This window comes from Parambassis ranga, chromosome 10, assembly GCF_900634625.1.
Source record: "Parambassis ranga chromosome 10, fParRan2.1, whole genome shotgun sequence".
Taxonomy (NCBI): domain Eukaryota; kingdom Metazoa; phylum Chordata; class Actinopteri; family Ambassidae; genus Parambassis; species Parambassis ranga.
Genome location: NC_041031.1, coordinates 13,029,977 through 13,156,775, shown reverse-complemented (window position 1 = coordinate 13,156,775; position 126,799 = coordinate 13,029,977). Strand labels below are relative to the sequence as shown.

The 126,799-nt window shown below is 40.0% G+C and overlaps 2 protein-coding genes across 3 annotated transcripts; both read right to left on the bottom strand.

The window, feature by feature from the left end:
- Nucleotides 1-69,266: 69,266 nt before the first annotated feature.
- klhl4 (kelch-like family member 4) lies at nucleotides 69,267-91,538 on the bottom strand. 2 transcript variants are annotated; one of them, XM_028416770.1, is made up of 12 exons: nucleotides 91,402-91,530; nucleotides 87,410-87,874; nucleotides 80,212-80,379; nucleotides 79,037-79,173; nucleotides 78,383-78,579; nucleotides 76,179-76,391; nucleotides 74,966-75,152; nucleotides 74,670-74,894; nucleotides 72,659-72,821; nucleotides 71,677-71,889; nucleotides 70,818-70,989; nucleotides 69,267-70,478 (listed from the first exon to the last, which is right to left on the bottom strand). In XM_028416770.1, exons 2-12 carry the CDS (start codon nucleotides 87,868-87,870, stop codon nucleotides 70,419-70,421), a joined length of 2,196 nt encoding a protein of 731 aa, XP_028272571.1. In that variant the 5' UTR covers nucleotides 87,871-87,874; nucleotides 91,402-91,530; the 3' UTR covers nucleotides 69,267-70,418. The 2 variants fall into 2 exon arrangements, with proteins under 2 accessions (XP_028272571.1, XP_028272572.1); XM_028416771.1 differs by lacking the exon at nucleotides 87,410-87,874 and having other exon boundaries at nucleotides 91,402-91,538.
- Nucleotides 91,539-93,851: 2,313 nt separating this feature from the next.
- ahnak (AHNAK nucleoprotein) lies at nucleotides 93,852-126,289 on the bottom strand. The gene is made up of 6 exons (XM_028415620.1): nucleotides 126,035-126,289; nucleotides 119,313-119,372; nucleotides 115,680-115,740; nucleotides 115,416-115,572; nucleotides 115,080-115,306; nucleotides 93,852-114,984 (listed from the first exon to the last, which is right to left on the bottom strand). Exons 4-6 carry the CDS (start codon nucleotides 115,570-115,572, stop codon nucleotides 94,756-94,758), a joined length of 20,613 nt encoding a protein of 6,870 aa, XP_028271421.1. The 5' UTR covers nucleotides 115,680-115,740; nucleotides 119,313-119,372; nucleotides 126,035-126,289; the 3' UTR covers nucleotides 93,852-94,755.
- Between the last annotated feature and the right edge of the window lie 510 nt (nucleotides 126,290-126,799).

Genomic DNA, 126,799 nt, shown 5'->3' with positions numbered 1-126,799 from the left:
TAAATCCCAAACAGATAACTTCAAGAAAACCTCCCACAAACAACTGTCCTGTAATCTAATTTCAACTCATTTACTGAAGTTTTTTTTTCTCTATCACTTTTCATCTCATTTCATTGTTTAAGGACAGACATGCATCACTGAATTGTGTAAACAATACATATTTAATCAAAAGGAGCACATATCAAAGGGAGCATACATCATCCTGTCTCTAAAAATGAGTAGATCTCTAAAGCAAAAAGTTACCTCAAAACTCCTCAAAAGTCTTTTTCAGTATGTCTATGTGCTAAATATGCTAAATAAATTCCTGGTTTTTACATTAATTTATGAATTACAATAAGTACAGACATTTTATGCTGGTGATGTGTTTATAAAAATATCACACAGGTAACTCTGACCGTTCTTATATCACAAGGGAAGAGTGGAATCTGTGGAATATGTATGGGTCAATTTACAGTCACAGAAATATAAAACTCTTCACTCAATCACATGTGTACAGTAAGCACAATATCTGTAACCCTCACTGTGTTTTAACTTAACTCTGTCTACATCACTCATATGTACCGCTACAGCTACTCATTGAAAGACCACTTCTAGAAGGTATAGTGTAATATCTGCATGAATGTACACCAGTAGGACGTTGCTTTTGATACCGATATGAGGTTTTTGTATACTTGGCCTCGTTTTGTTTGACCATAAAAGATGAAAGTGTAACTGTTTTCTTTAAAAAAAACATATCATTTGAATGTTCTTTTTTTCCACCTTTGTCAAAAATTAACATACTTTGAAAAAGACAAACACTTTGCATGATTCAACTCATGTTTCTTTGACTCCTTCTGCCCTAATGATAGAAAAAGAGACGATATTATACATACAACTTGACATTTCCTTTTTTGTTTTGTTTTGTGTGTCATATGTTTGTGTGTCATAATTACCACGTCGACCTGCGTCCTATAATTTGCATGAACTGTTTGGACCTCCATGAGGCGTTTTGACACATCGCTCATGCATCTGTCATTAGAAATCCTTGTCAGTGTTGATGTTAACTGCTCTACCTGTTTGTCTGTCTTATGGAACAAAACAAATGTTATACATTCAAACAACTATCAAATATCTATAATGTCAGGTAAACTGGACTTTAAAACTGTACATAGCAGTACCCCAAGAACTAGTAATAATGGATACAAACTGGAAACACTAAAGGCTACAGACTAAATATTGGAATTCACCATGTTCATAACTAAGAGAATAGGGAAAACATAAGAAGTGATGAGATGACAATCTCTGCTGTAATGTAAATGGATACATATGCATAATATTGCTGAGAGTCGGTTTGAATGTGTTTATAGGTGATGTTGTGTGAGTGGGAGTGTCTCCTTGCATGTATGCGCGTGTGTGTGAGAGTGTTTGCGTGTGTATACTGGCATGCACCTTGCCAGGGTATTTTATGTACACAAATGTATCTTGTACAAAACAACTATATCAAAACAGGATATAAGACTTAAGTATATGCTTGTAAATTAGTCATCAGTCAGGTCAAGTTTGCTTTGAGAGAAGGCTTCAGTGCTTGCCAGCAAATCTGTATTGGTCAGTTAAAGCTATACAGTCTGTGTTGTCATGCCTTTGTAAGATATCCCACTTAAATCTATGAAAAAAATGACCTTCCATATTGTGAAATGATTTTTCTTGTCATTGAATTTTACTTGAGCCATTAAATATTGAGTCCTCAAAGAATCCATGGATCCCGTGTGTCCTTCACTGTATAGTACTATTTGACAGCATTGTTATATCAATGATAGATGTGATGTGAGAGCAAACTGTCACCGTGTTCCAATTATGACAATTACAAGCTAATGATATAAGACCCATCAGATGGAATGTGGCGTTTCACCTTCATCATTTCTGGGAATTAACTCTGCTGAGGTAACAGTTTGACCTATGACACATATGTAAGAGTTATGGGAGGAGAAAAAATAATAATAATCTGATTTAGTAACAGAGAACACAGAGTAAAATAAATTATAATAACAGCATTTAGGAAGTTATCACCACTGGTTCATCCAGTCCAACACGAGCATAAAAAGCATCTAAGCATCATCCACCATGTCAATTTAACAGTAAAAAAGTCTTCTACATTGACCGAGTGCCATTTTTTAAGCAAAAAAAGGTTAAAAGGTCATCAAGGTCAGGCTACTAAAAAATCTGATTTTAAATGACACCTTGACTGTTTTTCAGACCACTGGCAATGATGCAACCATCGAGTCCTGATCCAAATCAATACACCGTGTTACACTGCAGCCACTCTTCTCATTGGTACTAGCCTTTACATGTCAGAAGGAAAATCAGCAGAACACTGTATAAGTTTAATATTTCCTTATATAGCGTCAAAAACAAATTTAAGCCAGGAGAAGAAAAAAGCATTGATGCTGTGGCTGTTGAGAATGACAACTTTGATTTAGTCTGACCTCAGAGTGCATCATCATCTCTCAGCAGCTTCACTGACACCCGGAGGCTGTCTGCTCTACCTGTGGCTATTTGGCCTCATAAACAGTCCATGTACAAAACAAAGTAAATGTACATGGCATTTTTCCCCCTCTCTTTTTTTTTTTTTTTGGTTGTTGCTTATGATACACCTATAGCCTCTGTCTCTTTATCCATCCATCCATCCATCCATCATGCCTCAAAGGCAAACTCTGCCAAAACCTCAACAATCCCCCTGGGCCATGTATCTTACCAGAGGCCCTGTTGGCTTAATGCTTTATCCAGTGTTCTTTTATGAATACATACAACCCCTCAGAGAGCAAAACTCAGGCATACAGTATAGTGCAAGGGTTGATGTTCACAACAACAAGACATGACAGGATCTCTCTGCACTGACTCCTAACTTGTGTGACACAAAGAGCCATGTCATGTAGCCCATAACACTCCCAAACCCTTGCTGGACTGTGTCATCTCCCTGCATCGTCAGCATATGTTCAGTCCCCAGTCTCCTCAAGAGAGCCGGCTGTGACCTGGCCCATTAGTTTTCCGTGGTAATTGGCTAATAATGAGACAGTGACAGTCCAGAGGACGTCCGCACTGTCAAAACACATACCCAACTACACCCATCTGCATTTCGAGTAATTACTGCATATTTGAACAGAAAGAACTTTGTGATGATAACAGCATGCTCAGTGCTGGCCACACACACACATATACGCACCCACCTCCATCCCCATCTGCTAACAAGCCCAACTTATTGTAAGCCTACTTAGTTCTCAAGGTGTCATCTGTTGAAGTGCCAGGAGAACATATAGAGATTGTCAAACAGTACACTCATTTCAAATTGTAATTAAACTGGCCATCAGGTACCTAGAGGCTGTTTAGTCAACAGCAGGATACTAATTACTATAAGATGACCTTTGGAATAATATCTGGTGAATTATTCATAGTTGAGAAAATTGCTTCGGAGACATGCCAACGACATCCAAGGGACGGCCGGGTGTACACACGCTCAAAGATTTCAGCCCGGCCATGAAAATGAGATCAGCAGATAGATGAAACTGTAGCTTTTGGTACCAGAAAATGAGATGATGGTCGTGATAAGCCCGGAAAGACAAAATGAAACTTTTTCATACACAAAGAGAAGAATGTTAGAGACCAGAAACTAGGCTGAGAATACAGCCTGTCTCGGGGTGGCTTAACAAGCAATATAACTTTGCTGTGCACATTGATTTATAGTAGACTCCTACTCACTGTATATACTCATAGTTTTATTTCACCTGCTGTGAAATAAAACCTTGTAACCGATGGTTCTACTATCATGATTAAACAAGACACAACCTAGAACCTAATTTAAATGATACTGCAAAACTCTAAAGAAAACTTCCTGGGGAAACATATTGCATATTATTTTCTATTTAACCTTATCATCATTTGATCATTATTTGATTCATCAAAAAAAAGGAAAAAGAAAGAAAAGAAATGCAGCAGAAAATAGAGGAGCTAATTTTAATGGAAGAAATTTGTGACAGATAAAAGAGAGGAAATCAAATTAAAGACAACAGGAAATAGAGAAAGAGCCAAAATGAGACATAATAATAACAAAATGTTTCAACAGATTCATCTGCCTGGCAGAGACAGCATCCACTCCCTCATGCTTTAAACATCTCTGTGGTATATTCTGCAGAGGGGGCAGAGGTCCTGAACAGTTTTTTTTTCCCCCTCATCTCTGTTCAACCTTTAGGGACACTTTGCAGAAATTACTCCTGGGACCTTGCACAAAAGTCTTCTCTGTATTTCTGTGTAACATATATACATAAACCGCATGGTGTTCATAGCAACCAACACTCAGTGAGAAAAGGTGAAGAGCTAAATCAATGCTGCTTCAATATTTAAAGGACAACTTTGAGTTTTCTTAACCCAAGTTGTATTTCCTTGCATTTAAAATAGATTCTGATATAAAAGGATTCATATTCAGACTGCTGTTGGCTGATTTCTGCTCAATAAGAGCTAACAGGTAGTCTTCTGGTTCATCTATTCACTTCATTAATCAGGGTCAACGTGGAGATGGAATCTAATGGCAAATGACACTGTTGAGAACAGCAGCGTTATCGAGAGCAAATAAAATAAAATAAAATCTGTCTTCCAGGTATTCACTGTCTGTGTCATCAAGTCCCCCAAAGCACTGAGCAGCACAGCCCTGACTCTGTGACCAGACCCTCCTAATAACCATATTGAGATGGACCTCAGTTGAACATTTGTGGGATGTTTTGAAAAAGGGGTCACACACAGGGCTCTTCAGTGCTATCATAAAGGGCCCCAATGATTAGTCAAAATTTGGTGTAATTGACAGTAATTAACAATGACCTTGTTCTCTTGGACATCTGCAGCCATGCCAACCCCCCTCCAACCTAGCTGCCATTAGAGAGCAATTACCGATAGGAGGATCAGAGACAGTAGGTCACGCAACAAGATAAAACACATCCAACTGCCCGTGTCTTTATTTCACAAAGCTTGTTGGTCACATCTGAAAATCATATGTAAGGAGACGCACAGCTAGTCTCAGTCAGTCAAAACAGGCAGAAAACAAGTACTTCGATCATCTTTGGTCTTTTGTGCCTCATTTTGGCCCTCTGATTACTTTACACAACACATTTTGCCAGTCAGATTGAGTTTAGGAAAAATTCAGATCAACATAATAAATTAAAAAAATAATGATTAAATATTTGTATATGAAAAGTCCAGTAGTAGGTTTCATCGAAAATGTCTTTTTGTGTGTGAAAAAAAGAAATGGCATCATGCAGCCACCGAGAAAAAACATCTCTTTAAATGAAGACACTGCTGCCTAAGTAGAAAAAAGAAAACAGGTGTGGTGTCAGCTTGCTTGATAGGTAACAAAAAGAAACTTAAGTTCGTATCATGCCCCTTTCGCAGTAAGGAAGTACATGAGTGAAACTGCTTTTACTGCGAGTTCTTTGTGCAAATCTAAAGACGGTATCACAGGGCGGCCACCGTGCCTGACAAGCCAGTTCATGTTCGGCACACACGCAGCTTTTCTACAGCAAGTCCCTGAAGCTCTTCCTCCATGGAGTTTATTGTCAGAGTCTATCCGATGGTGGGATGCCTCTCCCTCCTCTTTGAAATCCGGAAGATCAAACAAAACAACACTGTTGACGCAGGCTGTGCTGTGTTTGTGGTTTGAATATATAATCAATTTCCATGGTTAGAGGTTTTATTTGTTGTTGTATTGTTGCTAGATTACTAAATTGATAATGAATGTGTTAATATAGCCTTCTACAACGTATGTTTACTTTGCTTATCTTTCTATCTATCAATAGGTTCTATATTTATTCATTCAAATGAAATCAATGGTTAATGGCACATAATAAAACACCACAATGTGCTATAAAAAATTATGACAATGGATGACATATGAGAAATGAAGTAATTAGGCCAAAATATGCAATAGGTACTGATATGGTTAATCCTTTCAAAGGAGTATTATTCTAGGCAATCAACCTTTACTTTCAAGAACATCTTTTGCACAATGGCAAGTGAAAGCATGGTGGGATGAAAAGAAAGAAGCCACAAGGAAAATCAATATAGCAATTATGTGTGCAGATAATGGACATCAAGGTGTTATTTGGAGTAACCGAAAAGAAGAGGTGACATAAAGCCGATTCAAATAGTGCAAACATTTCATTGTCTCAAATCTGGCGCTCCTGGCATAGATTTAGTGTCACCAGGCTCCATAAAAACCTGCACTGCTTTTTTGTTGTTGCTGTTGTTGTTTTCCAGCTTCACCGCAGCTGAATTAGCAATGTTTAGCACAATCTAATCATTAGAATGTTCTTGTCACCAGCCTCCGTTAAATCTCAGTGTGCTATTATGTATTTATCAGCCACAAAAAAAGGCTGAATACACAAGGAACAAATGCAGGGATTAGCTAATTGAGATTTTAGAGAACAAAATGCACACACATGCTTCCAGCTGCACACAGATTGATGAGGGGGAAGAGGAGGAGGAAGAACAGGGTGTTAGATAAACACACACACACATGGACACACACACACACACCTCATGCTTTTACCTGCACAAAAGAGGTCACCTCCAGCTCTGTCAAGCTTTGCAGATGGGTCAGAGATCTGGATTTGATAACTGGAGGGAGTTTGGAGAGCAGACATTTGACAAGCCTGACAATGCTCTGACAGCCCTCATTGCACCATGATTAATGACTGACATCCCTGTCGCCTGTCTCATACAGAATGCAAATGCAGCACTGTGAGAAAATTACCCTAATATGGGCTCATAATTGGATGCAGGAAGTATCACGTAAAGCAAGAATAGGACGGGGCTTTCTGCTCCTGAAACAAGGCTTTATTACAGAGAACACTACAGAGATGATGAGAGAGATGCTGCAGCGTGATTGAAAATGACCGCCAGCAAATCCTTCTCATTTGTAGCAACACATTGACATTTAGCAGTTAGCCCAGGGATGAGCCGAGGCAATGTTATGCATCTTGAGTTGAAAAGTCACTCCTGATCAGACTCCCTCACTTCATACAATGATCAAATTCAGTCGGCTGTTAGGGCAGATTTCCAGTTACAGATCAGCAGCTGGTTTACTACCAAATATTGGGTCAGTCACTTTCCTGGTAGGAACTGTGAACAGGGTGGCCCACAGTTAAAATTAATGTTTGCAATGCTGTTTTTGAATTTTAGAGTGTAAAGATTTTACAAAAGATTATATTTGCAGACTGTTCATACACCACACACTGCTGCATAAGCTCTGACTTTAATTAAAGAAATGTGATCTGATTAACTGCTCAATGTCTTCCTATAAAAGCATATTTTTGGTCATATAGCTGAAACCATCGACAAGCCCAAGTTTCTACTGTCAACGTGCAGGTTGACTGGCATCATCTTTATTTTAGGTGACTTTCCTCGTCTGTCTTGACATGACTTTGCCTCGTCCTGCTTTCGTGACTCTCTCAGGATCTACTCTGATGAATTGCCTTAAAAAAAGCTCTCTGTGTCAAGAGTTCGTGTGCGAAAAAAGTTTACTTACTGTAAATAAAATTAGCAAAGTCACTGGGAGATATGTACTTGTCAGAGGTTAAAGTAAAGTCAAACTCCCCCTATAATGGAAGTAACATTGACTTCTTACTTAAACAATGTTAGAAAACCTGTGGAAGAATGTTCAAGGTATGTGTGTGCAGTTTCGAATTCTGTATCCTTAACATGAAAACACACATCATACACACACAGACCTATAAGAATATCACCAGTAAAGTAGTTTTGCTTGATGTTGAGATGTGTTGGCACCAAATCAATATCACTGCACACCATGAGTTGATTAAAAATGTGATGTACTTTGCTTATGCGAACAAACAGAGCTATAAACTAACCTTGATATGGGAACAAATAGAAGTGTAATGACTTATTTGTGTTCACAAAATACAATGCAAAAAATACTCTGTAGTGCTGTTTTATCCTCCCAAGCGATCAATACTACAAAAAAAAACAATTAGGTTTGATCACAGTCACTTCTCTAAGAAAAGTTTTCAGTCATTTAGTGCATTTAAAATGTTTTAGCGTGATTTTCTTTTTTTTTTATCATTAAAAGCAATTTGTAAGTGGATGTCGATATATTTTGAGCATGAACTCAACTTGGTCACCAGAGGTATTAGCATTTTTGTCAAGGCTTGACATTGTGTAGGTGTTCTTGGTGCTCCTTTTCAACAGCTGGCATCAGACTTTAATGAATATGCATAACGGTTATCATGACATTTGTCATTGAATGTTTTGACAGGAAGCCCAAGTTCACTTAAGCTTCTCAGGGGCAGCCAGGAGAGCCGTGATACAATGGCTAAAGTAAATACAGTCTGTCTGTATGACAAAAAAATAATATTTGGTTACTATGGAAATGCCTGATATATTTTCAGCATCCTCCAATCCCCTTTCACTGTGTCAGTTGTGTTGATACTGTGTTAAGCTATTTAGTAATCAAGTACACTGAACAAATGCTTTAATGAGATTGAATCAAAACTATGCTTTAGATTCAGCAGATTGGTTTAAGTGCATAATGTGATAAATACATGTACATTTTGACACATGTCAATGTAATTTATGTAATTTATGTTTGGGGAAATTAAAGCTAGCTATTATAATTTGCTGGCATCCCTTTTGTTTTCATTGTGCAGCCTCTACATTCTCAGGAGGTTATTGTAATCATTGAAAACAAACAACATCATAAAGGCTGCAAAGACGGAGCAACATCACGGCGACCTTCGATCACAATATCTTTTTTGATTGCCTCATTTGTAATTACATACGGAACTGTAAACTATGAACGTCACTAGTAGGAGGAGGAGAAGGAGGAGGAGGAGGAGGAGGGAATAACTACCACACAGCAACCTACTGGTGCCAGTGGTTTAGTGTTGGGGGGTGGGGGTTGCGGGAGCGCCGTGACACCCTGTTTCTGGTGGGAATTCATCTCAAAAATACTGAACTGCTTTTGAAGGCAATTATGAAAAATCCCTATGAAGAAAAGAAATGTGCAGTAATGAGCAAACTTGATGTTCTTACCAAAATCAAGTAAAGCTGAATGTCTTCTGTGAAGCTCCTCATTATCTTGATTGTATAATATATATAATCAAGTAACAATGTCCAATTAGGAGTCCATAGGAATGCCTGTATCTAAAAAAATGAAAGGGATGAATGAACAATTGACACTTGAAAAGTGTTTGTATGAAACAACTGGGGTTGCTCCCTAATCAGAGAGTTATTGATAAATCCAAGGGCTTTAAAAAAAAAAAAAAAAAAAAATCGGGGGGGTTTTGACGTATATCTGCGATATGATGGAGGCTGTGGGATGTGAACAAACAGTCCTTTCCAGGTAGTTTGAGTGATTGCCTAATCCCCTGTAGCTAGATGATTGCAGAGCAAGGTCAGTTTGAAGGCTCAGACTGATTGAGTGCTGTCTGTGGTCGGGGGCTTGCTCCAGTCTCTGATGCCATTAGATGGACAGCGGCTTAAGATTCACTCTGGAGTTTTTCAACACTTGAACCGAAACTGTCCAAACTGAATGACAGTGGAGTGCCAGTAATCATCAGGGCACAGTGACGGCAACAAAATAAACAACAATCATTGCCAGGGTTGTGTTATCATTAATAATCAGAAGGAAAAAAAGGGAGTCACAGTATCCTACATCTTCTTTTTCTTTTCAAATCACTGTCCTGCTTCTTTTTATAAGTATCAAAAAAACATGGCATCCACCCTGTCAACTCCAACTGCCTTCTCCTACCTCCTCTGCCTGATTTTTATTTGCATCGCACCCGATATCAGTGATTTTTTGATAACTGAATCCTGTTGTCAGGCTGCATGTTGCCTCTCATCGAAGCATATTTATTTCTCAAGCTGTCATTGTGTTACTAAACTGGGCCCGTGGTATAAAACTCAACGGTTCCTAGGGGCTGCGACTGGATCACCCCCTACTGTTGTGTACATTTAAAATACCGAGAGTTCTGTGTATCAAACTCCGCTAGTCTGCAGCAGAAATCCTTTGTGCGGACATCTCTGTGACAGCTCCTTGGCAACTTCTGCGCCCGTGTGCCACAAGCTCCCTAAGCTGACTGTTTGGATCAAGTGGGAAGAGGCAGCAATCCCAAAGAGAACAAAATAGCAGATCCCAGCAGCTTTCACAGCCGATGCTATGAGATTTACTCAACCAGAGAGGAGGGCGTGGAAGTATGTTTGTGCAGGAGAAAGAGAGGGAAAAAAAGGGGGAGGGAAAAAGATGTCCTTTTAAATAATTTCAAATGTCAGACAAATAAGATTCACAAGAGGCATTATGTTTTCTAATGATGTTGTGGGGAAGCTGAGGTAAGACAATGAAGCGGTTTCTTTTTAAAGGCTTAGGAAATAGATAAAAGACTTTGCCCTCTTTAACATAAGCACTGCGAAATGTCAAGCTTATAAGTTGCAGCAATTTACATTTTTTGATCTGATTTTTAAGAATAAATGTTCAAACAGTACAAGACTTTGTAAATATTCCAGATTTTCTGCTGATGTCTACAGTTCTATTCTGTACAATAAATGCATGTACGACTAATCTGTGTATATTTTTTTTCTTGTTACCAATAAATAATTGAAATCTGAGATGAGTTTTTTTACTTTCCACTTTTTTAAGCATTTCATTTTCTTCTCATAATCCCATAAACCACATGCCAAGTGTGCTCTCTCTGTCGCTGAGTCTTGGGCAACTGAGCTTTCAAGAATCAGGCAGAATTGGTTCCAGTTGGGTGGATGCTCCACATCATTTAATGTATTCCAGTCTATTACCACTTTTGTTCTGACACCTCATTCTTTTCCACCAATATACGAGGGGGTCATTCAATAACTGACACCTCTCTTCCATACTGTGGTCACATCTCTGTTGCTGTTTGAGCATGTGTCACAGCTGAGAGGCCTGAAATTCAAGAGATAGATTTGCTGACAGAGACATCCCATCACTCCTTGCGTTGAGGCTAGCACAGGAAATGCTTCACTGTAAAGGTGCAGTAGCCTTGTCACTTTTATCTGAGGTAATTGATCACAGCAGACAACAGCTGATGTGTGCAAGTCAATTGTAGAGGGCAAAAGGATGCTGCTTATTCAGATAAAAGATCTCTAGCATTTCAGCAGTTACTTTCATTGATGGGGTGGCATCACGATTGACAGGAAATCAACTTGACAGGAAGCTTCCTCTCGGAAATTAACTCATGCCTAAATTCAGGTCAAGCGTACATATGGCACAGGTGGATGGATACCTTATTTCGGTTAACACCTCCCAATTACGGCTAAAAATCCCTAACCAGACACTAGACAGGCATTGGAGAGGCATTTAGCTGTCATAGTGCAGGTGCACTGGGAAAACCATTCTGAGGGAGGAAAAAAAAAACAAGTGTACCCTGGGATTTCTCAAATGCCACTTAGCATTCAAGGACTTTGTGATTCATTAGCAGACCAGCAGACTGGTTGGAAGGAAGCATCTGTTATCTGGTTCTGGTCCTTATGCCATCAATGTCACAAATAATATCATACAACAGGTGGTTTACAGCTACAGGTAACATCCAGCCTGATCAACTAAACCTTCTGCTATCCCACCTTATATGTGCCTGGATGTCGTTTTTGTGATTATTTTTGAATAAACATGTTCTGTTTGCATTATACTGTTATAGTGTTTACCCCCAAAGCATTAGCTTACAATAAGAACGGTCACATTATATACATATAACTGACTCATGGTGACAGGCTCATGCTAGTTTCTGCATGACTAAAAGTAAATACTGATTGCTTTCTGCTGGTTTATCTGTCATGTGTGGATGTACATTTCATTCTACGAGTGATACAGATAGAAGTGTTGTAGTTCCAACATCAGTTTGCACACAACGCCATCTGTGGGTTTTTTTTAATAATCTGGTCATGACTTCCACAAAGAAACATTACTGAAATGTTCCTTGTTTGATACTTTAAAAAAAAAAATATTGGAATGATGACATAAATCTCAAAAGCCAACATCTGACAATGTCTGCTACCTCCATCAAAACAATCTAGATGGATAAATATAGCACTGCAGGCTACAGGGAAAGTATGAATATTTGATTTGGGGATAAAATCTCACCTCAAACATAGATCATATTTTGAGGCCAGGCGAAGGCTGTTGGTGAGAGCTTAACACAATAAATGTTTGATGTTTGGCAGCATTATCGAGGTTTGAGCATAAGTAAAGCAAACTTTGTTGACTTGTTTCAAATTTAATCAAAAGTGTATTTTTTTGTGTTTACACGGACAGGATTTGCTGATCATACCTCTCTAAGCATGGTGTTCAGTCTGCAACTACGCTGAAACTGTTCATGTAGTTCATACGTTTTTGACAGCAGCTGTTACAACTCTACATTGAATGTTTGTTGGTTCCTGTGTCACCCTGTGAGTGTTAGGCCTGAACGGGCTGAGGTGGAGGTGTCTGACCCATTTCAACATGTCTGTCCAGCTGAGCAGAGACATCATAATCACCAGAGGCTGTGAACTTGACACTTGTCCCCTTTTGAATTGGGGAAATGATGGAAGCGAGGATGGATGTGGAAGTCTCCTGTGGACATAATCACACCATCCTCACAGCCTACGAATTATTATGAGAACACACAACAGGGAACATCATGGTGAAGAATAGACGGCTCCACTGAAATGGGAAGAAGGAATCTATTTTGACTATAGCTGGATGATTATTTTTGACCAATTTTCTCGGTTGAATGAGAGGCAAAGACTCCTCTGGGTCTGTCTAATTTAAAAACGTATATAATATTCCCTTTTGGCTTTTATTCTGCTAACAAAATGTAAATGATAATGATGGTATCAGTTCTTTCTAACTCTGAATAGGTGTGTTCTTGTCGTGATTACAGGGCAAATTTCTATGTGTTTATGCTTGTGAGAGGCAAATTGTTCCACTTAAGTCCATAGCCGTGCTTCACGGACATCCCCTCATCAGTCATAATTCATGATATCAGAATTAAACATCTGGTGCTCCGCCCATCCAAGCTGTTGTCTGTGTTTTTTGATGTTCCGCTTCAAGTATCTTAAATCATGTGTACAGACACACCTCAACAGCTGATGCCTTTTCTTGGAAACCATAAACATTTTGCAGTACGTGTAAATGTGGCTAGATCATTTTAATTATCTAACAATTACTGTTACAATGTTTACTGTGATTTTTCATCATTTCTCATCATTTTTTGACTGACTTGGAAAATTAGTGTTCTTCATGAGAAAAATAACATTTATATGTTATTACTGCGGGGGGGGGGGGGGGGGGGGGGGGGGGGCTCAAGTCAGAAGAATTAAGAAAATACTTATTTCCATAAGGCACATTAAAATCTATAGGGCAAAATCTGATTTCTCACTTTTAAATTGCTGTGGACACAATAGCAATTTCATGGTTGTTCAAGTTGAGACGGTGCAAGAGATCTCTCAGGCTTGTCGACCTTTATCTCAGCAAACATCAGAATCCCTATACAAAAAAGCAGAAAATGAGCTATTGATTTTCCTTTTTTCTTTTTCCCCTCTCACTTTCTTATCCCCCTCCGGAATTGTCATTCTATTGTCTAAATGAAGGTCAGCATTGGTTTCCTTGTCACTGCCACAGAGATGCACTAGAAATATAGCAATCTGTGTTTTTGACGGAAAAAGGTCTTGCAAGATGGGAAGAGGTTGTTTTTTGTCTTTAGAGATTAATTGGTTCAATACAACTTTTCCCTTTTTTTCCAGAATCAGCTGTCACTATCATACAAGATGTATGAAAAAGTGGACACATATACTAAACAAAGAATATAAAAGCCAGTTAGATAACACAATGTTTCAACATGGGTGAGGCTTAATAAACTTAAAAAAAATTACTTATTACTTAATGGCTATTACGTAACAATATTATATATATTTGTCACCACTTTTATAACTCAATGCCGGACGTAAGATTTAGCACAAGATGAAGGAAGAGGGTGACAGTTTATGCCCTGCCAGACAGGGAGAGGAGAAGAGTAGTGCAGAGATATCTGAGACAGCTGGTGAGGTTTCACCATGTTAAAGAAAGCTTTGGGTCATATATGGACGGGGGAATACTGGATAGAAAAGTCATGATCTAAAAAAACAACCAAAACAATAAAAAATAAATCAATCAATCCAAGCCAAAGGGGCAAAACGAACTTAGCATAGAGCCAAAGAGAGCAAAACCTGCTGTGTGAAAATGTTCAATAAACATTTATTATGTGCCAGTTGACAATACCCACTGGTAGTATTGGTATCATAATCTCACTTAATGCCTCTTATTGGCTGCTTTCTCCGGTCCCATAGCACCGATTTCTTTATTTTATTTTTTTCTTATTTGTACTCTATAGAGACTCAGGATTTATGACAACTTCACCTTTAATGTGCAGGCGTCCTTAGCGGATGTGTGAAAATGACAAATAACATTTTAAATTATCATCTAATCACATTATGCACTGTAACATCACACCCTGGAAAGAAACTTCTGTCCTCTCTCTGAGGAAACTGGATGTACTTTAATGTATGCTGTGCTGCTTCAGTAAATAAGAATAATGATAAAGAGCTGAAACTCTATGTCTTTGCCTCAGGAGCATCCTCTTTCTTTATAAGCCTCCATATCTATCTGGATTTACTCTCCAATAGATGCTCTGTAAAATCAGATATTTGTTGCCTGTCAGAATCTTTTGTCCTTTTGTGCCTGTAATCATCTAAGCCTTTTTGTTATCTAAATTGAAAAAAAAAACAGAATTTGATGTTTTTCTTTTTACTCGTTTGTACCTGCAGCGCAGCCCAATCAACAACATCGTGTTTCATTTGACCCAAGATTGTTTTCTTGTCATCTGATAGGTGGTGGCAAAGTCTCCTGTGATGATGTTAGGTACATCAGCGGGATCAAACACTTCTTTAAATCTGCAGTGACATCAGTGAGTTTGACTTGGCACGCCTCATCTCAATTCATCACCTCCCCAAGGTGAGCAACTCTATCTCGCCAAATCCAAGTCAGTGTACAGTGCAGAAGCCTTTTTTGCATATTCTTCACACTTGTTTATGGTTTATTGAGCAGGTCACTTCCCCTGCTTGCTTGAACAGCTGCTTCAGCTCTGACCCCCCCTCATTCTAACAGGGGTCTGAAGACTACTCGTGTGCTGCTCCCTGTCAAGTCCTTCTATGCTTGTGAGGCCTGCTGGTGACCTCATGCACAGCATTTACTGGGGCCATATGAATAATTTATCCTTTGAATTTAGCCCAACCCTGACATTTCGATGTTTGATGCCCACAGGCTTTGGCTTTAACAATATAGATAGTGCTCCTTTCCTCTGTGCACCATCAGATAAAGTCTGAAAGCACAGCTAGTGCACTCGATATGAAAACCATGGATATCAGGGATGCTGTATGTTCCACACTCGGGATTCCTCTATTCTATTACCTCTTACTGCAGTATGCTATACACTTGAATTCTATATAGGCTGCAGATATTTGAGGTGAAAATATTGTGCTTTGTCAATAAGAAGTTAAGATAAGATGGAAATTCACCTCAAATCTACTTTACAGAGGAAAGTAGCTACACAATACATCAAAACAGAATATTGTTAATAAAAAAAGAAATAGGGCACAAATGTGTATCAAACTATGCCTGACCCAGTATGAAATATAATATGTCTAAATGCAGCAATAGCAGTAAAATAGTGACAGCAGTTAGAGGAAAAATAAGTGATGGGAGGAGGTACCGACTAAAGGTGAAAAGTTAGCTGTGGCTCAGGTGGTGGAGCGGGTTCCACTAATCACTGGGATGTCTCATCTTGATCCACATGCCCAAGTGTTCTCAGGGAACACACAAGTAGCCCTCAATGGCATGAATGATAAGCAACTATTTTTTTTTCTATATTAATACAGTCTGTATTTAATCCTCTGAGCCTGACTCCTAAATGTATAGACACAAACCACAGGGCTCTGGGCTCAGCTGCTGGATTAAACGTGAAGAGTAATCTGCTGCATTTTCAGAATCACTCCTTCTTTTGGACTGAAGTGGTCTGTGGTGCCCTCTTAAAAGCAGAGTTTATTTTTTCTGACCTGCCTGGTTGGTTGATGTACATGTGCAGGTACTTGTACTGTAGGTCTGCACCATCTCCACCTCTTCACCCTGAATGATGACATGTGTCAGTAGCTTCTCGGTCTGTCAGAAATCCTCTACCGGCCCCTTGATCTTACTGACATTTAGCTGCAGATGGTTCTCCTTACTTCACCAGACACCCACTATAACAAAATCATCAAAGACCTGCTGGAGGGTGTGTGATCCTGAACTGAACCTCAAGTCAAAAGTGCAACAAGTGAATCATGAAGGAAAGGGACGCCTGCGTGTGTTATGTGAGCAGTATTTGTTTCTTTGATGGTCCAAACAGCCAATTAAACAGTAAGAAAAATACTCAGCATGCTGCAGGGCATTAAATTGCATATATCTGAACATAATGTATCAAGCATAACCTCACTATTTAAAAAAAAAACATTATTATAATTTATAGTTTCACATTGTAGTCTTCTTTAATCTCCAAAGATAGCATCAGTGAGGAAATAATGGAAAATGTCATTTGATCATTGCTAATTGGGACCGCAGAAAGCTTTATGTTAGTTCATACTTTATATTTTAAATTGTGTATGCACAAAAAGTAGAAATAAACATGTTGTTTGTCTAAATTGAGACAAATATCCACCTGATTTTAGCTTTATAAATACTTTATTATCATTTGCCCTCCCACTGTTATTCATAGCTTAAAGAAAACCAGCTAGAATTGGTTTGCGATCAACATATGTGCCTCTCAGTGTGAAGACTAGTAAAGAACAATTTTATCTGGGTCACATCAAAGAGTTTCCATGTCCAAAAACAACACACGTTTTAGTCACTTCTTCATCTTTTCAGCTTGTGAACACATTAGGTTGAAAGAGGCCAACCCTTACATCAGTCCTTAGTTCTTTCAACTCTCTTGCTGATTATAAACCTTTTTCATTTTATATTTGTCTGACCTTTCCTCTGTTTCTCTGTCATTTCTCATTGGAGTTCAGCACATAGATTTACCATCCCTGCATTGTGTTTCTTTTTCAATACATTTCTCACTCCTTTTGGATTACAATGGATTTCTTTCTCCTCCTACATACTTACGCTTTTTTCACCCAACATACAGCTTTTGAATTAACTTTGAAATGCACTGAATAGTTAATAAAACTGAATATACTGAATACCACAGTAAAAAAAAGAGAAAAGTCTCCATTTTCATCACAGTCCATTCTTTTACATACACTGTTCACCTTGCTAAATCCTTGGATAAGTTTTATCAATCAGCAAGCCACATTACCTACCCAGCTATTCAGTCTCTTATATAATACCACTCAATTGATTGAATGCCATCTTTGCAGGCACTTGGCTGATACAATGGAGAAGTTCTATTTGCGCACAATATTTTAACTTGCATTGAAACAGGTAGCTCATGACAGACTCACATGGATTCTTTTCTTTGCTGTTCTTTATCTTATAAAACTCCCACTTAGTTTACTTTCTGAAAAGACTTTGAGGGACATTTTCTAAAATGTTGTACTCTGGCATTTTCTTAGATCTGCCTCTTTTTTTTTCTCCCCCCAAGGACGTCCCCTCCTGCTGCCAGGACCTGTCAGGCAGGAACATCTCAAAGTAAAGGGGTGAGAGGACACCAATTAGAAAGCCAGCCTCGGCCAAAAGAGCCAGTGGCACAGCTTGCCACAGGAAGTGGGATGTCTGACTTCCTGCATGGGGTCACAGCTGTTTGCGGTGAGGTTACCGCTACAAGCCAATACGCGATACAGTTTAGCGTCTGATGAGGCAGGCCTCATTTGAATAGCAAAGAACCATCTCAATGTCACCAATAAATTTACATGATTTCTCTCCTGCTACAGCTGGGATCAGAGTGGGGACTTTGCTGGAATTAGGAGAGCATGACAATGTCAAAAGAGCAGGACCAGCTCTTTTCAAGTTGGCTAGTTTTGAGGTAAAGATTATTGCTTCATTTATATGTGGATAACTGTAACAGTTACACACTGAAAAACCTTAAAAACCTGCATGTATTCATAAAACCTTACTTACTTTTCTCTAAATCTGTTTTTGGGGCATTATGCATTTTAGAGTTTGAGAATATTTAGCATAAAGAGTTTTCACACTAAAGACAATAAATCACAGAAAGACCAATTACAGCAAACTAGGACCAAAAGTTAGATACACACAGAGTTCTGTAAACAGATAGAAACTTGAAATAATCCGCAGATTTAGCAAATCACAGAGTTAAATCTGGAAAGTTGAAACTAGGGATGTCCCGATCAGGTTTTTTTGCCCTCGAGTCCGAGTCCGAGTCATTTGATTTTGAGTATCTGCCGATACCGAGTCGCGATCCGATACTTTCAGCAAAACGTGTGTGTGTGTGTGTGTGTCCAGAGCGCCACGCTAGGAGGTCTCGAACCAGGACCTCTTGCACCAAAAGCAACTGTCATACCCCTACACTACAGGACACAGAGCCACCCTGAGAGCCCTAATAAAGTGGAGGGCCAGCCTGGCAGCTGCATTCTGAACACTCTGTAATACAGATTTAGATGAGATGAGTTGTATAGAACAGAGCAGTAATCCAAAAAATGAAAGGATAAATTAATTGAGGTTCCTTTGCAGAGCTGACATATTTCTTATATAAACAGGACTGGATAAGTTGACTTGATGGTCAAAAGTCAACAAATGTTGCTGCTGAAAGATCTGTGTTGCTGTATTCATTGTTTTTATTATACATTTTAAAAGTAGGCAATGACTCTTCCAAATAATTTTCTTTAAAAAACTTACAAAGGCTATTCTCTGAAATGTGTTTTTTTTCTGAAGTGGTCCTTCAGAGGGATAATAATCCCATCAGTGATTATATTTTTCAAAGTAATCTCTGAAACAATGGATGTTTGATTTTGGAAAGACGCTCTCCAAACATAAGATGAGTAATGAAGATTACAGTCTCAAAGCAGCGTCGTATCACATAAGAGATTCAAGTGTCTTTACCTGTGGTGGTGAACAACTGGAACCGTGGCAGGGGGCGTGTGATTGGCTCATGCTACGAGCAGCTGTCTTCAATGCCCATATTTGGGCTCAACCCAATTACATCCTCTGATCCCCAGTCACTGGGCTGATGCAGTCAGAACCATTAATCTCCCCTGGCTGAGTACTACGCCACATATTCTCAGCCAAGAACCACCCATCCCCCCCCCCCACTTCACCACTGAGCTGCACCACCCAGTTTGAAAGTCACGCCAATCATACTGACTTGTTTGACTCGGATGTTCTCTTGGGTTTGTCGAGATTATAAAGACACCTCTGAAAACTGAAAAAAATATATTATATATAACATTCAGGAAACATTTCATTCAACACTGTCAACCTGATATTACTGGCTCAAACGGGAGTTACAGTATGTGTTTTCAGAGTGCTGCAGGTGTGCTGTGAGGATGAGGTAAAAAAAAAAAGATAGAAAGAAAGGTTTCTGGATCTTGGATGTTAACGACAAAATATCCTGGAGCTGTGTCAGGAACCAATTCCAACAAATCATTCTCAAAAGGGACAGTAGTAAACAGTAGAAATAATTTTTTTTCAGCTGCCTATTTCAGAAAAACGGAAAGGCACCTTCAGCTCATGTCTGCAAATGGCTTTCTGGACAAAGAGAATAAAAAAGAACAAAAGAAACCATTTTCCTCCTAACTGTGGCTTCTCAAAATTTTAAAAGAAGAAGAAGAAAGCCTTTGATTTAAGCCTTTGGGTTTCTACAACAACCCTAAAAAAAGCAACATATCTGATTGTTTTGACCCTTGATCCACTTGTGTGACTGCGATTAATGCTTATAACTGGCTGGGATAGAGAACAAGTGTAATGTAAAATTAAGAGAAGTGGTTTAATCAGGGTCTGAATTACATGGACCTCGAGTTCCAGTTTGGTGAGTCCTTTTTGTTCACAAAGATAAAGGGAGGAGTCAGGCAGTCCCCCATTGTTCCTCTGAGAAAAGAAACTCATTTGCTTTGAACGATAAATGTCTTTCGAGCATAAATCATGTCCCCTAATCCCTTTACCAGTGGCCTGTAATGCAAACTGTCTCATTTACAGATGAGACAAAAGAGACAATGAGGGAAGTTTGCACACAGTTTGTAGCATTATCCTTTCAGCTTACCAGTTCACCTAATATTATAATACTACAATTCATATGCACATGATGCATCTCCCTTTCTACTGAATAAACACAATGCTTAATCTTCATAATGTACAAAAAATAGTTACACCAAATGCTTTTAATAGGCCAGTTATCACTGTAACTTTTATCTTTGGTCCAACTTGGGTCTATTACACACCTTTCTACTCCAGTCTTCAAACACCATATGAATCATTTTACCCAAGGGAGGCCGGTTGACATTTAGTTCTCTGTGTGAATGTTCTCCATTTCTATTCCCATGACGATGGAGACTTTAGAAAACATGCAAGCATCTGAATTTCTAAAGCAGAATCGCTATCAAAAAGGAATAATAATAAAAAAAACGGTCCCCTGTGTGCTCCGACTTTATTAGGAAGTATCCTATATTTGCCAGGTTTGTAGAGCATTCATCACTGCTAATTCTCAGTTTTATTCAGTGATGTTTGTAAAAAACAACACCAACAAAACAAATAAGTGGGAATCTAGCTAAATTAGTGAATATTACTGTTATGAAATAGCTGCTTGGTTTATTGTTTCTACTCCACGCACTCTCTCCTTTCAACTACGCCACAGGATAACTTCAGATTTCCCCAGCAGACACCTGACCGTCTACAACCACCTGGCCTTTGTCATACCTTAATCATACCATCAGTGCTTAATATATAATCTGACACCCAACATGGAAGCCAAGCTGCAACCTCTGCAGGTGAAACACAAAGCTTCATTCATTCATTTTTTTCCACTGAGGAACAGCTTGAAGTTGGCTTCAAACGTGTGTCAATCTCCATGAAACCCCCATGCCCAGTTTTCAGAAACAAACATGATTCCACCTATCTCTTGTACCTGTTTAAGGGCACGATCACTTTCAAAGATTAGGAGGCTATTTTCACAAGCTGCCTGCTCTTTCACCCAGTTTTAGTTAGGTGAAGTCATTCACTGCCAACATGCTCACATTAACCAGCTTAACCACCAATAAACAGTTAAAAAACACAGTTAACATTTTCTTAGTAGTGATAAACTACAACTGTTCCCCACAGAATGATGTACACTAAATATATTCTAAAATAAAGCCAAGTGTTACATGGTAGTGATAAGAAAAGCTTGTAGATAAAATTCTAACCTTGAAGGGAGTGGTGTGCTATAAAGTATACTCCTAAATATTATATGTAGATGAATCAAAGTTTACTGCCAAATTCAACACACATGGGTGATATGAGGCAGTCGCACAAAAAACTGTTTAATGTCATAAATAAAAATAAAGTGCACAAACTGTGTGCTTCAGAGTTAAGCAAGCTGTTTCAATGTGATTCCTGCCAAACTTTCATTGTTGTGGACTTGTGACTTTGTCATCACGCCTGTTTCCTATACATGTATACCTGTGTATGTTTTTGGATTTTATGCTCCATGCATACCTACATACATACATACATGAGGGCAGAGTTTGCTCTTTAGGATCTTGCTGCCAATAATCTGAGGTGACCTTACCTCCTATACTAAAATAAACACTAAAGGACACAGTGATTTTATTGACAGCTCTTGGCAGTGTGACGTCCTCTCTGTTATGGCGGCTCTGAGAATAAAACGCAAACAAGTAAAGCTGCCAGCAAAATCCCATTGAGTATCTGTACCTACATTTGTGTGTCTGTGTACTAAAAAAGTACATAAAAGGACAATGTGTGTGCGTGTGTGTTTGTCTCTCTCGCATGTGTGTGTGCATAGCCACCAACCAAGAGGCAGGTCTATGCAATATATTAAGATCAGCGTGTGTTAGTCTGACTTTTATTTGTGTCTGCCTCTGCGTGCGCTTTAGTTAGTCCTGGAGGATCACATTGTTTTCAGAGGGACCTGTGTGTGGCGACAACATCTGCTTTGAGCGGGTGATCCATCTCTGCTTAGCTGCCATATAACAAGTCATGAGGGATTTTATTCAGTGAATGCCCAACACGGAGGGCTCCATCATAAAATTTATTGTCTCACAAGGGCATTGCAGAGGTTGTGCTTTTTATTTCAAACAGCTGAGTGTTAATTCAACTTTTTTCCCCCAGTAATTACAATAAATAACAAAGATATTTTCTGACTTGAGAAGGAGGCAAGTTTTCGTTTTTGATTACGTATTTCATGCAGTAAAAGCTGCATTTTTTGTTGTTGTTGTTGCTAATAAGAGAGTCTCAGCACCTTTTGCTACTAACAAAATCTCCCCTGCTGTTTATTATCATTAGTGTCATCTACAGTTGGTTACATTTCAACATGTTTGCACAGAACACAGTAACAGTGTCAGTGGTGCACTTTTAACACTGGTAGCATAGCAGGAGTTAAAAGTAAGCTTTCATCCCTTCTTTAGATAGAAGACTGTTTTTAAATGCCCCTGGCTTTCTTCCAAGCTTCGAGCCTCAAGCCCATGGGTCTAACAAGCATGATGCTTTGAGGATTGACTTGTGATTCAACCTAAATTTACAAGCTGATTACTATGCAGACACTGAGTCAAGACGAGTACAAAAATGTGCTCCTTATTTTTTTACCCAATCTTTTTGGATGTCCAGAGAATGAATTGGTGTGGATGTGCATTTGTATGACTATGTGTCTGTGCGAGCATGTATTTAATGGGCACCAGCTGAAACTTTGATGTAATTGATAAAAGAAGCTGTTCCCCTAATCCTAATGGCACAATTCCTTATGATCCTTTATGCACAGACTAGCAGAGGATCAAAGAAACTGAGTTTTGCCCTCGGCAATAAAAGATGTATTAAAAATGTGTTTGAAGGATATATTAACAGGATATAAATCATGCAATTTATTCAATTGATAAGTTTGGCATTGCCTGTAGTCGAGAAACTGTTTCCATCGTTCGCATATATAATCCTTGGCTACTGTTCTTTGCCCTGGCTATAGAAACATGCACTTCTCTTTGTCTCCAATGAGAAAGTTTCTGTGGACTCATATCATCATTGTCATAATGGGGTACACTTCAGAAGATGGTGGACAAAGACAAAGCTCTGTGGAACTGATAAACTCTGATGGCTGACCAACCGAACCTAGTAATGGTGAACAAAAAGCAGGACATAGTGAAAGATGTAGCAATCCCCACAACATCAGGAAGAGGAAACAACTTGAGAAATACCAGCAGTAGAGTAGAGTAAATACCAACGAAGAGCTATAATGTTGAGAGGGGTTGAGGTACCTGTGGTAAGTGGAGCACTAGTGACATCTCTGATCTATATCCAGAAGAGTGCAGTCTGAGGAATAGCTACATGCTTTTCTGCAGTACAGATGCTTGAAGGAAAAACTCTGCCCACAGAGGAAAGAGGGGAATTAAATATACTGTGCATTTGCGTAATTTAGATGCTTGTTGTTTGTTTTGTTTTGTTTTATTTCTAATCTGTGGACTCTTGTTACCCATGGAGACAAATGGTCATGTCACACATAAACTAGCTGCAATCTGTGAAGAAGTTCTCTAATTAGGACCAACTCAGATGCATCAACACAAAAACAATCCAAATGCAAATACAGGTCAGCAACAAAGTGCATGTTGGGAAGCTATAGCACTACATTTATTGATGTGTTTCTCATATATTTTCAACTACTGTGTTTAAAGGATGGAATATTTTTCACTCACTTAAAAAGAGTGATAGATTGGATAGATGATGGACCTAATACAGCCATGCCTATTTCAATAAGAGAGACAGACACACCAGATCAGAGCCTCTTGTCCCTCTTTACACCCTGTCTTCATATTGCCTCTCCATGTCAGCCAAAAGCTTGTGCAGGTCCTCGGAAATCTGCAGATAATTTCTTGGTTGTTTCTTGCTTGTAATTGTGTGAATGCCTAGTGGGCTTGCTTGCTGTCCAGACTTGTGAACGTCTGTATAAAATGTAAAACAGTTTGCGAACAGAGGTGAAGAGGTCAACTCCAGGCTTTCATCCAGGAGATAAGAGTTCGTATTAGACTAAGTAGTGGAGGAGCTCTGTATTTCATTCAGTCAGTGTTTCATTCTGACAGTTCTGTTTAAATCTCATTGATTACTATGCAAGTATTATAGATTTAGATTCAGAAAATGCTGCAAGTGATGAGTAGTAAAAGATTTTGGGCTTTGCTGACAACATTTAAGGTTTAAGCCCTGTAAGCCTGACCCTGGCACTGCCAATGCTGTATCCACAAAAAAAAAAAAAAAAAAAGGTGTCTTTTATTAGAACTACACTGGCTGCGGCGGTGAAAATCACAAAGTCACACAAAAGGCACAGAGTTGCCGTTTTGTCTTGGGCAGAGTGATTCCTGTGGCTGAGGAATAGAGAGAGACAACTCCTGGTGAAATAGGGTGCCGCTCCCTCACAGGTGATCTATAGTTTGTCAGCACCAATCAGCCTGGAATGGGAGAACAGTCCATTCATCTGCTCATGGCTTATTGAAGAGGGTGGGCTGCTTTTGAATGCCTCAAGCTCACAGCTCCTTCCAAAGGCATTATTGGATTGAGCCTATTTATCTTCCTCTTTATCAGTTGAGAATGCACTTTTTGATTTATACGTCCATATGATTCTTTTCACTGTGAAGAATTCCCCTATACGCAGCACTGGGGCTGGGGCTACTGAGCATGGGAAATAGTTGCAATGAATATGTCTTAATATCAACAGGAGGTCTCTGCAAAACAGATGTAAATAGTATCACCTCAGTAGCACTTCCAGACTTTACAAGTGATTAATTTTTTTTGCTGTGGAAAAATATGGTGCATCAGATGCTCTGAAACAGAAACATATGTATATTACTTAGATTTGCATTTAGACAGGGTATTTCAAGGTCAACAGAGATTCCAGTATGGCCCATACTGGTTCACCATGGTTTTACTCATGGTGATCTGGTGAATATTTCACCTGAATAAACCAAAGCATCTTTATTCATCTGACTGCACATGCAGTGAAATAAAGTCACACACAAAATAAAAGAGATATTAATCCATACCAAATTCTGCTGACTCACTATTCATGGTTAATGATGCTGTTAAATAATGTGTCATTTCAGCCAAGCAATTTGGTCAAGGATCCGCTGCAGCTGAGCTTTTAATTCCCATAAAGCACAACTAGCCATGCTTTATTGGTTTCCATGCCAATTCTTATGGAAACAAGAGAGCTTGTTATATGTGGAACAAGCACACGCGCACACGCGCACACACACATATATATATATATATATATATATATATATATATATATATATATATATATATATATATATATATATATATATATATATATATATATATATATATATATATATATATATATAGTGTATAGTCTCATATAAGTCACATTATATTTACTGTGCTAAATTTTCAGCCACATTTGTCAGTTCTATGTTTTTGCGCTGACAGTTAATACATTCAGATGTGACGCAGACTGCTGTAAAGTGTAGGTGGATGTAGGTGAAAGTCTTTTGGTTTTGATCTTGTTGAAACTTTTCTGTCAGTTGTCTCAGTTAAGAGTCTGATGTTCTGCATAAAACTCATAATTACAGGTGCTTTAATAATGCTATAGACACAAGGTGCTGCCAACACAAAACCCATCGTTGTTAAAAATGCCCTCTCACATATTAACTGCTGTCGTTTATAAAACCATCACCGTCAGAATTTGAAATGTGCTCCTGTAGGTAAAATGTCACCAGCCCAACACCAGTCATTTATATATATATATATGCTGATATATGCTGTAGGATGTTTCAAGTCAGTAAAATGCAAAACATGTCTAACTTTGGTCAGTGTCAAAAGGAAAAGGCAAGGTTGAAAACACTTGGATCCTATTGTGAAGCTCAACTGATTAAACAAATTGCACTCTGCCGTAGTTGATTATCGCGCTGTGAAGTCTGTCATTAAAGCTCACCTCATCACGTCATATGGTCTGAATTCACCCTGCGCCCTTTGTGCAGTTCATCTTTAAAAGTTTTAAAAATAAGGATTTCTACCTAAAAGAGTAGAATTTACTGCACTGTCATAAAAGAAAGCACTACCAGAGAAGCACAATGCATGTTCAATAAAACAAGATGAGATCATAAAGGATGAGCAATAATGCATCTCGGAGGCAGATTAAATGAAAATCAGGGAACCAATAAGGCTTGTAATAATGTACTTTGACAGGCTGACTTCAAAATGTGGCTGACACTCTGAGCATAACATACTATATGTGTGTGCGTGTTTTAAAGAAAGCAGTCTTTAATGCGACTTCAGATAAAATAAGTGAGAGAAGGCATAACTAGAACAAACAGAAGACTACAGAACAAAAGTTATTGTTCCTTACTGAGGAGACATATCAGTTAATGTGTGGCCTAAAGTTTAGAAAGAAATGTTCAAGAAATGTTACCACTAATGAATTTCATCACAGATATAGCCAGCAGTGAAGGCCTCTGCAGGACATTGTGTTTGCAATGCTTACACAACTTCTTGTAAAAAAAAATGATTAGACCTACATGTCACTCCATTGTTCAGTACAAATGAACACAAGAAAAAAAAGGTTTAAGTAGATTCGATAGGTTTGAAGGTTTCATCATAGATGACAAGAATTATAATGGCCGACCTATTCTCAAGGTGCAGGACTGAGATGTAAATTCACACAGTCTTTCTCTATCTTCATCATTCAATGCCAAGCAGTGTCAAAGCCTTTCTCTGTAGTCATGGAAACCTTTTACCCTTTACCTTGCCAGCATTGTCACTTGTGTTTTTTGCACTTGTCCATCTCTATGAGGGAGATTTCTGATGGTACTCACCATGAGACACTCACAATATGGTTGCTAGAGCCAATGAAGTTACAGGCATAAAAGTTAGCCAATGTGAGACCTTGGCTTTTAAAGTTCTATTTAAACTAGATTGAAAAAGAAAATCTATCTTCGGCCCTATTCTGTTACAATTTTAAAGGTTCTGGGCATCATGTGGAGATGTTAAAAAAACAATAGTACCTCATCTGAGCACAAATAAGATCAGGACAATTATTTTCAGTTCCTAATCTAACAAAAGTTTCAGCTTCAGATAATGACAAAAAAAATTAAAGAAAAACGTTTGGTTTTGAATAAAAAGGGGCTTCTAACAGATGAGTGTGTGCTTTGGCCTTTTTCATCCAAGATTTTATTTCTGAATGGCAAAAGTGTTTTTTTTCCCCCAAAAAGTGGCAAATCAAAATCACTTGATATTTGTACCTGTATAAGTGTTCAGTCTTACCAAGATAAAGAATAAAAGAAAGAATAAATAAGATAAAGAAAATCAGATTAATAATAAAAACTACTCCACGAGATCATCCATTGACTTTCTGAAGAGCTGTAATACAGCTCAGTTTTTGGCAGTGCCAGCAATGGGCATAGAGGTAAAACAAAAGTAAAGCTGAGCAAGCCACAATAACAACACAAAACATTAACAAAGACACAAAAACAGCATCTTTCAGAATAATAAAAGTGTTTTATAGCCTTAAAGAATATGGTCTTACAGGCAAAATAACATCATGTACGTGGTTGTCAGTCTTACACTGACTTTTGGTCAGTACAGCTTTGACTAATTATCCTCACAGACTGTTTTCCAGGCTCATCATCTCTTCATCGACTTGAGCGGGGATTTCAGGGTTCTGTTATGAATGAGGATATCGAATGAATTTGCTGAAATATATTCATTGGAATTTTATTTTACAATCACTGCTCTCCCAATTAGAGTGTCTGGATTTAGGTGTTAGAAAGAAAAGGAAAAAATGCTTTAATGAAGGTACACTATGGCAAAAAAGGAATTTGGCTGAAGTTATAAGGCCAAGAATTAAATAATAAAGGGCGTTTGAGGATAAAAAGACCAACTTCATTACTGAAAACATTGACTCTTGGTCATCCACCATATCATGTCAAAATCACTCCACAATTACTTGGACAAGATGCTCTCCCCTGAAATCTTAAAAAATTATTTGCTGAACAATTTAGTAGTTTTTAGTTCAGGCTGAAAATGTCCTGGAACAATCAAATTAATTAATCTGGACTAATGTGAACTTTTGTAGAAAGGTCTTTATAACACATAGCCTGTGATAGCCATGTGCTGCCTCCAGAGACAACAGTTTGCTGTTCTTTCTCTTCCTGTGTGTTGTCAAAGTTGTTCCGTAATCATTTTAGTATTTAAAGTGTAATTCCACCTCCACTCTGAGCCCACTAAAGTAAGGAACTTCTGTCGGAAGCTGTGTCTGTTTTTCCCGTTTCTCATGGCATTACAGTGTAAAGCAATCAACTGCTGTCGGTCCTTCATAGCTGTTTGCTTCTCTGCTTCCCTCTGTGCTCATATATGCTGTTTTAATACAGCTGGATTCTCAGTAAGGCATTCTCATTTGCACATTGTTCTGTTTTTGTGGGTTAAGATTGAAACACAGCCCGTTAAGACTATATGCCAACCAACTGTCACTTTCAAGCCAATACAAGCCGCTGCTCTGCTTTGCTCTTTTAAAATCCTGATTTTATAACCACTACACTGTCAGACAAAATCCATATACACAAAACTTAGACAGCAGCTGTGTTGTGATTTATATTTACATGTAAAATAAACTCAGAAGAAAAGTTAGCAGAACGTCTCTCACACTGCACACAGCTGCTATACAGCTATACATATAGAATGAAATGTCTGTGAACAGGATGCCATCCATCCATCCATCATCTGAACCAGCTTTGTCCTGCAGTGCAGGGTCACGGGCAGCTGGAGCCCATCCCAGCTATTTATGGGTGAGTGGTGGGGTACACCCTGGACAGGTCACCAGTCCATCACAGGGCAACATCCACAGACAAATAACCATTCAAACTCACACCTACAGGCAATTTGGAGTCACCAGTTGACCCAACAAGCACGTCTTTAGTGGGAGGAAGGCGGAGCACCTGGAGAAAACCCACGCAGACACAGAGAGAACATGCAAACTCCACACAGTAAGGGCCCAGTTCATCAAATGGCCTCGAGGAGATTTTCACAAACCTGCATGTTAAAACGTTCAACTTTAAACCAGAACAATGTAAAGAAATTACATCCTGTTTAAAGTCTGTGGATAATTTTTACATAACTGACCTATTTCACATTTTATATTTTATAGTTTATGTACAGTATAATTAAGGGCAAAACCACTTTGATTTGTCTGTTTACAGAGCCATCTGCCCACCTCAACTCTATTCACACTCCACCACTGTGCTTTGAAAATAACTAGGACTCTATATCAGCATTATTGCTGCAGCAAAGACATAATGCTCCCTGATGTACTCCGCTTTATACATTAATGATAGAAAATCTTCTGGACATATTTAGCCTGCACAAGCCTTAATGTATGTGTATTAACAGCTTATACCAGCATAACAAAAAGTTTAAGGGAGCCCACAGAGTCCAGGACCACATTTCTGACACTGCCGCTGGAAAAGAAGCAGCACTATGGCAACTTCCACACAACGACACAGCAAGACAAAAAGCACACAAGGGAATCTTTGGTCTCAACCATGCTGATTTATATGTGGCATCTGCAAAAGAGACACATGCTGTTAACAGGTGGATACTTTGCACTGGTGACCTAGTTTCACAGCAGATAAAAACACAAACATCAAAACAGTCCATAGTTAAAGGACACAATTCTTGGCTCTTCATCTCAAAGCTCACAAGCTCCACTTTGTAGCCCCCTTCTTCCCTCCCCCCATGCAGTGTTTTGTATTTTCCTACAGAAAAAAATTCAAGCAGCAAAAAAACAAAAACAGATTCTTGTCATGTTTTAATAAATAAGCCTGCGTGGTCAGAAGTAACCTGATGACAAATACAATTAGTATGTCTTTTACTAGGATTCTGACACAATACAAGTATATTGCCTGTCATTGTTTTTGCATGAATGGCAGAGGAAAATATGTTTACACCCTAACAAAGATGAGATACAACAGGAGATGTATATTTTAGGTGATATAAAACTCATAACAGGAAGGCTGAAATACTTTTTGTGAATGCTTTGTGTGCAGGCTGGCATTTTAATCCATTGTCTGAATGGAAGACTACTGCTAAAGATTAAAAAAAAAAAACAATATAAAGAAGCATTAACAAAAGGTTAACACAATTATTGAATACTGCTGGAAAAAAAAAATCACTGCCACAAACCAAAAACAATGTTTGATTTGATATATTTATAAGGATTATAAATGATTCTGGTTCATCTTATATATTAACCATACCACATAAAACATTTTAATGAAAAACCTACCCAAAGTTTGCTGAATATAGAGGAATAAACTTTTAGAAAGAAGTCTGACCTTGCTAAATTATGTTTTTCATGAAAGTGTTAACAGCCTTAGTTAACAGCCATTTCTTCATCTGTGAGTTAGAGACCAAGCTGTATAAAGAAACTGGGTTCTACAGCTGGAGCGCTTTGGAGAACATAGCTCAAGGGTAGATGCAGACCTGGAGATAGTTGCAGGCAGGGGGTCTATTAACACTTAGGGGAGCCGGGCCTGACAGCTCCTTACTCATCTGGGCCCCACAGGGAAGCTTGTTCTCGCCCCGGTGCTGTTGTGATGGTCAATACCAGTGCTTCCAGGGACACCTGGATATGGGCTGGGATGTTCGGTCACTGTAACAATACTACTCCACGTGGGATTTGATTTCATATAATACTGGAGCAAGACATTATTTTTTTCTGGCTTTGTTTGTTTATTTCATTTTATTTTAGTTTTTTTGCTGAGCTCAGACAAAGAAAGCAAAAAGCCTTTTGCTGTTATCACATATAAACCTACACGTAAGGCTTATGTAAGTATAAGGACCTACACATGCAAAGCATTATGCAGTACTCATTAGCCATCAAGCAGTTTGTTCTCGTTATAAAGTCACTGCTCTGGGCTGTGGCCCTATCAAGGCATTAATGTCAGCGCATGCTAACTTAATTTGTTCTGTATGTTACAGACGTGAATCAAATGAGGTGAGTTCATGTTGACTGGAAACGGCATTGCTTTGAGCTTGAAATGAAATTGCACGAGTGGGTTTTGCTATTTTTTTTTACATGTCTCAAACGCAAAGCTGTGTTTTATTTTATTTACATTTTGATATGTCATTGATTAGGTCAGCTCCCCACAAACCAAATTTGGCTAGGAGATTTTATAACAAAAACAGTGATGGTAGACTCTGAAGACATAACTAATTGCAGGTGAGTTATCAGATCCGATATTCAGAATTGATCTAATAATGGGAAATGATATATCGATTGTGAATTATATTTAAATGTATCATGAGTATATAACCAATCAACACCATGTAGTGTATGGACAAGATCCTGCCATGGTTACAATTGTTAATGAAGTGGATTTATTCACCCGTGAGCTGCTTTTTTTTTTAATCTAATGGTGATAATAATGATGTTGTTAGGAGGAAACATTAAACCTTTTGCGTCATTGCTGGAGCGGATGTATCTGGTGACTGTTGCCATGGGATAATATAGCTTTAGCTGTTGCTGTCATTAGCCACTGCTGTCCTTTCTTTGTTAAGATTATGGCTGTGACAAACATGCAGGGAATGTGTGCAGTAAATGGGCATTGTTCACACTGGCTGTGAGTTGTACCTATTAAAGCTGTGTACAGCTGAACACCCTATGGTGAATTGGTAACACATCTGTCATAATATATTAGTAAGCTCTGCGGCTTAAATCCCACGTGATTTAACAATGCAGCCTTAGCTAATTTTAATAGCAGCAGTAAAGAGTAGTCACAGTAGAGCTACATTCACACCTTCAAACCTACAGCCACCACACAGGCTGAGCAGCTATAGCTGCGCTAACAGCCAGGCAGAGCTCAACTGTTTGAATGAAGGAAAGAAAAATTGTCACATTGTTTATGCTTTCGGTGCTATCTGCAGAGCGATGCATTATAATTGGACTAAACCACAGCACTCACTTTCCTTAAGCGGTTACAGGGAAAGCAAATATAGGGAAAGGAATACAAAGGAAAAGGAAAGAATTGCTTCACTGGGAATTGAGGGAGTGAGTTATAAATCTGCTGCATTGCAACGTAGCATTTTTTAAATATCAGTGCAGAGGATATCAGGGACCAGTTTTTTTTTTATTGGATTAATTGGATAATCAACCATGTTTTACAGCTAAAGAAATCCATATAATAGAGACGTTAGCGCTGCATTGGTTTGCAAGAGGAAAAGGCAAACAGAGACCATCCAAGGACTGAGCTGCTGGGGAAAAGCAGAAATTACGTTTTCGGAATCATTCTGTTGCCATGAATTTCAGTGTGGGCTGTTACTTGAGGTGACTGTATGGTCCTTACAAAGCAAAGTTTTTTTTCCTTTTGAAAGGTTCCTAATGATGACTTAGGAAAGACAACACCTACAGGGAAAATGGGGAAAGATGACAATTATGTGCTGTTTTTGTCACATAGCGCTACATTGGGTTGAGCTAACTGAGCTCATGATGAGCCAAGCCTGATCCGAGAGAGAAACCATACGTGCGAAACAATACAAAATAATATTAATCTTTTAATATGTCCACAGCCAGTGAATTAAAAACAATTCAACAATCAGTGAAGCATGTGTTCTTCATGATGGCATCCTGTGTGTGTGTGTGTGTGTGTGTGGCCTGTGCGTATGTAGATGCTGTTCAATAAGTGTGTGTACATGTATAGTTGATATTTTACCTTGAGCCAATCTGGCAGTTCGCTTCTCACAATAGATTCAAAAGGAAGTTCGTCTTTGTGTCATTCCAATCCATCTCACAGAGCGGTTCCCAGAAAACTGATATGCCTATGAATATTTGCTCCCATCCTTATGTAGATGTGTCTTAATGGACTCTGACAGCTGTGTGGCTATTACTGATGTCTCTGTGAAGCATAATGAAAGTGAAATCACTCCTCAACAATAGGTGGCAGCTAAATGGTGAAAATATTCACCCACTCTGACAGGTTAACATGTATCAAAAAATTACCCCACCATACCGCGACTGGAGTCATTAGAGAACGAGAAACATCACACTCATTTTATCCAAGGCGTCTTGTGGAGACATCAGTCTTGTACATGTAATGAGTTACTGCAGTATAATCCCTGGTTGATGTTGCCCATGCAGGAGGATCTTTAATGGGACCTTCCTGGACAGACATTTGAAAATTAACTTTGCACTGAACAAAACAATGGTGGTGATTTTACAAGAGAAGTTGGCCAATTTGTAAATTTTCTCCATATTTCACTGGAATGCAGGTGGCATGCATTGTAATTCTGGGCACCTTCCAGCTATGGTCATTGTTAATTAAGGCGGCTGTGTTCTGACTTATTGACCCCCTGTAGCTCAGGGGATTTTGATGGGTTATGGAAGAGCTCATGGAATCTGGCCCGTGGCCCAAGTTCTTTCCGTTTTGGTCATCCGCAGTGTTTGATGCATGGCAATTTAAATCCTCTCGTCTAATTAAATGTGATCTGCACTTCTGCTAAATGACTTTTTTTCTGCTCGCTGAGAGATATCAGCTGCCTCTCACACAAGGTGACATTCCACTTTTCCATTATGCAGGATTATAACAGGTAGGTAGGACTTGGAGGACATATTGTATGTATAAGGCCGCTACCACACTGGAACTCCCCCCCTTTTTTTTTTTTTTTTTATTTCTAGTGAATAAGTAATGGTGATGAGCCAACTGCCAGGCAGGGGGAATCGAAGGGATTTGTGGCTTAATTCACAGCTTAGCTACCCCATCTCTGGTGTCAGCACAATGCAAAGTTCAGTGCTAAATCATTAATAAAATAATGCCATCAGTCAGTCAACAGTCAACTTAAAAACATTGAATTCTAATTCCTTTTGTAGTCAATACTTGAACTCTGGAACACAACACAGAGAGAGAGAGAGAGCACAAGAAAGAAAAGTCAGAGAGAAGTGACTTCAGCTGAGTCATATCTGTAAATGCTTATCTGTTGTGTAAAATCCCAAATACACCTTCCAGGTTTGTTGTAATATTCACGCGTAGTATCCAACAGGAAGAAACCAAAATGGCTTTTGATCCAATTCAGTAGATACACAACTAATCAGAGCAACAGAAAAGTGTGATGCAGCTGTCTTTGTTATTTAGCACTGTTCCCTTAATGGCTCCCCTCTCTATAGTCATTGTGTCTAACCCACCACATATTGGATAAATGGTTCTATTTGCTCAACACAGGCAAATGTGATTGAAAGTGATGGCCAGATGTATGCTGCTTAAGCAAACACAGTGAACACTCTGATTCAGATTCCTACTCAACTGTGAGAATCTCAAAAAAAACTCCCAAGCTTCAGTGAAGTATATACACTGCATAAACGATGCAGACATAACCGATGCTATGAAAATCATTTTTAACGGTATAGTTTGATGCTTTGATGCTTTCATGGCTGCAGTGGAACAGTGTAGGCTACAAAGCATATCTCCCTACATTTGCTTATGCCAGACAACAGCAGGGTTAACTAGAACAACCTTCTGAGCTCTTTCCTTTTTGACCTACGGTGCAGTGACCTTTCACAGTGAACACATTCTTGTTGGCTGGAGGAAATAACAGGTTCCTGGGTTCAGCTCAGGCAGCAGGACATCTTCTTAAAATTCACACCCAGGTGTAATGTATGGTGTATTTTTGCACCCTGAAGTTGTGAGAGGCTCTTCCTCACTTGGTATTAAATAAGGACATTTGCTACTTTGTAATGCGGGGGGGGGGGTTATGTTAAACATCCAGTGTATCACATACAAAATAATGATATTTCATTACATCTGGCCTAAGCTAACAGGCTGGATCAACAGCATAAGGACACAGGAGACCATTTGCTTTGATGTTGTGACTGAATTACAATTCTTATTGTACAGTAAATTTCTAATATCAAACGTCTATCCAGTGCATTGCCCACTAGCTGCTGGTAAACGAATACCTTTCACAGTGTAAATATTTGTGTCTGTTGTGGAATAAGACATTACAGTTCTATGCACATGTGCCTGCAGTCACAGCATGGCATTATGCAGTGAGGCTATAGAAAAAAGAACACTTTACACAGCAACAATAATGTCAACTATTTCGATTTTTAATCCTGGACATCATAACCTAAACTACAGTTTTATTTCACAGTATTGTTCCACAACAAGAGTTAGAAAAGTTTTTGTGTGTTTTGTGAAATAGCATTATGCATCTGAAAAAGCAACACTGATTGTGAATCAATTTCAGCTGCTGTTGTGCAAATGGTGCAGACAACAGGTGGAAACGAGAGGTAATTATCAAGACAGCCCCTATAAAGGAGAGGTTCTGCAGGTGCTGACCACAGACCATTTCTCTCCTCTCATCCTTTCTGCCTGATGTTTTGGTCAATTTTGCATTTTGTTAGTGCTCTCACCCCTAGAGGTAGCAGGAGGCGGTGTCTACAACCTACACAAGTTGCTCAGGTAGTGCAGCTCACCCAGGATGGCACATCAATGTGAGCTGTGGCAAGAAGGTTTGCTGTGTCTGTCAGCACAGTGTCCAGAGAATGGAGGCGATACCAGGAGACAGGCCAGTACACCAGGAGACACGGAGGAGGGGGGTGTAGGAGTGGAGTTCTCATTAAAACCAAGTAAAAGACCAAGTAAAAAAAGATACTAATTCTGACACCTTTCTAGACTTCCTAGAATGCCCAGTTCACATCCCACTGCAAACTCTAACCCCTCTGTTTACAGTTTACATTATTTAATACCTACAGATTCAACAGAAACTGACACCAACTTTTAATCTTTCTGTGAACTCCAGTCCTTAACATACCAACGAGCGAAGCAGAGGCAAACTCACATCAACATGGAGCACATGGCCTTGACCTGCTGCTGTGTTGCTGCATCTGAAATGGAGCACAGAAAATACTACAGTACATGTATTTAGTCATTGTAGTGCAAGGCCAACGCATATAAACAACAGCATAGATCAACTTCAAATATCCTAAACAAGATAAATGGTTGTGTGGCTTTTTCTGAATTACTTGGTAAATGGAGTCATGCAGGAGGCTGGGTTTTGTGCCCTACCATTACATTTTTACGTTTCATTCTAATTTGGGTTTAAAAATATCTTTAAAACCACAGCTAGTGTTAAAACGCACATGAATCCCTGGCAAACATCTCCCATACACAAATAAGCTTCTCCACCATTTTTATAGACTACCATAGCTAAAAGATTCGTATATGCGCCTGTTCACACAACCTCAGTCACATAAGCACTGGTCTCCTTGAAACTTCACTTAGTTTCCAAGTGAGGGTGAACTGCTTTAGGGAGACTCTGTACTGCATGTATAATGTTTGGCAACCATGACAACGACATCACTTCATCTCCTGCATATCACCTGTAATATTATTATACTGGTTCAGTAAATAAAACTAAATTAGAAAGTGAAATCGTGATTTTCCTTTTTTTTTTCCTTTAGGATTATATTTCACTTCGATCATGACTATTTCTACAGAGATTCTCACATTTGACACTCATTAATAAAAATTGTAAATGGTGTAACTACTTACTTCGTCCTCCACAAAGGGTGGTTTTGTGTATCCTCGGTAAACCTGGGTTGCATATTTAAAAGAGCGGCTCTAAATCGCACCCCAAACGGAATCCATCCCTCTTGCCTAAGAATATTTACAGTGGCTGTTACACATCAGCACAATGCAATCAATCCTCCTACCGTGAGGTTGACAGGGACAGTGACAGAGCGGGTGCACAGTTTGTCCTGGGAAAAATGGCATATCAAAATGGTATCGTCCTGCAGTGGTATGTGCGCATTCCTCAAGAGGTTCAGATATCAAGCCTTGTTCAGTGCAGCTAATATGGAGGAGATTTGTGGTTGATTCTGCTGTCCATTTATCAGCTTTTTACCTGCTGGATGTATCAGGGCTTCTTCAGGAAGAAGCATTAAAGGATGTGAGTGAGAAACTTGTGTAAGGGTCAAGCAGTACTAGAGAAAAGTTGAAAAATATTGACCAGTCTAGTGAGACTTGTCTGTACAGTGTAAGGGCCACCTTGTTCTTAGCCAGTTTCAGCAAAGGATAGGTTTCCTAAATCATCACTGGCTGACCTGTTGCACTGTGTCAATCGGGATTTTAGATTTGATGCAGGACGTGGAGTTGAGAAGCCCTCATAGCAGTAGTAGGCTGGAGGGATTAGAGCACTTGTACAGAATCAGTGCAGCAGGGTATGTAGCCAATAGCCTCAACCCCTTAGAAAAATATGGCCCCATTAGATGCTGATGGCTGCAGTTCTAAGTGGTGTCTTCAGAGTGCAATTTGTTAAAGCCACAAGTGAACACAAACTGATACTTGTTCTGGGTGAACTGGGGTGAAGACATATCCATGTAAGCTGACAATGTTTCAACTTGAGTGAGAAACTCGTGTTTATACCAAGGTTTTATGACTCTAATTCACAAATGCATGGGAATAGGAAGATAAGGAAAGTTGTTGGGATGAAAATAACAGCCAGTTTCTGGTAAAGTCTGATATCAGTCTGAGGCTGAGCTGTCACAAAAACACACACAGACACAGACACACACACACACACACAGGGAGACTGTGTACGCACACAGCCACATTTGTAGTGTAGGTTAGTAGCTAGTTACAGCTAATGTCCTTACAATTAAGTCTGTCAAACCGTAGTATACAGGCAAAAGGCTAGTTCTGGAGAGTATGAATAGAGCTGAGGTAGTTGCTTTTCATGGAGAGAGAACCCTGATCTGCAAATGTGTTGTGCTCAATACAGTAAAAGTGGGAAAGCTGTGGCAGCCCAGTCTCATGAAAAAATGTAATATTGAGGCTACATTGGTCCATGATGCCAAATGTTACAGTTGATACTCTTCTTTAGACAAAGAAACAAAAATGTCTTTGTACAGCAAAACAGACACAAGACTTCATAAAATGTTCTTGTTATTTTTGTCCATGCCAATCAAACTGCCACATGTCTAGAGAATGTCAAATGTGTCACCATAAAACGAGTAGGTAAAAATCAACAAACTGTGTTACAGTCATCTCAAAATTATTGTGCCTGGACGAACCAAAAGGCACTTTATGAAAGTCACTCCTCAGCACCACACACTGCTGAGCTCTATTACTTCTGAGCAACACATTCCAACACAAGTATATCAAAGCCAGCTGGGACGTCAGAAAGAGTCGCCTTTGCCTTAAACCACGTCAGTTGCCTTTAATCCATTTGAAGGAATAGTACTGCACAAGACAGCGTTTTCAGTAAAACCATATAAAAGATTACAATACAAAGTTGTTTTTTATGATAATGAGGGTTTGTACTGTGTGATGAGGCACTTTCCCACTTTGTTTTTTTCAGTCACTGTCCAACAAATTCAAGATATCTTGATCATTCTTTTTTTCAAACTTTCCAGGGATGAATAAGGTCTTTATTCTATTAAGAGGACTGAGCTGTGCTGTCAGACACTGTGATGCTATATAAAATCGTTACCTGATGCACAAGCTCTCTGTTGTTATAAAATCCTTTTACATGGAAATGATACTGACTAAATGGAATGGCAATGTACGACTAACTCAAAGCAGACACATCAATTGAGACTGAACGTGTTACTTTTTAGCAGCTGTACATCCGAGCAAAAGCACTCATAGCTTGAAGTGTGCTTAGTGTCACTGCCAATTTTGAAATGAATACCCTCTCTGAGCGTCCGATACCAACATTAGCAGGCAATCGGCTAGAGTAAATGGAAGAGTGGATAAACATTATCTATCACTTTGTACAAACATAAACAGTCTGTTCACATTACTGCTATTTAACAAGATTACAACTCATCTTATAGTATATACCTTTGAATATTCAAAAGAGGAAAAGCAACATTTAATAACTGAAATATATGCTTTAATTTTAGTGCTCTCCATGACTTTGAGTGGCGCTCATATAGTGGTCAATGTCAGGTAAACAAAAGGAGAAATTCATGTAATGAATGGTCAGGCTAATTTTTAGTAGCACACGGTTTCCTCCGAAAACACAGCCATTGGTTGCTCTCCAGGGTTTGATTAAACTTGGCTGTCCTGTATGCATACTAATGTGATGAAGTGCCCCAAAGTGCCCATGCCTGAGTGTGATATGTATTTTGTTTGCCATTACTTTCAATAGATGGTCCTTTACAATTGAAGGGTGAAGCTACATTTGACACATATTTATGTGGTTGTTGTTGTTGCACTTAAAATGGTCCTGAGACCTTTTTTGGAAACAAAGGATTTGAATCAGCACTGAGAGCCTAGGGAAACAAAACAAATGATCCTAATTCTAACAAACTGCTGTAATGCCAGTGGGCTTCTTCCCAGTGGTTCCTTTATAAATTGGGACATAATGCGGCAGTAAGTCAAAGCATCCCTCATTTTTTATGGGACAAACTCGATGATCTGTGTGCCGGGTGTGGGCTAGAAGACACACACAAGTACACTCAGACTCTCGCAGGCACACGCAGACACTGCACCTGCAGTATTGTGGGCCTAGCTAACCGGCGATTGTAGGAGGGGATACAAATGGCCCATAGCGGAACCATTCCCAGCGGGCACATAGTGATAGTCAAGCAAGTTCAAGGTATAATCTCTGTTGGCCCATGAGAGGGACTAATGAGTGACTGGAAGAAGGGGGAGGAAGATGATTATACTTTACATACTAACCTTGGCAACTGGGCCTGTCCTTTAATGACGGCATAATTCAGCGTTCACCTTGGGAGAGTGCCACGGGTTTTGGTTTATGAGGTCACACAGGTAACCTCAATCATTCAAGTGCATGCTCTGTCTTTGCTTCAGTGACTTCCCTCAACACACACATATATACACACAGGCACCGGCAGGTAGACGCACTACCCCTGTGTTAGAGATAGGCTGCCTGCCACCACCACAAGCAGCAGCAGCAGAACAGGTTAGATCACAATCTTGCTTTATCCCTCACTGTCTGAGACCCCAGTGCTGGCCTGACTTGTGGTTACGGGCGGATTGATAGATGTGCATATAACTCAGGATTAATCTCTCAGTTTAAGTAAAAAGACAGCCTTGACTTAAGGACTGTGTATGTGTATGCTACAATAACACCAATTCTCGGTGACTAGTTCATCACCTCGTCATGACATGGTGTCATAGTCATCATGTAATTACTTCTTTTTTATTTAAAGATTAGTAGATGTAGTGTTAAATGAGCCAATTATTAAATAGTGGTTGTGAATTCTTATTTACCGTTTTTAATTACTGGATGGCAAATCACAGGACATTGTGTGTTACCTCTTCAGTAGCTATCTGCTTACATATAGGAAAGTTTCCATGCTGCGTAGATGTGAACAGAAAACCTGGAAGATATAATTCCTTTGATCAATAGTGTGGTTATAGCTGAGCTAAAGCATAATGACGCAGTAAATCTAAAGACTTCAATATTCTACTTTCTAAATGGTACTTTTAAATCTTTATTGCGTGATTTGTTTATTCTTGGTGCTGCAGTGATTTTACTGCAATTTTACTTACCTTTACAGTTGCCATTTTTCTGCGGCTAAATCTCTACCCCCTTCCAGTACTAATTGATACTAGATCTTATTACATATTGATCAAAAACAGGCTGCGCCACGTCCGAGAACATCGTCTAATTAGATGATGTATATTTCATATGGCTCTTTTGCAATACAATACAACACGCTGATATATTAGAATATCCATTATTCATACAGAACGCCAATACGTTTGACATATTTATTTTTCAGTCTGCTTTGGCAGCCAACCTATTTCTGAAGATGCATGCATTTGACACTAATTTTTGGATGCATTGTGCGGGTGGGGCAAAGTGGCTCTCTTGTCTACATTATTAAAGGCCTCAGATGTGTTTTTCTTGTTTTCAGCTGATGGAAATATATTACCATGAAGCTGTGGAGAGCCAGAGAAGCACAGAAATATATTAACAGCTCCTGACTTGCTCTGGTGCAAAGTACAGGATGAGTATGCTTGACTCTACAAATATTGCCTGTGCTCCCATTGTATACCAGAGAAGAGGCAAAGCTCTGTGTCTGTGTGGTGATCGGAGCGGAGTTTATATTTCAAGTGTGTGAATTCATCATTCGCACTTGTTATGTTAACTCTGTTAACAGCCTCACATGACCAAAAGGTTGTAATTTAAAGGGAAAAAATGAGGTAAAAAGTATTCAACGAATGGCAGATAGCAAAAGAGGATTCAATTAATTGTAGATGAAGAGCTAAATGCCTCTAAAATATTCAGGAAAAGACAGTGCCATTCTCACATATTGATAAGCGTTAATTTGGCTGATAAATTTGGGCAGTGAATATTTCTTAGCTACCAGCAGAGAAGCAGCTGGTGGCTTTCTGTGACTTCTGTGGTTTTGTAGCTTAAGCAATAACTTCAGCCTAGCTACAATTACAGATTCACTCCATGTTTGTAGGCATCTAACTCCTAAATCAAGAGCAGCGGGATGCATCCTGGCAATCCATAAAAATACACCGACAGTATGTTGTGACAATGAACATACTGTACAATGACAGTGAATTTAGGAAGAAATTATAGCCATTCTATCACTCAATCTCCTGCCATCTCAATTACACTTAGTACTTAGTCTTGTCAGATTTAGCCATGCAGAGTCTCTTTAATGACAACTCTCAGTTCCTCTTCAGAATTTACTGAGAGCTTTCATGTGAGTTGCCAACCCAGATTGCATTCGAGCACCTGTCACTATTCCACATTCGAAAGAGAGGAGATGGGGAGACGTGCAGACAGGGAGAGAGACCAGCAGGTGTGTGCTAAGCCTAGCAGTGTAGACAATATACTGTAGCCAGAAAACAGATACAGGCAGCCTTCAACAACAGAGATGTTGCAATCATTACTGGCAAGTGCTACTTCTCAACCAGAAGTCCCACTTTTTTATTTGGCCAAGATTTGGTCAAAACACTGGAATTGATCTGGAATTGATCAAAATGCCTGTACGGTTCTCTCATCTAAAGGGGATTTCATTGATCTGCCAAAGTCCTTCTCTATAATTGCTTCAGTGAAGTGTAGGAACAGCAGTTTCAGGTGGGTAGGTATCAGAGGAAAGAACACAGCTTGGACAATTTACAGATCCTTAAAAAAAAAAAAAAAAAAAAAAAAAAAACTTAGAAGACAGACGCTTTAGCACCCTCCACCCACTGCAGCCCAGACTCCATCCATTCAAACTGCATCGGCAAACACATTGATCCACAAAAAGGGGAAAAAAGTGATTACCATAGTCAGAAGCATCCGGTGTCAAATGTAGATTTTTTTTTTTTTAACATTAAATTATTCATTCTGACACAGCTGTAAAACAGCCAAATCTGTTTAATCCATATTATCGGCTCATCTCTCTTATCTTGATATATGCATGTTGGCCTATGTCAGCCAAAAGGTTTTATGTTACTAGACTGCCACCTAGTGAAGACTGCTAAAAGGCCCCTGTGGTTGTGTGACTGATGAGATCCAGCTGCTTTAAGCAAGGTGTCTAAGCAAGGCCATCTTTTAGAGACCCTTTGATGGTTGCGCCTTTAGGGTCTTACCACTCGTAACACATAGAAATCTTTTGAGGAATCCAAATATTTGACTGTTTTGCGACACATTCCTGGTTTTACAGAACAAAGGTACTTTAGGGGTGATTTTAAAAGCATAAAATGGAAGAAAGTCTGCGGCTGAAACTAATCATAGCAGGTAGAGATGAAAAGATGGATGCCATATGCAGCTTGGGTATCTATAATCATCAACAGTTGAACCTGTCTTTTTCATTTAATTCAATCTTTCTGCCTCCACCCATCCTTTCAAACAGAAAGCAAATGTACCATGTGTTGCTACTCTTCCATCAAATGGAAGAGTAAAATGCAGAGGCAGAGAATGTTTTTAAGCCTTCAGAGAAATTGAAATTACTAGTATGACTTTTCTTAGGTACATAAACCTCACTGAGTTGGTTTCCTGGTGGGTCTGACAGACTCAATTGTCAAAACACACAAAAAAGAACAAAAGTGTTAGGTGTATAAAAAGGGAAATGTACAGGAGTGCTGCAGAGTAGTAATATCAGAAAGGTCAAAGAGCCTTTATCTACCAGTAAAACACTGCTACCCCTCTCCTGAAGGACAGCATTTTAATCTTACAGAGCATAGAATATATATACAGTTTGTTTGTGATAGAATTCACAGCTCTTTCAGCTTTTAGTACCAGGGAAAGTCAAAACCACAGAAGAAAAACAAAGTGAGAGGTGCAAGGATTGTTGTTTCCAGAATGTCTCTGCTGCTTGGCAGCCAAAACTAAGACTTAGGGTTCTATGGCCAGCATTTAACTTGACAAAGATCTGAAAGAAGGAGATAATATGTAGGTGGCTTTAACTAGACATGGAACCATCCTCAGTTCTCAAATCTCTTATTCTCCATCAGATTTGGATCATTTTCATCAGGCTGCACATTACGTATGTCTCCCAAATATGCAGATAGCAGTCCCTATCTTTTGGAACTGAGTAATGACTAGGCTGGGTAAGTATTGTTAAGGGACTGTTACAGCAAACCCAATCAATTGCACAGTGGGGGCTAATTGAGAGAGAGAGACTGGGGCATGATTGCTGCATTCTCTAGAGATGGTTTTGTCTGAGGCCAGGCGAAGGAGAATGTCGCCTTGTCTCTGCTGTGATTACCATGCATCAAAAGCAGATTACGCTCTTAAGTATTACTAGGTTAGAGATATTATTTATTGAAAAGCAACATCGCCTGGCAACTGGATTATTCTCTTAAGATTAATCAGACTTCTTATTCATTTGCGATTCATTTTGGATTCTAAAATGGATCTTAATAATGGATGAGCTATAGAACAACAAAAAGAAAGGGAGAAAATAACAGTTAACTGTCACACAGCCTCTGGTTTTTAATGCTGTGCTGCAGTGATGGGTTATTTGTGCAGGCGATGGGTTATTTTTGCAGGCTTAAATCAATTAAAGCGCTTTATGGGATGAATTACCCAGCATTTTACTGTAAGCATATATTCTGGCAATCTATTGAACAATGGCATTTGTATAGACATAATTTAATGAACATCTGGTTTTCAGAGGATGCCTAATGATTTCACATTCATCTTCCTCTAAATGGCTAAAGTGTACGCAATTACGTTTTTAATTAGCTGTGAATATGTTTCTGTCAATTGGAGTGATTCATCTTTCAAATATGAAATGTATCACGTGATTTCAAAAAGGCTGCACTGGGTCTGATTTTAGTGTCAGTGCATGTCTCCTAGGTTAAGTTTTTCATATTGCTTTGTTCCCCCCTTCTCTACAGATTCACAACATAAAACAAAATTATGATAAGAACACAGATTTATTCTTCATTATGATGCTTCCCATCCCTGCCATTAAAAAACCCTGCCTTCTGCTGCTCAAGAAAATCTCCATGTCCCTAATGAATACTGTTTGGCACTCAGTCTCCGAGACCTTTTGGACTCCTCAACACGGTGCTGACAGTCATTTCTTCCGGCCCGATCACTAATTCCTCATTAGAAATGATGAGCTTCTTCATCACCTCTCTTTGCAAAAGGTTAGGCCTGGGCCCAGAGGAGAGGTGGGGAGTCCTTCACTCCGGACCTGACGGAAAGCTTCACAGGGCTGCAGCTATTGATTGGGGGCTTCAGGTTGCCTCTCCACCAATGTAGGGGTCTGCACTGCAGCATACTAAGCTGATGTGTAATCAATGACTCATACCGCAGCCGGCCTTCTGTGCACACACCCGTCAAATTATACAGTAGCCATCCAATATCTAACATAGTGTGTTTTTAAAACTGCCTTCCGGAAGAATGACACACACACACACACACAGGTAAATAAATACACACAAGTTCAGCCCAACGTGCATACATGTGCAAAATCTTGCACGCACACACTCACAAACAGACTCTCAGACACAAACAACCAGTGAGTCCAGCAGGGCTACTTTGATTTTTCTCCCTCTGTCCAGATGAAATGTTTATCGTCTCAAACGCTCTGCAAAAAAAAAATAAAAAATATATACAAGTTCTAAAACCCAATCCTTCTTAGAAACAGTCGCATTTGGAATCTAACCACCAGCTGTGAGACGTGGCCTATCCGTGCACTTGGCCAGGCAGCGGCTCCGACGTGCCCTCCTCCTCCTCTTCATGGGGCTTAATGATATGCACAAGCACACTCCAGGGCCAGCTTCCCAGAGCATTTAATCCACAGAGATATGATACTACTATGCTGGATGTTGTGTCATCCATCACAATCTCTCCTCTCTTTCCTTTTTCTTATTCTCACAAGCCGCCTTCACCACATTCAAAACAAAAGCTTAGATGCACATTACCTATTTACATGTCTTAACTATCCATCTATGTGCTTTTAATTGATCCCACAGCTTTGAAAATTTAAATTAAAACTGTGTTTTTGTTGTTTTACTTTGTCTTTGGTGTTTAATGCTCATGGCAAAGGTGTTGCTGAGCTAAGCTCCTTGAAGATATAGTCTAAATCAAACAGGGGCTATACCTCTGCAACATCCTTTCACTTTGATTTCCCATTTATTTAGGTTTGAGTGTCTGTATGTTTTCTTTGTATGTGCTGGCTTATAGTGTGTTATTGGTCCATTTCTTTTTTTTTAAGAAAGTGTTGATGCTGCTGATAGAAACACAAAACCTGACCTTCCGTGCATTCACCCTTTATCTTTGTTAAGGGAATAAAAGCTCTCACTTTATATGTTACACAAAGGAGTTAAAACATTGCTTTCTATGAAAATGTCTTAGTTACTCTAACTTTGAGCTGTTCATTATAAAGATCACAAAAGCTCCATTAGCTTTTCACTGAAAAATGTTTTTGCATTTATCAATATAAAAAAACTCCAGATCAATATTGTTAAGTCAACACATGCCCATCAATACCATCCTTTATCCATTACATGGTCCATTACATTGTCCCCATGGCTTTCCAAAAAGCCATTAGGTAACTGAATCTCACCAAGGAAACTCAATCTTTCACATCACAGGGAGGTTAGTTTGGAGCTTTCGTCAGAATATGTTGCCCTACTTTCCTCTGGGTTTTACTGAGCAGCACAGAAGACAAATGGACAGCCATTAGTAGTGTATTAATTACATGTAAGGAATTACTTTGTTAATCAATCACACAATTTTTCCCCTCGCTTGTCACGTCTCTTGGTGACACAGCGAATAAAACCTGGAAGGCCTGTTATATTCTGATCTCGACTGTTAACAGCCTGTGTGGTGTTAACAGGCTGAAACATTGAACGCATCTGTCTCTTGTTTCTTCTGGCGACACACACACTGCCGTGCCACCCTGCTGAGCAAAGGTTCACAAAAACACCTCAAATAGAACAGACACAAATTATCATGTCAAGTTGGATTAATTGCAAAGATCACTGAAAGACTAATGATTACCACTGTCAGAATGCATAGATGTGCAGACACAGCGGCATAATTGCTTTTTAGTGGGTATCATATACAATTATCTGTTCTTCTTTGCAAGAATGAATATCAAAGTAGCAACGCATCTAAATCCAAATAACACAAATGATTAGGATGTGTAGAGTCGTCATCACAGAATAATGGGACACTGGTGGCAGAGCGTTTCTAAGCTCTTTGTGTTCAGTTCAGCTACTCATAACATGGCTTTTTTTCAGCATACAGTCTGAGTGTAGTGGCAGATCTAGTTAATCATCAAGTGTGATGTAAGAAGGTAAAAACTATTGCATGTTTAATTCACCATATTCAAGAGTTTCAGTCACATGATAACATGAACATATTGTAATGTAACTTCCCCAGTGGTCTTCTTTGCTTATAGACAGTGATACCAGTTTTTGGTACTTTTACTAAAACTAGCAACATCAATAACTTATTAAACTACCTTATGCCTCACTTTAAGTTTTATCATCACTTCACTTGGCTGCAGGCTGCAGCTGCACAGTGATCACTCGTCTTTGCTTTGACCGTGTGAGACTAATGGCTAATTTCACACAAACAGGAATGGGCTGAAGAAACACGACCTGCTACCCATTACTGTTTATTGCGCTCACAGGTACTGAGATCTGCACCCAACACTTAGCACCACCTGCTAACTACTCACCAACTAATCTTTAGTGAATAAAGGAAACCCATTTGTCAAAGTTAAACATGTTTGCCAAGTTTAGCTTACTAGTACTTAATAGTGGGCTAGCTTCAACAAGAAACTCATGATTCATGATATACAATGTGATTAATAGTATAAAATGAGCAAATGTGCAACAACTAATAACTGCTTTCTAATAGCCAAGAGTTATGTAAAACAGGGGTGTTTAGCCAGCTAGCTGTAATTTAGCATTGCAGCATACATCTGGCATCGGTCAAATTGTATTGTTCAATTCAACTTTACTTCCACTATATTCAGGTAAAAGTGGTTTCATTGCACCATACAGCACAATAGTGAGGGGCAACATAAACAACAGTACAACCTTTAAATGATGACCATTGCATTGTGAGCATGCGTACAAGGACGTTGCAATTTACACGATGGTCACACATGTCTTCTTACATTTAGAGCCTTTACATTGCACAGAAGTTGAAGCACAGCATCTGGACTTGTAGAGTCCTTGTTTAAACCTTCGGAATGAAAATGACCTGAGACTCTTCATCAACATATTGCACAGAATCACATTTTTCCAGCCTCGATTATAAATGACTGTATTTATGTCACATTTTGTTATATTGGAGCATTAATAACTGCACTGCGACATCAGAATGTTATCATTTCTATAAATACACTTGCATTTACATTGCTTATATGAACAGCCTTGCAAAATAGTAAGCAAAATATTGGATTGTCTCTGCTGGGGTATGAGTAAGTGTGGTGTAGGCCCCGAGGCGTGGATATGACAACAGAGGCAAGAACAAACATTTTTACCTCCTCTGAGCCTCTGCACTGCATCCTTGGCCAGTTTAGTGCATGCGGGCCCCCCTGCGAATACACCGTGTGATACCATTGACACAGGTTATGGATTTTACCTGCTTAAAAATATGCTATGTGGGAGCGTGGAAATGTCAGGGAAGGTACCCAGGCTCTGAGATTTACTGTGAATTTATAGATCACCTCAACTGCTACTCTCTGAGGAAAGAGTGAAAGTCCATGCAGAAGGCTCGTCAGAATGCAACCACTGTTTCCCATTTCACCCTGAGCAAGAACTGATATCTGGTAAATTTGCATATACATGTATTTGCACAGATCCAATCAAACGTCAAGGTGCCGACACAATTCTAGGATTCAAAGCAGAATACCAACCAGTGTTTCAGCTGTAACTAATACCCTCAGCCCAAGGAAGTGGAAGGGAGGGTGCATTATCTTTGGAACAGATAACATTTAAACCACCGAGGAGGTTTAAGCGGATGGCGTACAGTAGCACGGGTCAGGTCACTTGTTCTTGTTACTGCTAGAGTGTGTCAAGCAAGTAGAATGGATTAAGGGTGGACAAGCTATGCTGTCATGTACCATTCAGTTCAATAGGGCATCTGTTTGTCAGTGATGAATAATTAATTATTTCTAGAAAGCTCCACATGCCGCAGACAGAGTACAGTATGCCTGATGAACAGAATCTTAACAAATTTTCATCGGGGCTACCTGCTATGGCCTTATTGAAATAAGAGGTTATTTTTAAATCTATCTGTGAATCAGTGCATCAGAAGCTTCAATCCCTGCATTGCTCCCTTTGTGTTCCTGTGCCGATATACTGATGTACTTTATGAGCAGCTTGTGAACACATACTGTAAAACCAAAATGCATCGCTTGTTAAAATCATATAAAATCAAAATGTAATGATTGTTCGAAAAAAAATTTCCCCCCTCTACAAATACAGTTAATGAATGTGCAGAAACACAGTGGAGGAAAGGAAATGGAACAGAGGTGAGTGAGAGAATATATTAAACCCTGAATGGAGAGATAGAGGAAAAATATTCCTCATTCGCAGCCTTCAGAATGTGTTATTAGGGAATGATTTCAACAGGCTCTTAGTAGCTCTCATTAGATGGTGTATCAAACCAGAACAAAACTCACTTCTCCTAACTATGTGGAGGAAGTGGATTGGAAAATTAAATGGGGAGAGGAGACTGAGGGAGCAGTCTCTGCCACGCTCTTGTCACCGTGCCCCTGCTCCCACTAACAAGTCCGCTCAGTCGACTCGCGCTGAAAGTCATTCACATGGTCTTTAATTTCACTTCATTGATTGGAATTTAAAGCCCCAGAATATAGCAAGGGAGACATTAAGATTATCTATCCCCTAAACCGTGCACTGAACATTTGTTTTTAAATTGCGGTACAGTATGGGTGGATCCTTGTCTTTTTTTTTTTCTTTTTTTTTTGAGTTCCTAGCCCTAAAAACTTCTGAAACTTTAAAAACTAAGCCTGCAGTCACTGCCGGGTACTATATGAGAGCCTGCAGTTTCTAAAGAAGTATATATTTATATACTCCATGCTGTAGATCAATAAAAGTAACATTTCATTAATCCTGACATGCTGTTTCTGCTTGATGCCAGATGCTGGGGACACAAGCTGTCGAAACAATAGACATGCTCTTCAGTGCTTCCCTGTTTTTCTTTGTTTGCACCTCCAAAGACAGCATTACATCTGTCAGCAAGATATGATTTACATAAACATCAAAATACTCTACTGAGTATCTGTCAGGGAAAGTCTTGAGACTTGCAAAATATTAGCATTTCAAGGTTGCATTTACACCATGTTCTTATCTATTTTGCATATACTATTTTTGTGTGTTCTTAATTTACACGTATAAGGATGGCTTCTATCTCTGACCAAAGCTAGAGCGTTGAGATTTTTAGACACGGAATGACTTGATCGTTAAACAGCAGTAACATCAGTTTTGACTGTAAAATGAGCGCTGCCTTAAACGCTACATAAAGGACGTCCATACCGGCCCTCTTTTGTGTGTGTGTCAAACCAAGCAGTATTAAGCTGGTGATGAGAAAATCAATGGAGAAGTGAAATATAAACAGTATTTCAATTCACTGAGCAACCACATGTAATCACATCTTAAAATGGAAATTACACCTTAGACAAGCGCATGGCCATTTTATGGATCATTTTTACCGCTTATTGCATATGTATCATGTCCGACAGGTTCTGCATAATGGAAGTTAATGTGTATCTGCAGTATATATGTTTGAGCGTACATTTTGTGTGTTGTGCAGCCACACAGTCACTTGCACAAGAGACAAAAGTGGCTCATACAATTTGCACGATAACTTGTTATTGCTCAACAAGGCAAAGCGCTGGCTGGGAATTATGGTACATGTGTGCAGATTGAAAGAAAATGACTAGCTTGATGGATTGCTATGTAGCAAAAAAAAAAAACATTGAGAAATCTATTGAGAAAAGCTTAACTAGTTTTGTTGCTATCTTAATCACACGTCAATTCTGTTGTGCAAACCAAAAACACTCAATATAAATACAAACAATCACAAACATATAAATATGCACACACACACCTCAAATTACACACGACTCTGGCTTAGCAGACCAACATTTGTTAAATTCAAGACCAAACACCTCCACCTAGTAACTGCGATGTTCTAATGACTGCCTCAAAAACACAGAAAGGGTTTAATATGCGACAAATCAAGAGACTGCTGCCTTTCTCCTATGACTACCTATGGTTTTTAGAGCTTGACCGACTATCACCCGATATGAGCTATTTGCCAATCATTATCGGCCATGTTACCTTCGCTAAATATAAAGTTTAAAAAAGCAAATTGACAGAGAAAAACATTATTTAACCATTTTGTGGGTGTTGAAGTTTTGTAGTTTATCCAACAGAGGGCCATCTACAACTACCTCAACAACAACAGGTACTGAACTCCACATGACACTGCACCCTCAATGCTGGCTGTGGTTTGCCTCTGTCATGTGACGAACTTTGCTTTAATAACAGTAGGAACAATCATTCCCAAAAAGACATTTCATTTTACATTATTACTTTAATAGCTCTCCTTTAGCACAAGCAATCCAAAGGCAGGTTGCTGGAGAGGTTAACACACGACGCACAAATGCAGCCTAGCCCTGAACTAGCAGACGCTAACCAAAGTAACCAAGGTGTTTTGCTCTTCAGCTCTATTTAGCCTATGCTAAGTCCCGATGGTGTTCAAGCCGCTTGGTTTCAAATTGCCTAACCAAGCCAACGGCAAGCTGCAGAGAGCAAAACGCCACCATGGCCTAGCCGAGAGCTGGCACAGGTTAAGTGCAGCTGAGCCGAGGCTAAGTGGCAGACCTGCAGCTTATTGAAGGGCCGTGGTGAGAGCTATATAGATATATAGATTTTTACATCCCTAGTATTGTATTGGTCTCAAACTTCCTGTATAGGTTGAGCTCTAATGGTGTTTAAACCATTTCTAAAACTCATGCTATCCAAAATTGTAGATGTTGTTGATGCATCCACTAGAACAGGACACTGTACAGCTTGCAGCAGGTTTCAGTAAAGCAGTAGCTTTACAGTTTTCCAGCAGAGATGAGTGTGAGCAGGTGTGCTTGAGCTGCAGGCAGAGGGGTGGGTGGAGACAGAAGCTGTGTCTCATTTGGTTATTCATAAATCTGTGCATACTAAATGAGGTGCAGTGTAGAGGGATTATTTTAAAAGAAAAAATCTCAAATATGGTATTTTGATAAATGGAGCTCAGTTTTTAGGAATATAATCGATGTCAGGACAGACATTTTTACAGGCTTAGCAACGTGAACTGAGTTAACCTCCTCACAGACCTACAAAATCGTGTCTTTTGAACTTGTCGTCCACATTGTACTTCAGAAGCTCTATACATCAATATTGCCTTCATATGTGATATTTTATTTTGCTCAAGTGAAGCGATCAATACTCTATGAATTTTTAAGCTCATCTTCGCTTCAGGGATGGCCTGTGACCTGTGGCACTGACAATCTCATTTGTGCCTTCAGTCTTCTCTGAACTGAAGTTTGAACTGCTAAACTTATCTTGACACAACACAGGAAAGGTAATCCTTGGCGTGGCGAGAAGTACCAGCATTATAATGTCAAAGACAACTGGAGTGTGAGAGGGAGGGAGAGAGAGAGTGTGTGTGTGTGTTTTAAATAGACCACCTTTCTCCTGGCTTCATTGTTGGTTTAAAAGACACAATAGACAACATTTATATTCTTAAAATTGCTCCGTGCTACGCAGGGTGCAGACTATTAAGCATGAAGTGCTAGAGATGGATCTGTAAAAAAAGGTCCTTCACTTCTGTCAGTAATTGAAAAATGGCAGAACAGATTTGATTTGATTTTACATTGTTCCATTGTAGTTAAATGATAAGTGAACAGCGAACAGTAATAAAGTGCAGGATTAAAGCTTTGCAGAGAGCCACAACAAGATAGGATTTCAATACCGGAGTTGAGGTTAACCCTTCTGCTCACATCCTTCTGAATGCTGACCACTGCACATGAGCCTTAAAATAAAGTTTGGGCGGTGCAACAGTTCACAGACAGCAACTGGCACGCCACTGATGTATTTCCGATGAACACCGACTTACACAGACTACATAATTGGCTGTTTTGCATTTTCTGGATGTGTTTTGACTTTTTTCTATTTCAAGCTGACATCCTCAGCTGACTTTTTTTGAGGTTTTTCATAATGCTGAGCATGTGCAGGGTTCTCTCTGAACATTGCATTAACTGCAGTGGAAGTAAACAAAAGTGAAGCAGTATGACCTTTGATAACTAGATCTTACTCCTCTGAACTAACAAACTCTGCTCTACTCATACCAAAAAACGAGGCAAAAAAAGAAATCTTACATTACTTAAATCCTATTTCCTTTCATTGTTTGTATGCAACAGTTTCTAAGATACTGAATATGCATTAATTTCTACTGTTCAAATAACAAGACATTAAACGTGGAGTCTAGGTATGACCTCATATCAAGGAAGTTTTATGTAAATTCCTACTAAGACATGGCTAACTTAATTAGTTCATTTAAAAAGTAAATTCTGTTTTTTTTGCCATTTTAATGGAAAAGCCCTCAAGGTGTCTTCAGGCACTGTCAAGGAAACCTGTCCATTTTCTTGGAATTAAGGCCAAGAGCTTTTGCCCCTGCTTCTAAAAGTCACACAGCAGGAGCTGGAGATGGGAGAATTAAATATTACTAATGTTTTAATGCTGTGCCCAACTGGAGAGTCGAGCTTCAGCACAGAAAGTTCTGAATAAAAATAACCCAGGGTTAAAATAAAATTACAAAAAAAAACACTCAAGTAGACTTCATTTTAAGGGTACTGTTTCCTGCATGAACATGTACAGCATGTAGACTACAATGAAATTGTGATGACAACAAGTAAAGTACACCAGAGGTGACACAACAATGTAAAAATTTGTTGAGCAGTGTAGCAAATGTTAGGCATATATTAATTTTTACGGTCAGATAAGCTTAAATAGTGATGTCAGTGTGACTCCTGTACAATACTCCTGTACTCATAGAAAGATGTTTAGACTATTTGTGCTGTTAATGTAGTTTATATTGTTAGGTTGTATATTTATCAGAAACATGTTTCTTTATGACCATTACAAATATTTCAATGTGACAATATACGTATACCAGAGGCCACTAACAGGTGGACCGTGGTCCCGACCCAGAACCATCCCATACAGACCCGAAGTTACAGTCAAAACAGCAGGTTAATCTTTAAAACCTGAATTTTAGGTGGCACTGCTGTAGCAGTGGAAATGTAGCAAAGTATTGTTCAAGTTCAGTAAATTAAAGAAGAAAAAAAAAATTGTCTGAAACCATGGGACAGTATTAAAGCTGTGGAGTAGTATCCAGTATTACAATGAACATACATGAATGTAAATATAGCATATTACGGTAAACAAGTATTATAAGTACCATACATCCCTACTTTATTTTGAAATGCAGCCATACATTTATGTAATTAATGAAAGGACATTCTTCAGTTCTATATTATGTAAAAAAATTCTCAAAAATTAGATTTTCATTTAAACACCCCTGATATAGACCATTTGAGATTTGAAATAAATTTGCAAAAAAAAAAATGCAGACAATAATTTTTATGTTTAAATCCATCGCATGCTCTAATCAACAACCATCTAAATTCTATAATCCATATAGAGATATTTCACTCTTGAGTCCAACATCAGTTGTTCAGTCAGTGTGTGTCTGAGCCTGTTTTTGCTTGTTTTGTGTAAAAGTATTTTCAAAAGTGCTTTTCAAAAGTAAGGTGTTGAGGCTTTTGTGCAAATTCAATCTTACAGCTCCTCTGAAAGTTGTCCTGTACCACACACAGGCTCATCAGCACAAAACAAACTTACCGTGTTAATGTTTTCTTATAAGCCAACAAAATCAATAGCGAGGCAAAAAAATCTTTCTTACTCAGAACCATGCTGTGCTGCAACTCAAGCTGGGCACAACAACAGCAAATTTATGTGTTAGGGGAGAAGTGCAGCTGCCCTGCTACTAGTGAGTGACAAGGTTTTTGCAGGACGTGGCTAACAACAACAAATAGACAGCTTTTTAGTTGACATAATGGTCAAACTGAAGCACAAAAACATTTTTGTTTAATGAACAACAGTAACCTCATTCGGCCCTCTCATTAAAAATTGACTAATATTACACAAAAATCCATTCGGGCGATCGCTGTGTTTAAAACCAGTCTACAGACATCCTAATCAAAGAGTCCTGTCTGCTATCTGATTTTCAGCGCTTTAATGTGGGGACACTGGACTGCGTTGGTGTAGTCCAAAAAAAAAATAGAGAGCGAGAGAAGGAAAAACAGATCCACCACTCAGACTTTGATGCAGTCAGAATTTCCTCTGACACATGATTTCTAGTCCTTATCATCAGCTCAACCTTCCTAAAGTTTCCTTGGCAGAGGGAGGTAATACAAGTTGGAATGTGCTGGACTATAATCCCTGCGGATACAGTGAATCTACATTGGCAATGGGACAATAGTAATGATATTCACCTAATCTCCGTTGACAGATTCAGGACATGCTTTTCATTAACACAAAAGTGGATAAGAGAGCAATAAGCACTGTTTCAGAGTTTACCTAAATCCTTTAAAGCTAACTGAGATTCACATTCTGGTGTCACCTGTCTCTGTCTGCTTGGGTTTAAGCCAATGCAGGTACCATATTTACAGAGCTCTTTGACATACTTTTTTTGGACTGTATTTTTCAAAGTGTGTGACTACAATAGCAGGCGCAGAGTTAATTTTACAGTCAGATCATGTAAACTTCAACCACACACACGGAGCTCTTAAAATAAGGCAGATGCTTGTGTGAAGATGAGGTGCCTCTGTTTGGCATTTAATGAGTGCTTTTGACATTTGAAGAAAACGACGAAGAAACTCTTCACGGTAAAGAGGTTGTAGGAAGCTGACATTATCAAAAGAATGTCCTGTGTGTGTGCTGAACGTCCCGATAAATGAGTGTAATCTAATAGTTCATGAAGCTGAAAACAATAATGAGCCGATGATCTTATATTAGGATCTTATTCAGTTGAATTAAAATAAAATATTGACAGTGCTGTCAATCATTCTGAGAATGGGTGTTTGTCAAATCTTTGCTCTCTCATGTTTTCAGAAAACTTTTTATTTTCTTCACGTTTAGAGGAAAGAAAATTGAGGCAATCCCCAGCAAACGCCCATTTCTTTCTATTTTCCATGAGGTAAAAGGCTGTCAGCAGAGTTTCAGATTGCAAAGGAGGTAAGAAGAGGGAGGATTTCACTTATTTTTCTTTTTAATTAGCTTCATCTGAGGAATTATCCAGCACTAATATAATGGCTCGATTCATCTCCCACACCATCTGGTGTGAGAGTGGTGTACCTCTGGAGCTGATTGCTTTCCCCTGGTGCTATGTCGGGGTAATAGGCTGTTCAAAGGCTGCTCTGGACTCAGACAGCTGAGCAGAGGTGGAGCAGGAGCAGCTGGCCTTGGCGCCATCACCTGCTGCCTGTCAGAAGGCTTTCGAGTACGGTCCATCCATGCCCTAAGTGTATGTACGCCTCTGTGCGTCTGTGGTGCTTGTCTACAAGTGCAACATACCTGAAAGTCAACTTCAGTTGCTGCGTATGAATTCTATCCTCTTCCTGAAGAAGCAGTGAAAGTGCACATCATTAGCACTCTGGTGAACATCTGGGACAGGTGAGACAGGTGACGAAGAGGCACTGGTGTCTGGAGATGATACCAGCACTTGAGTTAGTTTGAACTTATACACCTCGTGTCCAATAACACAGCCAGGAAGACACATAATTTGTTGTATATAAATTGCTTTTTTGGTCAACTGGTTTGAAGCCTACCTCCCTGTGGTATTTGAAGCTTTTCAGCTATACTGTATGCATGCATTACACCAATCCATTGTCACTCAAACACTATATTTGTCGCAGTGATGGGGGTTCATGTGACAGGTTGACAACATCTGGCTTGCCCTGAGTCCTTCAAGCCCATCCCACAGTGCAGAGCACCCACGCCATCTCTGCATCGCTGACACCTGTTGACTGCTGACCTACTTTTGGGCAACACATTTTTGGTTTGAGGATGATGCTTCTCTAGTTTACTGAATAAAAGCCAATTATGATGCTGCTGCAAAAATGGAATTTATCAACATGTTCATATTAATGAAGGAAAGAGTTTGCCTGGACCACTGCGTAGAGCATAACTGTTGGACTTTGCAGTGTGAGCTCAACATCCCAAGCAGACAATAGTGTCTCAGTAAACACATATCTGAAGATGAACATACAGAAACTATAGACAGGATATGGAAAATGTATGCTTTCTGTTTTCCATTTTGATGCAGTTGGAGAGCAAGATATCATGTTGCATTGTCAAAAAAGTACCTTTAACACAGCCACTTAAATGTGCAGCCACTGCTATGATAAACATACATGATTTAGCATCTAAAGTTGCAGCAAGACGGTAAACAAATAGCCTGGCCAAGTGCACACCTTCACTCCAAAACTCCTCTCTGGAATCAGTCCCCTTCATTTCCACTTAGAAACCCTGTCGCACCAATCAGAACTGTTTATCTAAAATCTTTCAGGTTTGTTATAGCAAAACAGTAATTAACCAGCTTACCTACTCCACTGCATGCCATGACTGGTTGTCGCTCCTGTCACCTGGTATGTTTCTCTGATTGTATCTCTATCCAAATGCATCCAGGAGTGTATTCTGCGTCCATTGGTGCTGTCCAGTGCTGGAAATCCAACTCGAATCTACAAATAGAAAAAGAATTAGGATGGATGGTCAGGCTAGTAAACAATGATCTCAGCATGGACCATGTACCCAAATGATGACTGCCTGACACAATAGGACATTTAGTTATTTCCCTTGGAGGCCAAACTGAGCTAAAATGCTTTTTATGTTGTGTCACTTCTGCAGCAGCCTTCTCTGCTTAACCAGTGAACAATATTCAGTCAAGCTAGAGTTTGAAGAGAATAAAGTCCAAGTATTCACCATAAGACATTCTTACTGGCCTTCATGCTGTTCACTAACCTAGTTGTGAAGCTGAGCATAAAAAATAGCAACAGTCAGTGGGAAATTAATCAACAATTGATTAAGTGGGGGGTTGGAAAATATATGCTAATTTTAGTGCAAAACGGGTATTAGATGTACCACACAAGGCAACAACAACTGCAAAATATTTTTACTGCTTGTTCCACTGGCCCCAAGTGATTCAAAAAAAGGAAAAAACATATTTTAACATGCCATTAATTGGGCCTGTTAGGGGATGTCTTTGAATAAAATACCTGCTGTCAAGTCTGTTTTGTGGCTCAAAAGCATTCTCTTACAGAGTATTTTATCACAATATAATTTAAAACCTCTAAATCAAACTCATCAAGAGCTGCAAACAAGGAGTGGATTGTTCTCTCTGGAGCCTGGACAGACTGAGCTGAGATTTTGGACAACTACTTTGGGCACAAATTAATGTTTCTGGGCAACACATTTGGACGAGTCAAGCCTCTTGTCCTTCTTTCCAAAACAGTCTGTTGTATAAAGGCAGCTCTGCTTTAAATGAAAAACTGGACAGTTAAGTATAAGCACAGCTTTGAGCTGGTCTAAATAAAGTATAAGAAATACTTGGATTTGACAGCTTGGAAAAACCTGCAATATGAATGAGGACACTCTTGGGCTGAATAACACTTAGTGCAGGAACTGAGCGTGTGTGTTTGTGTGTATCTGCATAAAGGGGGCAAGGAGGGGGTTATTGAGGGTATCTTATCTAACAGTTGAGCAGCTTTATAGCTTCTAATAGGCACCCTGTCGGATTGAATTGTAAATATGGAGCACCATTGTGCATTCAGAGGTGTGTACATTCTCTGCTTCATTTACCAGATGCTAAGTCCTGACCAGCCCGTTTATTACACCATGCATTTCACAATTAAAATGAAGAGCGGCTCACAAGGAAAAAAAGCCATTTACCTTTGCCCACGCTGCACTTACACACCACACACAAATTTCACCGTTACTTGAAAACTTCCCATGCATAGAGCACATTATCATTTGATTTCCATCCAGAGTTCTCAATTAAAATTATACAGAGGTTGCATTTCATTACCTGAGCTTGGGGCAATTTGCAGGCCATTAAGCTTCTACCTGTATCAGTGGAGATGTTTTTGAGGTGAACATCTGGGGTTGAGGAGGCAGAGCATGAAATGAAATGCCCCTGGCTCTCTACTCTGCCTTTTGTCCAAAAAGGGCCAAGGGTATTAAGAACACCATGCATAGTAAAGAGCGTGTTTCTACGGACTGCAACAAATTGGTCTGGGATCTGAATAGAAATAGAAAATCAACCTTGAATGTTGGATACAAACTTGGCCATATACAGCTTCAAAAGGCAGCACAGAAAACTATGGAAAGATTGATAAATTAAACTGTTGCATTATTTATTATTAGTAATAGAACTATCCATATTATTTTCATTTTCCTAGCATGAAAACCTTGTTTGAGTGAACTTTTAAAAAATGTTTTTGGCTATGTAAACATGGAGAGCTGTGAAACTGCAGAGCACTCCTTCCTGAATTCCTCATATGGGATCAGGTTTCTCTATAAAACTGTAATTGATTTCTGCGCCATGAAATAATAAAGACTTACCATGAAGAAAACTTCTCTTATGAGACCTTTTAACAGCCAGACCTCATTACACCTCAGCTCTCATGTTTTTATTTCCCCTAAATCATGGTTTAAAAATACAAACTGCAATTATGTTGCCTAATGTAATTTGGCTAAAAGAGAAAGTGGCTAAACACAATTAAATTCTCTGGAATTCTCTGATTGAAATCTGATATGTATTTCTTGTGTGTATTTTGCTCAGTGTGAAATATGCTGGCAGACTGCTGCAGTAGATAAAAGTGATAACATCAGATTTACATTTGAAGTGACTTAAATGGCACGCTGATGTGGGTTGCATGAACTTTTAGAAGCTAATTGTTGTTCTTGTCATATCACACCAATGTTTATACAAATTAACCTAAACCTGACTCCACTTTGTTTCAAATGTGAGCAACCTGTCATTTTTTAAGCTAACTTTATGTTAAATTTGTTCAGTGTTGCCTGTATAACAATATAGCTTTTTGCTGAGCAGTTGCAGTCCAATCTGGAAGAGATGGCACAAACAGATTAGCACAATAAGCTAGTCTGCATCTCACCGAGTCTGAGTTAGCATTTTTCTTTAAGTTTGACAGCATGCTGTCACACGTAAAAAACTGCTTTGACTGTTTTTCTTTATGTAACAAGCAATATCTATGCAAAGAGCTGTTTTATCAAGTGTTACTGCGCTTGCTATAGAGCACCACCCTTTAATCTTCTGTAGTTGAAAGAAATGAAAAGAATAAAAAGCCAGTCTAATATCTTTCATGAAAAAAAAATGAGGAAAAAAAAAATGATCAAAACCCGTAGCAAAATCCACACTTAATGCAGGGCAGCTTTGGTGTGTCTCTTTTCACACTGTTGTGAATAATAACATTTCTTTGTTGGGGATTATAGGTCCTTGCTACAGGGTATTCCAAATAATTTTGCTTGTGACAGACTGGAATGGCTTTCAGTTTGTCAAATAACTGCAGAGTTGCTGTCTAAGTCATGCAGCGAACATCACTTTCCTTAAAACTGTGAGGCGGCTGCGTTAAGAGAGCCCCAACACAAACTGGCTTTTCATTTCTGTTATCATACTCCAACAGTATGGGAATCTCACTGGAGATTTGTGTGGTACAAGTTGTATTCTAGATGATATGCAATAATCAGGCCCTTTGAGTCTTCTTCTGTCTCTCTCTCTTTCTTTCTCTAGTCTGTCTCCCCCCTCTTTCCCCCTGCCCTCACTAAAGCTGGTGAGCACTCAAGTTTTGCAGTGTTTTAGCATTACATCATTCCACATGGCACACTACTAAGCTTTTGGAAGCTGGGAAGACAGCCCGGGCCCTCAGATTTGTCATAGCATTGAGCTCCATTGTTGCACCGAACAGATGAATCGCATGCTGACCAAACCAGGCACTAAGCTGGAGGAAATAATTAATGCACAGTCCTCTTTGTTTTCCTCAAATACAGCACATGGACAAGCGCTGACATTGTGAGGAGTAGTCAGATTTCCCCTTTGTGTCAACATCGGGGACACATATTTATTCTGCAAAAAGGGGCACGGCCTCCTTCCATCTATCTCTCCATCTGCCCATATGATATTCCATGCAGGTACGATGTCATGGCGACACTTAGTTATGCAGTGGAATTTATTGTCTGCACTGCGGCAGATTACCATTGCTTAACATGCCACACAGGAGACTTAAAGAGGCAGCACCTTTTGCAGTGTTGCATCCTGCTGGCAACTATGCTGGAATGCCTGAAGGCATGCTGGGCTGCCTGGTTCCCTATGCTGTAAAGGACACAGTGCAAGAGAGTGTGGACATTTTAAATTAGTGGCTTTCACTACTTCCTCTGGCACTATTTTTATTTGTGTTGTTTTGGGGGGCGCCACATTGCACTGACATATTATCCTGGCCCTACTTTGCCAGTTTGGTGTAAATCTGGCATATGCTTTGACTGCTGAGATTATACTCATTAAAAGCCTGCTCACATCCGCTAGTCTCTAGAGAAATTTCTATTTTCACACTTTCTCTCGCTAAAATATGATGGGCTCAGGGGTAGTCTGGGGAAATATTAAGTTATGCAATGATCAGGTGCATAAACTCACTATTTACAAGGTCAACATCTTGCATGTAATTCACCCGGAAAAAAAAGCAGGCTGTACTAAATGTACAGTTTTTTAATATTCCTTCCAACTCATAACGAAATACAGATTCCACCTAAATAATTGAAGACCTCTGCATGTCAAACAGGGGTATCAGGAATGAGCCTCGGGATGAATTTAAAGGAAAAGTTTCTTACCAAGCTAAAGGCTATGTAACGAAAGACTTAGGCTACTTTGAATACAAGAGATTTTTCCTGTAAAAAAAAAAAAATCTCTGGTAAGATGAGAATTAATCTTTTGAAGTCGTTATCTGCATACGTTCAGACAGCAGGCTATAGGAGGATAAGAAAGGTTCAGCTTTTGTCCACCCTGGGCAATCCTCCTGGCAATATGGCTGCTGTGTGGGTTTTGCCGGTGTGATGCTGATCACCCGGGGTTAAGCAAGAAACAAAATGTTCGAGAAATTGATTAAATGAACCCTGGTATGTCTCTGTTCAGAGCCCATCTGTAGCCAGTTATGGACTATCGCCTACAGCTGGAATGCTGTAGCAGAGGTATTCAGTTTGCCAATATTGCTTCAACGTACATTGCTATTACTGTAGATCTTTAATTTCTAGATTTACGCACATGAGTCTTTTCTCTGTTTATACGCTTTATAGTTCAATATCGAACATCTAAAGTAAGTCTGACCTCTCCTTCTCTATTGGATTTTGAATTAAGGATACTCTAGATACAAACTGTATAAAGTGTTTAAAGTGACTCAAAGATTATAGTAATGCATTATTTTTTAATGTATAAATTAATTTCCTTTTGTTCCTCTAATCGTTCTTGTCTGCCAGAATTTCAAGGGGGAAAAAATGCTGCACAAACGAAATAATATAGTTTCCCATTTATGGATTTTTTTTAGTGTAAACAGGGGAAGAAGAGGATAGGGTAACACAAATGCAGCTGTGGGCGCTATCGTGACAAGAAAAGAAAACAACACCAGCTTTTACTGCTATTCCTTACACTGCTGAAAAAGCACAAGAGACAACACAAAGAGACAACACAAAGAAAGCGGTGGAAGAAGAAAACACAGCTGACCTGTGTAAACGTAACTCAAGCACAGTTTCTGTAAGTTCTACTTCCATTCCTCAGAGTAGCCCTTCTACCTACCCCTTCTTGTGTTAAACTTTAAAAGTGCTTCTGTGGTGTTTGTTGTGTGGCCCACAGTGCATGGCAATTCAATGAATGTTTTTTAACCTTACTAGATCACCATGGTAACTGTAAACTTAATCTTAAGCAAGGTCTCTGAATCAAAACTGCTCCATCAATGAAAATGTCATCACCAAAATGTGACCCAAACTGTGCCAGATCGTGGTCTCCAGGTTCTGTTATTGTGATGGGGGCAAAACAAGGGAGCCCTCCTGCGGCCATGTGATGAACTACATGTGGTACACTTGAAGAAATAGAGGGTGTGCACATACGTCACATTCCTAGCGGGCCGCCTTACTGGGACTGAGTGGCAAAATTATCTCCTTAAATAAAAGGCAGCTGGACTGGACAGCAACCATCTAAACTAACCAGAGAACCAGTGGTCCATAGACATGGACATGTGGTCAGTAATAAAAACATCATCATTACTATGAACATAAGTCTGAATTATTAGCGCCTATATGCGGTTGTCTATACAACGCTGAATAAGGTTTTTGCCACTCAGCGCACTGACTTCCGCATCTCATGACGTCACGTGTACACCGCTATACTCAAAGTGTGTCTTATAATTCCTAACTGCATAACTGCAAACATTGTACAGCACGTTGTTTGTAACGTTATGTGGTAAGAATAGACTCTCTCACACACACACACATTAGCTACTAGGTTAACGTGGCTAACATCAAAAACAATGACGCCAAAACATGCTGAGTGTTAAAATAAACGTCACGCTATTTTCACACTGTCCTTGTCTCCATGTCCGTCTACTTGCAGGTGTTATTTATATTATAATGATGACAGTTTACCTGCAAACAGTGCATCAACAGGACAGCACGACAAGCTTCCCTCCGGCCCACGTCACAGCCGTGCGCCGATCAATGCCGTCGTAAAAGCCCTGTCGGATCGCTCGCTGAGCAGCGCTCTCCCTCTTGTGGTGAATGTTAGTAATGACACTTTGTCTGCTTTCAGAAAGCTGGAGCGCTGTAAATAATGAAAAACAATATAATCAGAAATCACATCACTGGAAATTAAAAAACGATTCAATCATATATATATTTGGTAAAATTTTAAGGATACTATAAGTTAACATTTTTACCATTTTTTACATAAATCTGTTAAATTTGTTTTTATCTAAGAATACTTATTCAACTTTGAGTAACATGATAGGTTTGATTACCAACTTACTATACAATTCTTTGCTTGTGTAACTTGCCTCTGAAGGCTTCACACCTACACAATTTGATTAATGTGTAATCAGCATGTGCAGAAACACAACGTGACTCACTGTGGTATTGCATGTACTCTGCATGCAGCTAAGCAGTATTTACTGCCCATTAACAGGTAGCTTAACAGTGCTCTAAAAACCCATCCTCACTGTAAAGCTGCAGGGTTCAACACTTTTTCACTATGAACAAAACCCAGGTGACTTATAAATGTAGGCTCATTATTTGCATAGGTTACAAAGGCAGCTAAGTAGATACAACATGTAGTGTTAATTAACACACATTGGGTTACAGTTGTGGGAGTTACATTATCCTCTGCAGGTATACTCCCACAGACAAAAAAACACCTAAAATCCCAGTATTATGTATTATACAAACACAGTTATTATCTGCACTTAATGTATGAGGTGATGCTGACAAATCTGCATGGTGTTGTGACATTTTATTGTAATGATTGTAATGTTATAGTAGACTACAATTTAAAAAGGAAGCAAAACAGCTACAACTCATCAAGAGGCTTATAATTAATATGTGGCTAATAATGTTAGAATCTGTTTTGACTGCAGATGACAAGCTTGTCCTGGAAATATTATTGCATCATATTGAACAGGCAGTATTTCTGTGCTGGTGTGTTTGTTAAACTTTAGTTTCCATACAAAATATTCCTCCAACATCCTTCGCCTCCGACACAGCTGCATAAACTTGACCTGGAGTATGTGGGGCGGGTGGACATTTGTGGGCTCTTCATCCATTCCAAGGCCCCTCCATTATGGCTCCGGATGACAGATGGAGATACGCTGGTGTTCTCCCTCTGGCTGTAAAGCACGAGGTCTAACCTTCCTTACAGCAGAAGTAATGGTCCACACCTTTAATTGTCGTGGGCTGTTCATCTTCACTAACAATAGCAGTAAGCAATGGGAGTCTGGGAAAGAAAGGCAGTCGTGTCTGACAAAAGGAAGTGATTTAGTTCTGGAGGGAATGCGTGAGCGCTCGTTGTACAGGCAGCAGTAATGTGTCGACAGAAAGATCATATAGGGTAAGAGGCGTAGCAAACACAATACTGGTACACAAGCAATGCTAGATGTGTTTTTTTCTCCCATTGAAAGGATTTATAGGTAAAAAAAAAAGAAGCAGTAAAAATGTATATTGTGTGTGTCCTTCAAAGAGCTGCAGCTTGTGTTATTGAAGTGGACATGATGTTCTCTGAATTATGGATGCTGCAGCGACTTAGAAAGCAAGTTGGACAGAGCAACTTTATCGTCACGTCTGCGTCTGTCAGAAAACAGAAACAGGACGTTTCATTTAAAGAATTGGGCTGCTTGTGTGTGTGTGTGTGTGTGTGTGTGATCTTTTTTCAGGTCTGATGTTTCCTCATTATTCCATTTGATGTCAAAACATCATTTGATGCTCAACTTTCAAAAGTCTGCTTTTAGTTTTGTGCTTCTTCTTTTTTTTTTTCCACGCAGCCTTCCGAAGAGGCAAAATAAAAAGTGCCATTGATGGGTCACTAGTTTACTGTCTGAATTAGACACATAAAATAAGGAGGAGACAAGTGTAGTTACCAAATTAAGCGTGTTCCCTGGGAAAGTTGAGGCCCATTAAAATGATAGATTGCGTGGTGTATGCAAAGGGATGCTTTACACCCACAAAACAGTCTAATTGCATGCATTCCTGTGAGAAGTCCGCAAATGTTGAATCTAGATTCTCGGGCGTATTGGCAGCAAGCTGCTAGACAGCAGATGACTAGCTTCAAACGAGTAGCGAGGGGGAGGGATGTGAAATCTTGACAAACAGTGAGAGCCGGCGTCCACATCATCTCCAGGCCCTGACAGGCTTCCCCATGCATGAATTCAAAGCTGGTAAAACCATGGCTGGATTCATTTTGATCTGACATCCATCATGTAGATCAGTGTTGTGGTTTCACTGTACTGTGTCCACGATAAGATGTTTTGGCAATTGGCCCATGACATCTGTTAGAGCCAGTCAAGAGAATCTGGGACCAATTTGCCATTTGTGTGCCAACTTATTGTGAGAGTGCTATTTATTCATTATATTAGTACCACAAATAAACCACACACAGACATGTTTTATGGATTTTTAGTTCATACTGTCTTCAGTTATATATATATATGTATGTATACATATATTTCTTAAAGCCAGGAAATTGGGTAGAACTGCAGATTTTGTTCTTATTGCAGTGATAGAAGCCTCAGAGTCGATTGCCTCAGGGTGAATGTGTTTTGTGTACTAGTTGAAAACCATTAAGAAATAAACTACATGAAGTTGTGCAATATTAATGAAGATATGAGCTACAAGACTAGAGAGCAAAAAGAGTCAAGCGTCAAGGCCTCTTTGAAGGTTAGCACCGTGATAACCAGCCATGCTTGTGCTCATCCAGTCAGAAGTGTTCTCTTAATCCTGATGGAAATATTTAACCATGCAGTGATTTGGTTTAATATCCAAGGCTTGCTCGCTCACAACTGAGAAATAGAACTACAGCTGAACGCCACCAGCTTGTATGGCTGAAGCATGGCAGCATGTGTGTGTGTGTGTGTGTGTGTGTGTGGAAGGCGTTGGGCAGATGGGATGTGTCTGATATCTCTCACTCAACATAATGAGACGAGAATGCGCTTCGCCAGTCTTAGGGCCCGACTGATGGCAAGAGACACAGTGCCCACTCATACGGGAGGGATCTTTCCCCTCTTCAAAGATAATGAGATGACAATGTATTCAACTATCATTAGACAGAGACAGGGTTTGTGGTGGTGGTGGGGGTGGGGTGGGGGTATTGTACAGCACTTGTCTGATCCCTTTGATCAGATAAGAAAAGCAACTGTCATTCTTTGTATCAGAGCTGGACTCATGAAAGCCGGGCTAACTACTCTATCACTGTCAGTGTCACTTAAAGGCTGTAGTTTGTAGTTTGTTGTTGTTGAGCAGGTGATTTTTTTTGCAGAGCTCACCTGTATTGTTAGCAGAACACATCATCTTCCTGGTTAGATGGTGTCCCGCTGCCAGTGTGATATGTTAAATATATTGTCCCTCAGTCACTCAACAAAAAAATGGCGGCGGTGTAAAAATCCATTTGCCATCACCTGGGAAGAGAAGACACAGCATTTTGCCTCCACTGCAGCATGTCAAAAGTGCCATGTTAACAGGCTTATTTAAGCAGGCTTGACGAGACAATCTTATTCTAAGTTGACAGTTTGTTGTGGCACTTGTAGGGGGATCCATCTTGTCTTTGGTCCCTGTGGTGAAGATCTCTCACATGTTTTTTTTACTCTTTCTCAGAACACTGTGTTTTGACATATAAACCATCCAAATCCTTTTTTTTTTTTTTTACCCCCTAAGACATTCTTCACTGAGCATTAGGCCCGGTGAAGCTCTGACACTGTGTTTTGACAGCAAACAATTATACAGCGTTATCATTTATCTGGCACCGGATCAGCGTCTATGTCTGCACGTCTGTAACGCAATAATCTGAAAACTTTAATGCCTCCTGGATTATAAATAAATAAATAAATACAATTATATATAAGAGAGCTGTCTTCACAACCAGCGATCAGAGTTGTACAATGTTTGCAACTCATGCTGTGTTGTTGCATCTTTCTCCCATCACTTCCCATCTCTGTTCACTGCCACAAAAAGAATAAAATACGAGGGAAAGCTGATTCTTTACTTCTAAAAAATACAGCCCCCTTTCCAAAAAAAACATGGCCGGGAGCAGAGCTAAAAAAAAAAAATGGAACAATCTGTCAAGCTTTGTCATACAATTACGAGACATTGTTCAAACTTTTGTGCTGCCAAAATCCCTTTAAAAGCTTGACAAATCATCTCTCATGTCAGGACTCAAGCTCCCCCTTAAAACTCAGCAAGATGCTCATTTGAAAGTAAGGAAAAGAGAAGCCTTAACATCCAATTTCTCAACGTTTCATCATCACGTCTCAATAATTATGCAGGGTTATTAGCTCAAGTATTTGTCCTTGGCATTCTTAATGCAGGCTGACATTTATTATGAACAGTAATGTATTGGAGATTTTTGACTTGCAGTCTGAGGCCACCAGCGCCTCCTCTGCAGTGCAACAGCACCCTCTCTTGATAATCTGTGATACGATTACATCACCAGTGCACGGTGCAGCATGTGTGTGGAGTGCTGGCGCAAAGGGAGGCGGCATGTTTGTTTTGCTTTCTTTTCCTTTTTAAACAAAGGATTTGATTGTATTTTTATTATCATAGCACGGAAGCATAAGGGTTTCTGCTCCTCATTCATCATTCAGTTACTTTTGGGTGGAGGTCTGATTCAAGGTGTGATCACATACGGTTATCTCAGTGCTACATTTTTGATGATTCACATAGAGAAGCATTAAATAATTTAGTAAGTGAGGATCCTCTTCAAAGTAGGATGTTTTATTTAAAGAAATATGGTTCATATTAAATACTCCAAGGGGTTAAGTAACAGGATTTTTTAAAGGTAATCATAATAGGATTTCTGTTACTCAGCCAAAGCAGCTTTGAGTTAACTTTTTTTTTGTTACTTCCAGGAATCAGAGGAGGACATTGTGAACTCTATCCACTGCCATCTCAGTCTGTATTTATGTTAACATCTGTGTAAAACATACTCTTCTTAGGCCCCTGACATGTTTTGATTTGCATCCTATCACACAGCGCTGTGACTTTTTCAGTGCAGTGTCTCTGTGTGTTGCTAACTTATGACTAAACCAACTTGGCAGAGCAGTTCAGCGTAACAGATGTGGAAATATTGAGCAGTACTGAGCAGAAAAGGAGAATCTTGCATGTTTTTTTGTGGCTGCTCTCATTTTTAAGGCCTCATAGTTCTACAGACTTCTCAAATTAACTGTGCAGAGATACACTGGGATAAATTCTACATGTTGGGGCTTTCAGTAATATGATCCTGTGAAGAGGTGAGCTTAGGTGAAAGCCATTATCTTTTTATTGATTTCCCTTATGAGATCTGACAGGAGGAGATGCAGATAAACAGAAATAGAAAATTGTAGAAGGAGATTAATCTTTACATCAGCAGAGATGTGGACAGTAAGTAGTGTGTTTTCTCTCTCTCTCTCTCTCTCTCTTTCTTTGCTCTGATGCGTGCCTGATACCTTAAAGACATCCACAGGTTTCTGAATGAAGGCCCCGCACATGTGGAGCCACTCACCCAACACGTCAGAGGACGGTGCAGGAACGAAAAAACAAAGGCAAACACATGCAGTTGTTCCTCAGTCTGTTGATGGGAGAGTGAAATAAACACCAAACAACAAAGTGAACTGAAATGACAAAACAAAAAAAATGAAGATTAATGCTGACATCAAAGCACCTTCCAAGACTGTTTAGTCAAAGAATCAGTTTTGTTTACTTAAAGCAAGAACAACAAGAGGAATCCAAACGTGGCCTGTGCAGGGCCACGGCTCTGAACATGGATTTGAACATGCAAAGGAAGACTGAAGTCCCTTTTTTATTATTATAGGCTTGCATGCTGTAGAAAATTATGATTAAAAACATTAAAAGTAACATTTGGCCTCAGGATTACAGTTACAAATTGTTAGTGGTGATCATGAGCAGAAGAAACAACTCCAAATGTAAAAATTCAGGGTTCCCAGTGCTGCACATACAAATGTAAAATATGCATGTAACTGGTTACATTAGGCTTGTTATTTCTAAAGAATTTATCCATGAGGTGAAGAGGCATTGTAGAAATCAAACAAAATATTCTGTCTGCCAGCCTGCGTGGAAAAAAGAAAGACAAATAATAAATGAAAGTTCACAAAAATGTCAGTACAGCAGTGTGAAATATCAATATGATATATTCTTTGTAATTCACAAAGTTGTAAACCTTTATATAACGTGTAACAAGACGTCTAAGACGAGCAAATGACTTTGGTGTTCTGTAGCTACGGGCTCAAACAAAAAAATCCAAATATATTATTTAGCAAATAGCTTATTTGAAATGCTTCACCCTCAGTGTTCACAGTGGTCTTCACTGGTCGGACCACCCATTAAAGAAAGACACTGATACATAAGTTACATCTGTTTATTATAGCAACTCTTTTTCTTTTTTATTCTTTTTTAGTATAGTGGCTATAAAGAGACATATGAACCCAAAAATATATACTGTATGAGATGGCACTGTTTAAAAATGTTTGTGTATAAATGTAAACTAGCCTGGCTTATTTACTCAAAATGCAAACTTTTAATCTTTGCAGACATTCACAGAACTTTTCATAAAACTACAGTAGTATAAACAAACCAGAACAACAAAGGCTTGGCACTGATTTGCTCCAGCTTAGCCAAGTCTATGAAAATTCTTGATCGGTTGAGAATGCAGAGAATGTGCAGCGCCGTCCAGTCCTTCCCAGTGGGCAGACATTAGTCCACTAATGACAGAAACAATGGTTTATGGGCAAGGCTCTCCCTCTGAAAAATCTGGAAAGCTGAGTTAAAGTAAAAACAAAAAGAAAAAACCGTGACTCTCTGTTGGTGTGTCCTTGATCTGTTGTTTTGTTTGTCCGCTCTTTCTTGCTGTTCCCCTCATTTGTTTCCCATGCTGTCATCGTGAGACAAAATGCTCAAGGCAATTTCACCACCACCACGCAGGCGCCTGCCCTGCCAATGTTGAGAGGGACCTCCTGCAGGAAGACAGAGGGGTTAACATGCAGCCTTCTCATCTCAGCCTGTCTTCAAACAATCCCATTTTATTTCTTGTAGATAAGAAGGTTACAGAGACACGACTAAGAAAAAACATATACAACACTAGTGCAGAAAGAAAAGCCATAAAATATTGATGGACTTCAGTGACTTGGTCAGATTTATGCTCATGAAGGGTGTTATAACATGAGCCCTGAGGTTATATGCAATGACTGCTGGCAAAAACAAGCTACAATGCTATTAAAATTTTAATCATGTTAAATGTCGAAAGTTCAATAAAACAACTGTTTTTTGTTGTTGTTTTGTGAGTTAATGATTACCTCAGTCCACTCATTGTTCTGTGCATCATAGGACTCCACGGTGTTCAGATACGACTGCCCGTCATATCCACCCACCGCGTAAAGCCGGTCACCAAGCAGGCAAACGCCCACTGCGTCCCGAGGAACGCTGAGGGAGGACACAGTGGTCCACGTGTCTGTCTTTGGGTCATACCTGTAATTAAAGTATGTGGTCAAAAAACTGTTTTCATCACAGGGAAACAAGATTTTCTATACAAGTCAGTCAAAAATCATAATTATGTAACCCTCATTAATAAATAAACTGATTAAACAAAAGGTCCATTTGTCTTTGTCCATTTGTCTTTGTGAAACAGTAGCTGGATGCATTGAGACATGGACTAGTGGTGAATGCAAACACTGCAAAGACTTCATGGCACAGAATGTGAAAGTATGTAAACAATACATGATTGAAATTAATAAATACTGTATAATATTAGATATATGGATAAAAGAAACATCTCAATGTTCAATTAAAGTAATAGGCTGTAACTTTGAATGTGAAAATGTGCACATGTTTGAGTGAAGAAACATGGCTGTACATAAATCCTCCAACACCTCACCTCAGGTTCAGAGTCAGGTGGGTACTGTCACCACCAGATGGTGCCAGATACTAAAAATAAATCCATGTGAGGAGCCTGTTTCTCTTCATTCTGAGTATCATGCAGTATCATGTCAGACATGTCTCAAAATGCAGGAACAGGGTGGGGATCAAGAAGAGCTTCACTCCCTTTTGTTCTTATGAGAAAGTCAACAAGCTCGTCCCCACCCATTACTGTGTTCTATCAACAGCCACGCAGACAAGTCATTGTGTAATTTCTCCAGAGGAACAGCTTTTACTGACCTCTCAACACAATCGGAGAGTCTAGAACAGTGGTTGGAAGCGGGAGCATCGTGTCCGCCTACAGCGTACAGGAAATTGTTGTATGTTGCTACGCCCACTCCCCCTCGCCTCTTGGCCATGGGCGCGCACATGCTCCACTTGTTGGTGTGGGGATCGAAGCACTCCATCGACCTCAGACACGAGCTGCCATCTCGACCACCGACTGCAAACAACCTGAGCGATTCAACAACATGGTTCAGAACAGAGAAACTATGGCTATTCCTATAGAAGTAAAGTAAACCATCTTCAGAGCTCCTTTTCCCTCTCCACAAATGTGATTTCAGCGCTTGCAGCTTGCAGACCCTACATGTAGAAAGTGGAGGCTCTCCTTGTTGTCTATTTTTGACCCAGCTGCAAAAATAACTCCATGTTAACACTGAACACTGGATGTAGCCAGGCAGCAGCAGCCTCTTTTCTCCTTCAGCACACAAACATATTCAAATTAGTCTGAGGGCTGGCCTGTGCTTTGCTTAATTTACTTTTAATCAGGCATTTAATACATACAAAAACATAAAGTGTTGCTTTTATAGAGTCTAGATTATGCTGTATAAATTACCACACTAATCAGCCTTTGCTCTGAGGTGCTGACTGTTGTACCGCCACACTGTCTCAAAAGGACCACAGGGGCATACAAGAAGCATAATGTTGTCAAACTAATAGTGCACTAATACCGCACTTTACTTCTCCTTAATCCAAACACTGTGAGCTGCACAACGCACCGGTGTTATTGCCAAATTATACTGACAAGGCCAAAGATATGAGGAGGTTAATAATAAACTACATTTTTAAAATAATAAACCAAGCAAAGCTTTGCCGTGCATGCTAAGTGACTCCTCACTGTGTGTATGTGTGCTGGGCTAAGAGCTAAAAGACATGTCAAAGAAAAAGACACATTTCTACATCACCATATGTTGAAAGTTTTGCTGGAATGCTTCTAACTTACTTTCCATTGAGTGCTGTGACTCCCATGGTGCTCCGTGGTGTCGACATGCTGGCCACGTAGTTCCACTGTCTGGCCTGTGGGTCCCAGCGTTCCACTGTGTTGAGATAGCTCCAGCCATCGTGGCCTCCCACAGCATACATGGGGCCCTCAAGCACAGCAATGCCTACACAAATTGAAACAACTGTGAGTACAGAGGCTGCCAGTGTGACGGACTGACAAAGCAGAGTGGATTGTGGTTCATTGTCAGGCAGATCAATGCAGAAGACTGATACAAAACATGGCGTCTAACCTGGCTCAAGATGATCACTTTATGTGAAGATAACTAAGTGTTGTAGCAAGCGAAACCTGTTAAGACTCTGAATGGTCACATAAATAAAGGAGCAGAGACCATTACACCACTGATAACTTGATCCTAACATGCACATTAGGTCATTTAGTTTTAAACAAGAAAGCCAAAGTGCAGTGTACTTGTAATATTTTACCACTTTAACTACTTAATTAATGAAAAAGGGGAGGGACATCTTACATATGTATAAGAACAGTGATGTGCAACATGTAGTGCAACCACAGGGGGTGATTGATAAGTTTATGGCCTCAGTCAAAAACCACTTTTTACACGAACATATACAACATCACAGTCAAAATGGCGTCGATGGAGTTGATTCTTCCTGACAAACAAAGTCTGAAGGGGATTTTCTATGTTAGACCAACAAATCATCTGGCTTATATGTTCACTTAAATCTTATAGTATTCTTATAATCCCATTACTGTATCATTTAGCTCATAAGGGATAAATAAAACTACTTTTTTTAAAGGGGTGTGTAATGATTTCCTAATCTTCTTGCAACAGTTCTTGGAGAGAGCTGAGGCTGAGGTACATTTCTCATTTTAGAACCAAGCAGTGAGTCATCCAGCGGAGCAAACTTATTCAGAAAAAACAGGAAGACTATAAAACTGCATTGTTATTCCTCACTCCCAAGTCACGGAGGAAAGCGGTTTTCAACAATGCAGAGGATGTTTTAACACAATGGATTTTTATATTACAGCTCTTATTTCCTTTGGCGAAAGTTCAATTATTTCGAGGGAAAGCGGGGGCAAGACTGCATTCAGAGAACCTCGAATGACACAACCACTGCTAGACACAAAGTTAAAACTAATCCCCGTTTTAACCCTGATGGTGTTTTGGAACAAAAAAAAATGACTTTCCTTGTCTTTACTCATAATGCACGCAGCAGGAAATAGCCATGCAGGGATGGAGTTCAAACTTAAAGTATGCACATGATAAGCAAAGCAGCAAGCTATATTTGCTTCAGGAACGATCAAAGGCGACACAGGTAATCTGTACAGTGTGATCTCCCGTGCTCACTGATACCTCTGACCACACTATGTGAGCGAGCTGAACGCTTTGACAAGATCTCACTGTTCAGCCACACAGACAACTGTGAATCAAAACGCTTCTGATATGAGATTTATTGGGCAGGGAGGGTAAGGAAGAGCACAGCAAGCACAGCTTGGCAAGCTTTGATACAGGAATGAAAAAATATCAAAGGTCCATGTCAAAGAAACGTGTGTGTGTGTGCGTATGTGTGTGTGTTTTTTTTCTTTCAGTTGTGACTCTTCAGAGCATGTATCCTGGTTGCCTGACTGAGCTTAAACCTCAAACCTTAAAGAGAACAGTGTTTAATTTCTAAACATTCTAATCAAATTGTTTTTAGATCTTTATTCAGGAAAAATAGCAAATATTCTTTATATCCAGTCAAATATTGTGTTTAGTATATTCATATAATGTGAAAATGTCCATGATATTCTAAAAATATTAGCATATTTCTGACATTATTAGGCCAATCACAAATTACTTATTCAAGAAAATAGCAAATAAAGTCAGCAAAATTTAGAATAATCATTAGTTGAGGGCATATCTGATGCTAAATTGTCCAAAATTAATATTTGCAATGGCAGCACAAACCATAGTTCTGTAAATAAAGTAGCATGTCTAAGTTTATATTCTTACCAAGTCCATGTCTGTGTGTTGACATCGGCGGCATTGTGGACCAGACTTTGCTGATGGGATTGTAGCACTCCACCATATTGGACGTCTTGAGTCCATCTCTCCCTCCGACCACATACAGCTTATTGTCGATCACTGCCACGCCAAACTGCAGCCGGCGTCCGTTCATGACTCCAACCTGGACCCAGGTGTTCGTCCGCAGGTCATACTTCTCTATGGTGGTGGAGCCTAAAACACACACAGATTACGTGTTACATCTCTCTCTCTTTTCTAGCTATTAGCTGCTTTTTGAGCTCTACCTTTAGTAGCATCCATTCCTCCTACAGCATAGAGTGCACCCACTGTGGACTTCCTAGGTTTTGTTCTTGGACTCTGAAACATGGGACGTCGTTCGGGCAGAAGATGGTACTTCATGGCCTCCATCAGCAGTTTTTGGCACTCCAGATCATCAGAGAACATCTTATTGTTTTCCAGATCTGCAAGCAGCTGCATTACAAAAAAATGACACGAATAAGCTTCATCATAACAGAGAATCCATTACCAACACACAGAGCTGTATGAGCAATCAAGACATTCAAGTAAACCAACATGTTATACTTTTTAAGGCAATACATATATAATACTACTATCTCAAAGTTCTCCTGTAATTTTGAAACCACACTGCAACGATGGAAGAAGATCCTTCTTTCCAAGGTTGGTGTGTTTTTTATGGATGTTATACCCCAAACATTGATTTTTCATGATTTTAAATTTTGCATTTATTTATTTATTGATATTGTCAGCAAGTACTGTTAGCAGCAGTGCTCTGTTTGCCTTGAAAAACTAGTTTCGACAGAAGTGGTGATTCACTCCTATTGTTTATTTGCCTCACAGCAAACAGCTTCTCCCAAGCCAATGGATGAAATAACTTGTGTATTAGTTCATATTTTCCACATGTTTTTCATTTGTAAATAGTTTCACATTTTTTGATGTTGCCATCTGGATTAGAACGACATTTTGATTTAATAACAGACTGTCCAAAATGTTTATTTTATTATTTGTGTGCAGATGTTTGCAGAACAATCGTCTAAAGCAGCGATAGATAGATAGATAGATAGATAGATAGATAGATAGATAGATAGATAGATAGATAGATAGATAGATAGATAGATAGATAGATAGATAGATAGATAGATAGATAGATAGATAGATAGATAGATAGATAGATAGATAGATAGATAGATAGATAGATAGATAGATAGATAGAGTCTTTGGTCATGCCCATGGGAACATCTGGATAGTAAGCCTAAGTATAGCTGTCTAAGTCTCAGTGTGGTTAGCCATTGTGAAGGAAGAATATTTTTGGCTACTTGCATGAATTGATCTTTGACAATTTTGTGGTTTGTGGCCTTTCAGTGGTCAACTGGAAGAGACGCGGACTGCTGGACAGTTTTCAGCCGGTCATACACTGTGTCATGATGTTGTTAAACTGAATTAAACATCATTTTGTAGAAAAGAGGAGAAAGAATTCACCTGCGGAGGAAGAAGAGGCAGGCGGATGTATGCGAGGAGCACCCCGAGGTCCTGCTGTCGATGCTGGACATCATATCTCACCCACATCATCAAAGCCTGGAAGATTGTTTCTTCATCAGGAACATTGATGTCATCACTGGAGAGCAGCTTAACAATCTCTGCCGTGGGGAGCAGGAGGAACTCCTGGTTCTGAATGACCTCCAGGAAGTGTTCCTGGAACGCAGAGGAGACACGGAGGAGACAGATAATCATCAGTTATTAGCTGAGGTTGGTGCAGCATTGTGTGTGTGTGTGTGCGTGAGTGTGTGTGTGCGGGTTTCTATCCCTATGGGGACAAAGTGGCACAAGGACAGAGAGGTGAAGAAAAAAACGAAAGGGAGGAGATAGAGGCTGCCAATTTAAGGGTCTCATCTACGATAACTGATAACCACAGTGACATAAACTCTATTCCACATCAATTCTGGATGAACAGATGAAGCTGTCATCTGTTTCACTTAGCTCATTAAATAAAATGATCCACACAACAACGCGCTACAAATCACTCTGGCATAAAACATTCCCAAAAAGCCTCCTCTGCTGATCATACATGATACCATTAAGCCTTTAGAAGCCATTGTAATGAGAAACAGCAAGGCTCTGCAGACTGCCATTACAATCTCACCAATGCAGTGTCCAGCCCTAAGTTTTCTGGAAGCTGTTTTCTATGGCCTTCCTAAAGATTAATCTTTCATTTATTGGCCAGAAGCCCAAGCAATAATACAGCACTGCATGGCTACATCTTCAAGGTCTTTGTCTCTGGGCAGTTCCATTAGAGATGATATATAAAACACTCTCCCTCCTCTGTGCATCTATGGCATTACAACACATGGAAAACACACACACATACGCAGCAATCTTTGACTGTAATCCTGCCATGTTTACTCTTTGAATAAGCCAGCTGAGCATTCATTATTGCTGCTGCCACGGTAACGTCACCAAATCAAATACTCACTGTAGAGTGGATGCTCAACAACTGCAAAGCACGCTATAGATCATCAACTTGCAACCAATTACAGGGGTCCTGGTCTGATTCATTATGGGAGCAGGTTTTAAGAGCTTAACACGTGAGCCTTAATGACATGAGCCACATCTATTGATCTCTGCTGGAAAAGCTGAAGGAGAAATCCCTTCCAAGTCTTTGACATTGCTTCAGACCGATTATTTACAATTAGCAGCCTCAGACAGCTGACAACAACATTCAAAGCTAAGTTTGTTTCATAACTATTTAAAGGGATTTTTGGGATTTGCTTTTAAAAAGTCTCTGGTGAGTAAAGATAAGATCAGTGGGAAAGGGTGCTAATTGATTTAGTAATTGTTGGAGTATTTGTTATCACTTGTGTTTTTGAGGAGGAGGGGATGTAATGCTTAATTGTGGTAAAGCTGACAGAATTATCATCTAAGAACAGTTTAAAACTCTAAATTACAGAGGCTGTGTTTGTCAAAACTTGGATTTGCATTTTATAATACTTAGTGTTTAATATAGAGTGTTTTATTTCCAAAAGGAAACACTGTCAGCTTCAACACTACGTTTGTGTGCACTGCAACATTAAAAGGGCAACTCTTTCCTAAAGGAAATGGGTGTCAGAAGCGGATCTTGGCTGCCTCGCTCAAATAGGAAAACCAAGCTTATCAAAACATGACTCGGTCCACTCAGAAAGCAGAGGACAGTCTTCCAGGAAGCCCACATCTCTCCCTGCTCATTACTCTAGTGATTGAACAGGAAGTTGGCCCTCTTGTGCAGCTTGATGATTAGATTAACCTCCTGGTCTTGGATGGGGACTGTGTAAACAGGGTGAGCAGATGTCCTTTAGGAGATAACGCCTGCCTCACACTGTCACTTCTGCATGACCGGCGAGAAATTATCTGACAAACATGTGGATGAATCTTAATCTACTGCAAATATTACCTGCAGGAATATATAGAAATGTATTTCTATATGTGTCAATCAACGTGGTATCTCTTACCGATGGGAACAAAATTACCTGACGTCAAGGTCTGAAACGATTCAATTTCTATTCAAATGTGCACTGAATTCTCAAAAACAAGGCTGTAGGTGATTAAAATGTAGATTATGTGGAAAAGCATTTTACATACTACGGTCGGGGGGGCCTGCCTTTGGTGTGAATCTTATGAAACCTGTGGTCTGACTCGTTTCACGGTCTCACCATGGTGTAGTTATGAGCCACATTGAGCAGGTCCACACAGCCCTGGGCATCTGCAAAGGAACGTATTCCCAGACAATTGGAGGGATGAAGCTGTTTCATCAGGAAGTTACAGCAAACCTGGATGACTTGTGAGAGCTGGAGGAGGCAGGCGGCCGCCAATAAACTCTCAATGGTCTCCTCCTTCAGCTCAAGGACACCTGCAATGTCAGGACAAGGAGAATACACTTTAATGTTGTGCCTTACTGCCTTACTACAGTAAAATATGTTTAATGTTTATACTGTTAGAGGTATATTTTTAGCATGCAGAGTGCCTTTATATTGCTGCTGCAAGAGCGAAATTGCCCAGCTTGGGATGAATAAAGTACTTCTAATCTGTTATATTATATAGCAGAAAATAAATACAAAGATAAATACATTAACCTGAAGCTGTTTTTTTATGTACTTTGCACATTCAACAAACTCAGCAACCACCAGAATTCTCTAATTGATGGAGGCTTACCTTTGCCTGGCAACATAATGCAATTTAATGTTGAAGTGCTGCCAGGTCAGTCAGCCCAGTGATGAAATGTCTTATTGATCCATTTTAATCACACTGGATTTCAGAACTCCCATAACTACTTACAAGAGCCAGTGAATGTCTTTACGAGCACTCACCAGTGTAGGCGAAATGAACCAAGGATCGGAGGGCCTCCGGGTCCACTCCCTCCATCTTGATCTCCTCTTGCTTTGCCTCTCTCACATCGCTGGTGAACATAGCAGCAAAGTAGTCGGACACAGCGCTCAGGACCAGTCTGCCATGAAAGGAGGAACCATTTAATAAAAGCTGTTTACGTTTCTGTGTCTGAGGAATAGCTATATAGATGATTTAATGTTTCACTTCCTCACATGTGTCATGATCATACAGTGTATTTATCACACTGCAGTGTCAGTGCAATAATTCCATTCAGTACCAATTGTGATTTATACTTGTGCTTTTACACCATGCTAGGTCACTCTGAGAATTGTAGCCTCCCCGATATGTGTATGATTCCACTTCAGTCCGTGTATGATGAATGATTCTATCCCATATACTTCATGCTGCTAATAGCTACAAAGGCCAGATTTCTAATTATGTAAACTCATTTATCTGGCTCATATAACAAAGTGAACTCATGAAGGAAAGGAGAGATCATATGTCAGAGCAAGCAAATCCAACACACCCAATATTTCCACAGTCTTGTGGTTTGTTATGTTTATATTCATATTTGTGCCATTTATTATGTTTCATACGGTTGTTTCCAAGGAGATTATAAATATAAATATAAAGCCAGACTGAAGAAAAGGCAGTGCTGCTGCTCACCCAACTAGGTTACTAGGATACTTATTTTCTGTCTTGGTGGAGCACTCTGGTTTGTGTTTCAAGGGTCTGTCTCAGAATGTGCACTCAGTGAACACAACAGCCTCTTTGCATTCAGAGGCTGTCATGTGATCCGCTCTGTTAGAACGAGGGCTGGCTGCCCAAATATTGACACCTCTACGCTTGGTTGTGTATCAAAGGTAATGCAGGGATGAGGTGCAATTAGATCACAGAAGCATGGATATTTAGATGCAAACCAGTGAACACAGGGTTTGCATAGCTTTCCTGTCAACATGGTCACCTAAATATCAGAAGAAACTTGATTGGTATTTCAGAAAGCAACTCAGTTATTTCCCCAGACTGTTAGAATGTCTGCAGACCAAAGCGTGCATCACCTACCGAATGGAATGTCGACAGATTGAGCTTCTTTAACTCTTCAGCAGATGCAGATCTAATTAATGTAATCAAAGCAAACAGAAGCACAAACACCAACCTGTGAGCTGGTATTTTGTGATCCCCTGCTATCAGCAGGACATCACACAGCTGCTTGTGCTGGAGGTATGTCTCCATTTTACGGAACGTCTGTTCCGCATGGTTTGTGGCCTGGAAAAACTCATCGGAAGAGTTGGTGTTCATTCTGGAGAAGGTGCTCAGAACCAACCTGTGAGAAACAAGCAAACGAGGGAGTGAGTCAGACATGTGGTGTGATTAAATAAAATGGATGCAAGCAATTAACCCTGACTGCACTACTGCAGCATCTTTACCTTCTGTGCTTATACATTATTAAAGAAGACTTTGGCAGTGCATCAGAACCCATGTGCTGCTGCTAGAACGTCTCTTTTATTTATTTTTCTTTAACTTAATGGTTGTTGTATTGGGATTGACCCTTAGTATTAATTTTGTAAGAAATTTTTGTAAGAAAGAACAAAAACAAACAGAATAAAATAAAACAAACATAATAAAAAATTAAATTGAACTCAATAAGGCATATACACACGGAACATGAGGCGCAAGTGGTGAAATTAATGAGGAATTTTTAATTAAGTACAATGGATTCATTAAACAAATTCATTATCATCACTCACTGTTTACTCTTCCTGTCCCAGTTTGAAGTAAAAAAGGAAATTAAATAGCTGTACACAGTAAGATAAGCGCCAAATTAGTGAAGACACAAAAGAGCTTATTTGGACACATGGCACTCCTGAATCCTCTTTTCCCTACAGTGCATCTGTGTCTTTCTTGCCACTCTAAGCTGAAATTAAAACTGTTATGGACTAAACTCCGTACATAAGTGGATAACTAAGAGCCACAGTCCAATGGGACAAGCTAGCACCACAATCTATATGCAACAGCTTTACAGACAGACAGTGCACAGTGCCTCTTTTTTGTGTCTGCTCTGTGTGCATCTGCATAGCTGAGTGGGCATGTGTGTATTCCAACAAAAACAAGGACTTAACAAGTGAACCGGTCTGTTTCTCGCAGCATTGTGCTGTGGCATAGTCCCCATAGGCTGCTAGATTACATGCAGTCTCACAGACATCTGAGTAATCCCTCACACTCGTGGCAAATAAATACTTCGGGTGTCCTTCATAGAGAAAGTCCACTCTTTGACATTTAGGGTTGTTTGTTATGCTACATAAACACCCAAGCCGCCTCTCTCTAAAGGGAATTTACTGTCATCTCATGGTCCCTCTGCTGTGCAGAGACTGATAATAATGAATAAATGTTGCTGCTATTTAAAGCGACACTTTACTTTCCACACTCATTACTGCTCATACGCTGATATAAACTGGTAAAGTTACAGATTTGTCGATACAAATGAACTGAAAACGCTGTAACGCTTGGCAGCACAAAGTATTGGCACATACTGAGATTGATATTGCAGGAAAGGATGGAGGGGCAGCGGCTTTTATTGATGTCCCGATTAACGCACTGTTATAAAGTTCTTTAGCCTAGCGTCTAACTTTTTCCTTCTTGATTACCAAAAGCAACAACAATTTCCCCATCGGGAATGTTTATATTGCACTCTGGATGCAGCAGTAACCTATAGTCTAATCTTTATTGAGAGAATTTATGCTAAATGCAAGAGTAATTTATTGCCTTGTCATGATATTCCCTACTGACTCCGTAGTCTCGGAGAGGAACACCAAACAAGACTGAATAAGCAACTGGGCCATAAAACCGAGATGCATTGCCTTTGTATTGGCTCCAAGGCATGCTGTAAGGATTTTTTTTCCTGCCTACCAATCTTTCCGACATTAATTGCTTTGGTATCACATTCTAGGGAGCAGTAAATTTGCTCTGAGGTGTATATTTTCGCTACCAGTAGTGGGTCGCAGCATCAAAGGTATAGCCCAATTTTATTTGAGGCACTAAAACCTCAGAACACCTTGCTTCAGAGAAGCCGATGCAGAGACAATGCTGCACACAGAACACATTTACAGACAAAGTCCAATAGACCACAGACATGTATTTTATGGAGAACCACTACATTTCAGTCTTCTCACAGCCATGAGAGTGTTAGTCTACCAAATATATAAGAAAAACTGCTTCATTTCTGATCACACCTCCTTTTACAGCAGCTTTTCTCATCACCTGAAGTCTTGTCATTTGCTCTTCACACCTTCTCACAGCTATCACACCACAATTTGATTAATTGCATCTGAGACACTGCATATTCAACAAATTTCGAAGCAGAGGATGTGCAGTATTTTTCTGTTTTGCCAAGAATACCGGCTGTTTTGTGTAAATTTGTGTCCATAAGCAATTTTTTTTTACAAACAAATCCAGCTTGAATACATATAAAACAGCAACTTAGAATATTAATGAACATTAGACACCTCAAGAGGGTTATGTCAGCCCACATTAGCCCCTGGCTGCAAAGGTTATGTATCAGATGTGTTGCTGAATATCTCAGTCTTATTCCAACTAGTGTCAACTTCATCCCTCTACAAGAGTGAGAGTCGTGCCTGCCCGGGCCAAATGGGAAATGTATCTTTCAAAATGGATTGTAACACATAATATAAGCCATTTTCCCCCTAGAAGGCTGCTGAGCAGCTTGGGTCGGGTTGAGAATCCAACATCTCGCACAAAGCCCTGTGCAGCATGTGCCAGCTCTATATATTCCATGAGATCTTTACGCCTCTGTACTTTTGACAGTCACTATACTGCTGTTAAGCTTTGTGTTGAGAGAAGTATATTCACTGCCTGTAATAACTTGATCCACGCAGGGAGACTGAGATGATAAGTCTGCTCTGAAATAGATTTTCCTCCCTGCACTTTTCCTACCTCACCAAGCCTCACCAACAGACGGTTTCCTCCTGATGCTGTTGTTATACCGGACAAACATGCTTAATATTGATAATGACTGAGGACCTCTGCCTTCAAAATCGGCTATGCACCAAGAGTACAAAGGAAGACATGGCCCTCCTTTAACTTCTGTAGCCCTGACTGTCAGCACACTGTAACCTGTGAAAATACTGAAATGTGCTGCAAAATACACAGTGTGGTTAAGGTTAGGGCAAAAAGGGTAGAGGATGCATTACATATATACGAGCGTCCTCACAAAGACAGAAAGACACACTTGTGTGCTGGGGGTTGGGGGCGTCCTCTAAGTGAAAAATGTGCAGATCTTAGCAGAAAGCATCTTGCTGCTTTGCTGATGGCAGGGTAAGTTGCAAAGTGTGTGAGACTGTCATCACTGTAAGACTGTCTATAATATATTTACATTTAATGTATGTGGATAAAACAAATTAGTCTGCAGCACTACAGCAGTGGATCCTGGAGCTGCACATACTGTATCACATTTACATATTATTTGTCAGTGTGGGTTGGTGGGAGAAGACATGTGACTGACTTCATTATGTTTTAAGGAACAATTGATGATAATTTAGGAACCAAAAACAACAGATTACATAATGAGATTTGTTTTATTCTGTGTTGTCCTCTACTAACAATTGGACAGTTTCTGGTAGCACTGCTTTAGCAAGACACCTTTTTAGCTGCGTACAGATCACCCTGTTAACATCTGGACACTCACTGCAGCAAAGCTTTTGCCACTGTAAAGTTAAATGTCCAAATTTTAGCTTTAAGCTAATGTATTTCAGTAGTAGCAGTAGCATTGTTTCTAAACAAACATCAATGAGCTCAGATGTTATATTCTTGCGGCTGCTGCTGTAACATATACAATAACAATAACAATTTCCCCCTGTGGGATCAATAAAGTACATCAATCGAATCTACCTCTCTATGGGTATGCAGAAATAATTAAAAGTACTTAAACCACTATACTTAGGACTTGAAGTTGTCTGTATTATTGTGGATATTTTGTAATTCCTGTTGCTAGTAATGATTTATTTACATTTGTTCTAGACTTTCATATTTTTTGGTTATTTATATTTTCTGATGTTGTTGGTGCTGGTGCATACAAGAACACAGCTGAACTCAGACGTGGACCTGACTAATAATACTTATTGATATTCATAAGAAATGGTGCCTGAGACTATTAGAAAATAAAAAAATGATGTAATGATTTAATGATAAATGATGAATCGTGTGCAGCCTAAAGCATGAAGATGTTCTGTTCTGATATCATCTTAAGTTTCCATCTGCACACATAATGCTGATTTCCTTAAGAGCAGCATTCACAGCTTATTATATGCAATCATAAAATCCCTTAACCCCTTGGGGTATTGTTTTGAGATTACAGCATATATACTGTGTTTTGTAATTTACAGCATCTTGAGGATACATCCACTGGATGTGTCACACATAGGCCCTATAAGCCCTGTGGTGTTATGAGGCATTCGACAAATATCTGAATTACTGCTGTTGACAAGGGGGGGAGAGAGGTGGTGCTATTTCTTTTCCAAGGCGGTAGAGAGGGAATTGATATATCATTCAAACTAAGAGGCTGCTGACTCAAGTCTCTGTTAGTGTTTATGTGGGAGAGGTCAGGGTTTCCATTCCATTCAGGTTAACTTCTCTCATATATTCTCAGTCAACGATAGGCACAGGTTATTAGGATGAGAGTCATGAGGCCTGTATATGGATACGTATGTACGGGCTGCAAACAACAAGGTGTCATCATACCCTGCTTACTTTATTACGTTGGATTTAACAACTCTGCGGATACTGTATGTGGCGTTCACTTGACTGAGAAAGGTTAACTAAATACAGGAGACAGCTAATGGAATAATTACAGCAGCACGGCATAAATGAGTCACTGACTTCATCTGGTTTTGTCGGTGCGGATTATTCCTAGCACAAAACTCAAATAAGGCAGAGATGAATTTGTTTAATAATCGCCCTGTTGCTCCGATGCAGGTTAACTTATGTGGACCTAATACACATGTATGAAATATGACATCCTCAACTCAAGCAGAATCCTTTACGTGAAGCTGCTGTTTATGCTGTATTCACCCCTGCAAAGGTACAACCACGAGAGCTGAGCTGTTTTCATTGGAGATAATTCCATTTGACAACAATCTGAAATATTAATAACAGCAATAAGATTCCAAAGCAATGAAAATTTGGGAAAAACTGATGGGCTAAAACTGTGTGAATGAAGCAAATCACTGTACAGCCCAGGAAAATTGACTGACACATATTTTCCCAACTACAGAGGGACAGCTAAAACTTTATTTTTTGTATTTTATTACAGCCAGCAGAACTCATTTCTCATTTCTCAGCCTGAGGGATTGTGACAAATTATGTGTCAAGGATTTATGATATGAGACGTAATAGGGCCACCCAGCTGGTGAAGTAAATGAATGTGCATATCTCAGTGACATCCACACATCTGCTTAGCTGCAGATGAACATGCGAGCCGCGATGTGTCACACAGTCTCTGGTCTGATTCACCATGATATATGCTGCATCCACACCATGCACCATGTAGCATGGTGTAGTTATTCCCAGCAACAACTCCTTCACACTTAATGATGTGTGTATTCCAATCAAGCATAGCACTAAAAAAGAAGAATTATGTATTATAAAGCTATGCATTTCCCCCATAACTGCTCATACTAATTATTTCTGCTGTTTTTCCAATTAATAATAAGTTATGGATTATATATATATATTAAAAAAAGAGTAGTGATGTAAGTGCCTGTCGTTAATCATGGCTGTTTAAATGGACAATTTAATTTCTGTGTGTCTTCTGTGTGTAGGCGGGCAAAAGATATATATGATAAAATGCACTGTTTTGATCATCTTTGCTTATTAAATCTATAAATTAATATAAAGTCAGCTGAAGCAGAGATAGATCTTATGATCCAGATCCAGAGCTGAACCATTTCAATATTTCAGTATCATTGTCAAAAAATATGATGGCTGTGCTATATTTTTACATGGCCCGGCGTGAACTCACAGTCCCTCAGAGCTAGAGAGTTACACATTTTCACTCTGAGGCACATCTTTTATGCATGCACTTTTCACACACAGGGGCTCGAAAACATGAACATCTGCCGATTATGCCAACGCGAAGAGCAGAACGTCGAGCTGATTCAAAAACTCTATCTTAACTCAGAATAATTCATGTTCTGTTCAGGGAACCATGCCATCCAATGCTCGCGGTATTAATTTAATCTATATTGACATATTTTTGGCACTACATAGAATAACCACTGTGAGCTCTATATAAAAAACAAAGGGACAGATTTACTTTCATTGTTTGTTCCATCACCAGGTGAACAGAACAAAAGCACAGCAAAGCTTAAGGACCAATCACCTTAGAATGTCACACAGACAAGATAAAAGCAGACTTGGTCTTTTCATCCTCGAAGTGAGGCGCTTTTAGTGTTCTGCCAGACAGCACACACACACACGCATCAACACACACATTTCTAGCCTGTTTACTTCCTTGAAGCAGGTGTAGGGGCACAGGGAGGAAAAAAACACAACAGAGGGTGGAATCTATAGCTGGGAAAGTCATTTGTAAATTATTTTATAAAAAGATTTACCCAGAGAATAAATGCGATATCTTGTGCCAGCCGCTAGCTACGTTAGCTTTTAGCTCATGAAGTGGATGTAGTTGCTGGCAGTCTAGATAATTCATGTGATTGCTCTGCATCCTCTTTTTATAGGTCCTGTATGTGTTATGTGATGTAATACCTTTTTCCCGCTACACTTACTTCTAACTCTATGGGAGAATGCATTAGTCCGCCACGTAAAAAATAAATACTCTAAGGAATCAGTCAAAGCATGTAATCTGGACTCCATCCTAGCTTTCAGTTCACTGAATAATTAAAAGGATGTTTTATTGGTTTATCTTGCCTAACATGCTGTGGACAATAAGAAATAGCTGTCCCCAGGTGAGCTATGGTGGCAGCTCACTAGCTAAACTGGAAAGATGATGGCTGTGCAGATCTCATTTAATCTCATCTAAATTAAAGCATAAGCAGCAGATATAATCTGCATGCACATTTAGTGTCAGGGAGGATTTTATGCATGCATATCAGATGGTAAATGTTTATTGTTTAAAGCAGGGCTGGAAAAAACATTTTCATCATTGGGTTCTGCTTCCGGCATCAGTCTTCTCCATTAGAAGCTACTTTCACTTTTAAACCCATTCCCAAAAGGGAAACACATAATTGGTGTCTGTAATTCAGCATGTGATAAAAAATGATTAAGGGGGCACAAAGGGCCCCTGAGTCCTATGTTTCTGACAGCCACAGTATTAACAGTGGTACCTCTCTCTGGCCTCCACCTCTGCAGGTTCCTCTGTGCTGCTCTTCACATCTTCTTGGCCCGTGTTTGTGTCTTCTTTCCTTGTAGTGCTGGGAGAGGAAGTGCTCTTTGAAGACTCCTCATTGACCTGGAGACCTTGGATGGAGTTCTGCTGATGATGCCATGATTGATGACCTGCTCTTACATAGACAGGTATGGGCCCTGGAGTTGGTGCCAGGATGCTGTGGACCGGGCTGTTGGTCTTCCGTAGTCCTCCAACACCTCTTTCCCTTGAGTGGCTCTTCAGTCGCCCCTGGACAGGCGTTCCTCTGTGGTCCAGGCCATCCTGCTGGATGTAGCCTCCCACACCGCCAACGCTACCGCCTCCACCACCAGCTGAACCTTGGGATGAATGGCTGAACCAACGCCAGCGGAGCCTGAGGATCTGTTTCACGTCAAATTCCTTCTTCCCCGACAAAGACATCCTCCTCTTGGTTTGGAGACGAAGGCAAAGGTACGTTGAGTCCCCAAAAACATGGAGAGCAGAGAAGAGAAGAGCCTGGGTTTCAGTCCTCACTGACTACAATCTGCCTCTTCTCTTCCGTTATTGTCTCACTACTATCATGACCACCCCCTCCTCCTTCTAATACTCCTCCGTTGTTCTTTTAGTGGAGATGGAAAGCAGTTCTCTGCAGCTTTTGTTCCTGTGCCTGAGACTACTACCCTCCCTCCAACTCTCCCTCTCTGTCTCTCTTTCTCTCTCTCTTTCCCTCCTGTGCTGCTGCTGTTTCTGTTTGCTGCTGCTGCTGCTGCTGTGCCGCTGGAGCTGAGTTAATGCACATGCATGATCCACACTCCCCTCCCCTTCGCCTCCTCTGTTTCGCTTTCTCTCCCTCTCTTCCTCTCTCTCTCTCTCTCCCTCTCTCTCTCTCTCTCTGTCTCTTCTTGTCTCTTCTGTACACACATACACACACACTCCAGGAGACAGACACATACACTCTGGGACTAAAATGAGAAAATCTTCCAAGCCTTGCCTAGACCCCTCTGCTGCTGTTTTGTGTGTATATTTCTGTGTGTGTGTGTGTGTGTGAGAGAGAGAGAGAGAGATAACAGTGCTGCCTGCTCTTTTGCTGCTAGGGGGAGGTGGGGTATCATGGAGCCAGGATGATGAGGTCACACCTTAACAAAGTAAATCACTGCTTGCTGAAGGAGGGACAGAGGAAGACTACAAGTAACTACTCTCTACTATAAGGACTATTTGTAGGTGCATTAATACATAATGTATAGGGATGCGCATGAAAAAACAGAAAAGCTGGGGTATATTAATATCTCTCTCATAAATAAGACACTCACCCTGTTAAAGATGGGAGAAATTAATTTCATACCAACACATTTGTGCAGTCTGCTATTCTCACATCAAACAGAATCCCAGGGGTGGAGGGGGGAGGTGGTGGTGGTGGTGGTGGTGGGGGGGGGGGTTGTAGGTAGCCATGCAGAAAAAATATTCTCCTGTCTTGAAAGCCCTCTACAAGTGCAAAACTACATAGTGATGAACCTTCAAGGTCAGTAAGGTGTACACAGCCTAGACATCAGGAAACGAAAGTTATTTAACAATAGATCCATCACTAGAACACTGTCAGAAAGTGAGGGTGACAGCAGAACTGTCATTTCATCTATTGATATATGACAACATGGTGGACAGCTGTGGTGCAGGGTACTCTGCAGTACATTGCTATTGGACCAGTGGATCTTGATGTTTTAAGTACTTTGTTATGATCCTGTTGTCAAAGGAATTCCTCTGGGGCATGTGGTAATTGGATTTTGAATTGAATTGTGAACCAGAAAGAGACTGTGAAACACAACAACCCTTATCCTACCTGCTTGATACTGCAAAAGCGTCTGGTCAGGATTTATGGATTTCTAAGAGGGAATGACTCCATCAGTGTAAATGCTTGTCACCTTAGCTCCATATACCAACACTGGCTTTACTATGGCTTCTATCAATGCAAAACACATTTACAGCAAGCTTAACTTCATATCCCTGTGAAACAAGTGAAAATGAAAATGCAGCACAATCCTTTGTTCCTAATTCCCACTTCTATGACAGAGGTGAAAGGAGAACTTAGCACTCAAACTGCTTTCATCCGCCTCCACCTCCTCCCACGGCCGGTTCGAACTCAATGAGATCTACCTAAATCATAACTGTACATGTTATTTGCTGGGCTAGAAACAAAGGCATTACACTGAATTGTCATCTAGGATATGTTTAAATAACTTCCATGGACAGCATAAACTAATTAAAAGATTAATTTAGGAGCTATTTATGAGTAGTATAGAGACAATTACTTTCTGTAAGTACTCTAAAAGCAGGAAATGAGCTTTAAAACATGCTCCGTTCAAAGCATCACACTGTAGGTCTGAATGAAGTGTGTGGATCATCCTTTGCTTACACAAGTGTTTATGTTAATAATAACAACGGATGAGTTTCAAACACTAAGAGGCAAAAATCACTGAATTATTAATGAGACATTTTCTCTGCATATAAAATATTTCTCATTACATTTCACTGTGTGAAACCCAAAAGGATCAGTGTACGTCTCCCACCTGTGGGACTACTGAGTTCCATAAAGGAAGCCATCTTGGTTTTACTGCAGCTTAGACCTTCACCCCTTTGACACAATAGATATCAAAGTCATGTCTAACCAAATGAGTTCCTGTCATTAAATAAAACAAGATCTTTAAGTATGTTGATCATGATCTTTTTTTATGTGGGGGTACAAATATGATGTCATAACCGCTCTAATGAAGCGCTATAATGCATAATGTTTAAATACACATAAAAATGGCAAGTTGAAAGCGAACACTGCTAACTACAGACATAAAGATCAAATATTTTTGTTCATATTATTGTATACTGAGGGATTAATTATTCATCACTTAAAGATCATAAGCATGTATAAACACAGATACAGAAACAATGATTTTGTATATGTGCTGTATTGTAGTCAGAGGAGAGTAATTTTCATTAATTTCCCCCATGTTTAAGCCCACACACTCACACTGAAATTGCAGTTTCATCAGAAATGCAGACACAATCTCCGTCTCTAGAATATCTTTAGGTGTACAAGGTTGATGTGCACCATGATAATAAAAGTCCATTAGAGTGAGATATGATCTAATGTATAGTAACAAGCCATCACACTGGGTAACCTCTTTTATTCCTACAGAAGTCAAGGACACCATCTGGCTACACGCCGCATGACACATGAGATGTCAGATGTCAGACTGGCGTGGTAAACCACATTATCATCCAACATCTGCCTCCCCACTGAACGTACCTACGTGCCTCACAAGAAATCCTTTGAGTATGCAAGGCAGGTAGATGAGCATTGCTTGCATTAGCAATCGAGGTGAATGCCTTTAACTGTAGCTACATAAATCATCTGTATTACTAAAATGGGTCAAACCAATAAAAAGCCACACAAACAGGGATGAATAATCACAAAAACCCTGCCTTGCTATAGAAAGTCAGTAATGATCTAACAGTCAAGACATTGTGCATGTTCATTGGATTTTTCTGAATAAGCATGGAATACATGAACATGAATGGGATCCCCCTCCACCCACAGCTACAACCACATGAATATCAACTACATATTGCAAAGATGAAAGAAACATCTCCTGTGTCAAATTCTATGCTTTGTTAGGCAGAGACTAACAGGAGGCTGTAGCCCAGCAACTAGGCTGTATGAGAACAAACACACACAGACATGTACATCTTTTTCTCACTTCCTTATTCTGCTGTATGTTAAAATTAGATGCAGCCATGCACTCACCACACAAGTCTGGGGGAACAAGATGAAAATTCATGATTCACAGACCTTAGGCTGAACTATAGCAGACAAGGCTACTGTAGCTTATAAATCCAAAGCATGTTCAGGTTTAGATACATTTGATCACAATCAAGGACCTACTATAGAAAAATCACTACTTAATTTGTGAAGTTTCCTCTTACCTGAGAAACTGCTGCTAAGTGCTTCTTATCCGCATTCGAGCAGCAGAGTTATCATGTAAAAGGAATAGCAGAGACGATCTGCATGACAGTTCCAACTCTTTCTCTTTCCCCGTGTTCCTTTTTTCACTACAGAAATGTTTGCTTCTCCACTAAGGAAAGGGGCACTTTCCTCTTTTAAAGGAAACTCCCGATAATTTCCTTCCTCTCAACTGCAAAAACAATTGCATTCAAGCAACCAGGAACTCTGGGACCACATCCTGCATTTGTGGCAAAAATGCTGCTTTCACAAAAATGTTACTCAGGATGACAGGGTTACTTTTTAAAATGTATTTTTGAATAGATTACACAATATATGCCACTAATGTAGTTTATTCTATGGAATTATTAAATATAATATGTTTTTAAATACTCTGGATTTCTTCAGCATTGGGCTATATTCCATAAAACACTGTCAATGGAGCTGATAGACTAGAAAACCACAGCAAATACAGTGTTAGTCCTTATGATGTCAACAAATAAAAATAAATTATTAACATTATTTGTAATTATTTGTTTGTTTGTAATTTGTAATTGTTTGCATGATATACAGACATGCACAAATGTGTGTCTGCTAATTAATTCAACCACTGGGTGGCGTACTTATATTTATCATAAAGCTTGACAAGCACAGGTGAAGCTCTGACGGTCAGATGATTCAGGATGTTTTATTTTGCAGCCATCCTTCTTTGGATCTGCTGATATTGTATGTTGTAGATGATGTGAGTAGGACTGCAGTATTTTGTGACAATAAAGACCTGAGATTGAATCTACTTTGAACGATGTTAGTGTGAGCTTTAATATGCATTACAAAACAAAAGCACGGTAAATACTTGCTGTCTAAGTCACGTCACATTATTTCTTTTTTTCTTGACAAGCCTCCTGCGGTTGGATGAGTAATGACTGAGCTCTCTAAGCCGGGAAGGTGGAAGTGATATGTTGCTGTTAAACCTGACTGTAAAACCTGTTAGGGTGGGTGTCATAGAGCACGATGTGATTTAAAAAGCATGTCACTTCATCCTCCGAGGCCACGGTTCACACAAAGACTGCTCACATTGTGTTGAAAGCATCAATCTGATCTTGACCGAATGCTTTCCAGTCCCATGACATTAAAGCTGTTGTTATGTCTGTTTTTACAACAACGTGTGTATTTTGACCTGAATCTGCAGCTTACCTTAGCTGTATACTGCTGCATAGAATTTTACCTATAGAAAAACTATGATGGAGCAACAATACATCCCTCCATCCATTTTCTGAACCTGCTTTGTCCTGTAGTACAGGGTCAGGGGAAGCAGGTGGAGCCTATACCAACTATTCATGCTCACACTAAGGGCATATTTAGAACCCCTAACTAACCTGACATGTCTTTAATAAGCGAGAGGAAGTCAGTTTAAGGGGAAAAATCCCACACAGGCATGAGGAAAACATGCAAACTCTACACAGAAGGATTCCCTAGGCACACTGGCACCAGGAAGTGCACCAGCAACAATTCATTTATATGTAATAAAATGGACTAAAGCTTGAGGCACACGGCCTTCCTTATTAAATGTCTGAGGTATACACTCCTGTGTATCAGTAAACATATAGAAAGAGAATGAATGTGCTTTGATGAAACAATATACTGTAGTGTTAACAGAAATCCAGCAGTTAATGAATACATTATATGGATATATGGGTAATATAATATACTGAATTATACTCATAAATATACTCTCATTTGTCTGTACCTTTACTTTACCTTACTGGTAACAACATTATCAAACACAAACACTGTCAAGCAGCCTAATTAACAGACACCCTATCACCATGTGCATGCTAGCACAGTAAGCAGGTGATGTGAAGTAATTAATACATCAAATGGACACCGATAGAATTGTGTATTTGCTTTGCTATACTTTTGGTGGCAGAAGTGGTTACAGCAGCTCACTCTTAAATAGTACCCAGTTACAAAAAGTGAATTCAGTATAGGTCAAACGATTTGATTGGCTTCGATCCCGTTTAAAGGCTTTGGTGCTGTTTATATCAACAAAAATGAAAAGAACAAAAAAAAGTGCATGAAAAAGCAGACATGTTTTCATGTTATATGGTGACACTACTAAAACACATCATATTTAGTAATTTCTCTAAATGCAGTAGAAATGCAGTGTAACATTAACTAGCCCATATTCTTGTATAAACCATTGTTGCACTGAAAGCTCATATTTTATCTATGCTTTTATAGGTTTCAAAATGTATAGGTTCCAACATTGTATACCCAATCCCACTCATTTCAATCTTTTCAATGTATTCTTCTGGGAGTTAAAATCCTTCCAAGTTTAAAATAAATTACATAAATCTTTTTTTATTTAGTTTATTTGGCAAAATGCACACAAAAGAATATACCTCAATAATAATGCTCTCCAAAACTGTGCAGCTGTCTAGCAATATAGAATTTTAATCACAAAAACATGAGAATAAAAGTGACTGTTTATTTGTGACATTTTTTTCTGTAAGCATGTTGTGTATACAAAGAGGGAGTGACAAAATTAAACAAACAAACAAAAAAACAGATGATTATTAAACTGTGAAAATAACATGATTAGGAAGCAGAACCTCTTTAAAATAAAACAAATTTATATCTGTGGTAAAAGACAAATGGATTTTGGCAAATACATTTTCTTGACAAAAAAAAACTAAAAGTACTGACAGCATTTCAGGGACAAAGATTGTCTTTGCAATTATGGTATATACATCATCATCACTCTTTAGAATGTGTTATAAAGGGCCAGCTCTATGTTGTGTAAATATGCTTCTGCACTGATTATATATTGTGAAAGCTTGAAAATAAAACCATGTCATAGATTAAAAATAACAACTGGTGATTGTTTATATGTGTGTCTAGGTGTATTAACAACATTTCTGTCCAAGTAACAATTTTGAGTTTTGTTTTGTGCAACAGACCCCTGGAAACAAAAAATATACCACACCCTTTCATAAACAACATTCATTTAACAGAATGAAACAGGACACAGTAACAAACCCCGTAATAAAGTTTTGTGAGAATTTTGTGAGATGGTGTATGTTCAATATATCTAGACTATGTACAGAAAACAATATTTATTATTACAATACAAATTTATCTTATTTACAGTTTGAAGGGATTTTAAACAATCTCATGCACTCATGTCTAATTACTGAAAAAATGATTTATTCATACTTAAAAACACTGAGGTGACTGTGCATGTCCTCTTGTATTTAAAAGAAAAAAGGTGTTAAGTAGTATCTATATCATCAATGTTATGAGAATGTATTTGTGTGTACATGAGAGGGAAAATTGCCTCATTTCTTTGGTGTAACAGATAGCTCAACTTTTGGGAACTTGAAACCACTTCTTGAACCACTGTCACTGCTTGAGGATGAAGACAATCTCGACTTTTTAGACAGAGACACACCTGAACTCCCCTCCGCTCCTGCCTCACTGTTGTCTCCAAGTGTCACTTCATATGAGCCCTTTGACTTTGAACCAAAACCGCCAAACGTGCCAAACTTCAACTTGCCTTTCTTCCCTTTGACCTTGCTGTCTCCCAAGTCTAATGAAATGTCACCACCCTCAGCTTCTAAGTGAGCTGAAGGAGAACTGACTGCAAGTGCTCCCTCATCACTAAAAGAAGAAGACCGATGTCTTGATTTCTTAAAGAGATCTAGTGAGGCTGACTTTGCTTTACTTGTCACACTGAGTCCAGAATCACCCTCTAATTGTAATTTTCCACTTACTTCCCCAGAATGAAGTTCTTTAGAGGCCTCACTACCTTTTCCGCTCACACTCAAACCTACCTCTGGTCCACGAAGGTCACCTACACTGCTGCCCTTTGCTTTTGATTTGCCAAACAACTTTGGAATCTTAACTTTTACTTTGCCTTCACTATGCCTCACTTCTGGACTAGGAACCTCTATATTCTGTGGATTAACTTGGCAACTAACAGCTGGAGACTGTACACCTATGCCTCCACTGCCTGTAAGCTCTGTTTCAACTTTTCCTCCATCAACTTGTCCTTCAACACGAGGAAGAGCAATACCAAATTTGGGTATTTTGATTTTGGAAAATGTCACTTTACCCTCTGGGTAATGAAGGCCACTAACTGAACTGTCCGCTGAAACACTTGCATGGGTTTCTGCCCCACCTTTGACATTCAACATTTTAAGAGTAGGAGTCTTTCCTTTTGCATCTGGGCCTTCAAAACTAACATTTGTGCTGTCTGTGCCGGTACCGCCAATGCCGATATTCAAGCTAGGAGTTGTCAAATCCACATCAGGAGATTTAAATCCCTCAGGTAAATCCACAGATACATTGTCTGTCATTTTTGGTGATTTGAATTCCACATCAGGAAAATGAAGCCTACCAAAAAGGGGCTTCTTTGTCTTGGTTCCTTTGGCATGAATATTAGGTTTGTCAACATCTAGATCCACTGCAGGTGTTTCAATGTCAACAACTGGTTTCTTTGCCTTTCCCTTCACTTTAGGAAGCTTAAACTTTCCCTTTTTTCCTTTTACACTGATGTCAACATCAGGGGCATCGAGACTTGCCTCATTTTCAGAAAAGCTAATCTCTGGGGATTTCATTGCAAATTTAGGACCTTTAAACTTTGGAAAGGTAATGCCAGTCTTTTCTGGATCAACAGCAACACTGGTTCCTCCCTCAACATTTGGCACAGATACATCAATTCCTCCTGTTAATTTGGGCCCTTTCAAATTCACATTAGCATCAGGTGTTTTGACATCAAGATTTGGGCCCTCTATTTTTGGACCTGTGAGACCAAACGATGGCATTTTCATTTTGGGCATTTCAAATCCACCTTTGGGCACTTCAACCTCCACCTTGGGACCTTTGATGTCTGCTTCAGGTAAGGAAACCTCTCCAATCTTTGGAACTGTAACATCCATGTCACCTTCAAGTTTAGGGCCTTTCAGATTGAAATCAACATCAGGCATGGAGATTTTAGGTCCAGATATGCTCGGCATTTTCAACTTAGGTCCTTTGATTTTACCACTTGGACTGTCAATGTCCAATTCTGGCCCAGTTATATCCACTCCAGGTGCTTTAACGCCAATGTCAACTTTGGGAAGGTTGACATCAACTTCTGGACCTTCAATGTTTGGACCTTTCAACCCAAAGGATGGCATTTTGAATTTGGGCATTTTGATTTCGCCTCTGTGGCCCTCAATATCAACCTCTGGTCCTTCAATGTCTACTTTGGGAACTTTAAAGTCACCCTCCACCTTTGGAACAGACACATCAACGTCTCCTTTCAGTTTGGGCCCTTTTAGATTGATGTCCAAATCTGGGAGCTTGGGTCCCGATAGTGTTGGCAGTTTGATTTTTGGTCCTTTGAGTTTTGCATCAGGACCTTCAACATTGAATTCTGGTCCTTTAATGTCAACTTCTGGTGCCTTTACATCAACACTGGCATGGGGAAGGTTTATATCCAGATCTGGCCCCTCTACCTTTGGACCTTTGAAGCCAAATGATGGCATTTTGATCTTAGGCATTTCAAATCCACCTTTGCCCCCATCAACATCGACCTTTGGACCTTTGATGTCTACCTTAGGCAAGGATATGTCTCCTTCAATCTTTGGACTTGAGACATCAACACCACCTTCAACTTTAGGGCTTTTGAGATTGAAATCCACATCAGGCATGGACATTTTAGGTCCAGATATACTGGGCATTTGGAATTTAGGTCCTTTGATCTTCCCACTTGGAATGTTAATGTCAACCTCCGGTCCTGAAATGTCTACATCTGGTGCTTTAATGTCAACTTTGGGAAGGCTAGCATCAACTTCTGGGCCTTCAATGTTTGGACCTTTCAACCCAAAAGTTGGCCTTTTGAATTTGGGCATTTTGAGTCCTCCCTTAGAGCCCTCGATATCAACTTCTGGTCCTTCAATATCCAATTTGGGGGCTTTTATGTCACCCTCTACCTTCGGAACAGACACATCAACGTCTCCTTTCAGTTTGGGCCCTTTTAGATTAATGTCGAAATCTGGGAGCTTGGGTCCTGATAGTGTTGGCAGTTTGATTTTTGGTCCTTTAAGTTTTGCATCAGGACCTCCAACATCAAATTCTGGTCCTCTAATGTCAATTTCTGGTGCTTTTACATCCACACTTCCTTTGGGAAGATTTATATCAACATCTGGACCCTCCACTTTTGGCCCTTTGAGACCAAATGATGGCATTTTTATTTTAGGCATCTCAAATCCACCTTTGGGCCCTTCAAACTCTACCTTTGGACCTTTGATGTCCCCTTTAGGTAAAGACATGTCTCCTTCTATCTTTGGAGCTGAGACATCAACACCTCCTTCCAGTTTAGGGCCTTTAAGATTGAAATCCAGATCAGGCATTGAAATCTTGGGTCCAGATATACTTGGCATTTTGAACTTGGGTCCTTTAATTTTACCACTTGGACTGTCAATGTCAATTTCTGGTGCTGCTAGATCTACATCAATGTCAGGTTTGGGAAGGTTGACATCAACTTCTGGGCCTTCAACATGTGGACCTTTCAACCCAAAGGATGGCATTTTGAATTTGGGCATTTTGAATCCTCCTTTGGGGCCCTCGATATCAACTTCTGGTCCTTCAATATCCACCTTGGGGGCTTTAATGTCACCCTCCACTTTTGGAACAGACACATCAACGTCTCCTTTCAATTTGGGTCCTTTTAGATTAATGTCCAAATCTGGCAGCTTGGGTCCTGACAGTGTTGGCAGTTTGATTTTTGGTCCTTTGAGTTTTGCATCAGGACCTTCAACATCAAATTCTGGCCCTTTAATGTCAACTTCTGGTGCCTTTACATCCACACTTCCTTTGGGAAGATTAATATCAATATCTGGACCCTCTACTTTTGGACCCTTCATGCCAAATGATGGCATTTTGATTTTGGGCATTTCAAATCCACCTTTGGGCCCTTCAAACTCCACCTTTGGACCTTTGATGTCTCCTTTAGGTAGGGATATGTCTCCCTCAATCTTTGGAGTTGAGACATCAACACCACCTTCAAGTTTAGGGCCTTTAAGATTGAAATCCACATCAGGCATAGAAATCTTCGGTCCAGAAATACTTGGCATTTTGAATTTGGGTCCTTTGATCTTCCCACTTGGACTATCAATGTCAACCTCCGGGCCTGATATGTCTACATCTGGTGCTTTAATGTCAATGTCAGCTTTGGGAAGGCTGACATCAATTTCTGGGCCTTCAACATGTGGACCTTTCAATCCAAAGGATGGCATTTTGAATTTGGGCATTTTGAATCCTCCTTTGGGGCCTTCAATGTCAACTTCTGGTCCTTCAATATCCACCTTGGGGGCTTTAATGTCACCCTCCACTTTTGGAACAGACATATCAACATCTCCTTTCAGTTTGGGCCCTTTTAAATTAATGTCGAAATCTGGGAGCTTGGGTCCTGATAGTGTTGGCAGTTTGATTTTTGGTCCTTTGAGTTTTGCATCAGGACCTTCAACATCAAATTCTGGCCCTTTAATGTCAACTTCTGGGGCCTTTACATCCACACTTCCTTTGGGAAGATTAATATCAATATCTGGACCCTCTACTTTTGGACCCTTCATGCCAAATGATGGCATTTTGATTTTGGGCATTTCAAATCCACCTTTGGGCCCTTCAAACTCCACCTTTGGACCTTTGATGTCTCCTTTAGGTAAGGATAAGTCTCCCTCAATCTTAGGAGATGACACATCAACACCACCTTCAAGTTTAGGGCCTTTAAGATTGAAATCCACATCAGGCATTGAAATCTTGGGTCCAGAAATACTTGGCATTTTGAATTTAGGTCCTTTGATCGTCCCACCTGGAATGTCAATGTCAACCTCCGGTCCTGATATGTCTACATCTGGTGCCTTAATGTCAAGTTCAGCTTTGGGAAGGTTGACATCAACTTCTGGGCCTTCAAAATGTGGGCCTTTCAACCCAAACGATGGCATTTTGAATTTAGGCATTTTGAGTCCTCCCTTAGGGCCTTCAAGGTCCACTTCTGGTCCTTCAACATCCACTGTCGGGACTTTGATGCCACCCTCCACCTTTGGAACAGACACATCAATGTCTCCTTTCAATTTGGGCCCTTTGAGATTAATGTCAAAATCTGGAAGCTTGGGGCCTGATAGTGTTGGCAGTTTGACTTTTGGTCCTTTGAGTTTTGCATCTGGACCTTCAACATCAAATTCTGGCCCTTTAATGTCAACTTCTGGTGCCTTTATGTCAATTCCAGCCTTAGGAAGATTTAAATCCACATCTGGACCCTCTACTTTTGGTCCTTTGATACCAAATGATGGCATTTTGATTTTGGGCATTTCAAATCCACCTTTAGGCCCTTCAAACTCCACCTTTGGGCCTTTAATGTCTCCTTTAGGTAGGGATATGTCTCCCTCAATCTTTGGAGCTGACACATCTACACCACCTTCAAGCTTAGGGCCTTTCAGATTGAAATCCACATCAGGCATTGACATTTTGGGTCCAGATATACTTGGCATCTTGAATTTAGGTCCTTTGATCTTCCCACTTGGAATGTCAATGTCAACCTCCGGTCCTGATATGTCTACATCGGGTGCTTTAATGTCAAGTTCAGCTTTGGGAAGGTTGACATCAACTTCTGGACCTTCAATATGTGGACCTTTTAACCCAAAGGATGGCATTTTGAATTTGGGCATTTTGAGTCCTCCCGTGATGCCCTCAATGTCAACTTCTGGTGCTTCAATATCCACTTTGGGGACTTTTATGTCACCCTCCACTTTTGGAACAGATACATCAATGTCACCTTTCAATTTGGGCCCTTTGAGATTTATGTCAAAATCTGGAAGCTTGGGTCCTGTTAGTGTTGGTAGTTTGATTTTAGGTCCTTTGATCTTTGCATCAGGACCTTCAACGTCAAAATCTGGCCCTTTAATATCAACATTGGGTGCTTTTACATCAACATCAGCCTTGGGAAGATTTATATCCATGTCGGGACCCTGAACTTTTGGTCCTTTAAAGCCAAAAGTTGGCATTTTGACTTTAGGCATTTCAAAACCACCTTTACCCCCACCGACATCAACTTTTGGACCCTTCATGTCTACTTCAGGCAAGGATATGTCACCTTCAATCTTTGGACTTGAGATATCAACACCACCTTCAAGTTTAGGACCCTTCATATTGAAATCCACATCAGGCATGGAGATTTTAGGTCCAGATATACTTGGCATCTTGAATTTAGGTCCTTTAATTTTACCACTTGGAACATCAATGTCAATCTCTGGTCCTGATATGTCTACATCTGGTGCTTTAATGTCAATTTCAGTTTTTGGAAGGTTGACATCAACTTCTGGGCCTTCAATGTTTGGACCTTTCAACCCAAAGGATGGCATTTTGAATTTGGGCATTTTGAATCCTCCTTTGGGGCCCTCAATATCAAATTCTGGTCCTTCAATACCCACCTTGGGGACCTCTATGTCACCCTCAACTTTTGGAACAGACACATCAATGTCTCCTTTCAGTTTGGGCCCTTTTAAATTAATGTCGAAATCTGGGAGCTTGGGTCCTGACAATGAAGGCATTTTGATTTTTGGTCCTTTGAGTTTTGCATCAGGAACTTCAACATCAAACTCTGGACCTTTAATGTCAAATTCTGGGACCTTTACATCAACACTGGCCTTCGGAAGATTTATATCAACATCTGGACCCTCTACTTTTGGTCCTTTTATGCCAAAAGATGGCATTTTGATTTTGGGCATTTCAAATCCACCTTTGGGCCCTTCAATCTCTACCTTTGGACCTTTGATGTCTCCTTCAGGTAAGGATATTTCTCCTTCAATCTTTGGAGCTGACACATCAACACCACCTTCAAGTTTAGGGCCTTTCAGATTGAAATCCACGTCAGGCATGGAAATTTTGGGTCCAGATAAACTTGGCATCTTAAATTTTGGTCCTTTTATCTTTCCACTTGGACTGTCAATGTCAACTCCTGGTGCAGATATATCAACGTCAGGTGTTTTAATGTCGATATCTGCTTTGGGAAGGCTGACATCAACTTCGGGACCTTCAACATGTGGACCTTTCAATCCAAAGGATGGCATTTTAAATTTGGGCATTTTGAATCCTCCTTTGGGGCCCTCAATGTCGACATCTGGACCTTCAACATCCACTCTGGGGAAATTAACGTCACCCTCCACCTTTGGAACAGACACGTCTACATCTCCTTTCACTTTGGGCCCTTTCAGATTAACCTTTGGACTTTTAAACCCAAACTTCGGCATTTTGAATTTTGTTTTCTTTGAGCCAACTTCAGGAACATCAAGTGTGACATCTGGTCCTTCAATCTGAGCTTTTGGCAAGTGAACATCTCCTTTCTTATCACCCTTTATTTTTGGTCCTGTAAGACTGACATCAACATCTGGAAGTGAAATCTTGGGACCAGAAACTGAAGGCAATTTTAGCTTTGGCCCACTAATTTTTCCCTCTGGATATTCCACATCAAGGCTGGGAGATTCAATTTTCAAGTCAGATGTGTTGATGTCTCCTTCAATATTTGGAACTCCTACATCCCCTTTGATTTTGGGTCCTTTGAGATTAATGTCGAAGTCTGGTAGCTTTGGTCCAGACAAGGAGGGCAACTTGAATTTAGGTCCTTTAAGATTTCCATCTGGACCTTCAATATCAACACGAGGTGTGTCAATGTCAACCTCTGGTGCTTTTACATTGACAGAGGCCTTGGGAAGTTTTGCATCAATATCTGGGCCCTCCAATTTTGGACCTTTAATGCCAAATGATGGCATTTTGATTTTTGGCATTTCAAATCCACCTTTAGGACCTTCAACCTCAATCTTTGGACCTTTGATGTCCCCTTCAGGTACAGAGATGTTTCCTTCAATCTTTGGAGCTGAAACATCAAAACCACCTTCAAGTTTAGGGCTTTTCAGATTGAAATCCACATCAGGCATTGAAATCTTGGGTCCAGATATACTTGGCATCTTGAATTTGGGTCCTTTAATTTTACCACTTGGACTGTCAATGTCAATTTCTGGTGCTGCTAGATCTACATCAATGTCAGGTTTGGGAAGGTTGACATCAACTTCTGGGCCTTCAACATGTGGACCTTTCAACCCGAAGGATGGCATTTTGAATTTGGGCATTTTGAATCCTGCTTTGGGGCCCTCAATATCAACTTCTGGTCCTTCAATATCCACCTTAGGTGCTTTTATGTCACCCTCCACTTTTGGGACAGACACATCAACGTCTCCTTTCAGTTTGGGCCCTTTTAGATTAATGTCGAAATCTGGCAGCTTGGGGCCTGATAGTGTTGGCAGTTTGATTTTTGGTCCTTTGAGTTTTGCATCAGGACCTTCAACATCAAATTCTGGCCCTTTAATGTCAACTTCTGGTGCCTTTATGTCAATTCCAGCCTTGGGAAGATTTATATCAACATCTGGACCCTCCACTTTTGGACCCTTTATGCCAAATGAGGGCATTTTGATTTTGGGCATTTCAAATCCACCTTTGGGCCCTTCGAACTCCACCTTTGGACCTTTGATGTCTCCTTTAGGCAAAGATATGTCTCCTTCTATTTTTGGAGCAGACAAATCAACACCACCTTCAAGTTTAGGGCCTTTAAGATTGAAATCCACATCAGGCATTGAAATCTTGGGTCCAGATATACTTGGCATCTTGAATTTGGGTCCTTTAATTTTACCACTTGGACTGTCAATGTCAATTTCTGGTGCTGCTAAATCTACATCAATGTCAGATTTGGGAAGGTTGACATCAACTTCTGGGCCTTCAACATGTGGACCTTTCAACCCAAAGGATGGCATTTTGAATTTGGGCATTTTGAATCCTCCTTTGGGGCCCTCAATATCAACTTCTGGTCCTTCAATATCCACCTTAGGGGCTTTTATGTCACCCTCCACTTTTGGGACAGACACATCAATGTCTCCTTTCAGTTTGGGCCCTTTTAGATTAATGTCAAAATCTGGCAGCTTGGGGCCTGATAGTGTTGGCAGTTTGATTTTTGGTCCTTTGAGTTTTGCATCAGGACCTTCAACATCAAATTCTGGCCCTTTAATGTCAACTTCTGGTGCCTTTATGTCAATTCCAGCCTTGGGAAGATTTATATCAACATCTGGACCCTCCACTTTTGGACCCTTTATGCCAAATGAGGGCATTTTGATTTTGGGCATTTCAAATCCACCTTTGGGCCCTTCGAACTCCACCTTTGGACCTTTGATGTCTCCTTTAGGCAAAGATATGTCTCCTTCTATTTTTGGAGCAGACAAATCAACACCACCTTCAAGTTTAGGGCCTTTAAGATTGAAATCCACATCAGGCATTGAAATCTTGGGTCCAGATATACTTGGCATCTTGAATTTGGGTCCTTTAATTTTACCACTTGGACTGTCAATGTCAATTTCTGGTGCTGCTAGATCTACATCAATGTCAGATTTGGGAAGGTTGACATCAACTTCTGGGCCTTCAACATGTGGACCTTTCAACCCAAAGGATGGCATTTTGAATTTGGGCATTTTGAATCCTCCTTTGGGGCCCTCAATATCAACTTCTGGTCCTTCAATATCCACCTTAGGGGCTTTTATGTCACCCTCCACTTTTGGGACAGACACATCAACGTCTCCTTTCAGTTTGGGCCCTTTTAGATTAATGTCAAAATCTGGCAGCTTGGGGCCTGATAGTGTTGGCAGTTTGATTTTTGGTCCTTTGAGTTTTGCATCAGGACCTTCAACATCAACTTCTGGCCCTTTAATGTCAACTTCTGGTGCCTTTATGTCAATTCCAGCCTTGGGAAGATTTATATCAACATCTGGACCCTCCACTTTTGGACCCTTTATGCCAAATGAGGGCATTTTGATTTTGGGCATTTCAAATCCACCTTTGGGCCCTTCGAACTCCACCTTTGGACCTTTGATGTCTCCTTTAGGCAAAGATATGTCTCCTTCTATTTTTGGAGCAGACAAATCAACTCCACCTTCAAGTTTAGGGCCTTTAAGATTGAAATCCACATCAGGCATTGAAATCTTGGGTCCAGATATACTTGGCATCTTGAATTTGGGTCCTTTAATTTTACCACTTGGACTGTCAATGTCAATTTCTGGTGCTGCTAGATCTACATCAATGTCAGATTTGGGAAGGTTGACATCAACTTCTGCGCCTTCAACATGTGGACCTTTCAACCCAAAGGATGGCATTTTGAATTTGGGCATTTTGAATCCTCCTTTGGGGCCCTCAATATCAACTTCTGGTCCTTCAATATCCACCTTAGGGGCTTTTATGTCACCCTCCACTTTTGGGACAGACACATCAACGTCTCCTTTCAGTTTGGGCCCTTTTAGATTAATGTCGAAATCTGGCAGCTTGGGGCCTGATAGTGTTGGCAGTTTGATTTTTGGTCCTTTGAGTTTTGCATCAGGACCTTCAACATCAAATTCTGGCCCTTTAATGTCAACTTCTGGTGCCTTTATGTCAATTCCAGCCTTGGGAAGATTTATATCAACATCTGGACCCTCCACTTTTGGACCCTTTATGCCAAATGAAGGCATTTTGATTTTGGGCATTTCAAATCCACCTTTGGGCCCTTCGAACTCCACCTTTGGACCTTTGATGTCTCCTTTAGGCAAAGATATGTCTCCTTCTATTTTTGGAGCAGACAAATCAACACCACCTTCAAGTTTAGGGCCTTTCAGGTTGAAATCCACATCAGGCATGGAAATCTTAGGTCCAGATATACTTGGCATCTTGAATTTGGGTCCTTTAATCTTACCACTTGGACTGTCAATGTCAACCTCTGGTGCTGTCAGATCTACATCAATGTCAGGTTTGGGAATGTTAACATCAATTTCTGGGCCTTCAACATGTGGACCTTTCAACCCAAAGGATGGCATTTTGAATTTGGGCATTTTGAATCCTCCTTTGGGGCCCTCAATATCGACTTCTGGTCCTTCAATATCCACCTTGGGGGCTTTTATGTCTCCTTCCACTTTTGGAACAGACACATCAATGTCTCCTTTCAGTTTGGGCCCTTTTAGATTAATGTCGAAATCTGGCAGCTTGGGGCCTGATAGTGTTGGCAGTTTGATTTTTGGTCCTTTGAGTTTTGCATCAGGACCTTCAACATCAAATTCTGGCCCTTTAATGTCAACTTCTGGTGCCTTTATGTCAATTCCAGCCTTGGGAAGATTTATATCAACATCTGGACCCTCCACTTTTGGACCCTTTATGCCAAATGAAGGCATTTTGATTTTGGGCATTTCAAATCCACCTTTGGGCCCTTCGAACTCCACCTTTGGACCTTTGATGTCTCCTTTAGGCAAAGATATGTCTCCTTCTATTTTTGGAGCAGACAAATCAACACCACCTTCAAGTTTGGGGCCTTTCAGGTTGAAATCCACATCAGGCATGGAAATCTTAGGTCCAGATATACTTGGCATCTTGAATTTGGGTCCTTTAATCTTACCACTTGGACTGTCAATGTCAACCTCTGGTGCTGTCAGATCTACATCAATGTCAGGTTTGGGAATGTTAACATCAATTTCTGGGCCTTCAACATGTGGACCTTTCAACCCAAAGGATGGCATTTTGAATTTGGGCATTTTGAATCCTCCTTTGGGGCCCTCAATATCGACTTCTGGTCCTTCAATATCCACCTTGGGGGCTTTTATGTCTCCTTCCACTTTTGGAACAGACACATCAATGTCTCCTTTCAGTTTGGGGCCTTTTAGATTAATGTCAAAATCTGGCAGCTTGGGTCCTGATAGTGTTGGAAGTTTGATTTTTGGTCCTTTGAGTTTTGCATCAGGACCTTCAACATCAAATTCTGGCCCTTTGATGTCAACTTCTGGTGCCTTTATGTCAATACCAGCCTTGGGAAGATTTATATCAACATCTGGACCCTCCATTTTTGGACCCTTGATGCCAAATGAGGGCATTTTGATTTTGGGCATTTCAAATCCACCTTTGGGCCCTTCAAATTCCACCTTTGGACCTTTGATGTCTCCTTTAGGCAAAGATATGTCTCCTTCTATTTTTGGAGCAGACAAATCAATGCCACCTTCAAGTTTAGGGCCTTTAAGATTGAAATCCACATCAGGCATAGAAATCTTAGGTCCAGATATACTTGGCATCTTGAATTTGGGTCCTTTAATCTTACCACTTGGACTGTCAATGTCAACTTCTGGTGCTGTCAGATCTACATCAATGTCAGGTTTGGGAATGTTAACATCAATTTCTGGGCCTTCAACATGTGGACCTTTCAACCCAAAGGATGGCATTTTGAATTTGGGCATTTTGAATCCTCCTTTGGGGCCCTCAATATCAACTTCTGGTCCTTCAATATCCACCTTAGGTGCTTTTATGTCACCCTCCACTTTTGGGACAGACACATCAACGTCTCCTTTCAGTTTGGGCCCTTTTAGATTAATGTCGAAATCTGGCAGCTTGGGGCCTGATAGTGTTGGCAGTTTGATTTTTGGTCCTTTGAGTTTTGCATCAGGACCTTCAACATCAAATTCTGGCCCTTTGATGTCAACTTCTGGTGCCTTTATGTCAATACCAGCCTTGGGAAGATTTATATCAACATCTGGACCCTCCATTTTTGGACCCTTGATGCCAAATGATGGCATTTTGATTTTGGGCATTTCAAATCCACCTTTTGGCCCTTCAAACTCCACCTTTGGACCTTTGATGTCTCCTTTAGGCAAAGATATGTCTCCTTCTATTTTTGGAGCAGACAAATCAACGCCACCTTCAAGTTTAGGGCCTTTAAGATTGAAATCCACATCAGGCATAGAAATCTTGGGTCCAGATATACTTGGCATCTTGAATTTGGGTCCTTTAATCTTACCGCTTGGACTGTCAACGTCAACTTCTGGTGCTGTCAGATCTACATCAATGTCAGGTTTGGGAATGTTAACATCAATTTCTGGGCCTTCAACATGTGGACCTTTCAACCCAAATGATGGCATTTTGAATTTGGGCATTTTGAATCCTCCTTTGGGGCCCTCAATATCAACTTCTGGCCCTTCAATATCCACCTTGGGGGCTTTTATGTCACCCTCCACTTTTGGAACAGACACATCAACGTCTCCTTTCAGTTTGGGCCCTTTTAGATTAATGTCAAAATCTGGCAGCTTGGGGCCTGATAGTGTTGGCAGTTTGATCTTTGGCCCTTTGAGTTTTGCATCAGGACCTTCAACATCAAATTCTGGCCCTTTAATGTCAACTTCTGGTGCCTTTATGTCAATTCCAGCCTTGGGAAGATTTATATCAACATCTGGACCCTCCACTTTTGGACCCTTTATGCCAAATGAGGGCATTTTGATTTTGGGCATTTCAAATCCACCTTTGGGCCCTTCGAACTCCACCTTTGGACCTTTGATGTCTCCTTTAGGCAAAGATATGTCTCCTTCTATTTTTGGAGCAGACAAATCAACACCACCTTCAAGTTTAGGGCCTTTAAGATTGAAATCCACATCAGGCATTGAAATCTTGGGTCCAGATATACTTGGCATCTTGAATTTGGGTCCTTTAATTTTACCACTTGGACTGTCAATGTCAATTTCTGGTGCTGCTAAATCTACATCAATGTCAGATTTGGGAAGGTTGACATCAACTTCTGGGCCTTCAACATGTGGACCTTTCAACCCAAAGGATGGCATTTTGAATTTGGGCATTTTGAATCCTCCTTTGGGGCCCTCAATATCAACTTCTGGTCCTTCAATATCCACCTTAGGGGCTTTTATGTCACCCTCCACTTTTGGGACAGACACATCAATGTCTCCTTTCAGTTTGGGCCCTTTTAGATTAATGTCAAAATCTGGCAGCTTGGGGCCTGATAGTGTTGGCAGTTTGATTTTTGGTCCTTTGAGTTTTGCATCAGGACCTTCAACATCAAATTCTGGCCCTTTAATGTCAACTTCTGGTGCCTTTATGTCAATTCCAGCCTTGGGAAGATTTATATCAACATCTGGACCCTCCACTTTTGGACCCTTTATGCCAAATGAGGGCATTTTGATTTTGGGCATTTCAAATCCACCTTTGGGCCCTTCGAACTCCACCTTTGGACCTTTGATGTCTCCTTTAGGCAAAGATATGTCTCCTTCTATTTTTGGAGCAGACAAATCAACACCACCTTCAAGTTTGGGGCCTTTCAGATTGAAATCCACATCAGGCATAGAAATCTTGGGTCCAGATATACTTGGCATCTTGAATTTGGGTCCTTTAATCTTACCGCTTGGACTGTCAATGTCAACTTCTGGTGCTGTCAGATCTACATCAATGTCGGGTTTGGGAATGTTAACATCAACTTCTGGGCCTTCAACATGTGGACCTTTCAACCCAAATGAGGGCATTTTGAATTTGGGCATTTTAAATCCTCCTTTGGGGCCCTCAATATCAACATCTGGTCCTTCAATATCCACCTTGGGGGCTTTTATGTCACCCTCCACTTTTGGACCAGACACATCAACGTCTCCTTTCAGTTTGGGCCCTTTTAGATTAATGTCAAAATCTGGCAGCTTGGGGCCTGATACTGTTGGCAGTTTGATTTTTGGCCCTTTAAGTTTTGCATCAGGACCTTCAACATCAAATTCTGGCCCTTTAATGTCAACTTCTGGTGCCTTTATGTCAATTCCAGCCTTGGGAAGATTTATATCAACATCTGGACCCTCCACTTTTGGACCCTTCATGCCAAATGATGGCATTTTGATTTTGGGCATTTCAAATCCACCTTTGGGCCCTTCGAACTCCACCTTTGGACCTTTGATGTCTCCTTTAGGCAAAGATATGTCTCCTTCTATTTTTGGAGATGGCAGATCAACACCACCTTCAAGTTTAGGGCCTTTAAGATTGAAATCCACGTCAGGCATGGAAATCTTGGGTCCAGATATACTTGGCATCTTGAATTTGGGTCCTTTAATCTTACCACTTGGACTGTCAACGTCAACTTCTGGTGCTGCCAGATCTACATCAATGCTAGGTTTGGGAAGGTTGACATCAACTTCTGGGCCTTCAAGATTTGGACCTTTCAACCCAAAGGATGGCATTTTAAATTTGGGCATTTTGAATCCTCCTTTGTGGCCCTCAATATTAACTTCTGGTCCTTCAATATCCACCTTGGGGGCTTTTATGTCACCCTCCACCTTTGGAACAGACACATCAATATCACCTTTCAGTTTTGGTCCTTTTAGATTAATGTCAAAATCTGGGAGCTTGGGGCCTGATAGTGTTGGCAGTTTGACTTTTGGTCCTTTGAGTTTTGCATCAGGACCTTCAACATCAAATTCTGGCCCTTTAATGTCAACTTCTGGTGCCTTTATGTCAATTCCAGCCTTGGGAAGATTTACATCCACATCTGGACCCTCTACTTTTGGTCCTTTGATACCAAATGATGGCATTTTGATTTTGGGCATTTCAAATCCACCTTTGGGCCCTTCAAACTCCACCTTTGGACCTTTGATGTCTCCTTTAGGTAAAGATATGTCTCCCTCAATCTTTGGAGCTGACACATCAATGCCACCTTCAAGTTTAGGGCCTTTTAGATTGAAATCCACATCAGGCATTGAAATCTTTGGTCCAGATATACTTGGCATCTTAAATTTAGGTCCTTTGATCTTGCCACTTGGAACATCAATGTCAATCTCCGGTCCGGATATATCTACATCTGGTGCTTTAATGTCCACCTTGGGGGCTTTTATGTCACCCTCCACTTTTGGGACAGACACATCAACGTCTCCTTTCAGTTTTGGCCCTTTTAGATTTATGTCAAAATCTGGTAGCTTGGGTCCTGACAGTGTTGGTAGTTTAATTTTTGGTCCTTTGAGTTTTGCATCAGGACCTTCAACATCAAGTTCTGGCCCTTTAATATCAACCTGTGGTGCCTTTATGTCAAGTCCAGCCTTGGGAAGATTCACATCAACATCTGGACCCTCCACTTTTGGTCCTTTGATACCAAATGATGGCATTTTGATTTTGGGCATTTCAAATCCACCTTTGGGCCCTTCAAACTCCACCTTTGGACCTTTGATGTCTCCTTTGGGTACAGATATGTCTCCCTCAATCTTTGGAGCTGACACATCAATGCCACCTTCAAGTTTAGGGCCTTTTAGATTGAAATCCACATCAGGCATTGAAATCTTCGGTCCAGATATACTTGGCATCTTGAATTTAGGTCCTTTGATCTTGCCACTTGGAACATCAATGTCAATCTCCGGTCCGGATATGTCTACATCTGGTGCTTTAATGTCCACCTTGGGGGCTTTTATGTCACCCTCCACTTTTGGGACAGACACATCAACGTCTCCTTTCAGTTTTGGCCCTTTTAGATTTATGTCAAAATCTGGTAGCTTGGGCCCTGACAGTGTTGGTAGTTTAATTTTTGGTCCTTTGAGTTTTGCATCAGGACCTTCAACATCAAGTTCTGGCCCTTTAATATCAACCTGTGGTGCCTTTATGTCAAGTCCAGCCTTGGGAAGATTCACATCAACATCTGGACCCTCCACTTTTGGTCCTTTGATACCAAATGATGGCATTTTGATTTTGGGCATTTCAAATCCACCTTTGGGCCCTTCAAACTCCACCTTTGGACCTTTGATGTCTGCTTTGGGTAAAGATATGTCTCCCTCAATCTTTGGAGCTGACACATCAATGCCACCTTCAAGTTTAGGGCCTTTTAGATTGAAATCCACATCAGGCATTGAAATCTTCGGTCCAGATATACTTGGCATCTTGAATTTAGGTCCTTTGATCTTGCCACTTGGAACATCAATGTCAATCTCCGGTCCGGATACGTCTACATCTGGTGCTTTAATGTCCACCTTGGGGGCTTTTATGTCACCCTCCACTTTTGGGACAGACACATCAACGTCTCCTTTCAGTTTTGGCCCTTTTAGATTTATGTCAAAATCTGGTAGCTTGGGTCCTGACAGTGTTGGGAGTTTAATTTTTGGTCCTTTGAGTTTTGCATCAGGACCTTCAACATCAAGTTCTGGCCCTTTAATATCAACTTCTGGTGCTTTTATGTCAATTTCAGCCCTGGGAAGATTCACATCAACATCTGGACCCTCCACTTTTGGTCCTTTGATACCAAATGATGGCATTTTGATTTTGGGCATTTCAAATCCACCTTTGGGCCCTTCAAACTCCACCTTTGGACCTTTGATGTCTCCTTTAGGTATAGATATGTCTCCCTCAATCTTTGGAGCTGACACATCAACGCCACCTTCAAGTTTAGGGCCTTTTAGATTGAAATCCACATCAGGCATTGAAATCTTCGGTCCAGATATACTTGGCATCTTGAATTTAGGTCCTTTGATCTTGCCACTTGGAACATCAATGTCAACCTCTGGCCCTGATATATCTACATCTGGTGCTTTAATGTCCACCTTGGGGGCTTTTATGTCTCCCTCCACTTTTGGGACAGACACATCAACGTCCCCTTTCAGTTTTGGCCCTTTTAGATTAATGTCAAAATCTGGCAGCTTAGGTCCTGATAGTGTTGGCAGTTTGATTTTTGGTCCTTTGAGTTTTGCATCAGGACCTTCAACATCAAATTCTGGCCCTTTAATATCAACTTCTGGTGCCTTTATGTCAATACCAGCCTTGGGAAGATTTACATCAACATCTGGACCCCCCACCTTTGGTCCTTTGAAACCAAATGATGGCATTTTAATTTTGGGCATTTCAAATCCACCTTTGGGCCCTTCAAACTCCACCTTTGGACCTTTGATGTCTCCTTTAGGTAAAGATATGTCTCCCTCAATCTTTGGAGCTGACACATCAACACCACCTTCAAGTTTAGGGCCTTTCAGATTGAAATCTACATCAGGCATCGACACCTTCGGTCCAGATATACTTGGCATGTTGACTTTAGGTCCTTTGATCTTGCCACTTGGAACATCAATGTCAATCTCCCGTCCGGATATGTCTACATCTGGTGCATTGATATCCACCTTGGGGGCTTTTATCCCACCCTCCACTTTGGGGATAGGCACATCAACGTTTCCTTTCAGTTTGGGCCCTTTTAGATTAATGTCCAAATCTGGTAGCTTGGGTCCCGATAGTGTTGGCAGTTTGATTTTTGGTCCTTTGAGTTTTGCATCAGGACCTTCAACATCAATTTCTGGCCCTTTGATGTCAACTTCTGGTGCCTTTATGTCAATTCCATCCTTGGGAAGTTTTACATTAACATCTGGACCCTCCACTTTTGATCCTTTGATACCAAATGATGGCATTTTGATTTTGGGCATTTCAAATCCACCTTTGGGCCCTTCAAACTCCAACGTTGGACCTTTGACGTCTCCTTTAGGTAAAGATAAGTCTCCTTCAATGTTTGGAGCTGACACATCAACACCACCTTCAAGTTTAGGACCTTTCAGATTGAAATCCACATCAGGCATGGGGATTTTGGGTCCAGACATACTTGTCATCTTGAGTTTAGGTCCTTTGACCTCATCACCTTGAATAACACCTTCTGACCCCTTTACACCAATCTCTGGACCCCTGATGTTTACTCTAGGTAACGATACGTCTCCTTCAATTCTTGGAGCTGAGACATCAAGACCACCATCAAGTTTAGGGCCTTTAAGATTAAAATCCATGTCATTCTTTGAAGTTTTTGGTCCAGCTTTTGAAAAGCTGACATCAATGTCTGAGCCTTCAACTTTTTGGCCTGTAATCCCAAAGGAAGGCATTTTAAATTTGGGCATTTTAATATCTCCTTTGTAGCCCTTAGTTTCAACTTCAGATCCTTCAATATCCATCTTTGCAATTTTCATATCACCTTCCACAGTCGGAAGAGATACATCAATGTCACTTTTCATTTCAGGCCTTTTTAAATTAACACCCACATTTGGCAGCTTGGGACCAGACACTGATTGCAGTTTTATTTTTGGTCCTTTCATTTTTGCATCAGGATCTTCAATATAGACCTTTGGACCTTCAGTTTCAACTTGTGGGGCCTTTCCATCAATACTGGCTTTTGGAACATTGACATCTGGAACCTCCACTTGTGGACCTTTGATGCCAAACGAGGGAATTTTAAATTTAGGCAGCTTAAATCCATTTTTGTCTTCCTCAATATCCACATTACCTGAATGAAGATCCACATCCTCCTCACCTTTGAGTTTGATATCAGATGCTGGCACCTTAGGTATTTTAACTTCAGGGCCTTTGATCGTTACATTAGGACTTTCAATGTCAATCTCTGGACCTTTGCTGTCAACATTAAGTGCTTTCACATCAATCTTGGCCTTAGGAACATTTATTCCTGGATCCCCTACATTTGGACCTTTGATTTTAATCTTAGAAATGGTTAGATCCACATCCGGGGCTTTGACATCAATTCCTGATGTTTTTGTCTCAGTTTCAACTTTTGGAAGATTGGCTCCAAATGAGGAGATCTTTATACGAGACATATCTCCTTGAGCCTCAGTATTTGTGTCTGACCCAGATAAAGACAATTCGGATTTTTTAGTCAGTTTATGTGTCACAGGAACCTCAGGACTAGTTCCCTCCTTAAGTACTCCTTTCATTCCAAACATAGGCATCTTGACTGTTGACATTTTAATATCACCTGTAGTGCCCTCAGTTTCATTTGAACCTGCAAGGTTAACGTTCATGCCTGTCACAGAAATCTTGCCCGCTTTAGACAAGTTTCCAGAGGGAACATTACCTAATGTGATTGTTGATCCACCTATCCTTCCCCCTGTCAGCTCAGCGTCAGTATCTGTGGAGCCACCGCCAAGTCTGACGTTTGGAATATTAATACTGCCTGACCCCTTGATCAGTGGTGGACTAATGGTAATTTCAGACATCCCCACTTTTGGCCCCTCACTTAAGCCACTGTCAAAACCTCCCACCTGTGTTTTGTCCATGGTTGAAATTTGAAACGCTTTTCCTGGTGAAGACAGACTTATTGGCCTACCATTTTCATCAGTCGAGATCATCTCTGCACCTCCTGACCCTCCTATTGTGATATTCCTACTGCCAGTGTTGCTGCCGTCTCTTAGTGACATGGTTGTTTTTGAAATTTGAACGTTTCCACCTGCTTGCTCTCCACTCCCTCTTGAGTTTTCAGTGCCTTCCTGGCCTTTACCTACTGTTACCCCAAAGTTAGGCACTTTAAATGTGATATCTGCACCTCTGTCTTTTCCCTCTCTTACAACTGTGGTGTTTTGAATTGGCCCAGTGTACGTTACATTGCTTGACTCAAAAACCCCCTCCTCAGTTCCCATTTTACCTGAAGGACTGCCATGTGAGAATCTGATGCGAGGAGATCCATCTCCAGATTCGTGCCTTAGCCCTTTGATACCTGGACTTGACAGTTCAAGTTGTTCACTTATGCCACTTGGCATGTCCACTGTGTAAGTAGTGATACGTCGAGTAATGGTGGTGACTGTGCTGCCATCGCTGCTTGTGCTGCTATGCCGCTCTGTGCGAACATCTACTCCCTCTGCAAGGTCTTCAGACTTCAGCCTTGGTTTAATCTTTTTTGTGTATATTCTCTTATAATCTTCATCATCTCCGCTCTGTTGATTAAAAACACAAGAAGAAATGTTAGTATACCAGGTATCAATATAATGGCATCCCTAAAAGCAAATTAATGATTATGTTAAAAACTTACAAGAATGATGTCTGGACTGGAACCTCCAAAACGTGTCTTCCCTTCCCAAGTAAGGGTGCCAACTGGTGAACGGCACGGTGTGCTCATGGGCGAGTAGCAAGGGGATTTGTCTCCTTTGTTTTGTAGTTTAAGTCCAACCTTGTGTCGGTTCAGTGTCTTCAACAGCTCTGCAGTTTCTTCTGAGCTCATATTTTCAAAGTAGATAGTAGCACCTACAATCTGGTCACCTATGAATTAATCGTAGAGCAACAAGAAGTCCGTTAATAAAGTAAGTCAGTGACACACATCTTATATATTTGGTAAGATATTGGCTTGGGGAAAAAATGTATATGTTACCTTGATATACTTTTCCAGACCGTGCTGCAGGTGACTCTCCTTTTACCTCTTTGACAAAGATCTCCCCTCCACTGGTCTGCTCAATGGTCAGCCCGGTTTTGTCCGGACCTTCCCAGTCTGTGAATAGAACCTCCCTGGTTTCCTCGTCATCAGCCATCTGTACATAACCATACAAAAAGCTTGGTTATCAAGTTTGGTCAGTAAACAAAAAAACACACAAGCTGACAAGAACTTGTCATTTTAACCATAAACAATGGTTATTACCTTGTTTTCTTTCTTTTCTCTGTTTCAGCCCTGGTGTGATGGAAACTCAGTCTTTGTTTTCCTGCAAAAAAAAACATAACATAAATAAAATAAAATAGAATAAAAAAAATCCTGAAAACAGAATCAGTCTGGAAAGTATTTTCCTGGGATGAAATGTCAATAAGACTGTAAAATAACTCTTCATCTCAATAAGAAGATTGTACCTAACTATGGGAGCTATTTAGTTTTGAAGCCTACATTTACCCAAAAGTGAACACTAGATGGTGTTAAAACTCTTTTAACAACATAGCCTCTATCTCCAAAACACCAAACCCTCAAGTCCCTCCCTCCAGGATGCTCTGTGTTTTGGAAATTTGGATAAAGTCAGACCACACCCTGCCCTGAGAAAATCAGCTTAATCCTGCACCAGCACCCGAGTTCTCAATAGAAAGAAGTCAATAGAAAGAATAATAGCAGTTGTATTGTCTTTCCTTAAGAAAACACATGCAGAAACACACACTAACAAACACATTAAGATGTTAGTACACATCCCCTCTTATAAAAGACATTAAATTCCATAGACAGTAAAAGGATCATCCTTGCCATCATTTGTGTTGTAGAAGTGGCGCTTGTTTACAACTTTCCCAGAAATTCTTCTACCCACGCACCTTGATCAAACGGCTCATTGTTTTATCAATACCAAACTCTATACAGCCCGTCCCTTTAAATTATACAAAGCTGTCAAAACCATGTGTCTCTGCAATGCCGGAAATGTTCTATATGTTGATACAACATTTCACATTTCGTTACATAGGTGAAAATACAACTTAATACATAAACAAACTGCACTGCAGAGAATGTGGGTAGCAATAGTATTAGAGGTATATTTTGATACATGTAATTGCACCATCGTCCTACTGCTGCCTACTGCAATCATTACATTTGCTTCAGGAATCTTTCTTTTTTCCTGTAATCAGCTAATAATGCTTATAGTAATAAATGACAAAACCCAAGCCATGGCACACAGAAACAGGATATAAATTTTTGTGGTGATTGCTTACTTCTGTTTTCATGGGGTGGACTTGACAACCAGAGACCAACTTTTAAAACCAAATTTTCTTTCAGCATTCCATGAAAGACCTAAATGAGACACTGATTATGCATTAAAATAGTTTTCGGAAGTAATATTGTCAGCGTGAAAGTAAATGCTAGATACAGACTAATATGTTTCTTTACAGTTTTGCATGACTATAAATGACATAATTGGATCAGTAAGCCACAAATGTCTATTTTATTGCTTTGGTCACACTGTCCTGCAAGATAAGAAGCTGCTGGAAAGAAGAGCAACCTGAGGCAAAGATAAAGAAACAGCTGTTTCGAACATATCACTCACTGAATGACCATCTACCAACTTGCCATGCTACCAGTACACAGTTATTTTTTAGAACAAATGAGAAGTGAGTGAATGTAAACTAATGTAGTATTACATTTACTGAAAAGACAGAGTCCCATAACTATTACCATTTCTTTGTCAGATAAAATTTTCTGTTGAAGTTATATGTGTGAAAAACCATTAATAAACAGGCAGAGCTGATCTCCTCAATTTACATTACCCTTTCCAAGGCCGTAAGCAAAGCACAAATTATCACAAGTCAATAAATAGACTGGCGCTGTGTGATTGGGAATACTGGAGAATGCATGCAATGCTTTGAGGTAATATTAAACCGTCTGTCTAAAATAGCATTTTGCAGGCAGAACAACACAACAGAGGGTGATAATACCAGAGCATGGGATGCTGGTTATGCCAAAGATGACGCCAAACACTTGCAGGCATCTACAACCTGACCTTCCTTCTTTCTGTGCATCTCATTGTGTCTGTCAGTGTAACTGACAAAAGCTTGAAACTTAAATCTATCAAGACCTTAAGCTTGCAACAATATATACCTCAATCATACCTCATACAGCTGAAATGTGCGGGCATGGAAGAGAAAAATCCAACTTCACCCATTTAACTTTCGTCAGGCCAGTTCCACTCAAGTCAATGAACAGTGCCACTAATAGTATCTTAATCAAGTCCTTCTGATGCCATCCAGAGAGTATTTGAAATGAATCAAAAGGCATTTGTGTTTTTTCCTTGGGTCACAGTGTGGCTCATTTTACACATACACATCCTCTCTTCATCCAGTCAGTAAAAACAGACAAAAATAGCTGACAAATGTTTCACATGATCTTGGTTTTCTTTCCTTCAGGCTTATTGACATGGCAAAGTACAGTATTTGAGTGTGGCAGTAAAAATGAAGCACTTAAGCTCTCAAACAAGGAACATATTGTTGACTGAATATTTAAAAAAGGGAAGGCAAGAAAAAAAAACTAACTAGCTCTCTGACTTAAAGAGAGAGCTCCTTGACATACTTCTCCTGTGCCCCCCTCTTTATTTCGAACATAAACATTTCATTGATAGACATATTTTTAACTTCTTCTGCCCTATGAGTCTTTCCATGATCGAGAGAAATATGTTCTCACAGTTTTTACATATTTCTGGTGGCAAGCTGCAGGGAGGAGCTGAAGCCTGCAGCATATAGGAGGGAAGGGAAAAGCACACAGAGAGAGGGAGGGATGTGGAGTAAAAAAGAGGAAATGGCAAAAAAAAATGAAAGTGAGAAAGGGAAAGGAATGGTTGTGAAAGTGTTTAGTGGAATGTTAGCCTAAGGACTAAAAGTGAAGAAGCAGAAAAGAAAATGCAAGGGTAATACTGTGAGTCTTTTCAGAATCTTGCAACAACACACTGTGTATGTGGAAACATAACCAAAACATAACCTAAGGCCGAAAGAAAGTGATCCTTCCATCTTCATAGAAATTGCTTATGTTAAAAAGATTAGAGAAAGACTGAATAAATAAAGTTTCTGTTCTTCGAATCATAAGACAAGCAGGCAGAGTGTGACTCAAAGCCTCTACTTTCTTTCACTTGCTATGCCTGAGTCTAACAACTCCGATACTATATAGCATAACATATTATTAAATGATGTCATCAAAAACATACAATACATATAAAACAAAACAAAAAACTTTCAAGGTAACCTTTGGCAATAGAAGAAAATTAGGTTAAAGGGAGTTATTGTTGCCTGGTATGCATGTTAAGAGTAGGGAGGTGGGGGCAGACAGCCAAAGCTACAGTGCAACCACGGAGCAGTCCTGAATATGCATCCCTGATGTAATAGGCCAAGCAGAGGCCTGTACACAGTTTTAGTTTTCCCTACACTCAAAAGAAGCTGCTGACTTACAAACTGTGTGAAAGCAGCATTAGGTTGGCGGGCTTTTTTCAGTTATTTAATAAGAAAAGAAAAAGGGCCTCAGTGGAACAGGTGGTCACTTGGGGGAGGAAGCAGGGGTGCAAAAAGTCTGCATGGTGAACAGAAGCAGCCAAGTGTCAGGTTTCCAAAAGGCAGACCTTTCACAGCTGAATGATGGAGGCATGACCTTCCAGGTTCAAAGAAGGCTTTGCTACAAACATTCCAAAAGAGGTTTGGCCCCACACAAATGCATTTCTGAGGTGACACTGATTAGATGGTCTTGGATTGAAGTCAGTTTTCTTGCTTTATTTATCCACTAACAGATAGTGTAGGCAGTGTTGTGCAGATCTCTTTGGACACTTACCTTGGATTGCTCAAGCAAAGCCAAGGGCTTCCGTCTGATTTATTCTTGTTGTCTTGACTTCTGTTAACAAAACACAAAAACAGAGTTTGGGTTTAGTTTTACCAAAAAAAATAAATCATTCAACTTTGTTAAAGTTCCAAAGAAGCCAGTCCTAAGTTCATCATAATGGTCTCTTATGCAGTAACTATGTTTCAGTGGCAGGCTTAACAGATACAGTTATGCCTTAAAAATATAAGTCACTGTGGTATTAAGAGGTGTGTCCTCATATGATCAACACTGTCACAAATACTATAGTTACATTAAGAACAGATTGGCCCTTTCATGACCAATCAGTTCCCTCAGAGGCTTTAATGTTTAACAAACTGACTGGTGGAGGTCTTGTAAGTGATCGTGCTAAACTCCCTTTAAGTAAATAAGTCCAGCTACTTCTGCATCTGCAGGAAAGCATGATGCTCAATTTGGTTCTAAAAGGATTCAAAAGGGAAATGTATTCTTAAAAACATTCATGACTTTCTAGTTTCATTGCTTAGCTGACTGTGAGAAGTAAAATAAAAAGTTCTATATAAAAAAGCTGCATCAGTTAATATGGCAATAACACTTGTTTGCTGTACTGTATTGCAACTTTGCTCATCATTTAGAGGAGTCAATCTGCGTTCCAAGTCAATCTTCTACTCGCTGCAACTAGCCCAACATCTTGCAGGTCTTAGGAGTATTATTGTGTCAACCTATCTGTGTATTGTGAAACAAAGCCTTCTCTTTGTCAGGCACAGTACAAACAGAAACAGACTTAGTGTGTGCGTAGACAGGCATCTACCGGTGGGAACATGTCCCACAGAAAAATTCTTCTTAGACAGGCTCTCCAACCCCATCATTAACGTCCCCCTCCCCAGCCCTGGGTTCAATAAACTAAAGTGCTCATTACTTTGCTGAAAATTATACCAAATAACTGTGTTTGTGCGAGTGAAACCATTTCTAAAAATCTGTATACGATAATAAACAAAAAGTAAACATGTTCCTGAAAAGCAGTGATGCAGAGATAGTAAAACACTTTAAGCAAGAATGCATTGTTATAAATGAGATTTATACTTAAATAAAATACACATAGCTGAGATAAATGCCAGTCAGTACATGGCTGTCATTATGTTTGTGTGGGGAGACTTACAGCACAGCAGCTGTGTATACTCTCTAGCCCATACTCTGGTTACAGAGACGTATTAATCAGGGTGCTGTGTCAGGAGTCATTTAGGTACAGGCCATCGGAAGGTTTCAAAGTAGCAATTATAGGTAATACAAGAGTTCACACACACATAGCACATGCAAGATGTAAACAATCATGTTTTTATATGTGAAAAAATGTTTCTATACCTATCACGTTTTCTGTGTCATGTAAAATAAATATTGCTCCATAAAAGCCAATTTGACAATGGTAATATCAGACTAAACAAACTCCAAAGATAAGAAATCGCCTGCCCCGCCTTCTGCACTCAAAACCTTCAGATCACACATATAAACAAATACACATGTATGTCAGACAGGCTTTGTGTGGTCAATAGCAGCAGGAAAAGCAAATAAAAACACATGCTGTGTGAGTAGAAACATCACAGCACAGTCCACGAGGCAGATCAAATCTCTTGCGCCTCTGCACTTTGCTTGCAGAGGGAGCAGCTCAGTGCACAGCCCCACCCAGGCCTCCAGTCACACACATTCCTTGATAGAGCCGTCAGGCCAGCTGGAAAGGAGCCCAGCCTCTCCCCACGGTGACTAACTCCAAAGAAATGTCCTCTTTCTCTCTGACTCCTGCCTTATTCTATGCCGCCCACCCTGCACCCTGCCCGAGTGCCTGCCCCCCTGCATTGAGTCAACCACACCCAGCCCAACCTCCAGGTTCTGCTCGGAACACAACATGGGGCATAATTAATCAAACCCTGAAGCATTCTGTTTCAAAGTGAGAAGTAACACGCAGGATATGCTAAAATGTATAACAAACAACATCATCACATTATTGGCTTGACTTGTGCACTTAAATGATGCAACATGGCTTTCACAATTACGTACTCATTCCACCCCCTTCCCAGGCCCTCTCTCTTCTCTTAAGGGCACATACCTGGACTGTTTGACTGTCACAGTGTGTACGCAAGCTCTCAACAGACTGGAAACTGATCAAAGTGGGTTTCGTCAATCTGCCAAGCTGATTGCCAAATCAAATCAATTTGGTGAACAGAAGCGAGAAGCAGTGTGACAGTGATTACAGCTCAGTTGTAAGTGTATCATGCACCGTGTTGCTGGTGGATGATAAGATTTGATTATAAGGGAATAAAAGGACCTCAGAGCAGAGAGGCAAATAGGGAGAGAGAGAAGCAGCGACAAAATCAATCTTGTTGTCAAAACAGAAAAGACTCCCTGTTCCCCTCGCTGCATTGTAGTTTGACAGAGCAAGCACAACAAATACAAAAAGAGACACAGCAGGCCCCAGCCTTAAACAAGCCGATAGGACTTGTATGTGTGACGCATATAAAAGGAATGAGTGTCAAAATAAATAGTTCTTTTCTGTGCTCTATGCTATCCACACAGTCCTGACCCAAACCACAAGTCCTGCATATGACCAAAGCCTGCCCACTGACGCCAACTTGGCCTGCTGCTGATTAAACCATTGTGACTTTGGCAGGAGTTATACAGCAAATGGAAAAACTGGGGTAAACTCTTAAAAACCTCTTTTTCTGGTTTTACAAGATCACAAACAAAATCAGAATGCTCATTTCAACCATGTATTTCCTAATATGTCAACTAAATGTTCAACCAAGCCCCTACCATAATGTAGTATAGCCCTATACATCCAAGAGGTGAGAGTCTCAAACTCTCTCAATGGTCCCTGAGCTGTTCTGATTTGAAATGAGAAGTGATCCTGTTGAGCAAAGAAGTTGAATGAACACAAGCACAACCATGTGGATGCAAATTTTAAACAGGCATAACTAGCAAACTCAACAAGAGAGCTTTGCACATATGATGAGTAAACTAACAACCATAGCAACCTGTCACAGGCCACGCTTCAACACCGTTTAATTTGGCATTTTATTCTGGATTGGTTTCATTCATCCACAGCTGGTGTTTGAACAAGGACAAATGCAAGTCCATTCATAGAACAGGGGATGAGAAGGTTAAAGAGGAAGGCTAAATAGCAACCATAGCAGCAGAATGTATATATAGACTCCATTAGCTGTCAAATTTGAAACATATTAGCACAGCATTGGGATTCATAGTTAGTTATTTAGACCAGAGTAGTGCGGAGTTGTTTAGAGAAAGTAGAGAGGGTAGAGTGCCACCCTGAGGGCACTCCTCACCATCTTTCACCTGATTATCTTGCAGCAGATAAAGAACATGTAAACAAAGCTGAATGTATTTCTAAATGTACATTCCAGGCCCTGTTGCCCGTCTCACTCCAAATACAGTGTTGGTAAGATATGCTAGGTGACATACCTCGCACAGGGCAGCATTTTTGTGAGGGTTATGTTGCAGGTAGGACATTATAAATAGCAGGACAGCCATCCAATACAAGATCAGTTAATCAAGATTTAGTTATTTATTTTATGTGTGAGGCGTGTAGCAGATGCAATTGGCTTATCAGAAAAAGAAATGATTCACACCCTTTGGCTTCTTTAAGCTTACAATAAACAAGTTTCAATTGCATGCACATGCATGGGTGTGACTTATGAGATCTCATCATACCTCTCAAAGCACTATTTCTCAACAACAAGGCTAATGATAGGCGCTCCACAGAGAATAATACAGACATGCTGAAACATTCCAAACCAGCGCTGGATGGGTGAGAAGGGAGTGGCTGCTGGGTGGATATAGCCTAGAAAGAATTTCTAAAATCACACACTATGGTTAAATGTTTATTTGCATCTCCAGGAAAACTAAACTTCCCTCCCTGGAACTCCCGTGTATGTATAAGTTTGCTATTGTTGTATTTTAGCAATCCTGTGGATGGGTCTTCAGCTAATCTCCTGAAACTTTAGGATGTCGACGACATCAGCTTTGCTTCCAAATGAAAATAATAAAAAAAAAAAAGAAATGAGCTATACAATCGCCCTCTATTTTTCAGCTACATTCAGTCCATCTCTGCTACTCAGTACCTCCCTCTTTTCTCTTACCCATGCTGTGCCCCCCTTGCTACACCCACTCAACAAACCTATGAGGAAATGACAGAGGAAGTATGCTAGAGACAAGTTTCCTTACATTTCACACTGGCACGCATGAGTAACGTCGCTTCTCACATCCATGCTGTCAATCAACACTTGCAAGACCCTATGATAAATATTTTCACACCAGTTAAGACTCATGAAACAGTCATGAGGCATGTCCTTTTCTCCAGCCACTCTAAAGATGCTGTTTGACAGATAAGTGCCAAGTGGAACAAAATCAGCATGAGTGGCAGCCTGCACTGTAAATAACGGCTATAATGAGGGAGACAATTTTGTAACCCATAAAGCCATAAACATTTTACAGTGTGTTTTTTAAAAAAAATAAAATCCATAAGTCTTAAATTGCTTTAGGTGACAACATAATATGCCTTCTGTACTGCTGCACGTGTAGACAGTGCCAGTATTTAGACAAACAGCATCCGCCCTCGGCCAAGATGAGGCCCTGTTAACTGACAAGCATTGCAGCTACAGGCGGGTAGAGCAGTTGTGAAGGTTGAAATATGTGCCATGTTTATTATGCCTATATAAGTCCACACCCCTTCCCTGCGGCAAAACTCCACCTGTAGCAACATATGTTACATACCTTGTACCATATCAACAAGCAAAACATTGATTTCTGAAATTCACCTTGACAAGAGCAATTCGAGAAATGCCAGACTTTTATAGCTGTGGGGCACTCAGCGTGAGTTAACAGCACATTGCAGAGAGCAGGGCAAAAAAGCAGCACTCCCTAACACTCATCAGAGTTGACTTTTGGGTGTGGCAGGAGGGAGCTGTTGAGAACACACAACTGCACACAGTGAAATTTAACTTGAAGCAGTCTGATCTGTTTTTATCTGCTTTTTTTAACACATGCATCATAACAAGAACAGACCAGACAGCCTATAAAGATTCTAGTCTGAAGCAAACCTGAAAAGATGACGTTCGTGGTGTAAGTTTACCAACACGCATAACTTTTTGGTTCGTGAAACACATTTTTCTCTTTCTCCAAATGTGCAAAGTCTCAAAGCTCCCCCCTCTATGCCTCAAACCTGGTTTCAATTAGCTTGTCTTTCCAAACCACTACATTCCATTACTCCCCCCCCTCACCCCCCACCCCGCCCATCCCCCCTCCTTCACTTACTCACTCCCTGACTCTCTCTCCCTGTCTTCCTCCCTTCTTCTCCCCCTGCGTGCCCTGGCAGGCAGCCCAGGTTAAGAAACCCAAGGTAAAATGGAGACAGAGAAATCTCTCTCCTATGTCTATGTAGGTCATAAAACATACACACATCTCAGAACCAAGCAGCGGCAGGAACAGTTTTCAGCTTTCTATTATGTAACACAAACTGAAAAAAAAGTATATCCTTAAAGGAAATGATCATTTCAAGAACCTACAGGCACTTTCACCACATTCCACAAAAGCAGTCCGCATTAAAAAAAAGACAACTCTTTCATATAAACAATTTTTTTTCACTGCGTTGTAAAAATTATAGTTTAAAAATACACCGTGAACATGTATAAGACATTAATGCCAGACATCCCTTGAAGGGCCTTTTGATGTACTTGGAAGGACCTACTGCGACGACACTTTGCAGCGTGTACAGTTTTTTTTTCTAGCTGTAAAGGGTGTGCCTTTGTGAGGAGACAGAGAAGCAAGTAGGGAGGGAGTAAGAAAAAGAGGTGGGAGGAGGGAGGTGAAGGAAAGGGATCCACACCCAAGCCTGTTGCTGCAGGCTCTCATAGGGAAGTACCTTTACTTTTTAAACTCCCAAGACTCAGTGTAGGGCTAGTCAGATATAAAAAAAAACACCTGAGCAGCAACAACACATCCATCCTGACTTTATTATTCCGCATGCATCTTCAATTCAAATTTCCTCTACTATGTGGCATATTCCTGTCTACTGCCCCACCAACTAGTGGAGGTATGTGCGTACATCCACATTGCACAACAGTCAAGTCACTTCACTTTTCAAGAGGTGTTGCCTTTGAAGGGTCTTAAAGCACAGAAAAAAACCTTACATCATTTGTACAAAGTTGAGTTAACACTATGGGAAAAGTGAAGTGCGCAACTCTAGTCAAGTCCTCTGTAGGTACACACCCACTTCTCATATCCTGCACTGTTTTATACAAGTAAAATAAGTTCAAATATGTTAATTTCAACTCAAAACTCCTGTCAAAGTATATCTACACAGACACAGTCCCTTCAAACAGAACTCCCATAACAACAACTTTCTCCTGGGATACAAGCAAAGGAAGCCGCAGCAGATAAGCACATTCAATAAAAAAAAATTCACTGTAATCTAATCATTGATAGACACACACTCACTATAAGTGCCCTTTCACAGCAACTTAATAACTCTGACGCTTTTGCAACTTTTAAACTTTGACCAAGTTATTGGTAAGTTGCTTGATATTTTGCAGTACAGTTGCAACAATCCATTAGGAAACACACTGCTGGCAAACATTAGAAACACAGTTTATCATAATAAAAAAAAAAAAAACAGTTACTCACAGTAATAAAAGAAAAACGTGCATTATTACCTGTGCGCACTCTTTGCGCTCAAGAAGCCTCACACCAGCTTGAGCATCCTTGAAAAACTCTCCCCTTTTCCCCAGCCCGAGAAAAGCACTTTCACACTGTCGTAACCTCGCAGTCTGTGAGGATTCTGTCACTCTTTTCCCACTTCAGTTCAACCAGATTTCCAGGGCGTTTTCTTCCCCCCCTCTTACTCTCTCCCTCTCTCTCCCTCCTGGTCTCTGAGTTGATTTTAACTTTTTTTCTGTGTGGCTGCTCCTCTGGCTGAGCAAAGTGGTTGGGCAGGGAGCTGGGTAGGGCTCCTGCTTGCTTTGCAGAGGGAGGGGAATGTAGGGGAGGGGACCTGTGTGAGGGAGTGGTCCTCCGTAGCCATGGGACCACCCACTGGTTAACACAGAGGGCTCCAATGACATGCAACAGGAAAAGTTCTGCTAAAAAAGAAACAAAAAAATTACATTACATTTGTGTTTTTAAATTATCTACTAAATTTATTCTAAAGAATAATCAAATTCTTAAAAATTATGTATACAGTTTAAGTCTGTATAAAACACAGTTGTAGAGTGTTTTTAAACATATTTACTTTACTTTGTTATTCTAATTTTGACCATTACCTCTATCAACAACTGACAGTCAACTTGAATCAATGAAGTTTATGTTTCACGTTTTAGAATAACATCGAAATACACAGCATCACACACCACAAATGAGTATCATATGATAAACAATGACATAAACGTGTCATTAGAGGATTTAGATTGCTGCGCACAAAC

Bases quoted from the DNA above. Each gene is read 5' to 3' on its own strand.
- klhl4 (XM_028416770.1), bottom strand. From the start codon at position 87,870: ATGTCTTTGTCGGGGAAGAAGGAATTTGACGTGAAACAGATCCTCAGG. The intron at 74,895-74,965 runs GTAGAGCTCAAA...TGTGTGTTTTAG, and splicing joins AGGAATGGATGCTACTAAAG to GCTCCACCACCATAGAGAAG. The intron at 70,990-71,676 runs GTCAGTAAAAGC...CTTTAATTACAG, and splicing joins CTCTCCGATTGTGTTGAGAG to GTATGACCCAAAGACAGACA.
- ahnak (XM_028415620.1), bottom strand. From the start codon at position 115,572: ATGGCTGATGACGAGGAAACCAGGGAGGTTCTATTCACAGACTGGGAA. The intron at 115,307-115,415 runs GTAACATATACA...ATTAATTCATAG, and splicing joins GTCTGGAAAAGTATATCAAG to GTGACCAGATTGTAGGTGCT. The intron at 114,985-115,079 runs GTAAGTTTTTAA...TTTAATCAACAG, and splicing joins CCAGTCCAGACATCATTCTT to AGCGGAGATGATGAAGATTA.